Source organism: Oncorhynchus masou, chromosome 3 (genome assembly GCF_036934945.1).
Source record: "Oncorhynchus masou masou isolate Uvic2021 chromosome 3, UVic_Omas_1.1, whole genome shotgun sequence".
Classification (NCBI taxonomy): domain Eukaryota; kingdom Metazoa; phylum Chordata; class Actinopteri; order Salmoniformes; family Salmonidae; genus Oncorhynchus; species Oncorhynchus masou.
In genome coordinates, this window is record NC_088214.1 from 22,497,172 (window position 1) to 22,629,609 (window position 132,438).

The 132,438-nt window shown below is 43.0% G+C and overlaps 4 protein-coding genes across 5 annotated transcripts; 1 reads left to right on the top strand and 3 right to left on the bottom strand.

The window, feature by feature from the left end:
- Positions 1 to 36,574: 36,574 nt before the first annotated feature.
- Positions 36,575 to 46,120, bottom strand: LOC135512913 (interferon regulatory factor 4-like). Of its 2 annotated transcripts, XM_064935420.1 has the most exons (9): positions 45,988 to 46,120; positions 45,317 to 45,516; positions 44,741 to 44,927; positions 43,823 to 43,908; positions 41,934 to 42,105; positions 41,383 to 41,475; positions 38,372 to 38,761; positions 37,763 to 37,875; positions 36,575 to 37,072 (listed from the first exon to the last, which is right to left on the bottom strand). In XM_064935420.1, exons 1-9 carry the CDS (start codon positions 46,022 to 46,024, stop codon positions 36,878 to 36,880), a joined length of 1,473 nt encoding a protein of 490 aa, XP_064791492.1. In that variant the 5' UTR covers positions 46,025 to 46,120; the 3' UTR covers positions 36,575 to 36,877. The 2 variants fall into 2 exon arrangements, with proteins under 2 accessions (XP_064791492.1, XP_064791502.1); XM_064935430.1 differs by lacking the exon at positions 41,383 to 41,475 and having other exon boundaries at positions 45,988 to 46,119.
- Positions 46,121 to 48,305: 2,185 nt separating this feature from the next.
- Positions 48,306 to 65,136, bottom strand: dusp22b (dual specificity phosphatase 22b). Its single transcript, XM_064935444.1, has 7 exons — positions 64,969 to 65,136; positions 63,291 to 63,324; positions 63,026 to 63,108; positions 62,146 to 62,195; positions 60,919 to 60,993; positions 49,086 to 49,257; positions 48,306 to 48,828 (listed from the first exon to the last, which is right to left on the bottom strand). Exons 1-7 carry the CDS (start codon positions 64,987 to 64,989, stop codon positions 48,676 to 48,678), a joined length of 588 nt encoding a protein of 195 aa, XP_064791516.1. The 5' UTR covers positions 64,990 to 65,136; the 3' UTR covers positions 48,306 to 48,675.
- A 12,158-nt stretch (positions 65,137 to 77,294) lies between these two features.
- Positions 77,295 to 94,880, top strand: LOC135512927 (receptor-interacting serine/threonine-protein kinase 1-like). Its single transcript, XM_064935457.1, is given in 12 exon segments — positions 77,295 to 77,546; positions 77,869 to 78,078; positions 78,441 to 78,597; positions 78,788 to 78,925; positions 79,319 to 79,562; positions 80,902 to 81,051; positions 87,374 to 87,450; positions 87,585 to 87,660; positions 92,462 to 92,704; positions 92,707 to 93,114; positions 93,264 to 93,416; positions 93,849 to 94,880. Coding segments are annotated over 11 exon segments (2,100 nt in total). The 5' UTR covers positions 77,295 to 77,546; positions 77,869 to 77,920; the 3' UTR covers positions 94,145 to 94,880.
- An 8,247-nt stretch (positions 94,881 to 103,127) lies between these two features.
- LOC135507905 (opsin-5-like) lies at positions 103,128 to 111,977 on the bottom strand. Its single transcript, XM_064927684.1, has 5 exons — positions 111,884 to 111,977; positions 109,282 to 109,444; positions 108,777 to 108,904; positions 107,502 to 107,836; positions 103,128 to 103,820 (listed from the first exon to the last, which is right to left on the bottom strand). The coding sequence occupies exons 1-5, from the start codon at positions 111,975 to 111,977 to the stop codon at positions 103,128 to 103,130; spliced, it is 1,413 nt and encodes a 470-aa protein (XP_064783756.1).
- Between the last annotated feature and the right edge of the window lie 20,461 nt (positions 111,978 to 132,438).

The following is a 132,438-nucleotide window of genomic DNA, read 5'->3' on the forward strand; positions in this document are numbered from 1 at the left end:
ATAACTTAGCTACATGAAGGCACCATTTGCATCCACACACAGATGTTCTGATATGGTATCACTATTATTACCCACCTGCAATAATAAAAATCGAATTGAATCAAATTATATTTGTCACATGCGCCGATTACAACAGCTGTAGACTACCGTGAAATGCTTACTACATTTACATTTTACATTACATTTAAGTCATTTAGCAGACGCTCTTATCCAGAGCGACTTACAAATTGGTGAATTCACCTTCTGACATCCAGTGGAACAGCCACTTTACAATAGTGCATCTAAATCATTAAGGGGGGGGGGGGGGTGGTGAGAAGGATTACTTATCCTATCCTAGGTATTCCTTGAAGAGCCCTTAACCAACAATGCAGTTCAATAAATGGAGTTAATTAAGAAAATATTTACTAGATAAAGTAAAAAAATAAAATAAAAAGTAACACAATATGATAACAATAACGAGGCTATATACATGGGGTACCGGTACCGAGTCAATGTGCAGGGTACAGGTTAGTCGAGGTCCTTGGTACATGTAGTAGGGGTGAAGTGACTATGCATAGATAATAAACAGCAGTGTGTCAATAGAAATAGTCCGAGTGGCCATTTGACTACTGTGCGGTAGCAGAAAGAACAGTCCATGACTTGGGTGACTGGAGTCTTGACGCCTCCTCTGACACTGCCTAGTACATATGTTCTGGATGGCAGGAAGGTTGGCCCAAGTGATGTACTTGGCTGTACGCACTATCCTCTGTAGCACTTCGTGGTCAGTTGCCGAGCAGTTTCCATACCAGACGGTGATGTAATCGGTCAGGATGCTCTCGATGATGCAGCAGTAGCATTCTTTGAGGATCTGGGGACCCATGCCAAATCGTTTCAGGGTCCTGAGGGGGAAAAGATGTTGTCTTGCCCTCTTCACGATTGTCTTGGTGTGTTTGGACCATGATAGTTTGTTGGTGATGTGGACACCAAGGAACTTGAAGCTCTCAATCCACTGTACTACATCACCGTAGATGTTAATGGGGGCCTGTTCGGCACTCATTTTCCTGTAGTCCATGATCAGCTCCTTTGTCTTGCTCACATTGAGGGAGAGGTTGTTGTCCTGACACCACACTGCCAGGACAACAACATGCATTAAAGCGTATCCACTGCTTCACTATGGATCAACCCACTTTAGTGTGAGCTCCCTCTGCTGTGATAGAAACAGGCAGGTCAGGTTCTGATTGTCTAGACTCTAATGCATCTAAATGTGTGAATATCTCTGTGCTGTTCCCAGGGAGAGAGGGACAGTAGTGCCACTAAAGATGAGAGGGAAGATACTGGCAGCACACACAAATAAATTCTGGCTTTATAGGGTATAAGTGGGTGATTTACAGGGTTGAGTTGGATTATCTAAATGAACAACAGAGACTTTCCTCTGGTAGTGTGTGATAGTGGGTAGTGTGGGTAAGGATGAGCATTCTCTACCAGCCTAAGGCCATTGATCTAGCCATCTAAAAGGTCAGTGGCACTGTCCTATGTATACCTTTTCACTCTATACACTAGTGTATTGTGATGTGTATGAGGTGCTATACCGTGTTCTGATTGTTTGCTGTGATTCGTTCTCACAGTGGTCTTATAACAGTGTTCATACACACCCTCTACTGGGCATCAGATGAATGATGTGTAGATGAATACTGTGCATCAACTGGATTGGCCAATAATTGCATTATATTAAGCCCTTATTTAATGTGTGGGATAATTTCTTTCAATGATATGTTTGCTATACAACAGAATCAAGGTTCGTAGAAGAATATGAGCATGAACCTCTTTATTTATTCAAAAGGTGTTTAATTTAACAGTTTTAATGTAACGGTTTAACACATTTCACATTATTGTCCTTCACCTACTTGCCACTTACAGAAAAAAGGAAATATTCCCTGTGAAAATGATGATTCAGAACAAATGTATATAAAAAATACAAATTCCTTCCTACACAATGACTCCATTCAAATTGAACAATAGCTGGCCTCTTTCTAGCTCATTATCACACATCAAATTAATCTACTCTAAGTAAGAATCAAACACTCAATGTTCACCTAACCATAACCATATGTCAGCAGAGAGTGTAAGGTTAGTTCCCACCGATGTTTCAGCGGGGACATGAAAACCTGTGGAACAGGACCAGGGTCTTTCTAGGACCATACCAGGCCCGAGCCCCAGCGTTATTGTTCTAACCGAGATTCTTAAAACCTCCATGTTTCTGTGAAAAGTAAGTTTCCCAGAGTGCTAGAGGTGGTCCTAATGCTATGCTGGACAGAGGCTGTAAGTCTTGCTTAATGGAAGGTCAATATTAGTGCAAAGAGCCAGCACTGTGTCCTTTTCGTTCTATACCATTGAGAAAGGCAATACACACACACACACACACACACACACACATTCACACTGTTACGCTCATTGATGGAAGGATCGGACCAAGGTACAGCGTGGTTGGCGTACATCTTGCTTTATTAAATGAACACCGAAAAAACAACAAATACAAACGAAACGTAAAGTATAATAGGGCTAAACAGCACAATACCAAAAGATCCCACAAACTACAGGTGGGAAAAGGCTGCCTAAGTATGATCCCCAATCAGAGACAACGATAGACAGCTGCCTCTGATTGGGAACCACCAACAAAGAAATAGAAAACATAGATTGCCCAAAATAGTCACACCCTGACCTAACCAAATAGAGAATAAAAAGGCTCTCTAAAGTCAGGGCGTGACACACACAGCTGTCTGAAGTGGTATAAAGTGTAAGATCAGATGGACTATAGCTATTTCTGATTAGTCTGTCTATCTGTTAACTTATAGTATGTCTACGTGATGGTACAGGCTTAGTGGCGAAGGGCTCTCTCAGTCAGAGCTCAAAGCCACAGGCTTTCTATTTTATTCTTCGAGGACTTCCAAGAACATGATGGCATGGTTGCCCCTCTTGTCTCTCTTGTATCTCTATGGCTAGTCATTGTGTTCAGATTTTGATTCAGGATTTTCACAGACCAAAATCCACATTTTGATACCGAGCTCTGAAAATCATCTGCGATGATCCAATACTGACAAAATTATGTCACCATCAAAATCTATCTTTCTATCAAGAAACGTACAGCCATAGAGTCCTATAATTCACGGCATCTCTATGCATACAGCATCGGTATACAAAGTCCTATTCATGACACAGAAAAGTCAACTTTACCCTCAGTACCCATAGTAACTGCACTTAAAAATAGATAATACCCATGATAACCTATGCAAGCAATGAAAATGACATTCCTTGCTTTGACTGACAAACCGTTCTTCTACAGGGCCAGCTCAAAATGAACCGCAGCAAACATCTCTTGCTCTGTTTACATTCTGTTCCTGTAGCTCTGAGTAAAGGGTTAGACTCCCTACTCCACTGTTTATACTGCCTGTTTCCTGTGTGGCTGCCTGGTCAGGAGCAGGAGCCTATGGGGGGAAGACTCTCAGATACAAACCAATCAAACATAAACACCAAACAATGGGCTGAGGAATAAAGAGGTTAGGCTACAATCCCTTCTTCCCCACGCCTGATACGACCCATCCACTGGGGGGTGTCTGTGACAGTGCCATACAAGGACGTCTGGACAGATGCCTCCATGATGCTTCTATCAGCTAATTCTGGTAGTATCCAGCAACTGGACTGAAGGCCATAATGTAGCTTTCTAAGAGACCACCAGCGTAGTTGACTGAGTCCTGTGTCAGGACTCCAGAGAGTGCCTAGAATCACTCTAGAATCTGCAGTGTCCTTCTAGAATCTAGATACAGGCATGTGGAAATCTAATTTCCCAGTTATCCCTCCCTAGCATTGGTAAAATGGACCAAAATCAACTGATTTTTCCTGACTGCCTCCTGTGTGAGTCAGGGTCATTAATCAATATGGTGGTAATATCCCTGTTGGCATTTAGTGGCCGTGCTTGGTGTGAACGTGCCTTTAATGAGAGAACTCCATGACTCTCTTGGGTCATTATGCTAAGTTGTATGTTTATGTTCACTAACTGGCCCCATGATGCCTTGCCACTAACCACAGCAGACCAGGGTTCAAATACTATTTGTTTTCTTTCAAATACATAAGCTGTGCTTGATTGAGTTTGCCTGCTGTAATGGAGCCAGCAGTACAGTCTGCAAAAGTGCAAATCCCGCCCATTTGGCACTCCAGGCAGGCTAAAGTAAACGCTAAACGTTTTTGAAAGATTTCAAATACTATTTCAACCCAATCATGGTATGGGCTTGGGCCAGGGACACATTACATTAACACAGGGTGAATGCCATGCCAGGCAACTCTGTCAGATTGTGATACTGATCCGTCAGTCTATCAGAAAAACCCAGGCAGCAGCATTAGAGAACTGTCTCTCTCTATACTCCTAGGAGAACGGTTGTCTTTCTTATCAAAGCAGTAAGGACTCTGTCCACTGAGTCGGTCTCTGTAGCACTCAGCAGGAGCTCAGTCTCAGTGCTTGGGTGGTCCCAGGCTTAGCCTCTGTAATGGTGGTGGAGGGGAGTCGTTCCCAGAACAAGTGGAAATGCAGTGAGAATGGTTCATTTAAAACCAAGAGGGATAACCTGATAAAACTGATGGGGCTGATAAGGCAAAGGTTGGACTTGTTTCTTGAAATGAACTGGGGGAGACAGAGAGCAAGAGAGGCATGTTAACAGCCTACACACTGCATATTTCAGAGAGGGTGTGGGGGGATGTAAATAGTAGAGGGGAAAAGAGGACAAAGGGGCTCCCCCTGCACCCTTATGTCGACCATTTCAGACTAAAGATCTCTCACTCTCCTAAAGTACTCTCCTTTCTCATAGTTTAGGATGCACAGGATGTAATGTATTTTTCTCATCCCAGAGAAATCGTTGTATACATTGTATTTGTTTAGTTTATCACGACAGAGTTGACTGTGTTGGAGTGACCGTGTGGACCATTTCACAGGAAACCATTGTTTACTTACCATAGCTCTCTGCTAAGTCTGGAGAGCCCAGCTATCGTCACCCAGGAGCAGCTAGCTACGGGGAGCACTGGGGTCAGGTACGGGGTCAGGTAATAGGGAGCGGGGGATGATTGAGAGGGGGAGGCGAAGGTTTAGGGGGTTTAGGCATTACTTGCTTCTGCTCAGCGTCTTTCCTGTCACATTCCCGTGTCCCTGACCCTAATCCAGGACACTGTTTAGGGGGGTGGGGATCGAGGAGAAAGGGTTGTTCCTTGTTCCCTACCACATTTCCTGCCGTCTACACTATGCTGGCTCTAATTGGAAATATGGGTGGCCCTGTTTATTTGCTCGGTAGAAATGCGAAAAGCGAGGTTGTATTTATATTTTCGTGGCGCGTTCTCAGCAGTGCAGCATTACAGGGCCTTCCCCGGAGATTCCATTGGGGGGGGGGGGGGGGCTAGGTTCGATTAGGTCGATTTGTGTCTGTCGGGGAGTAGAAGGATAGGGGGTGGGAGGGACTAATAAAGGGGGTAAAAAGGGTTGAATGATGTCTTGGAGTCATATTGATCATTGTCATCTGTTTAGTTAGATGAATTTCTGTAATAAGATTTGGCTTTGTGAGAAGTGAGACTGCAACCAGAACAGGGTGCATCGTGGTACACCAGCAATTATCATCCATATGATTCTACATGACTAAGCATTTTCACAGAGCAAAGAATGAGTGGTTTTCTCTAAGAACATTTAGAAGGACATTTAAAAAAGACATGACAGTACATGACATTAACACACCAATCTAAATCTATTAGAGAAGGGAATTATTCTTCAGATTCTACCCCAGAATCTCTCTCTCTAATACCACAGGCACCTTATACACTACTGTACATGCGGCACCAAAGCGTCAGCCCTAAGGCCCCATAGGTCCAGGAAGAAAAACATGTTGAAAAGAGCCATATGAGTAACTTGTTGGTGTGTAGAACTTTGTGTATTTATCCTCTGTACAGCAGAGCCAGGACCAGGGGCTGCTGCTGCTGCTGAGTGGCTTAAAAGCAGGGCTGTCCGCTGGGGCTGAGGCTGCCAAGTGTCTGGGCCAGGCTCTGGATAAAGTAAACACACACACACACTGGGGCTCTTTCCCTCTCCCATCCTCCTCCCCGGCCTGCCCATCAGCTGGAGACCACACAGCCAGACCACACAGAATCTGAGCTCGACCCAGGCCCCTCTCACGCAAAACGACCCGCAACCCGCGAGCTGTCACTCTGACCCCCCTACACACACACACACACACACACACACACACACACACACACACACACACACACACACACACACACACACACAGACTGACAGAGACACACACACACGTATGAGAAGAAGAGAGTGGTAGTGTATGTATTTCTGTGGTTATTACACATTGAAAAAAGTTATGAATCAGTCTATTGAAGTTGTTGGGTTGGGATTTCCTCACAAACATGTCTACATGTCAATTCTGTCAAATATGGCCCAGAGCAGAGCTTTGGTGTTGACAGGAGAACCTCTCTTCTTGATTGATTTCATGGTCCTTCCTTTCTCTCTCTGTTTCATGGTCACATGCGAGTGGTTTCACTTGACTCATGGAACAAGAACAAATATACAACCATTGGGCTAAAAATCACTTCAAGCGTCAGATACCGATATCTGTGATATGTAATTGGGCATCTTATTTTAAAGTGATGTTTAATTGAAGGAATTAGATTCGAAATGTGATATTTGAATAAAAATGTCACAATTTTATTATACTAGAAATGTTAGTTATATTAATACCGTAACTGCAGTACTGTGTGTGAGTATGTGCGTGTAGATGATTATGTGTGCTGGAGGTCAGGGTGTGAGCAGACGCAGGGCTATGGGTCATTAGCAGAGATCAGAGGCTGTGTAAATGCGTTGATTGTGGGGCTCTGGCAGTCTCAGCGTAGACTCTCATGGTGGTCATTCTGCCGCAGGGGTGCTTGTTTCTTCTCTCTCTCCAACTGTCTTTTTTACCACAGCTGACTAATCACATACTGTATCACTCCCTGCTGGTGATACCGTGTAATTGCACCAGTCTTCATCTATAACACTACTGAAGAAAAACAGGATGAAATACTTCCTGAACAATTAAGGGGTAGAATCAATGTAGGGTCACTGTTCTTATAGTGTCCTGTAAGGACAGTGACTGAGTTCTGGAGTTCCTCCCACCTTATCCAAAGAGAAATCTTCTATTTTAATGAATACATTTCTGATATCACCGAGTATCTCTCCCCAAGCTCTCCACTGGCCTCAATGGAGCCACATATTTTTCCCACAGTGTTTACAGTAGCATCCTTCTCCTCCTCCAAAAGCCCCTGCCATCCCTTCCTAACTCTAAACAGGCAGGAGCCGGCCCCAGTCTGCACTTCTCTCTGCCAGGTAGACTAGTCTACAGTATTGTTCTGCTTGACTATCATTCCATCTGTATACACAGAGGCCTGTGGTCATTTGCGTCTTTCCCATTACAGTACTGTTTTCATTATCTTCCGACAACTGTTATTGCTTTCCTGACGTTGCAGTGGAGTGCTTTGCTTTCATTGTTATCTGAAGTGGGTCAAATAAACAATCAGCGTCTGCATAACAATGCAAGGTGGTTAATTGTGGCGATAAAGTTTTGTTTGTTTCTAGTGAATTCATCATAAAGTGCCGGAGACTATTCTCATGCCACTCAGAGCTCGCTCTACAAGGGCAACATTTGTGATTGGATGAAGGAAGGTAAGAAATGTACTTTTAACCACCGGTTTGATAACCACTGCTGTGATGTCAAACAGCTCACATTAATGCATAACTCAACACATGTAATGTATGTGCCGTTACCCATCACCCACTGCTTCATGGGAGCAGGACATATGTGATTGGCTGGTAGGTGTTGACAGGGGGGCATGTAATGTCAGACTCAGGGGTCAAGAGGTGTCAACGACCCCCTCTGACTCTGGGGCCAGTCAGACTGTTCTGGGGTTAGAGGGGATTGGTCATTTTGTCAGCACCCTGGATGTGAAAACATGAGAAGTGTCTCGCCCTTCACCGACCCTAAACACACAGAGGTTAGTGACACAAGGGTTCAGACACACACCCACATTCATCCAAGAGGTACATGTACCTGGGTCATCTTTATTTTGTCATACCTGGATCAAGAAGTCCATCAACCAATCAGACAATAGTCTGCCTTGTGACATCATCAACACTTGCAGTGCTAGCTGCCCCACCCCATTAATTAATTTAACATTCAAATCCGAGCCAATGTGATGATCTGTGATCAACACAGATAAATGGCGATGGATGATCAACACACCTGAATGATGATCAAGGATCAACACTTATATGGTGATCTAGGATCAGCACAACTAAATTAAGATCCAGTTGGTTGACTGGGCCCTGAACATTACAGTAAACGTGTGTGTGTGTGTGTGTGTGTGTGTGTGTGTGTGTGTGTGTGTGTGTGTGTGTGTGTGTGTGTGTGTGTGTGTGTGTGTGTGTGTGTGTGTGTGTGTGTGTGTGTGGTATAGCTTGTACAGTTCAAGTTCAAGACAGTTCAAGGTTCTAGGATCAGCACAACTAAATTAAGATCCAGTTGGTTGACTGGGCCCTGAACATTACAGTAAACGTGTGTGTGTGTGTGTGTGTGTGTGTGTGTGTGTGTGTGTGTGTGTGTGTGTGTGTGTGTGTGGTATAGCTTGTACAGTTCAAGTTCAAGACAGTTCAAGGTTTTAACCTACAGTTCCTGTACCTTTAAACAATCCTCTCACTGAGTGAAAGGGTTGTCTCACTCTCACTCTCTTTCTCTCTGTATGTGTAGTCACCAACCAAGTTAAAGGTCTAGTCCAGATGGTGGATACAGCAGGGTAAAAAGTGTCCCCATGCAGCCCTGTAATTTGCCAAGTGTTTTAGTGCTGCTGTGACCACCCATGGAGGTATGAAAATGATATGCAAGCCACCCAGTAAGATGTCGTTCCTCCTTCACATACACAGACATGCTGTACACACACACACACACACACACACACACACACACACACACACACACACATGCACGCAATTGTCCCCCTCGAATCAATTAAAAAAGAGTTTCTCAGCGTAGATCATTTGACATCTGTCATATCCAGCAGAGGTCAGTAATGGACAAACTATGTACAAACAGTATTTAAAGAGAATCTGAATCATCTGTATCACCTTAATTGTTTCGCAATCCTTTTCTTTATCAGTAAACCATTCAGGTCACTATTATGATGTATATTTTTTTATCACTCAGATATACATTTTTGGTTACGTTATTTATGTCAGTGGTTTATATGATAGTTTAAGAAATTGCATTGGAAATAGGAAATTACATGGTAACAAGCCCTCGTAGTCTACCTAATTTTATTACATTGGGAATTTCTGAATAAAAAAACATGTGGTACCAAACAATTCCCATGCATTTTACCACATAATTTCATAGTTCGAATGAGGATATTTGCCCCCCCCCCCCCATGGGACAGTTAAGCTAACGTAGGCTAATGTGATTAGCATGAGGTTGTAAATAACATGAACATTTCCCAGGATATAGACATATCTGATATGGGCAGAAAGCTTAAATTCTTGTTAATCTAACAGTACTGTCCAATTTACAGTAACTATTACAGTGAAAGAATACTGTTTGAGGAGAGTGCACAATTATGAACTTTAAATTGTATTAATAAACCAATTAGGCACATTTGGGCAGTCTTGATACAATATTTTGAACAGATATGAAATTATTCATTGGATCAGTCTAAGACTTTGCACACACACATTGCTGCCATCTAGTGGCTAAAATCTAAATTGTGCCCAGGCTGCAATAATACATTATGGCCTTTCTCTTGCATTTCAAAGATGATGGTACAAATGTGTTATATTCTCCTACATTAATTTTACATTTCCACAAACTTCAAAGCGTTTCCTTTCAAATGCTATCAAGAATATGCATATCCCTGCTTCAGGTCCTGAGCTACAGACAGTTAGATTTGGGTACGTAATTTTAGGCGAAAATTGAAAAGGGGTGGATCCTTAAGACATTTTAACAGCCATTGGTTAGAGACGAGTTAGAGACCGAGTCGCCCACACAGTACAGACCGTGTAATTTCTCTGTAAAGCCTGATGTGGACTGCAATAGCACCGAATAGTCCCCGCGATATGCAACTGTTCAGGGAAGTCAGGAACCAATACACGCAGACATGCAGTCAGTCAGGAAAGCAAAGGCCAGTTTCTTCAAGCAGAAATTTGCATCCTGTAGCCCTAACTCAAAAATGATCTGGGACTCTGTGAAGCCCATGGAGAACAAGAGCACCTCCTCCCAGCTGCCCACTGCACTGAGGCTCGGTAACACGGTCACCACCGATAAATCCATGATTATCGAAAACTTCAACAAGCATTTCTCAACGGCTGGCCATGCCTTCCTCCTGGCTACTCCAACCTCGGCCAACAGCTCCGCCCCCCCCCCGCAGCTACTCGCCCAAGCCTCTCCAGGTTCTCCTTTACCCAAATCCAGATAGCAGATGTTCTGAGAGAGCTGCAAAACCTGGACCCGTACAAATCAGCTGGCTTGACAATCTGGACCCTCTATTTCTGAAACTACCCCAAGGATTGGAAAGCTGTCGCAGTCATCCCCCTCTTCAAAGGGGGAGACACCCTGGACCCAAACTGTTACAGACCTATATCCATCCTGCCCTGCCTATCTAAGGTCTTCGAAAGCCAAGTCAACAAACAGGTCACTGACCATCTCGAATCCCACCGTACCTTCTCCGCTGTGCAATCTGGTTTCTGAGCCGGTCACGGGTGCACCTCAGTCAAGCTCAAGGTACTAAACAATATCATAACCGCCATCAATAAAAGACAGTACTCTGCAGCCGTCTTCATCGACCTTGCCAAGGCTTTCGACTCTGTCAATCACCATATTCTTATCGGCAGACTCAGTAGCCTCGGTTTTTCTGATGACTGCCTTGCCTGGTTCACCAACTACTTTGCGGACAGAGTTCAGTGTTTCAAATCGGAGGGCATGCTGTCCGGTCCTCTGGCAGTCTCTATGGGGGTGCCACAGGGTTCAAATCTCGGGCCGACTTTTTTCTCTGTATATATCAATTATGTTGCTCTTGCTGCAGGCGATTCCCTGATCCACCTCTACGCAGACAACACCATTCTGTATACTTCCGGGCCGTCCTTGGACACTGTGCTATCTAACCTCCAAACGAGCTTCAATGGCATACAACACTCCTTCCGTGGCCTCCAACTGCTCTTAAACGCTAGTAAAACCAAATGCATGCTTTTCAACCGTTCGCTGCCTGCACCCGCACGCCCGACTAGCATCACCACCCTGGATGGTTCCGACCTAGAATATGTGGACATCTATAAGTACCTAGGTGTCTGGCTAGACTGTAAACTCTCCTTCCAGACTCATATCAAACATCTCCAATCTAAAATCAAATCTAGAGTCTGCTTTCTATTCCGCAACAAAGCCTCCTTCACTCACGCCGCCAAACTTACCCTAGTAAAACTGACTATCCTACCGATCCTCGACTTCGGCGACGTCATCTACAAAATAGCTTCCAACACTCTACTCAGCAAACTGGATGCAGTTTATCACAGTGCCATCCGTTTTGTTACTAAAGCACCTTATCCTTTTACGGCTGCTGTACCTGTACAGGGACCAAATCAGCGGAAATTCCAGAGCACCAACTAATAGTACTCGATACAACTCAAACTTTCAATAACCTCTCTGGCCCACCCGGGACGCAACCGCACCCCCTGCCAACAATAAATGCAAATGCGCTACGCCAAATGCTAATAGCACTCGTTAAAACTCAAACGTTTATTAAAACTCACATGCAGGGTACTCAGTTCAAGCTACACTCATTGTGAATCTAGCCAACGAGTCAGATTTGTAAAATGCTTTTCGGCGAAAGCATGAGAAGCTATTATCTGATAGCAGGCAACACCTCGAAATACCAGAAGGGGACGTAAACAAAGGAATTAGCGTAGCCGGCGCTACACAAAACGCAGAAATAAAATATAAAACATTCATTACCTTTGACGAGATTCTTTGTTGGCACTCCTAAATGTCCCATAAACATCACAATTGGGTCTTTTTTTCGATTAAATCGGTCCATATATACCCAAAATGTCCATTTATGAACACCGTGAAATCCAGGAAAAAACTCACGTTTCCCAACGCAACGTCATTTTTTAAAATTAAAAAAGTTGCCTATAAACTTTGACAAAACGCTTCAAACTACTTCTGTAATCCAACTTTAGGTATTAATAAACGTTAATAAACGATCAAATTGATCACGGAGCGATCTGTATTCAATAGCAACAAGTTTGGAAAACGAAGTCCACTTTCCCCCTTCCATTTTTTCCAGCTGTGTACCCGAAGACAGGATGTGCCTATTACTCATCTGACCAAGGATTAGGTTGCCTAGAAATCACAACACTGGCGACATCGTGTGGAATCTGTAGGAACTGCAAGCCCATCTCCATCTATTATAGCATGAAATAGACAATACAGAGACTGGCGGAAGGATTCTTTCTTCGTCAATTTTGTGATCAGGTTTCCTTGCAATTTTGACCACGGAACTCGTTCTGTTATAGTCACAGACATCATTGAACCAGTTTTAGAAACCTCAGAGTGTTTTCCATGCACACATACTAATCATATGCATATACTATATTCCTGGCATGAGTAGCAGGACGTTGAAATGTTGCACGATTTTAACAAAATGCTGCGAAAATTCGAAGCAGCCTTAACAGGATTTATACCACGCACCACTGCGATCTGTATGCTCTAGTCGGCTGGCCCTCGCTACATATTCGTCGACAGACCCACTGGCTCCAGGTCACCTACAAGTCCATGCTAGGTAAAGCTCCGCCTTATCTCAGTTCACTGGTCACCACCCACCCGTAGCACGATGGCAACACCCACCCGTAGCACGCGCTCCAACAGGTGTATCTCACTGATCATCCCTAAAGCCAACACCTCATTTGGCCGCCTTTCATTCCAGTTCTCTGCTGCCTGTGACTGGAACGAATTGCAAAAATCGCTGAAGTTGGAGACTTTTATCTCCCTCACCAACTTCAAACATCTGCTATCTGAGCAGCTAACCGATCGCTGCAGCTGTACATAGTCTATCGGTAAATAGCCCACCCAATTTTACCTACCTCTTCCCCATACTGTTTTTATTTTTATTACTTTTTTTCTTTTTTCTACTGTGTTATTGACTTGTTAATTGTTTACTCCATGTGTAACTCTGTGTTGTTGTCTGTTCACACTGCTATGCTTTATCTTGGCCAGGTCGCAGTTGCAAATGAGAACTTGTTCTCAACTAGCCTACCTGGTTAAATAAAGGTGAAAAAAAATAATGAATGTGTTATGATGGTAAAACAGGTCTCTGGTCTCTGGTGCTAATGCTCTGTCTCCTGTCTGTCTGACCTTCTTAGTAACCTTAATTGAGGTGAGAGTTGTCAGGGCAGCTCATAGATGGAAAAACTCAAGCCTCAGTCTTTGCTTCCTGCGAAGGGGGGAAGCACCCTCTCCCCTTTGTTAGTCTGCTTGCGTTCAATCATATTCTGTAGACTAGCTGGATATAATCAGATGTGGTTGTAGATAAAATTAGATATGGTGTATTTATCGCAAGTATGTTCGATTTTCAATGTTCGAATTTCAATCAAATCCTCTCATGCTCCATCATCATAGATTGATATGTTTTTTTCTTTAAGATTTTCAGTTATTTTTGGAGAGTCGGTTTCTTTTTCTTTTTGAGTCAGTAATCTGGCAACTTTTGAAATGTATGGCTTGGGATGTTCCAAATGCATTGTTTTACTGTACATTAATTAGTGTGTGTGTGTGTAAGTCACTGATGTGACCAGATTATTACCAAGCATGTAGGTGGGGGAGTCACATGTGTTCTCCTTTCTCCTCAAATGTCAAGCTCTTAGAGCTGTGCTAGTGGTCTACCTCCCACACAACACACACACACACACACACACACGCACACACACACATCAAGCAACAGCGACTGGGGGTCAGACCCAAACACTGACTTTTACACGAGCAATATGAGTCTACATCAGTCAGATGGCTCTGGTTCATTTAAATTCATACAACTTGGTAATTCCCTACGTGTAGTCCAAATATGAACTTAATAACATTTTATTTTAGCCCAGAGAATGAGGGAGAGTGATTGGAAGAGGGGGGGGATTGGGGTTTCTAAATCACAGCAAATCAACAGTGAGTTTGGTTTTGACGGCCCACAGTGAAAGTAAAGTGGTTAAAGTGTGAAGGAACTCACTCTTAGGGACCGAAACTGGACAGTGAGAGCGAGAGAAAAAACAGGACCCTCATCGTTACTCACACTTCAATGTACAGAACTGTCTAATTTCATGTTATTGTATGTTTATGTAATGTTATGTCTACTCCTGTAGTGAGCATTGTCCACCTGGGTAACACTTTAGTCAGATAACCCATGTATAGATGCTCAACAAATTATCAATAGACTATCAGTAGCATGTGAACTGCATGTATGTGGACTTGTAACAAGGAAGCATCTCTCTGTGTGATGCTAGCTCAGAGTGGGAAGGGAACCAACCTGAAAGCTCCTGTCTTGGCTGGCCCTACTGTACATGGAAACCACAGATAGTTTTCCTTCCCGTTAGCCTGCCCACCGGTTTCGAGTCATGGGGAAGAGGTGTGGTTTCTTCCCATCAGTGAAACATGACAATGGTGATGCTTTCCTGACAATCCTGTTCTGACTGTCTGTACATTTGACATTACAATAACCGGTTCATAATACCTGCTTTATACAGTAACAACCTATCGGTCAGTGTCCAACTTTGTTTCCAAATCATTACTTTGTACAAAATATTTTCAGTATTGATAGTAAACCTGTAAACCTTGGCTAATGGGGGGGGTCAAAGACAAGAAGTGTAAATTTGGTGTCCGAAGGCCAACGATTTAACATAAAACGATAAATATTACCCTTCTTTTTACCCAGAAATATTTCTGTTGCAAACTATTAAATAAGTGTAAGGAATGACGCTGAAGATGAGAAGCAGGTACAGGGATTCAAATATTTAATCTGGAACAGACATAGAACAAGACAGGAACTGCGTCAACACACGGGTAACACGGACATATGACAAACAATGCATAGGAGCCTGACGATCTCACTGTGGCGTGGAAGCCCGATGATCCGACGGAGCATGACGTGGGACGGGAACCTGCCGAGCCAACTGAGGCAAGCAAACCTCTCAAGCCAGCTAGGACGTGGAAGCCCAACGAGCTCAGCTGCGGAATCCAAGCCCGACGTCACCAACAAAACAAGAAAACTCCTGGGCCGGCTGGGAGAACAAGACCTGATGATCCGGCTGCGGCCCAACGTGGGATGGGCACCTTCCTAGCCAACTGGGGCAAGGAAACCTCTCGAGCCAGCTAGGGCGTGGAAGCCCAACGAGCTAGCTAGGCACCCATGGTTCCATCAGCAGCGACCCAGGACCAACCGGAACACCAGTACTCCCCGATGCTTTGTGTGACGGCTGAGGCATTCTGTAAGGAATGACGCTGGAGATGAGAAGCAGGTACAGGGAGTCAAACATTTAATCGGGAGCAGACATAGAACAAACAGGAACCGCATCAGCACACGGGTAACACGGACATATGACAAACAATGCAGCAGCGGGGAACAGAGCTGGGGAACTGACAAATATAGGAGATCAAAGTGTATTTGTCACGTACGCTGAATACAACAGTACAATACTTACAGTGAAATGCTTACTTACAGGCTCTAAACAATAGTGCACAAAAGGTATTAGGTGAACAATAGGTAAGCAAAGAAATAAAAACAACAGTAAAAAGACAGTGAAAAACAGTAGCGGTAATAAACAGGTGATTGAGTGAGTCCAGTTGAGTCCAATATTGCTGAAGTGTGTGACGAGGGAAGGCAGGTGTGCGTAAATGATGGTGGCAGGAGTACGTAATTCAGTATAACAAAGATAAAAAACATTTTAAAGCATATCACATGATGGTAATCATGGGACAGTGTGTGACATCAGAAAGAATACCCTCTATGAATGTGATGAGGTGAGTAAATCTCTCTGAAATATTTGATGATTTCACCTTTTCACTCTCTAGTAACATACTTTTAATGTTATTATTTTATGAAAAGCTATATTAAATATGAAAAGTAAGGATAATCTTTATAGGTCAAGGTCATTACTTTATATAGGTGGTCAAGGAACGGCCTGTTATATATGTTTATGTATGAAATCCGTCCTTCAGTATTACGCTTTTGTCCTTCAGCACAACAAACGTTTCGTGTTATACCACAATGTCACCCGTTATACTGAATGACAGTCGCTTTTTTTATACCATGTTTCCGCTAGTTTACAATGTTTAATCATGCAATTCATATTTACTTGTTGTATGAATACTGAATATTATAATTTAAAATAATTTTATGGCATTTTAAAGGTATTTCAAGATTATTATTATCTTGATACTGTAGATGTTGTTGTCTAATAAGGATAGGGTTGCATGGCACAGACAAAAGATTAACGCATATCCAGTTGCTAGGGAGGAAAGACTAGCCAGAAGAAAAGCAAGGTTTTTTTTCAAGGTTTCATGCTACTGTCAGCAACAGAATAGGACATAATAGGATATAAAGCTGGGTGGATAACACTTAACATTAAGTTGCACTGTAGTTAATGTTTTTTTGCACTGCAGTTGAGATATAACCGATGGATTATATTACCTAACATAATATTACACACACACACAATTATGGATTAAAAATGGATTATGAATTATATTAGTTAATAGCTGCTTCACATTTGGGGCACTTTCCAAGTTACACACCAGTTAAGCTACAGAATACTACATAGACCTACACAAGAAAACGACATACACAAGCAATCAAAATGTCACGTTCTGACCTTTATTTCCTTTGTTTTGTATTTATTTAGTATGGTCAGGGCGTGAGTTGGGTGGGCAGTCTATGTTTGATTTTCTATGCTTTGGGATTTCTATGTTTCGGCCTAGTATGGTTCTCAATCAGAGGCAGGTGTCATTAGTTGTCTCTGATTGAGAATCATACTTAGGTAGCCTGGGTTGCACTGTTTGTTTGTGGGTGATTGTCTATGTTGAGAGCTTCTGGTCAGCGGGGTGGTGGCACCGGGATCCTCATCTCTCCCAAGTGGTCATTCTCTCTCTCTCCCCTTACCCATCTGTCTATCGCCTCCTTTGAATTCCATGCTGTCACAGTTACCAGCCCATTCAATCTTAACATCCTTATCATTTATCGCCCTCCAGGTTCCCTCGGAGAGTTCATCAATGAGCTTGATGCCTTGATAAGCTCCTTTCCTGAGGACGGCTCACCTCTCACAGTCCTGGGCGACTTTAACCTCCCCACGTCTACCTTTGACTCATTCCTCTCTGCCTCCTTCTTTCCACTCCTCTCCTCTTTTGACCTCACCCTCTCACCTTCCCCCCCTACTCACAAGGCAGGCAATACGCTCGACCTCATCTTTACTAGATGCTGTTCTTCCACTAACCTCATTGCAACTCCCCTCCAAGTCTCCGACCACTACCTTGTATCCTTTTCCCTCTCGCTCTCATCCAACACTTCCCACACTGCCCCTACTCGGATGGTATCGCACCGTCCCAACCTTCGCTCTCTCTCCCCCGCTACTCTCTCCTCTTCCATCCTATCATCTCTTCCCTCTGCTCATACCTTCTCCAACCTATCTCCTGATTCTGCCTCCTCAACCCTCCTCTCTTCCCTTTCTGCATCCTTTGACTCTCTATGTCCCCTATCCTCCAGGCCGGCTCGGTCCTCCCCTCCCCGCTCCGTGGCTCGATGACTCATTGCGAGCTCACAGAACAGAGCTCCGGGCAGCCGAGCGGAAATGGAGGAAAACTCGCCTCCCTGCGGACCTGGCATCCTTTCACTCCCTCCTCTCTACATTTTCCTCCTCTGTCTCTGCTGCTAAAGCCACTTTTTACCACTCTAAATTCCAAGCATCTGCCTCTAACCCTAGGAAGCTCTTTGCCACCTTCTCCTCCCTCCTGAATCCCCCCCCCCCCCCCTCCTCCCTCTCTGCAGATGACTTCGTCAACCATTTTGAAAAGAAGGTCGACGACATCCGATCCTCGTTTGCTAAGTCAAACGACACCGCTGGTTCTGCTCACACTGCCCTACCCTGTGCTCTGACCTCTTTCTCCCCTCTCTCTCCAGATGAAATCTCGCTTCTTGTGACGGCCGGCCGCCCAACAACCTGCCCGCTTGACCCTATCCCCTCCTCTCTTCTCCAGACCATTTCCGGAGACCTTCTCCCTTACCTCACCTCGCTCATCAACTCATCCCTGACCGCTGGCTACGTCCCTTCCATCTTCAAGAGAGCGAGAGTTGCACCCCTTCTGAAAAAACCTACACTCGATCCCTCCGATGTCAACAACTACAGACCAGTATCCCTTCTTTCTTTTCTCTCCAAAACTCTTGAACGTGCCGTCCTTGGCCAGCTCTCCCGCTATCTCTCTCAGAATGACCTTCTTGATCCAAATCAGTCAGGTTTCAAGACTAGTCATTCAACTGAGACTGCTCTTCTCTGTATCACGGAGGCGCTCCGCACTGCTAAAGCTAACTCTCTCTCCTCTGCTCTCATCCTTCTAGACCTATCGGCTGCCTTTGATACTGTGAACCATCAGATCCTCCTCTCCACCCTCTCCGAGTTGGGCATCTCCGGCGCGGCCCACGCTTGGATTGCGTCCTACCTGACAGGTCGCTCCTACCAGGTGGCGTGGCGAGAATCTGTCTCCTCGCCACGCGCTCTCACCACTGGTGTCCCCCAGGGCTCTGTTCTAGGCCCTCTCCTATTCTCGCTATACACCAAGTCACTTGGCTCTGTCATAACCTCACATGGTCTCTCCTATCATTGCTATGCAGACGACACACAATTAATCTTCTCCTTTCCCCCTTCTGATGACCAGGTGGCGAATCGCATCTCTGCATGTCTGGCAGACATATCAGTGTGGATGACGGATCACCACCTCAAGCTGAACCTCGGCAAGACGGAGCTGCTCTTCCTCCCGGGGAAGGACTGCCCGTTCCATGATCTCGCCATCACGGTTGACAACTCCATTGTGTCCTCCTCCCAGAGCGCTAAGAATCTTGGCGTGATCCTGGACAACACCCTGTCGTTCTCAACCAACATCATGGCGGTGGCCCGTTCCTGTAGGTTCATGCTCTACAACATCCGCAGAGTACGACCCTGCCTCACACAGGAAGCGGCGCAGGTCCTAATCCAGGCACTTGTCATCTCCCGTCTGGATTACTGCAACTCGCTGTTGGCTGGGCTCCCTGCCTGTGCCATTAAACCCCTACAACTCGTCCAGAACGCCGCAGCCCGTCTGGTGTTCAACCTTCCCAAGTTCTCTCACGTCACCCCGCTCCTCCGCTCTCTCCACTGGCTTCCAGTTGAAGCTCGCATCCGCTACAAGACCATGGTGCTTGCCTACGGAGCTGTGAGGGGAACGGCACCGCAGTACCTCCAGGCTCTGATCAGGCCCTACACCCAAGCAAGGGCACTGCGTTCATCCACCTCTGGCCTGCTCGCCTCCCTACCACTGAGGAAGTACAGTTCCCGCTCAGCCCAGTCAAAACTGTTCGCTGCTCTGGCCCCCCAATGGTGGAACAAACTCCCTCACGACGCCAGGACAGCGGAGTCAATCACCACCTTCCGGAGACACCTGAAACCCCACCTCTTCAAGGAATACCTAGGATAGGATAAGTAATCCTTCTCACCCCCCCTTAATGATTTATATGCACTATTGTAAAGTGGCTGTTCCACTGGATGTCAGAAGGTGAATTCACCAATTTGTAAGTCGCTCTGGATAAGAGCGTCTGCTAAATGACTTAAATGTAAATGTATGGCTTGTTTCAGCGCAGCTCGCATTAGCTTCACGGTTGTTATTTTTGTTTACTGTTTTTTGTATAGTGTTTCTGTGTTCAGTTTTTTCTTTAATTAAAACATTCAACATGAACACATCACGCCGCATATTGGTCTTCCGATCCTTCTCGCCTCTCCTCTTCAGATGAAGAGGAGGACGACCGTGACACAAAAAGAAATCCAAGTTTTAAAGATGTTATTGAATGATGTTATTAAGTTCAGTTTGAGAACGTTGATGAGTTCCATCTGATGTTCAGACAATGGATTTGGTTAATATTGTCATGTTCAGAATACAGAAATGTTTTGTTTTGATATTGGTGGAATTATTTTTTATGCATGTTCTTTCAAATGCCTGATGTGATTTTAAGTATATTTTACCTTTATTTAACCAGGTAGGCCAGTTGAGAACAAGTTCTCATTTACGACTGTGACCTGGCCAAGATAAAGCAAAGCAGTGCGACACAAACAACACAGAGTTACACATGGGATAAACAAACGTACAGTCAATAACACAATAGAAAAATCTATATACAATGTGTGCAAAGACAAGGGAGGTAAGGCAATAAATAGGCCATATTGGCGAAATGATTACAATTGAGCAATTAACACTGGAGTGATTGATGTGCAGAAGATGAATGTGCAAGTAGAGATACTGGGGTGCAAAGGAGCAAAAAAAACAAAAACAATATGGGGATGAGGTAGTTGGGTGGGCTATTTACAGATGGGCTGTGTACAGGTGCAATGAACGGTAAGCTGCTCTGACAGCTGATGCTTAAAGTTAGTGAGGTAGATATGAGACTCCAGCTTCAGTGATTTTTGCAATTTGTTCCAGTCATTGGCAGCAGAGAACTGGAAGCAAAGGTGGCCAAAGGAGGAGTTGGCTTTCAGGATGACCAGTGAAATATGCCTGCGGGAGAGCGTACTACGGGTAGGTGTTGCTATGGTGACCAGTGAGCTGAGATAAGGCGGGGCTTTACCAAGCAAAGACTTATAGATGACCTGGAGACGGTGGGTTTGGCGATGAATATGAAGCGAGGGCCAGCCAACGACAGCATACAGGTCGCAGTGGTGGGTAGTATATTGGGCTTTGGTGACAAAACGGATGGCACTGTGACAGACTACATCCAATTTGCTGAGCAGAGTGTTGGAGGCTATTTTGTAAATGACATTGCTGAAGTCAAGGATCGGTAGGATGGTCAGTTTTACGTGGGTATGTGTGGCAGCATGAGTGAAGAAGGCTTACTTGCGAAGCCGATTATAGATTTAATTTTGGATTGGAGATTATTAATGTGAGTCTGGAAGGAGAGTTTTCAGTCTACTAGACACCTAGGTATTTGTACTTGTCCACATATTCTAAGTCAGAACCGTCCAGAGTAGTGATGCTTGACGGGCGGTGGGTATGAGCAGCGATCAGTTGAAGAGCATGCATTTAGTTTTACTTGCATTTAAGAGCAGTTAGAGGCCACGGAAGGAGTGCTTTATGCCATGAAGATCATCTGGAGGTTTGTTAACATATGGGGCTACGTGTTCCAAACTAGGAACACCCCCCCCCCTTCAGCCCAAACGGTGGCGTAGGGAAAGCAAAAATATTCTTAAAAATATTTAACCTCCACACATTAACAAGTCCAATAGCTTAAATGAAAGATAAACACCTTGTTCATCTACCCAGCATGTCAGAATTTTAAAATGTTTTACAGCGAAAACATAGCACATATTTATGTTAAACCACCACTAGGAAAACATACAATATGTAGCCACATGGCTATGCAAAATAGCACAATCACAAACGCAGGATTAAAAGAAAAATAATTCACTAACCTTTTGAAAATCTTCATCAGATGACAGTAATAGCACATGTTACACAGTACATTTATGTTTTTTTCAATAATATGCAATTTATATCCATAAATCTCCATTTACATTGAGCCATGTTCAAAAAATGCAGCAGAAATGACCGGAGGAATTATAAATATCTCCGGCAGCTAACGCCAGATAACAGCAATAAACATAATAAACTTTGACTAAATATACATGTTCTACATATATTTAGAAAGATACACTTCTTCTTAATGCAAACGCTATGTTACATTTATTTTTAACGTTACAGAATTCGTTCACTATTCAATAATCTGAGACGGCGCTCAGCCATTAGCATTATTTCTCTACTATGTTGGATTCGACAAAAATACAATTTTGTAGCATAAATATTCCCTTACCTTTGATGGTCTTCGACAAGAATGTCATGGAAGGAGTTATACTTACCTAATATAACGTTTGGTTGCTGTTGGTGTGTCTTTGTATTAGCAAACGCTAACATCTTCAGGTGAAGTCGCTCTGGATAAGAGCGTCTGCTAAATGACTTAAATGTAAATGTAATGTAATGAATTACCCCAAAAAGGACTTCTGATCACGAAAATTGCGCATCAAAACTTCAAATTTACATATTATATGTCGACTAAACTGGTCAAACTAAGTGCAGAATCAAGCTTTAGGATGTTTTTAACGTACAAAACAATTGGCGATTAAATCAAACATAACGAACTCTCTTCAGGCAGGCTGGGAAAAAAAGACCCTTTTCACAGAGCGCGCACCTGAAAACTCGTGACACCTCAGTATTTTGCCCGCCAAGCAGTCAAAGCTCGTGCTATTTTCTCCGTTCCACGTCTCATTGAAAGATGAGAGCTCGCTGAAGAAATAGAAACTGTTCCCAGATCCATAGCTGGTTGGGAAGGATGGGGGCGATGACGTCAAAGTTGGAGCAACTTTCTTAGGAGAGAGAGAGAGTTTGGGAGAATGGCTGCCCTGTGAGTTCTGCTTTACATACAGACATAATTCGAACGGTTTTAGAAGCTTTAGAGTGTTTTCTATTCAATAATAATTATTATATGCATATATTAGCAATTTTTGACAGTTTTTTTAAAGTTTACTTTGTGCACACAATTCATCCAAAGGGGGCAGTATTTCCCTTAGCCCCATCAGTCCAAAGAAGGGCCATTGTCAAGGCTGTGGGTAACTGGTGAAGGAGTCAGGCGCAGGAGAGCTGAGATGCGAGGATAAGGTATTTAACACAAGATAACACCAGTATAAACACAATACTATGGTGCCGTAAAAATACCGGTACCACGAAATAAACGGCCAAAATAACAAAACCCGGTACAAAATACCAACCGTCAGTAACAGCCTGAAAACAAACACGCACAAACATGGGGGAAACCAGAGGGTAAAATAATGAACATGTAATGGGGGAATTGAAACCAGGTGTGTAGAAAACAAAGACAAAACAAATGGAAAATGAAAAGTAGATCGGTGATGGCTAGAAGGTCGGTGAAGTTGACCGCCGAACGGCGCTCGAACAAGGAGAGGGACCAAATCCGGAGGAAGTCGTGACAGTCATAAGTATACAGAATGGTGTCATCTGCGTAGAGGCAGATCAGAGAATCACCAGCAGCAAGAATTGAACCCTATGGCACCCCACATTAATTTCATGATATTACTTTGAGAAAGATATCCACTGTTTCATGATGATTTTAAGCAAAACTACAGTTTTTTGCACAATGTTTATGGAATGTTTTTAAATTAATGCTTTGTTTGAAATGTTCAATGCTGATTTAATCCTATGTGAATTAAATTGTACCTCATGTGTCAGTTAAACTATGTTGCATAGTAAAACCCATGTTTTTATGTGTGTGGCGTATGGGTCATTTTCTCTCTCTCTCTCTCTCTTGTATGGAAGAGATCAAAATTCAGCTAGCCTGCACATTTTGAACATCTTATCCTGTTTTTGCACCGTTTTATAACTTAAAAAAATAGCTCAAAGAAAAATACTGTTGCTGCTACTAATAATAGTTCAACGGATCATTGTTGTTATTGCTGAAGGAATCACATTAAATCAATATTTGTGGGCCGTAGTGATATGTGTCATTCAGGGTAACAAAATATTGTCATACAGTATGACACCTGTATTTTATAATAAAATACAATAACTTCACTTTGTTTACTCAGAAAGACAAAAACAAATCTCAAAAGATAAGGTGAAATATATTTTCATAGATATGTGCATTTTTTTCAGTGTAAGGCAGGATGATTTTGTAAAAAACCTTCAACAAATTTGGAGTTGTACCTGTGACACATCAAATATGTAGTATTCAAAATAAAATTGTCATTTTTTGGGGGTAGTTATATTTCTACCAGTCTAAGCATGGATATATAACCTTGTGATTATGAAAAAGGGCATAAAATATATATCTTTAAACAGTGTCGTACGGAATTACATTTTACTAGGGTACGAATCTCAATAAAACATATAAATCTCAATAAAAATGAATTATTCTTGAATATAACTAATATAAGGGCATAGGAGACAATTTAACATAAAAAAAATCATTTTAGGGAATTGTAATAGCTATTTAATTTTTTTGCTACTTTGAAAACCTTATACGTCTTTGACCCAAATACAGACAAACCACCAAACGTTGACTAATTTCTTATATGACTGGTGGGCTAGCTAGTTAGGCACCTTGGTTGGCTAGTTGGCTAGTTGGCTACATTACTGAATGTTATCTAGCTAACGTTGCACCGTATCTATCTGGGGTGTAGTCAGACTTTTCCAAATGAGCTATTAGCACTAATTAGCTCAAGTTAAATATCCCTGCACTGGTGAACTAGCTAGCATGTGACCACCCGTGGGGTCTGGGGAAAGGTCTGACAACATGAACGATGAGCTAACATAACTACCTTCCGTTAGCTAAATATCCCTACCCTGGAGGGCTAACATTAGCTAGCATGTCACCATGTGGAAAGGTGTGACTATGCGAATGGTGAGCTAACATTAACTAGCCGAATAGCTAGCTCACAAAGGACAGGTGGCCACAATGTTTTCCCATACAAAACACATGGTTTTGTTCCACGTGTGCTTCTGTTATATATGACTAATCAAATGACCTGCGAAGTCAGTTAAACATGTCAACAGGAATGGAAATTAAGCTAGCCCAAGGCTAGTACTCTTCATACTGGGCTAGTAGACAATTTCTCAAACTAGCCTGACACAGCAGTGAAATGGCTATCAGAAAATGTGGCAAACTAGCCAGACACTGCAATGAATTTTTGCTTTTACAAACATTGCATGGCACAGAATTAGGACCTGAATGTTACCCGGGCTAGTATAAATCGCGGTCTGCTGGCCAGTGCACAAAATCCTTATCGCTGCATGTCAATACCTATCAAACGATCCCACTATCACTGTTAGTCCTCCTTAGTGACCTCGCGGCTGACGGTTTTAACTTTCTTCTTGAAAATTAGAATCATAGGTAGAGTGATATAGCTCATTGCAAAATACCATCTCGTGGGCAAGTAGGATTTTAGATGTGCACATAGACCAAAGCCCAGTCTGTTTTACCTTTACTATAGTCAAGTCTGTGGGTTATTGTTTTTTAATATAGATGTTAACATTTTAGTAATCAACTTAGCTAGCTAGTAAACATTTACATATTTTTGTCTTTCAGATGGGTGGATCAGAAACCCAGTGACAAAACTCAGGTCTGCATCTGCCATTTTCCAGTGGGAAAGAGAAATTGCCCTATATTTATCAGAAACAGTAGCTAGCTCATCCACCATGGCAGAAGAGGAAGATCCAGACTGTTGATTGGGAAACAAGAACAAACAATGAGGCATGAGGATTGGGTGTTGAGGGATCACTTGTCACAATGTCCAAGGTGGGTTTGTGTTATGATAAACAGTGCATTTTCTGTCCAGATAAAGATGTTGATACGGCATTGAAAAAGACCCACCACTGACCAAATGTCTGTTTGTTTTCCAGTCCAACAGGAGTGCATCCCTCAAGCCATCCGGTGCATGGACATCCTGTGCCAGTGTGATCGGAGCACAAGCGTCCAGTTGTAGAGACTACAGCAAATCGAGCCGGTGGCTGGACGGGTCAGTAACTCATCAAATGTGATACAATATTGTGTAAAACATTGAATTTGTCGATGCATCGAAATTTTGACTATATGACCTCTTTTCCAAATGTTTTAGACATGACACGTGAAATACGGAACATCAGGCTCACTCCACAAGAAGCAGTGCATGATCAACACTACCCTCAGCAAGGAGATCTGATGGAAGTGATGTAATCTCTCTCTCACTCTGGGGGTAAGACATCATTTAAACATCACAGATATAAATTCCCACTGTGCATTACTTTAGTTGGCTGCTTTGATGAAGACTTCTATGCAATATAACCTATTCTAGAAGCCTAGTGTGTGTATGATTTCTATCCATTGTTCACTTGTTTTTCAACAATGTCAGATACAGGCAGGGATGACTGGGGCCTTCAGCAAGTAAAACACATGGGGTAAGAAATAATTTGAACTTCACAGATGTAAATTCCCACTGTGCCCATGATAAAGCTAATTACAGTGTGGTATTTTAGTTAGCTGCTTTGAGAAAAACTTTAATGTTATATAACCTATTCTGGGAGCATTGTGTGTGTATGAACTATGTGGAATATTTTTAGACCATTGGAAAAAACAGGTACTGACAGGAGGAGCAATATGAGTCTGTCAGAGGTCATCAACCTGGATGGGGATGGTGATGGTGTCACACCCTGGTCTATATTTATTATGTTATCTTCATTTATTGAGTCAGGCCAGGGTGTGACATGGTTTTATTTGTAGTGTGTTTCGTCTTGGGGTTGTGTGGGGTGTATAGATTAGTCCATGGCTGCCTGAGGCGGTTCTCAATCAGAGTCAGGTGATTATCGTTGTCTCTGATTGGGAACCCTATTTAGGTAGCCTGGGTTTCACTGTGTGTTTGTGGGTGATTGTTCCTGTCTCTGTGTTTGTTGCACCAGTCAGGGCTGTTTCGGTTTTTCGACATTTGTTGTTTTGTATTGTTCGTGTTTCGTCATAATTAAAGATGTATCGAACGAACCACGTTGCATTTTGGTCCGATCCTTATTCCACCTCTTCATCAGAGAAGGAGGTAGAAGAAAGCCGTTACAGAATCACCCACCACAAACGGACCAAGCAACGTGTCAACGGGCAGGAGCCACAGGAGAAGCAACAAAGGCAGCAACAGCGATCACAGGACTTCTGGAATTGGGAGGAGAAATTGTTCGGAGAAGGACCCTGGAATCAGCCTGGAGCCTGAGCTCACTCTCCCTGTTTATCGTGAGGAGCCAAGGAGGTGACCAGAACCGGTGTTGGAGGTGAGCAAAGCAGTTAATGGGGAAATTGGAGAGAGAAATGAGGAAGTTGCTGTGTTGGTGCTTTTTGCATGGAATTCGCCCGACGGAACGTGTCAGGGATTTAATGGCACCTGGGTCAGCGCTCCATACTCGTCCTGAGGTGCGTGTTAGTCGGCTGGTGAAGTTGGTGCCAGCCTCACGCACCAGGCCTCCTGTGCACATCCCTAGCCTTGCACGTCCTGTGCCAACACTGCTCTCAAGATCTCCAGTGCGCCTTCACGGTCTAGCCCATCCTGTGCCACCTCCACACACCAGCCCTCCGGTGGCAGCTCCCCGCAGCTCCTCGGCCCAGTACCACCAGTGCCAGCACCACGCATCAGGCCTTGAGTGCGCCTCGCCTCTCCTGCGCTGCCGGAGCCTCCCGCCTGTTCAGCGCTGTCGAAGCCTTCCTCCTCTACAGCGCTGCTGGAGTCTCCCGCCTGTTTAGCGCTGCCGGAGCCTTCTTCCTCTCCTGCGCTGCCGGAGCCTCCCGCCTGTTTAGCGCTGCCAGAGCCTTCCGCCTCTACAGCGTTGCCGGAGTCTCCTGCCCGTTTAGCGCAGCCAGAGCTACCAGTCTGCAAGGAGCTGCCAGTCTGCAAGGAGCTGCCAGTCTGCAAGGAGCTGCCAGAGCTGTTAGTCTGCATGGAGCAGCCAGAGCTGTCAGTCTGTAAGAAGCCGCCAGAGCTGTCAATCTGCATGGAGCAGCCAGAGCCGCCAGTCAGCATGAAGCAGCCAGATCCGTCAGTCTGCCAGGATCCGCCAGTCAGCCAGACTCTTCCAGATCTGCCAGTCAGCCAGACTCTTCCAGATCTGCCAGTCAGCCAGACTCTTCCGGATCTGCCAGTCAGCCAGACTCTTCCGGATCTGCCAGTCAGCCAGACTCTTCCAGATCTGCCGGTCAGCCAGACTCTTCCAGATCTGCCAGTCAGCCAGACTCTTCCAGATCTGCCAGTCAGCCAGACTCTTCCAGATCTGCCAGTCAACCAAACTCTTCCAGATCTGCCAGTCAACCAGACTCTTCCAGATCTGCCAGTCAACCAGACTCTTCCAGATCTGCCAGTCAGCCAGACTCTTCCAGATCTGCCAGTCAACCAGAATCTTCCAGATCTGCCAGTCAACCAGACTCTTCCAGATCTGCTAGTCAACCAGACTCTTCCAGATCTGCTAGTCAACCAGACTCTTCCAGATCTGCTAGTCAACCAGACTCTTCCAGATCCGCCAGTCAGCCAGGATCTGCCAGAACTGCCAGCCAGCCAGGATCTGCCGGATTCAACTGCCTGGCTGGGCTTCCTCTCAGTGCTGGGCTTCCTCTCAGTGCTGGGCTTCTTCTCAGTGCTGGTCTTCCTCTCAGTGCTGGGCTTCCTCTCAGTGCTGGGCTTCCTCTCAGTGCTGGGCTTCCTCTCAGTGCTGGGCTTCCTCTCAGTGCTGGGCTTCCTCTGTTCCTAGCTGCCCCTCTGTCCCGAGCTGCTCCTCTGTCCCAAGCTGCCTCTCTGTCCCGAGCTGCCCCTCTGTCCCGAGCTGCCCCTCTGTCCCGAGCTGCCCTTCTGTCCCGAGCTGCCCCTCTGTCCCGAGCTGCCCCTCAGTCCAGTGGGGTTCTGGGTGAGGACTACTAGGCCATGGTAGGCGGCGAGGGTGGACAATCCTAGGACGCGATGAGGGGGGACTAAGACATTCATAGATTGGGTTCCACGTCCCGAGCCGGAGCCGCCGCCATGGACAGGCGCCCACCCGGACCCTCCCTATTGTTTTGATGTGCGTCCGGGAGTCCGCACCTTAGGGGGGGTTCTGTCACGCCCTGGTCTATATTTATTATGTTATCTTCATTTATTGAGTCAGGCCAGGGTGTGACATGGGTTTATTTGTAGTGTGTTTCGTCTTGGGGTTGTGTGGGGTGTATAGATTAGTCCATGGCTGCCTGAGGCGGTTCTCAATCAGAGTCAGGTGATTATCGTTGTCTCTGATTGGGAACCCTATTTAGGTAGCCTGGGTTTCACTGTGTGTTTGTGGGTGATTGTTCCTGTCTCCGTGTTTGTTGCACCAGTCAGGGCTGTTTCGGTTTTTCGACGTTTGTTGTTTTGTATTGTTCGTGTTTCGTCATAATTAAAGATGTATCGAACGAACAACGTTGCATTTTGGTCCGATCCTTATTCCACCTCTTCATCAGAGAAGGAGGTAGAAGAAAGCCGTGACAGATGGTGTCACGGCTTTCATCGTAAGAAGAAGAGGAGTCATTGGACCAAAATGCAGCGGGGTACGTGTTCATCTTTATTAGCTTAACTGACTGAACACTGAATACAAAATAACAAAAGAATACAATAAAAAGTTCAACAAGTTGCAACCAACACTAAACAGACAATAACCACCCACAACTAACAGTGGGAAAACAGGCTACCTAAGTATGGTTCTCAATCAGAGACAACGAAAGACAGCTGTCCCTGATTGAGAACCATACCCGGCCAAAACATAGAAATACAAAACATAGACATATAAACATAGAATGCCCACCCACATCACACCCTGACCAAACAAAAACTAGAAACATACAAAGCAATCTACGGAGCAATCTACGGACTGGAGGGAGAACCTGGAGGGAGTAGACAGAGAGACAGCCTGGTGCGTGGGGCTGCCACAGTGCTCACCAGGCTGGAGAGACCTACAGGAGGCCTGGTGCGTGGAGGAGCACTGAAGCTCTGGTGCGGAGCGCAGGCATAGGGCGAACTGCACCCTCCCAACGCCCCGGAGACAGGATACCCTGGAATGAAACGGCGCACCGGAGACCAAACGCGCTGAGCCGGTTACAATCCACCCTAGCTGGATGCCCACTCTCGCATGGCACTTGCGGGGGGCTGGCATATAGCCCTCAGGGCTATGAGCGCGCACTGGCGACACCGTGCGCTTCATCGCATAACACGGTGTCTGACCAGTACCACGCTGCTTCCGGTAAGCACAGGGAATTGGCTCAGGTCTCTCGCCTGACTCCGCCAACCTCCCCGTGTGCCCCCTCCCAAAAAAATGTTTGGGGCTGCCTCTCGTGCCTGTTGCGCTGCCTTACCTCATATCGCCGCCGCTCAGCTTTAGCTGCCACCAGTTCTTATTTGGGGCGGCGATATTCCCCAGCCTGTCTCCAGGATCCCTTGCCGTCCAATATTCCCCCAATGTCCATGAGTCCATCAACCTCTGCTCCCTGTTACCCCACTGCTTGGTCCGTTTGTGGTGGGTGGTTCTGTCACGGCTTTCATCAGAAGAAGAAGAGGAGTCATTGGACCAAAATGCAGCGGGGCACGTGCTCATCTTTATTAGCTTAACTGACTGAACACTGAATACAAAATAACAAAAGAATAGCCGAAACAGTTCTGCAAGGTGCAACCAACACTAAACAAAAAATAACAACCCACAACTAACAGTGGGAGAACAGGCTACCTAAGTATGGTTCTCAATCAGAGACAACGAAAGACAGCTGTCCCTGATTGAGAACCATACCCGGCCAAAACATAAAATAAAAAACCTAGACATACAAACGTAGGATGCCCACCCACATCACACCCTGACGAAACAGAGAATAGAAACATACAAAGCAATCTACGGTCAGGGCGTGACAGATGGAGGCTTTGGTGGTCCTTAAAACAAAGAAGCAGGTGTCCCTTCCATTGATGTGGAGTTGACCCTTGGACCTGGTGCCGGTAAGGATGGTCTTCACAGAGGCGGTAAGACCCTCCCTCCTTGATACAGAAATTTGTTGACTTCACTGCCTCGTCAATGGTAAGGTCCTTTGCACCATAGGGACACTTGACCTCCACCATTGCTGTGGTCCCCACCAGACCAGCAGTGAGGTACCCAGGATCTCAGACCCCCTGACCCAAAGCCCTGACGCCAATAAAGATCCTCCTCTGTGAGCTCTCTGGGCAGAGGGTTTTAGTCTTCGGCTGGGTATACAGTGCATTCGGAAAGTATTCACACCCCTTCCTTTTTCCACATTTTGTTACGTTACCGCCTTATTCTAAAATGGGGATGGTGATGATATAAATACACATCCTCATCAATCTAAACACAATACCTCATATGTATTCTGACCCTTTGCTATGAGACTTGAAATTGAGATCCTTGAGATGTTTCTACAACTTGGAGTCCACCTGTGGTAAATTCAATTGACTGTACATGGTTTGGAAAGGCACATCTTTCTATATAAGGTCCCACAGTTAACAGTGCATGTCAGTGCAAAAGCAACGCCATAAGGTTGAAGGAATTGTCCGTAGAGCTCAGAGACAGGATTGTGTCAAGGCACAGATCTGGGGAAAGGTACAAAAACATTTCTGCAGCATCAAACGTCCCCAGGAACACAGTGGCCTTCATCATTCTTAAAGTGAAGAGGTTTGGAACCACTCCTCCTAGAGCTGGCCATCCGCCCAAACTTAACAATCAGGGGAGAAAGGCCTTGGTCAGGGAGGTGACCAAGAAACTGCTAGTCACTTTGACAGAGCTCCAGAGTTTCTCTGTTGAGATGGGAGAACCTTCTAGAAGGAAAACCATCTCTGCAGCACACCACCAATCAGGCCTTTATGGTAGAGTGGCCAGAAGGAACCCACTCCTCAGGAAAAAGCACATGACAGCCCGCTTGGAGTTTGCCCAAAGGCACCTAAAGGACTCTCAGACCATGACAAACAATATTCTCTGGTCTGATGAAACCAAGATTGAACATGTTGGCATGAATGCCAAGCGTCACGTCTGGAGGAAACCTGGCACCATCCCTGCTGTGAATTATGGTGGTGGCAGCATCATGCTGTAGGGATGTTTTTCAGCGGCAGGTACTGGGAGACTAGTCAGGATCGAGGGAAAGATGAACGGAGCAAAGTACAGAGAAATCCTTGATGAAAACCTGCTCCAGAGTGTTCAGGACCTCATACTGAGGCGAAGGTTAACCTTCCAACAGGACAACAACCCTAAGCACACAGCCAAGACAACGCTTGAGTGGCTTCGAGACAAGTCTCTGAATGTCCTTGAGGGGCCCAGCCAGAGCCCAGACTTGAACCCTATCGAACATCTCAGGAGCGAACTGAAAATAGCTGTCGATCCCCATTCAACCTGACGTAACTTGAGATAATCTGCAGTGAAGAATGGTAGAAACTCCCCAAATACAAGTGTGCCAAGTTTGTGGCATCATACCCAAGAAGACTCGAAGCTGTAATCACTGCCAAAGGTGCTTCAACAAAGTACTGAGTGAAGGGTCTGAATACTTCCATAAATGCTTCTATTTTATTTTTTTGTAAAAATATGCAAGATTTCTAAAAACCTGCTTTTGCTTTGTAATTGTGGGGTATTGTGTGTAGATTGATGAGGGGAAAAAACAATTTAATCAATTTTAGAATAAGGCTGTAACATAACATAAAATGTTTAGAAGGTCAAGGGGTCTGAATACTTTCCAAATGCATTGTAGGTCCTACACTGACTGCACCTGGTTGGGCATGGCTGGCTTCCTCCACTCGCATTCCACATCCGTACGGCCGATATTGTGAACCGCCACATTTGGCTGCATAGCTATACTTTTGAGCTGCACAGAGGCATTCATTCGTATGTGGTAGAGAGAATACCCTGGTCACCTATAGAGACCTGCCAAGAGGAAGGATGTGCTATATAAATCAAATGTATTTGATTGATGACATTACAGCTGTAGAATATTTAATAAACTGTCATTCTCACGAGGACAAGTGCAGTATTTCCATAAATGTTTAATTAATAACTTGGGATTTTATTACTTGACATATCAATCGTATAGCGGGAAGGATCCTATAAATCATGACTGTGTGATTGCATGTAGCACTCGGAATAAATAAATACTGTGTCTTTGATGATTTGTCTCTGATCATGAAACGACAATACAGTCTGGATGTCTAAACAAAGTCAATTCTGAATCAATTCTGAATGTCAATAGATTTTCAGGTTCATTCTCATCAATGACAACATCCCACAACTGAGTTAACACACATATGGCCGGTATCCTTGGTGATCTGGTTTATGATTATATAATTGAATAAGTGGCTCTATCTTTGTAGAATGTTGTCAGCAGCATAGAACACATTGTATTGCTAAGATGCTCAAACTTAAACTTAATAGAGCTACACTCACTGACACAGGATATACTTTATCCCTCATGCCTACACTCAATGACACAGGATAAACTTTATCCCTCATGCCTACACTCACTGACACAGGATAAACTTTATCCCTCATGCCTACACTCACTGACACAGGATAAACTTTATCCCTCATGCCTACACTCACTGACACAGGATAACTTTATCCCTCATGCCTACACTCACTGACACAGGATAACTTTATCCCTCATGCCTACACTCACTGACACAGGATAAACTTTATCCCTCATGCCTACACTCACTGACACAGGATAAACTTTATCCCTCATGCCTACACTCACTGACACAGGATAACTTTAACCCTCATGCTTGCCCTCTCCAAACCGGTAAGTTTCCCCTCACTATAGCTGCTCTTCTCCACATGGCCAGACTTATAGTCTTCTCCCGTTTTTATGCTCTTATGCTCATCCTTCAAAAATCCTTCATAAGGTCTGAAATAGACACCAAAGTTGACATACTGTACAAATAATGGTCGAGGCTAAGTAATACTAATATATATCTACTGCTCTGCTAACTAGCCAGCTAAAGTGTAGTGAGTGGCTAGCTAAGACCTAGAAAAGGGACGGAAGAAGTTTGACACTGTAACGTCTGCGTCCAACTCACATTCCCAAACACTTCGATCCCAGAAATGCAGACCACTTTCCAGCTCACTCTCCAGATCCCAATCACTGGTATTCTAATCACCTGTTCACATACCTGCATGTCATCATCCCACACTATCTAGTTCAGTTCCTTGCACCCCATCACTGTGAGGTGTTGTTTTTTCGGGGGGCTGTTTTTACTCATCCTTCTCTCCTCCCGTTTTTGCCTGCCTCACTCATGACATATTTGAACTACAATTCATATTCTACCAGGCAGATGGAGTTGACAGTTTAAGGTTGTGACCATGGTGATTCCGAAATTGTTGGTTTAAATCTATCAAAAGTAAGGAGCTTTACAGACCATGAGTGGTCTTGTTGCACTACATGTAATGATGAAATTAATAACGAGTCCAAATGTATCAAATCTCCAGACACATCGTTTAGGAATCACAGTTCTGAGAGAAATATTCTTTAAGAGTCAGAAAGGGCTATTGCAAGACACTACATAAGATCATTTTTCAGTTAATATCCATTATTGACAGTTTTTGGAATTTTAAACACTTTTTTGGAGAGTTTAATATTGGGATCCTTTGCTCCGGACAAGGGCATTTCCAGGCATAGAGCTGACGTGGAAATGTATAATGTTCAAAGTGTTTTTGGGGGCAAAGCTTGTGGGCCCCATGTGGTGTGTGCTACGCCAGTGTCCGCCATCACATCCAGCTGCCAAGGGGAAACAATTTGTTATAACAGCTTCCTCCCATCCACCACTAGACAACTGATAACAACAATTTCTCTCGAATTGGAGTTGTATATTACTGGTACATGTACAGTGCATTCGGAAAGTATTCATACCCCTTGACTTTTTCCACTTTTTGTTACGTTATAGCCTTAGTATAAAATTAATATAATTGTTTTTTCCCCTCATCAATCTACACACAATAAATACCCCATAATGACAAGCAAAAAAAGAGATGTTCGATAGGGTTCAATTCCGGGTTCTGGCTGGCCCACTCAAGGACATTCAGAGACTTGTCCCGAAGCCACTCCTGCATTGTCTTGGCTGTGTGCTTAGGGTTGTTGTCCTGTTGGAAGGTGAACCTTCATCCCAGTCTGAGGTCCTGAGCGCTATGGAGCAGGTTTTCATCAAGGATCTCTCTGTGCTTTGCTCCATTCATCTTTCCCTTGATCCTGCCTAGTCTCCCAGTACCTGCCACTGAAAAACATCCCCACAGCATGATGCTGCCACCACCATGCTTCACAGCAGGGATGGTGCCATGTTTCCTCCAGACGTGATGCTTGGCATTCATGCCAAAGAGTTCAATCTTGGTTTCATCAGACGTCATGGTCTGAGTCCTTTAGGTGCCTTTGGACAAATTCCAAGTGGACTGTCATGTGCCTTTTCCTGAGGACTGGCTTCCTTCTGGCCACTCTACCATAAAGGCCTGATTGGTAGAGTGCTGCATAGATATTTGTCCTTCTGGAAGGTTCTCCCATTTCCACAGAGTAACTCTGGAGCTCTGTCAAAGTGACAATCGGGTTCTTGGTCACCTCCCTGACCAAGTGCCTTTCCTCCGATTGCTCAGTTTGGCCGGGAGGCCAGCTCTATGAAGAGTCTTGGTGGTTCCAAACCTCTTCTATTTAAGAATAATGGAGGCCACTGTGTTCTTGGGGACGTTCGATGCTGCAGAAATGTTTTTGGACCCTTCCCCAGATCTGTGCCTCGACACAATCCTCTCTGAGCTCTGAGGACAATTCCTTCGACCTCATGGCTTGGTTTTTACTCTGACATGCACTATCAACTGTGGGACCGTAGTCAATTCGCCAATTTCAAGTGTCATAGCAAAGGGTCTGTTTTGTATTGTGTGTAGATTCATAAGAAATAAATAATAATTGAAAACATTTTAGAATAAGGCTGTAACATTACAAAATGTGGAAAAAGTAAAGGGGTCTGACTACTTTCCGAAAGCACTGTACACCAGGGTTAACCTTTTTGCAATCAGTTGTGAGATGGTGAAGTAGTAGACAATAGAAATATATGATTGGGAGATTATGGAGCCGGATAATCAAGAAAATAGAAGAATACAATAATCGTTATTCAGTTAGGTTGCATCAAAGTTACCTATTGTTGTTCATAAATAATCTAAATATGTCAAGGGATTTGTATTCAGTGCCTGGCCTTAAGTGGAGTGAACGCCTTTCATAGATTGTTTGATAAATGGGTGAAAATATACTACAGAGAAATTGTCTCTGTGTGAGACACTTCAATATATCAATGATCCATTTGTATTCTTCATTCATATACATTTGGCTTCTTCTTCCTTCTCAAGTCTTAATTTGTCATAAGGGCTACTCTTCTTCCTGTGCACCTGTGACTTGTGCTTCCTGCTTCTGACAGTCCCTCTCTGCTTCACATTGGTCCCCCATCACCCACCCTAAACCCTCTACCCCAAACCACATCCTATACACTGTCACCATGTCACATGCACACAAATACACATGCCCCCCCTCTCGTTGAAAGAAAATGAGAGAGAGGAGAACGAGAGAGGCTAAGTAGTGGGGTTCTCCCTTCCACACCACTATCACAGGTCAGGAGCTTTCCCATCAGCACCCACAGATGTCACAGGAATACGAGTAACACACATCACCTTATGTGATAGGCCTACACGCCACCTCTTGTGATAGGTATTCACTTTTTCATATCATTTAATAGAACAAAAAAAATGGTTGATTACAAAAATAATTGTAAGGCTGTACAAACTAGGGTAGATTCTTTACGCGCCCCCATTTTTAACATTCATCATTGGCTCAAACTGCTGACACTGACAATGGAGGCACAATCCAGTCTTACGTTGAAATTACAGTAAGGTATTTTAGTCCAAGACCTCAGTATACTGTACACTATTCAGGAGAAGCGATGTAAAGCTCATTGGTCAATCTACATTCATGTCCATGGCTCCTGAGGCCTGTTTGTGTGTTACTCCTGCATGTGTTGCAGGGTCCTCTGGTAGTCTCCTGGAGCTAGAGGGGAGCTCTGTTGCAGGGTCCTCTGGTAGTCTCCTGGAGCCGGAAGGGAGATCTCTGTGTGTCCCTGTAGCTCATAGTCCCTCAGGCAGTGACTGCTGCTCTGCTGGCTGAAGTATATCATGCCCCTGGCAAACATGGGCTCCACCTGCAACACATGCAGGGGTCACACCATGAATGATGAAAAATGAATAAAGATTGCTCCCATTTACCTAATCTCTCTTGGGCAGATTCAGTGTGTAAACCGAGAGAATCTGTCAGGGCTGTAATCGAATGGCTGAGATAACTAGTAGCAGTAGTTTCTGTTTTGGGGTTTTCGTCTCTATTTGAAAAAAATCACAATTGGGCGAAGGCAGTGCTTCAATATATACATGGGGGGGGGATTTCCTTTACGAGGATGGAGACATTGCTTTCTCCCTGGTACAATGGAACTCTCAATTGTTAACACGTATTGACCCAGAAGTAAATAAGGAAGCTGACCAAATTTCGCAAAAGAATTTATTTCTGGGTAACCAAGAATAGCAAATACCAAATCTCTCCCAACCCTCCCCCTTGGGCCTAACTTTCAGTTTCTGAAAATGTGTAAGGTATAAGCAATACACACTGCACTTCTTATACCTATCCAGATCCTACAGATTTGCAAACATCGATGGGATAGGGCCAAGAGAGTGAGGGAAGAATCGATTTGGACGTGTTGATAGAGTCCTTTGTTTATCATCATGAGTAACAAGGCTATATATATATTTATATATTTATTCCAGCCTTTATCATGTTGGACTGTTATTTTAATGCACTGTTGATTCCAACCATAATAAGATAGCGAGAGTCTGTACTGTACCTGTGCTGTGATCATCTTGGCCTGGCGCTGGGGGTCCGGGTACTCGTCTCCGAAACACAGCACCACCTGGTGCCTGGGCATGGGACGGCCATGGTGGGCATAACCCTGCAGCTCTGGAAGGCAGGATGGAGGGAGTGTACAATGATTTTATCACCTTATTTCACCCACAATTCACCAATTCACCAATTCGCTCCCTAACAGCTGAAAACATCTACTTTGCTCATGAAGGAAGGACGTTCAGCTTGAGAGAGATGGGTATTGTGATTCAGTATCACTGCATGGAAAATGCTAAAAATAAAAGGTTCACAGAATGAGAAAGAGGAGTCAGAGAACGCTTTTTCCAGTCATTTGCAAGGAAGTCGTTGGTGTGAAAAATGAGTGGTTCACATGTAAACTGCAGCTAGACCACAGGAGGTGGGCGGGGGCTGTTTCATGGAGACTCCACTGACAGGCCGCCGCTGAGAACGTGACAGGTCGCATACCCACTGATACCACAGCATGGAGAGGGACTTCACATTCTACAGTAGGTATCCTCACCACCATCATCATCAACGTTCAGCACCATCATCATCATCATAATCAGCTCACAATCAAAATACTGTTTCTCACCAGTGAGGAACTGCTGGGTGTCAAACAGCTTGCAGGTCTGTTCTTTCTCCAATTTATTGGGTTTGTCCGTGTAGGGTGCCAGCGGGCCTTCCCAGTACACTCGGCTCTGGCACAGCCGCTTGGCATAGAGCCCATCTAACGTCATCCACAGGAGCACGCCCCTCTCCAGGACGTTGGGTAGCTTCTCTGCCCCTCTCCTCTGAGACTGGGGGTAAGGGGAGGGGAACTGCACTGTCTCTGCACCACTGTACAGCCTGTCCTCGTGGCAGAGGGAGGACGGAGAGGAAGATGAGGAGGAAGAAGAGGTGATCCGGCAGCCTTCAGGACTAGAGGTGGTTACCTTCTTGACCAGAGACTCACGGTAGAACAGGGATACGTGCAGTCGGAAGTCTGGAGGAAAGAGGGGGGAAGATGTTAGAGAATGAACCAGTAAGTAAAAGTATTCCAAATGAAAGAAGATTGACAGCTGGCTGAAAACAAATGCATTCTTTCCATGTGTGAAGTCGTAATAAACATCTGAATCCGTTTCTGATAGGAAGATGTGCCTGGGGAGTTGAAATCCCTTTCAATGGCCAAAAGTCAGTTTCTTCTTTTAGTAAATATACTCAATCTTGCAAACAGTGTATATAGAAAGAAAGTGAATGACGGACGTTAGCAAACTGCTGAACTTTACAACTTTCTTAATCAGCCGAGTAAACAGTAAATACTGTTCCATTTACAGACAATGCAAAAGGAGCTCTGTAGTTCTGTAGCAGTTCTGTATTTTCAACACTGATAAACAGTCAATTAATTTGATATAATACTGCGTATTTTACTGTAACTGTAGTGGTCCCTGCAGTCACCCATCTAAAATATCAACAACATACAGTTGAAGTCAGAAGTTTACATACACTTAAATTGGAGTCATTAAAACTCGTTTTTCAACCAATCCACACATTTCTTGTTAACAAACTGTAGTTTTGGCAAGTCGGTTAGGACATCTACTTTGTTTATGACACAAGTAATTTTTCCAACAATTGTTTACAGACCGATTATTTCACTTATAATTCACTGTATCACAATTCCAGTGGGTCAGAAGTTTACATACATTAAGTTGACTGTGCCTTTAAACAGCTTGGGAAATTCCAGAAAATGTCATCATGGCTTTAGAAGCTTCTGATAGGCTAATTGACATAATTTCAGTCAATTGGAGGTGTAACTGTGGATGTATTTCAAGGCCTACCTTCAAACTCAGTGTCTCGTTGCTTGACATCATGGGAAAATCAAAAGTAATCACCCAAGACCTCAGAAAGACAATTGTAGACCTCCACAAGTCTGGTTCATCCTTGGGAGGAATTTCCAAACGCCTGAAGGTACCACGTTCATCTGTACAAACAATAGTACGCAAGTATAAACACCATGGGACCACGCAGCCATCATACCGCTCAGGAAGGAGACATGTTCTGCCTCCTAGAGATGGACGTACTTTGGTGCAAAAAGTGCAAATCAATCCCAGAACAACAGCAAAGGACCTTGTGAAGATGCTGGAGTTAACAGGTACAAAAGTATCTATATCCACAGTAAAACGAGTCCTATATCGACATAACCTGAAAGGCCTCACAGCAAGGAAGAAGCCACTGCTCCAAAACCATCATAAAAAAGCCAGACTACTGTTTTCAACTGCACATGGGGACAAAGATCGTACTTTTTTGGAGAAATGTCCTCTGGTCTGATGAAACAAAAGTAGAACTGTTTGGCCATAATGACCATTGTTATGTTTGGAGGAAAAAGGGGGTGGCTTGCAAGCCAAAGAACACCATCCCGACTGTGAAGCATGGGGGGGGCAGCATCATGTTGTGGGAGTGCATTGCTGCAGGAGGGACTGATGCACTTCACAAAATAGATGGCATCATGAGGTGGGGAAAATTATGTGGCGATATGGATGCAACATCTCAAAACATCAGTCAGGAAGTTAAAGCGTGGTCGCAAATGTGTCTTCCAAATGGACAATGACCCCAAGCATACTTCCAAAGTTGTGGCAAAATGGCTTAAGGACAACAAAGTCAAGGTATTGGAGTGGCCACCACAAAGCCCTGACCTCAATTCTATAGAAAATGCGTGAGCAGAACTGAAAAAGCATGTGTGAGCAAGGAGTCCTACAAACCTGACTCAGTTACACCAGCTCTGTCAGGAGGAATAGGCCAAAATTCACCCAATTTATTGTGGGAAGCTTGTGGAAGGCTACCCGAAACGTTTGACCCAAATTAGACAATTTAAAGGCGATGCTACCAAATACTAATCGAGTGCATGTAAACTTCTGACCCACTGGGAATGTGATGAAATAAATAAAAGCTGAAATAAATAATTGTCTCTACTATTATTCTGACATTTCACATTCTTAAAATAAAGTGGTGATCCTAACAGACCTAAAACAGGGCATTTTTACTGGCATTAAATGTCAGGAATTGTGAAAAACTGAGTTTAAATGTATTTGTCTAAGGTGTATGTAAACTTCCGACTTCAATTGTATATGAATAGAATATCATTAATATGAGCCTGTTTCCAGTTCCAACACTGACAAATACCTGACTGTATTAAAAGCCAGATTAGGGAAGTAATTGTCCTATAGAAACAGCTTTTAGTTTCTGGTGGTTGGCAACACGAGATAATAATTCAGTACGCTCCACTACATCGTACTAATCTTGTCTTTCTGTCTATCTGTCATTATCACTGGTCAGTGGTGTGGAATTACAATACAATACACACATGCCGTGTGCACAATAACAGAAAAAGGTGTTTCGGGAATAATTCCATGATATCTTGAAGGAAATGAAAAGACTAGCTAGAAATGGTAGTAGTAGCAGTAGTAGCAGTAGTAGAAGTAGTAGCAGCAGTAGTATTAGTAGTATAGTTAGCAGTAGTAGTAGTACAAGTAGTAGCAGCAGTAGTAGGAGCAGTCGTAGCAGAAGTGGGAGTAGTAGCAGTAGCAGCAGTAGTAAATTAGTAATCTAGAAGTATAGAATAGCATGTACCAGAAAGGGTAGACATGTTGTGGTCCATTTTAAATGCTGTGGGGTGAGACTCTGAGGAAGAGTAGGAACAGAAGGAGCCAGTAAACTGATAACCTGAGGGGAGAAGATAAATAAATAATGTTGTTAACCAATGATGGGTTTTTCAGTGTACATATCATGGAGGATGAATTACTAGACCTTGTCTAAATAATTTCTTATCAGGAGGAACCTGACTAAAGACTATTAAATGAAGCCCTCATTATTTTGGAGAACTGGGGGTCACCAAAGCATTCACTGTCAAACTGTAGCTGTTTTAACAACTTGTGTGAGTGTGCGTCACTCAGATTAACATATGTCAAATTTGTCATACAGACCACTGACCTACACTATAGCCTTTCATTATCTGAAACCAAGTTAACATGAGAACTAGTGAAGTATGGTGTTCACATGGCTTCATCTCTACCTGGCTCCTCTGTACTTGCACTGAAGGACATATACTGTGGAGTCTTATCTCTCCATGATATTTTCATTCCTATAATCAGTGTCTTCCCCATGGCAATGCCATGTCTCACCGTTATCTGTGTGTGGCCCGGTGTGCCAGGGTCGGCTGAGTGGCTGTGGGTAGTGGCACTGGCTGTACTGCAGCTCAGTGTGGGGTGGCTGGTGAAGCTGAGGCTGGTCTAGTGCGTGGCTGTAATCCCTCCACTCCTTCCTCTCCTGAGGAATGATGAATCCGCCAGACACCTGGGGACAGGCCAGGGGGAGAGGAGACAGCTGTTAGTCAGGTAGTGGTGGGTTCCTGATCCACACCCAGCAGGGAGAGAGCTGTGAAGATCTTTGAAGGTACAATTGAAGTCAGAAGTTTACATACACTTAGATTGGAGTCATTAAAACTCATTTTTCAACCACTCCACAAATTTCTTGTTAACAAACTGTAGTTTTGGCAAGTCGGTTAGGACATCTACTTTGTGCATGACACAAGTAATTTTTCCATCAATTGTTTAAAGAAAGATTATTTCACTTAAAATTCACTGTATCACAATTCCAGTGGGTCAGAAGTTTAGATACACTAAGTTGACTGTGCCTTTAAACAGCTTGGAAAGTTCCAGAAAATGATGTTGTGGCTTTAGAAGTTTCCGATAGGCTAATTGACATAATTGGAGTCAATTGGAGGTGCACCTGTGGATGTATTTCAATGTCTACCTTCAAACTCAGTGTCTCTTTGCTTGACATCATGGGAAAATCAAAAGAAATCAGCCAAGACCTCAGAAAAAAATTATAGACCTCCACAAGTCTGGTTCATCCTTGGGAGCAATTTCCAAACGCCTGAAGGTACCACGTTCATCTGTACAAACAATAGTACACAAGTATAAACACCATGGGACCACACAGCCGTCATACCGCTCAGGAAGGAGACATGTTCTGTCTCCTAGAGATGAACGTACGTTGGACCTTGTGAAGATGCTGGAGGTAACAGGTTCAAAAGTATTTATATCCACAGTAAAACAAGTCCTATATCAACATACCCTGAAAGACCTCTCAGCAAGGCAGCAGCCACTGCTCCAAAACCACCATAAAAAAGCCAGACTACGGTTTTCAACTGCACATGGAGACAAAGATCGTACTCTTTGGAGAAATGTCATCTGGTCTGATGGAGAAAAAAAAATAGACCTGTTTGGCCATCATGACCATCGTTACGTTTGGAGGAAAAAGGGGGAGGCTTGGAAGCCGAAGAACACCATCCCAACCGTGAAGCACGGAGTGGCAGCATCATGTTGTGGAGTCGCATTGCTGCAAGGGGGACTGGTGCACTTCACAAAATAGATGGCATCATGAGGTAGGAAAATGATGTGGTGATATTGAAGCAACATCTCAAGACATCAGTCAGGAAGTTAAAGCTTGGTCGCAAATGGGTCTTCCAAATGGACAATGACCCCAAGCATACTTCCAAAGTTGTGGCAAAATGGCTTAAGGACAACAAAGTCAAGGTATTGGAGTGGCCCTGACCTCAATCCCATAGAACATTTGTGGGTAGAACTGAAAAAGCGTGTGCAAGCAAGGAAGCCTACAAACCTAATTCTGTTACACTAGCTCTGTCAGGAGGAATGGGCCAAAATTCACCCAACTTATTTTAGGGAACTTGTGGAAGGCTACCCGAAACATTTGACCCAAGTTAAACAATTTAAAGGCACTGCTACCAAATACTAATTGAGTGTATGTAAACTTCTGACCCACTGGAAATGTGATGAAATAAATAAAAGCTGAAATAAATCATTATCTTTACTATTATTCTGACATTTCACATTCTTAAAATAAAGTGGTGATCCTAACTGACCTAAGACAGGGAATTTTTACTTGGATTAAATGTCAGGAAAAACTGAGTTTAAATGTATTTGGCTAAGGTGTATGTAAACTTCCGACTTCAACTGTACCTGTTGCAGGGATAAACACATGACCTTACCTGGCTCTGTAGAGATGGGTATAGAGAGTGCATAGGGTAGCTGTTGACTGAGCTCATGTGGGACGTTGTCTCTGCCATCTTGATCCCTACATTACAGAAACGTAACATTAGACATCACATCATAGAACTCTCTATGGTCTAATGCAACATTATGTGGTGGTCCCTACAGAAATATGTATGTCCTCAATAAGAAGTCAAATCAAATTAAATTGTATTCATCTGTCAACTGTCATCCTTACAATTAGAGCCTTTTCAACAGAGTTCAAGGCCATTCAGCCTCTTCAAACAGTTGAATACAGAAACTATAGAGCCATGCGATAACAACATGTGTAAAGTGTCTCAACCCCTAGGTTGCAGGTTTGGCCTCGAAGAGTCAATCCTAACTGAGACTGCCATGTGAGAGTGACAAGGGGTTCTTCTGATGGTGGAGCCTTCAGCCTTTGTTATGCAAGCCTGGAGGTGAAGTATGTATGCTGTGCATTCTGCACTGGGTAACTGAAGCCTTCTAAATAAAGTGTCAAGGCCTTTTTGGTACACACATTGGCTTCCTCTCTGCTTCCTGCCTCATCAGACGATGGAGGCTAAATGAAACATTGCCGGCTGTGTGTGTATGTCTGCTCGGTTAGGTTCAGAGTCAGACAGCATGAGTTTGGGCTCACCCTCTATGTAAGCGGGGGGGGGGGGGGTTCTAGGGAGGGGTAGACTACAGCACTTCTCGGAAGCACAAGTTACAGCAACGCTGGTGTAACTTGAACCCTAGTGCATTATTACCTTTGACACATGAAATCTCTGATATCAACTGCCAGTAGCCTATATCACTTCACTATGGTACAGTACTGTACAGTACAGTCAGAACAGTAGGCATTCATGACATGGACTTCACTTTGGTAATACTACAATAAGATGAACAAAACGTGCCTCTCTTAGCTCCCTCCGGTATGATTCTGTAGACTTTGAAAGGATCGGATATGTCCAGTTGGCTTCGCTCCACCAGCTCATCAAAGTCATTGCTTTTGTTCAGAGCACATCGCAGTCTGGTCTTCCATGTGGGGGGGTCTGGTTTGTCCACTCCTTCCCTATGTTTCCCTTTGAACAATGCCCAGGCCTGCAATAATCAACAAACATAATGATTTGACTTCCTCTCTGCCTTCAATTTCAATTTACCTGGCGATTAGTAAGGCATTATGGGCCTGCATCAAAATCACCATGTCATGGTCTCTGCCTTGAATAAATACCCACTGCCTTGAACAAAGATCGTCACTTGCTATACTGTAGTAAAAATCAACAGGTAGTCTATAGCAAATACTGTAAATTACACCAGACCAACTAGACTTGGTTTGGAGATAAATACGTATGCATATGATTGAGTTAGCTATACTTTATGGGGTTCCTGCACACTATATTCAATATTCACGAGTTGTAAATAGTAACTTAAAAGTAGAATAAAAACAATAGGAGAAGTCAGGTTTAGTGAAGGTGTAGGTCCTAACGCACCTTGAAGAGTGCAGCATCCTCGTCACGATTGTAATCCTGTTTGCCCGCATGTTTCCACGGAATCCTGAAAATGCTTTTCTCTTCATTCTCCCAAACCAGTCCGGGATAGATGCTGCTGTCAATCTGATCGATCAGCCACTGTCTAAGTTTCCCATTTCCACAAATCACTGACAGGCCGCTGTCCCCCTCGAAGTTCATCTCTTTCGAAAAACGCATGCAATAGAAGTATGGGCATAGTGATGATGTGGGACCAATGAGTCGGTTATGCAATGCAAAAGAAACATACATTGTCAGTTGGTGTTGAGTGATGGTGGTTAATGTTATTAGGTAAATCATGTTTTATAAAATGTAATGCATTCATATATTATCACTGATAATTTGAGAGTTTCATCATTGAGATTATTACAGATGTTTAATCCCCCCCAAAATCACAAACAATAAATAGGCCTAATTTAAGAATTAAACACTTCTGGATTTTTTGGTCATCAAAGACAATTCAATTAATATTTTGTAGGCTCATAATTGCAATCCGAAAAAAACAACAACGTTATAATCACATGCATAAAATAAATAACGTAATAGCCTAGTGTTAAGTGCATCAACATCACTGCGTCAATTTCAGGACGTTTACCCTCTCGTATGTTCACTATGAATGAGAATAAACTCCTTACCTCTAACCATGGGAGCGTCTCTGAAAAGTAATGACATCGATCTCACCGACACTGTTCTCAAGAGAGAGCATGGGATGACCTATTCTTAAATATTGTCACATCTTTATGGCGGTGTCTTGACTAGGAGGAGCCTATTCACTTTATGCAGCACTATGCGCTACATTTCTTTGAAGATTATCAGAGAACAACCTACATACAGTAAGAAGCCTACAGTAAGTGAATGGGGAATCCCTCTCGACTGGCAAACACAGGATGCAAACACCGCCATGGAATGGAACAATTACCTGCGCTCAATATCAAAACAGAAACTCCCTAAAATCGTCATGATATCAATAGATTGCGTTACCATTCTATGTTTATACTTTGAATAGTCTACTGTAATATGAATCCTAAAATATAATGTTCTTGAGTTTACAGGGCATTTGGAAAGTATTCAGACCCCTTGACTTTTCCCACATTTAGTTAGTTACAGACTTATTCTAAAATGTATTAAATTAGTTGTTTTCCTCATCAATCTACAAACAATACCCCATAAATTCAATTGATTGGACATGATTTGGAAAGACACACCTGTTTGTGAGGCCCCACAGTTGACATTGCATGTCAGAGCAAAAACCAACCATGAGGTCGAAAGGAATTGTGGATTGTGTCAAGGCATAGGGAAGGGTACCGAAACATTTCTGCAGCATTGAAGGTCCCCAATAACACAGTGTCCTCCATCAATCTTAAATGGAAGAAGTTTGGAACCACCAAGACTCCTACTAGAGCTGGCCGCCCGGCCAAACTGAGCAATCGGGGGAGAAGAACATGGTCAGGGATGTGACTAAGAACCTGATGGTCACTCGGACAGAGGTCCAAAGTTCCTCTGTGGAGATGGGAGAACCTTCCAGAAAGACAACCATCTCTGCAGCACTCCACCAATCAGGCCTTTAAGGAATAGTTTCCAGACTGATGCCACTCCTCAGCAAAAGGCACATGACCGTTCGCTTACAGTTTGCCAAAAACCACCTAAAGACACTCAGACCATGAGAAACAACATTCTCTGGTCGGATGAAACCAAGATTGCACTCTTTGGCCTGAATGCCAAGCGTCACGTCTGGAGGAAACCTGGCACAATCCCTACAGTGAGGCATGGTGGTGCCCACATCATGCTGTGGGGATATTTTTCAGCGGCAGGGGCTGGGAGACTAGTCAGGCACGAGGGAAAGATGAACAGAGCAAAGAACAGAGAGATCCTTGATGAAAACCTGCTCCAGAGAGCTCAGGACCTCAGACACCTTCCAACAGGACAACAACCCTAAGCACACAGCCAAGACAACGCAGGAGTGGCTTCAGCACAAGTCTCTGAACGTCCTCGGGTGGCCCAGCCAGAGCCGGGACTTGAACCCGATTGACCTGAAAATAACTGTGCAGCGACGCTCCCCATCCTACATGACAGAGCTTGAGAGGATCTGTAGAGAAGAATGGGAGAAACTCCCCAAATACAGGTGTGCAGGCTTGTAGCGTCATACCCAAGAAGATTTGAGGCTGTAATCGCTGCCAAAGGTACTTTAACAAGGCACTGAGTAAAAGGCCTGAAAACCTAAGTAAATGTTGTATTTCATTTTTTTATATATATACATTTGAAAACAAATCTAAAAACCTGTTTTTGCTTTGTCATTATGGGGTATTGTATGTAAATTGATGAGGTGGGGAAACAATTTAATCCATTTTAGAAGAAGGCTGTAACGTAACAAAATGTGGAAAAAGTCAAGGGGTCTGAATACTATCCGAATGCATTGTATATCATTTTCAGAACTTAGTTATATTGCTTTTAAAATTGAATTTCTATTTAATTTAGTCAACCCTCCTGATATGTGATTACAGTATTACACTGATATAGTATATTGTAGTGGAGAAGAGTGGATTAACAAATAGCCTACAATAAAGCCTAAATTGGTTCTACTATGGCAATACTGCTGCCCTCCAGTGGTTGTGAAATGTGCATAACCTTAAATATTAGCTGGGTCTATTTCATAGACTGTGTGATATATCTATTGGAGGTCTACACTATAGGTAAGCTGATGGGTAAGCTACAGACAAATTAAATGTAGTTACTTTTCAGAACTAGTTGCACTCATGCCCAGCCTCTCTATCCCTCCAATGCTGACAGTGAAAGTTGGCTGAAAAGGTTGTTTTTACTGCTGTCATGCAAGGCTTCCTTTGCATTAGACACAAACAGGAAATAGACCCGAAACAGAGAGCACAGAGAATGTCTTTCTGTCATCACATGGTATCTGACAGCACACACAGCAGTTAATAACCATTTAATCACACAGTGACTTGAATCCTTTTATTATTGCACAAAAAGCTCACAAATGGCTTCAAGAAGAAACAAATGACATGGTAACAATATTATACATTTTCAAGATTTAGAAAAGCAAGTACAAATACAGAACGTGGTATACATAGCTATATACATTAAATAGGGGTAATGAAACCAGTAGTATTAGCCATAATAAAACATCAATAAACCTTCTCAAAATGGTGCATCAATCGGCCCATCCTCCCCCAGTCTTCTCCAGCAAAGGGACAACAATAGAGAGAGAGACTGGTCCAACGGCGTACTGACAGAGAGAGAACCCCCCCCTCTTGGGACCAGAGTGGTATCATCCCACAATGCAAGACTTAAGACCTAGATAAGGGGTCTCAGGTACCCTGCAATCCTGGAGGGGTGGGTGGCTCAATATTCACCTCCACCGCCACCCCATTGGGTTTGAGACTCCTTGTCAACAGGATGCGGATGTCGTCCTCGTCATTGAAGGGACTCTCTTTGTACTCCTGCCGAAGCCACTCCCTGTACTGGAGAGACAGACAGCAACATACAGTATGTCAATACTCTTGTCTGTTGAGACAGCTGTATTCTCTTCCTCAAGTAACTACAAGGCTACTCCACTCTCTGAAGGCATTAATGCTTAACACATACATGTTTTATGATAAGAAACTCCTTTTTATTGAACTTCCATTCCCTCCAAGAGTGCCTGCATCTCTTACACTGTCACCTGTACCTAGACTGACATCTTTTCCCCTGTCCTCCCTCTATCCCTCTCTGTATTAACCTGGTCAGCGTGAGTGGTCTCAAACTCCTGGAGCTGGCGCTGAAACCCCAGGTTGGGGCCAGCGCAGGGCCGAGCCACCCTCACAGCAGCCAGAGCCTCCTGCCAGCCCAGCCCTGTCACTGTCATGATGTAGGCCACCACCAGGGAGACACTCCGAGACACACCCGCCAGACTGCATGGAGAGAGGAATAGATGGTTAACCTCTTAAATGTAATGGCAAAATGTAGATTCCCGCCTAAATAGACTTACCCAAAAGTAACTGCTATTCATGTGTAATTACATGATTCCGACATGCAAAAACGTGGCATATTTGGAGAGAAGACATCTGGGAGATTTTGAGGAAATGATCAGAAGATATATAGGAGTACACAAGATCAAGCGCACACAAAATACGTTTTTTTTTTTATTGACAAACTATAAGTGAATAATTCATGACGAGAGCTGAAACACATCAGATGGCTTCTACAATATGCAAACAATATCAGAAAGCAAATGGGATTGATAGACCTAATAACTAGAAATGGGCAGATGTTTTAGTAAGTGGTGTCAGGTGTGGATGTTTCCAAGTGTCCCTAAACCTCTCCAAAGTGGCATATCTCTGTAAATTAGATCATTCCACTGTTGGTACATATTTTCAATCCTTAAATGCTATTTGTTCATTATAAAAACACAATGTCTACCATATCAACATTCAAGTGTGCATTCAACCTCTCCAAGGTGTCCGAATGTGGTAATTGCCCTGTTTTTGCACACTGGGGGTGCCTAAAAGTTATTGTTCTTTTCTTTTTCTTTTAATGTCTACCACCACAGAAACAGGAATAAGGACATTCTTCCTCACCCATCACTCATTGGCATTTTCACGCTCCTTGAGACATGGTCGTTATTGAATGCCTTATGCTGTGTGGTGAGCATAGTTACTTCCGTAGCAGCTTGTTAGTCCTGATCCAACGTATGGCCCCCCTCCCCGCAGTCTTTTCATGTTGTTTACCTTGGTCTTGGGGAAACCGAGTCTGTTAGGACGAATTGTGACACAAGACCCTATTTTCTTTTTCAAGAGGTCTATGAAAACTATGGGACTAGAATAAAAATGGTCCACTAAGAGCTTGTACCCACCGCCAAGTAACGGGAAGTTAATCAACTGCATAACAGAAATGGAATAATGTGTCCCTGAACAAAGGAGGGGTCAAAATCAAAAGTATCAGTCAGTATCTGGTGTGGCCACCAGCTGCATTAAGTACTGCAGTGCATCTCCTTCTAATGGACTGCACCAGATTTGCCAGTTCTTGCTGTGAGATGTTACCCCACTCTTCCACCAAGGCACCTGCAAGTTCCCAGACATTTCTGGGGGGAATGGCCCTAGCCCTAACCCTCCGATCCAACAGGTCCCAGACATGCTCAATGGGATTGAGATCTGGGCTCTTCACTGGCCATGGCAGAACACTGACATTCCTGTCTTGCAGAAAATCACACACAGAACGAGCAGTATGGCTGGTGGTATTGTCAGGCTGGAGGGTCATGTCAGGATGAGCCTTCAGGAAGGGTACCAGATGAGGGAAGAGGATGTCTTCCCTGTAATGCACAGTGTTGAGATTGCCTTCACTGACAACATGCTCAGTCCGATGATGCTGTGACACACCCCAGACCATTACGGACCCTCCACCTCCAAATCGATCTTGCTCCAAAGTACAGGCCTCGGTGTAACGCTCTTTCCTTCGACGATAAGCGCGCATCCGACCATCAACCCTGGTGAAATGAAACCGCGACTCTTCAGTGAAGAGCACTTTCTGCCAAGACTGTCTGGTCCAGCAACGGTGGGTTTGTGCCCATAGGCGACGTTGCTGCCGGTGATGTCTGGTGAGGACCTGCCTTACAACAGGCCTACAAGCCCTCAGTCCAGCCTCTCTCAGCCTATTGCGGACAGTCTGAGCACTGATGGAGGAATTGTGCATTCCTGGTGTAACTTGGGCAGTTGTTGTTGCCATTCTGTACCTGTCCCGCAGGTGTGATGTTCAGATGTACCAATCTTGTGCAGGTGTTGTTACACATGGTCTGCCACTGCGAGGATGATCAGCTGTCCGTCCTGTCTCCTTATAGCACTGTCTTAGGTATGGACATTGCACAGTACGGACATTACAATTTATTGCCCTGGCCACATCTGCAGTCCTCATGCCTCCTTGCAGCATGCCTAAGGCACGTTCACGCAGATAAGCAGGTACCCTGGGCATCTTTCTATTGGTGTTTTTCAGAGTCAGTAGAAGGGCCTCTTTTAGTGTTCTACGTGTTCATAACTGTGACCTTAATTGCCTACCATCTGTAAGCTGTTAGTGTCATAATGACCGTTCCACAGGTGCATGTTCAATATTTTTTCATGGTTCATTGAACAAGCATGGGAAACAGTGTTTAAACTCTTACAATCAAGATCTGTGAAGGTATTTGGATTTTTACGAATGATCTTTGAAGGACAAGGTCCTGAAAAAGGGATGTTTCTTTTTTCGCTGAGTGTAGATGAAAAAGTTCCACGTGTAGGCAGAGGCTGAATCATCTCGCACAAAGACTTTGTAGCCCCATTTGGTCTGCTTATTTTTCATATATCGCTTCAAGCCAATTCAAGCCTTTGAGGCAACCATGCGCTCATCTAGATAGATTTTGAGCAGGCTGGAAGTAAGTTTTGCATGCCTCCACCATGTCATGATACAGGTGCTTGACTCTTGCAAGACGATCAGACCCTGCAGTCCCCTTCTGGTCATTCTCCTGATCCTTTTGTGGGTCACTCATGTGAATAGTACGGTTGATGACCAAGAATCGGGTTTCACTCATGATGGAGGTGGGGAACTCGAACCGATTGAGTGTGGACTTGCTCCAGTTGTCAACTAGATGATACCTTTACCAGTCCCATGTAAATCACCAAGGAAGTGTAGTTGAGCATGTCACCCAAGGTGACAGGTTTTCAGGACATCTTCCTTCCCCCCTGCTGCTTCTTGTCCCCATACTTGTTGGTATGTTCCCAGTACAGAGGTTGTAAAGTAGAGCTGAAACAGCTGTAAGGGGCTGTATGTTTCATCACTAACCAACTGTGGGCCTTTGGGTTTAAACCAAAATTGGGTTTGGGTTTAAACCAAAATTTTCTGGTACCTCATCATCTTCAAAGACCGTATGCCACCTGTCCTCAGTTTCCTCTCCCTCTTCTCTATTGAGGCCTAGATCTCCTCCCTGCCCCCTGACTTCCAGATGAACTTGCACAGAGGGGACTGGTGCCAGGGCCTGCAGTGGGGGTGGTAAAAGAGGAGTGGGGTCTTTGCGGAGAAGTGGTAGTAGAATCATCAGATGGGGTGATTGACACTGCAGTGGGGGTGGTTGAAGAGGAGTGGGGCCTTTGTCAACCACCAGAAAAGGTGATTGACACAGCAGTGGGGGGTGAAAACCTTGACCATCGGGGTGGAGCTTGCAGGGAAGGGGTGGCTCCAAAAAGTCATCATCCAAATCTTCTGCATCCTCCACTCTGTGGTGAATAAAATAAAGGGATATATTGTTGTAAGACACAGAATTACAGTTGACTAAATTTACAAAACGACATTACTGTAAAGTAAAAACACCAAGCCTAAACTTGATCTGTACAGTGACTCTCATAGAAGGTGTGAAGCACACACACAATACAAACAGTAACACAAAGGCAGAGGTGACAACCACAAATAAACAATGGCCATGAGAGTTTAGTGGCCTCTCCAAAGGTACAAAGATGAAACTTAGAACAGCAAACAGTGAACTCATATGAAACATAGACAATAACTACTTTGGAAATATATAACATTGAAATTACTTGTTACATAGGCCTATGGTAACTAAATCCAAAGCACAAAAAGCAGAACATTTGTAAAAAAATAAACAATACCTATAGTAAATATATAAAGTCATGAAAATAATTTACTTACAGATCTAAAAGTGGATCCAATCCTTCTAGAAAGAAATCTTCGTCGGCCAAGTCGAAATCTTTGTTCCCCTTTCTTATATATTTGTTTATTTCAACTTTATTTAACCAGGTAGGCAAGTTGAGAACAAGTTCTCATTTACAATTCGACCTGGCCAAGATAAAGCAAAGCAGTTTGACACATACAACAACACAGAGTTACACATGGAGTAAAACAAACATACAGTCAATAATACAGTAGAAAAATAAGTCTATATACGACGTGAGCAAATGAGGTGAGATAAGGGAGGTAAAGGCAAAGAAAAGGCCATGGTGGCAAAGTAGATACAATATAGCAAGTAAAACACTGGTATGGTAGATTTGCAGTGGAAAAATGTGCAAAGTAGAAAAATAAATAATGGGGTGCAAAGGAGCAAAATAAATTAATTAATAAATACAGTAGGGGAAGAGGTACTTGTTTGGGCTAAATTATAGATGGGCTACGTACAGGTGCAGTAAACTGTGAGCTGCTCTGACAGCTGGTGCTGAAAACTAGTGAGGGAGATAAGTGTTCCCAGTTTCAGAGATTTTTGTAGTTCGTTCCAGTTATTGGCAGCAGAGAACTGGAATGAGATGCGTCCAAAGGAAGAATTGGTTTTGGGGGTGACCAGAGAGATATACCTGCTGGAGCACGTGCTACAGGTGGGTGCTGCTATGGTGACCAGCGAGCTGAGATAAGGGGGACTTTACCTAGTAGGGTCTTTTAGATGTCCTGGAGCCAGTGGGTTTGCAGACGAGTATGAAGCGAGGGCCAGCCAACGAGAGCATACACATAGCAGTGGTGGGTAGTATATGGGGCTTTGGTGACAAAATGGATGGCACTGTGATAGACTGCATCCAATTTATTGAGTAGGGTATTTGAGGCTATTTTGTAAATGACATCGCTGAAGTCGAAGATCGATAGGATGGTCAGTTTTGTGAGGTATGTTTGCAGCATGAGTGAAGGATGCTTTGTTGCGAAATACGAAGCCAATTCTAGATTTAACTTTGGATTGGAGATGTTTGATGTGAGTCTGGAAGGAGAGTTTACAGTCTAACCAGACACCTAGGTATTTGTAGTTGTCCACATATTCTAAGTCAGAACCGTCCAGAGGAGTGATGCTGGACGGGCGGGCGGGTGCAGGCAGCAATCAGTTGAAGAGCATGCATTTGGTTTTACTTGTATTTAAGAGCAGTTGGAGGCCACGGAAGGAGAGTTGTATGGCATTGAAGCTCGTCTGGAGGGTTGTTAACACAGTGGCCCAAGAATTGAACCCTGTGGCACCAACATAGAGACTGCCAGACGCCCGGACAACAGGCCCTCTGATTTGGATTGCATAGCGGAGAAGGTGCGGTGAGATTCGAAATGGTCGGTAATCTGTTTGTTGACTTGGCTTTCGAAGACCTTAGAAAGGCAGGGTAGGATAGATATAGGTCTGTAGCAGTTTGGGTCAAGAGTGTCCCCCCCTTTGAAGAGGGGGATGACTGCTTGAAAAAGCTAGCCTTGGCTTTTCTAACTACCTGTGTATATTGGTTTCTAACTTCCCTGAAAAGTTGCATATCACGGGGGCTGTTCGATGCTAATGCAGAACGCCATAGGATGTTTTTGTGTTGGTTAAGGGCAGTCAGGTCTGGAGACAACCAAGGGCTATATCTGTTCCTGGTTCTAAATTTCTTGAATGGGGCATGCTTATTTAAGATGGTGAGGAAGGCATTAAAAAAAATAACCAGGCATCCTCTACTGACGGGATGAGGTCAATATCCTTCCAGGATACCCGGGCCAGGTCGATTAGAAAGGCCTGCTCGCTGAAGTGTTTAAGGGAGCGTTTGACAGTGATGAGTGGAGGTCGCTTGACTGCTGACTCATTACAGATGCAGGTAATGAGGCAGTGATCGCTGAGATCTTGGTTGAAAACAGCAGAGGTGTATTTAGAGGGCAAGTTGGTTCGGATGATATATATGAGGGTGCCCGTGTTTACGGCTTTGGGGTGGTACCTGGTAGGTTCATTGATAATTTGTGTGAGATTGAGGGCATCAAGCTTAGATTGTAGGATGGTTGGGGTGTTAAGCATGTTCCAGTTTAGGTCACCTAGCAGCACGAGCTCTGAAGATATATGGGGGGCAATCAGTTCACATATGGTGTCCAGAGCACACCTGGGGGCAGAGGGTGGTCTATAGCAGAAGGCAACGGTGAGAGACTTGTTTTTAGAGAGGTGGATATTTAAAAGTAGAAGCTCAAGTTGTTTGGGTACAGACCTGGATAGTAGGAGAGAACTCTGCAGACTATCTCTGCAGTAGATTGCAACATCGCCCCCTTCGGCTGTTCTATCTTGTCTGGAAATGTTGTAGTTAGGAATGGAGATTTCAGAGTTTTTGGTGGTCTTCCTAAGCCAGGATTGGCAGAGTGTGCTAAAGCAGTGAATAAAACAAACTTTGGGAAGAGGTTTCTAATGTTAACATGCATGAAACCAAGGCTATTACGGTTACAAAAGTCATCAAAAGAGAGCGCCTGGGGAATAGGAGTGGAGCTAGGCACTGCAGGGTCTGGATTCACCTCTACATCACCAGAGGAACGGAGGAGGAGTAGGATAAGGGCACGGCTAAAAGCTATGAGAATTGGTCGTCTAGGACGTCCGGAACAGAGAGTAAAAGGAGGTTTCTGGGGGCGATAAAATAGCTTCAAGATATAATGTACAGACAAAGGTATGGTAGGATGTGAATACGGTGGAGGTAAACGTAGGCATTGAGAGATGGACCTGGACCCGTACAAATCAGCTGGTCTTGACAATCTGGACCCTCTATTTCTGAAATTATCTGCCGCCATTGTCGCAACCCCTATTACCAGCCTGTTCACCTCTCTTTCATATCGTCTGAGATCCCCAAGGATTGGAAAGCTGCCGCAGTCATCCCCCTCTTCAAAGGGGGAGACACCCTGGACCCAAACTGTTACAGACCTATATCCATCCTGCCCTGCCTATCTAAGGTCTTCGAAAGCCAAGTCAACAAACAGGTCACTGACCATCTCGAATCCCACCATACCTTCTCCGCTGTGCAATCTGGTTTCCGAGCTGGTCACGGGTGCACCTCAGCCACGCTCAAGGTACTAAACGATATCATAACCGCCAACGATAAAAGATAGTACTGTGCAGCCGTCTTCATCAAGCTGGCCAAGGCTTTCAACTCTGTCAATCACCATATTCTTATCGGCAGACTCAGTAGCCTCCGTTTTTCTGATGACTGCCTTGCCTGGTTCACCAACTACTTTGCAGACAGAGTTCAGTGTGTCCAATCGGAGGGCATGCTGTCCGGTCCTCTGGCAGTTTCTGGGGGTGCCACAGGGTTCAATTCTCGAGCCGACTCTTTTCTCTGTATATATCAATGATGTTGCTCTTGCTGCGGGCGATTCCCTGATCCACCTCTACGCAGACGACACCATTCTGTATACTTCCGGGCCCGTCCTTGGACACTGTGCTATCTAACCTCCAAACGAGCTTCAATGCCATACAACACTCCTTCCGTGGCCTCCAACTGCTCTTAAACGCTAGTAAAACCAAATGCATGCTTTTCAACCATTCGCTGCCTGCACCCGCACGCCCGACTAGCATCACCACCCTGGATGGTTCCGACCTAGAATATGTGGACATCTATAAGTACCTAGGTGTCTGGCTAGACTGTAAACTCTCCTTCCAGACTCATATCAAACATCTCCAATCTAAAATCAAATCTAGAGTCGGCTTTCTATTCCGCAACAAAGCCTCCTTCACTCACGCCGCCAAACTTACCCTAGTAAAACTGACTTTCCTACCGATCCTCGACTTCGGCGATGTCATCTACAAAATGGCTTCCAACACTACTCAGCAAACTGGATGCAGTTTATCACAGTGCCATCCGTTTTGTTACTGAAGCACCTTATACCACCCACCACTGCGACCTGTATGCTCTAGTCGGCTGGCCCTCGCTACATATTCGTCGCCAGACCCACTGGCTCCAGGTCATCTACAAGTCCATGCTAGGTAAAGCTCAGCCTTATCTCAGTTCACTGGTCACGATGTCAACACCCACCCATAGCACACGCTCCAGCAGGTGTATCTCACTGATCATCCCTAAAGCCAACACCTCATTTGGCCGCCTTTCGTTCCAGTTCTCTGCTGCCTGTGACTGGAACGAATTGCAAAAATCGCTGAAGTTGGAGACTTTTATCTCCTTCACCAACTTCAAACATCTGCTATCTGAGCAGCTAACCAATCGCTGCAGCTGTACATAGTCTATAGGTAAATAACCCACCCAATTTCACCTTCCTCTTCCCCATACTGTTTATATTTATTTACTTTTCTGCTCTTTTGCACACCAATATATATACCTGTACATGACCATCTGATCATTTCTCACTCCAGTGTTAATCTGCAAAATTGTAATTATTCACCTTCCTCCTCATGCCTTTTGCACACAACGTATATAGACTCTTTTTTTCTACTGTGTTATTGACTTGTTAATCGTTTACTCCATGCGTAACTCTGTGTTGTTGTCTGTTCACACTGCTATGCTTTATCTTGGCCAGGTCGCAGTTGCAAATGAGAACTTGTTCTCAACTAGCCTACCTGGTTAAATAAAGGTGAAATAAAAAAAAAAAATGAGAGAGATATTGTCTCTAGAAACATCATTGAAACCAGGTGATTTCATCGCATGTGTGGGTGGTGGAACTGAAAGGTTGGATAAGGTATAGTGAGCAGGACTAGAGGCTCTACAGTGAAATATGCCAATAAACACTAACCAGAACAGCAATGGACAAGGCATATTGACATTAAGGAGAGGCATGCTTAGTCGAGTGATCAAAAGGGTCCAGTGAGTGGTGAGGTTGGTTGGGGTCACGGCGATTCAGACAGCTAGCCGGGCCATCGGTAGAAAACTGGCAGAGGATGGAGGTCTGTTTTTAGCCACCTTGTGTGTTTCCATTGGTAGATTAGTGGGGTACCGTGTGGTAGAAGGGAACAATCCAATTGGCAAAATAGATATAGTTATAGTGACTCAAGAAAATTCTCCGATAGACCTATTCAGATAGCAGCCGATAAGACAGCTAACGATTAGCAGGTCGCAGATGGGCGTTCAGGTAACGTCGCGACGGAGGGGCCAGTTGGATAACTCCCTCGGGCAGATAACATCGGTAGTCCAGTCGTGAAGGCCCGGTGGGGCTCCGTGTCGGCAGTAAAACGGGTCCGGATAGGTGATTGTAGCCCAGGAGTGGCAGATGGAACTCTTCAGCTGGCTAGCTCCGGAATAATTGATGTTTGCTCCGGGACCGACGTAAGCCAATAGTCACTTGGATAGCAGCTAGCTAGCTGCAAGATCCAGGTGTAAATGTCCAGAGCTTGCGGTAGAAATCCGGGGATATGGAGAGAAAATTGGTCCGGTATGCTCTGGTCTGAGTCGCGTTGTACAAATCTGGCGATAGCTTTTCGAGCTAAAGGATAGCTGATGACCACCAAACGTGGTTAGCTGAATACTAACGTTAGCCAGTAAACTGGCTAGCTTCTGGCTAGCTTCTATTATAGATTTCAGATTTGAGGTGATTTGAGGTGAATAATACTTTTTTTAAATTGGTGAGTCGGGTTGCAGGAGTGTTTTGAAGTTGAGATTTTTAGAAAAAATATATATACAAAGCGAAGAAAATAAATAAATATATATTTACACGGGACACGACAAGACGAGGACAAAGGACGTCTGACTGCTATGCCATCTTGGGAATGAAGGATCCGAGTCCAACTCCAGTATTTTATTCAAAGCTTCTATGTCGGTATACTTATTCATAGTTGCTTTCTTTTTAGGTTTCTGTTCTATATTCTTAGTTTTTACCCTTTTTTTACCCCTTGAGAAGCATTTTATGTTAAAGTGATGAAATCTGTTTACAATGTAATGTGGTGTGCATCTCGTCTCTGATCCAGGTAGCAATAGTTCGCATTACGCATAAAAGGTTCTAGGCATTGCTTTGTCCCACCCAGGTCAACTGCATATCCCTGGAAAGCTTACCTCATTGGCTACAAGACTGTCAAGGTGCCATAGTAGCCAATTCCCTGTGTAATGGATGCCTACAGCGTGTCAGCCGGCAACATCATAGTTGCTGGCTATAGTCACTCGGTGGACATTGGCCATTCGATCTTGCCATTAAGTCATACATCATCAGATAACATTGGCAATAAGCTAGATTTGCTCCTACCAACCTAGGGATTAATTACATGTAGCGAAAACACAGACCAAATCGAAGCTTACCTTGTAAGACCCATGAGGATTTGGCATGGGTCCCCAGATCCTCAAAAAGTTCTACAGCTGCACCATCGAGAGTATCCTGACCGGTTGCATATGGCAACTGCTCGGCATCTGACCGTAAACCGCTACAGAGGGTAGTGCGTACGGTGCAGTACATCACTGGGGGGCAAGCTTCCTGCCATCCAGGACCTATATGACCTGGGGTGGCAGGTATCCTAGTGGTTAGAGCGTTGGACTAGTAACTGGAAGGTTGCAAGATCGAATCCCCGAGCTGACAAGGTAAAAATCTGTAGTTCTGCCCCTGAACAAGGCAGTTAACCCACTGTTCCTAGGCCGTCATTGAAAATAAGAATTTGTCCTTAACTGCCAGGTAAAATAAATATAATAGTTGGTGTCAGAGGAAAGCCCATAAAATTGTCCCAGACTCCAGTCACCCAAGTCATAGACAAGCGGTACTAGGACCAAAAGGCTCCTTAACATCTTCTACCCCCAAGCCATAAGACTGCTGAACAATTAATCAAATGGCCACCGGACTATTTACATTGACCCCCCCTCCATTTGTTTAGTACACTGCTGCTACTCTGTTTATTATCTAAGCATAGTCACTTCACCTCTACCTACATGTACAAATTAGCTCAACTAACCTGTACCCCCTCACACTGACTCGGTACTGGTACCCCCTGTATATAGCCTCGTTATTACTTTGTTATTGTGTTACTTTTTATTATTTTTTACTTTACTTTATTTTGTAAATATTTTCTTAACTAATTTCAAGCATTTCACAGTAAGGTCTACACTTGTATTCGACCCATGTGACAAATAAAGTTTGATTCGATTATAATTTGTTTGATGAAAACGTTGGGTAAAATAAACATTTTGACTCTCGGCACTGGTGATCAATAACGGTAGGTCACAGGCAGATGAATAACATATCCTTATGATCTGCGGAGTCCCGGCTTTTGGTGTTCATCAATGTATTCTGTGTTTATTCCGTTCATGCTTCACAACGCTAAACGGAATGAAGGTAGCAGCCATCTTGAAATGAGGTTATCGGCTCGGACTGCCCTTATCAATTCGTATGCCCATATATGGTAGTAAGTCACACCAAAGATTTGAAGGCGCCGATCAATAGCCAAGATACTCAGCTTTCCACAGACATCCTGGTTTTGCAGATAGGGTCTACCATTCTCATACCAGCCCTCAATTCAATAAAACAAATCAAATAGGGTCCCCAAATATGGGGACTTTACATTTAAGAGGGAGGGATGGATAGGAGCTGGCATGGCCATGATAGAGATACAGGGCATGGACATCAGCAGGTCATATTAATAGACAATACATTTACTTGACTTGGAAGTCAAAGATAGAGACTGTGGAGGCAACATTAGAACATTTATTTAATGGAAGGGTCTTCTGTATTTCTCAGAAGACCCTCACCAGAGATACCTCAGATAGTTGAACAACACAACACAACACATTCAAATCAAGATTGTTGTTTGGGGAAGTTCAAGAATAGCCTTCTGTGTTATCTGTCTATGTGCTGCTTACCATCGTCACACATGGGTTCACTTGTGAGCACTCAGATTAACCCGGAGATACAGTAACAGATGGACAAAGTTTATGACTCACCAGTGGACCAGACAGCCCTCTCCTTTCAGCCGGGACTCGTGCATGAACATGATGCTCTGTTTGAAGTGCTGTGTCCTGAGAATGACACACATACAGGTTATGTACAGTCATAATCAGGTCATAACACAATAACAAACCAGTTACCATTCCCACAGTAGTAACAACATTGTATTTGTTGTGGAAGCATATAGGACAAGTAACATTAAATTTGCCAAAAAAGCTGTAAACCGGGCCCTCCACCCCAGTCATAGAAAGTGGGGGGATGAGTGGGTAACGACTCATAATGCTGAGAGGAGAACGACTCATAATAATGGCTGGAATGGAGTGAATGGAAAGGTGGAAAAACACACATGGAAACCATGTGTTTCATGTGTTCGATACTATTCCATTTATTCCCTTTCAGCCATTACTATGAGCCCATCCTCCCTAATTACGGTGCCATCAGCCACCTGTGGTGTGCGAGCAGTGAAGGGTATGGGTGAGGGGAGGGCCGTAGGGGTGAGCATGGGTGTGTTCTTCTAGGCCCTAGGGCCATCTATCTATCCTCCTGACAGGACCAGGATGAGTAAGTGGTGTCTGTCCATCTCTGGCTAGCCAGGGCCAGTTTAACATTTCACCTGCAGGTTACACACACCTTGCTGGAGAGGCAGGGGAGTTGACAGTGACATCGGGGTGCCTGGGTGTTACTGTGTGCGCGAGTCTTTTTCTGGGGTGTTATAAAAATAGAGGCGCAGTGCAGACGGACGTGGCAACTCATAGAGAACCGGAGACTTCCTGTTCCTTCCTGCATAGAGGACCAGGCCACCTGCACTCGATGCACTCAACCAGAGGAAATGTGTGTGTGCATTTGTGCATGTTTTTACAGCATCTATCTATCCACCTATTTATGTATGTATATGTTGATATGTCGGTGCTCACTACATCTCTGCATGTCTATTGTCTTAATCCTAATGAGTAAAAAGCATTCCATGACTTCTCATTAGGGAAATAAGAAGCCGAATCGCCTAGTCAGCTGGTGATTTATTCAGTGCTTTGATTCACAGTCAACTGGTGAGCATGTGAAGCATATCATTTTCATATCAGGAGAACATGAACTAGAGACGCCCACACAGAGTGTGTGTGCTAGATAGAATGGATCTGACTGGTCTAGTCTGCTTCAGTCCGGTGCTGTTCTGTTCTGTATGGTAGCCTTGTGTACTGTGTGGTGCTGTGTGTTGGGCTACTTACAGGTTTTGTGTGGGCAGGTCCGCTGCTGAGATGCATAGATAGGTAATCTCCTGCAGGAAAACATACAACTGTTATACGCTCTAACACAATTACAATCTAACAGGCAAAGCATGCCGACAGGATCTTTGTAAACACCACTCTGTACACACTATTACATAATGCTCTCAGTCTTACAAGTGTGTCTGCAAACAGTAACAACCATTATGTAAGCTTACACACCAGGTCCTATCCTATAGACTGTGTTTCTGATGTGGTGATTGCAGCTGTAGTGGGGAAGTAAAGGAACGGGACAGACTGTGCTAGTTTCTATAGGGAGTAGTAGAATATGAGAACACCAAATCCCACACAAGCTAGAGCCAGAGCACTGGGTCAGAAACTAAAAAGAATACTCCTCTCTACCGCCTACACCCTCCCACAGAGCTCATACAGGCTCCAACAAATGATTTCTATTGATGTAATGTGAACCTGTTTTGTTTGGGATGGGGCCTAGTCTAATATTACACACTAAGCCACATTCCCATACTGCTGTCCTGAATTTTCTGACAGGCTGGTCCAGGGGCAAACATATACCATGCTCTTATAGGAAGAGCAGTCATGAGGACTGACATGGGGACTGTCAATTTATTTGCTTAACCAAACTGTGTCCGCATTCTTGGATGCAAATCTTGATTTGTCACATTAACATCCATCCAAATTGGATTTTGAACCTGGATTTTGTGTGTACATATGCTACAGACAGGCATTAAGGAACGTGTGTTTATGCATGTGTCAGGTGTCATTAGATCACGTACATTCATATAATATCATGCTGAAAGGATGTCTGGCGCGGTATTTAGCCATTTTGATCTAGCGAATGGTCCACTGGGAATTGTTTTCTTACCGGCAGGATAGGGGCTGCACTGTCATGGATGGAGAGGATGTGTGTGATGTTGTTCCTCGCTAACTGCTCTCTGTCCCTCGCATCTAAAGGAAAACAAGTATTGAATGACAAAACACATGAATCATCTATTAAATATTCATAGAATGTTCTCAAATGTGAATGTGCCACTGAAATGTACTGGAAGGGAAAATGGTGAAGGGGTGTCTTCATTGGTCTTATCCTTAGCTCAAGCCCTTGACCAGTACAGCTGGGAAGAAACACTTACCTTTGAAGTTTCCCAAGTACAAGTCAGGCAGGACCTATGGGAAGGTAAGAATTGAATATTATTGTGTGACCTGTTGTTTACATTCACCAGTGTTCTTAAACCTGACATAATTACAACAAGCATTTCATTCATTACACAAATAACTAGGCTAAGCAACAATATTACTACACAAGCCCCTGGGCCTATACTCCTGTGCCACTATTGACAGCAAAGACGAAACTCAAATATATAGCCTGTGTTCTCAAGGAAAGACAACATGGAGATGCAGAGACTGTATATTTAGTTTGACACCAAATACCAGAGGCGAATGAGCTCACATAACCGACACAGTTCACTCTGATGATAGTGATAATAAGACATGTTAATGTAGGATCTGTGTGTGTGTGTATACTACCATTCAAAAGTTTGAGGTCACTTAGAAATGTCCTTGTTTTTGAAAGAAAAGCATTTTTTTTGTCTATTAAAATAACATAAAATTGATCAGAAATACAGTTGTAGACATTGTTAATGTTGTAGATGACTATTGTAGCTAGAAACGTCGTAATAATACTTGGAAGTACTACTTAAGTTGTTTTTTTGGGTTATCTATACTTTTTACTCCATACATTTTCCATGTCACCCGAAAGTGCTCGTTACATTTTGAATGCTTAGTAGAACAGGAAAATGGTTCAATTAACACACTTTATCACCCCTACTGCCTCTGATCTGGAAGGCTCACTAAACACAAATGCTTTGTTTGTAAATTATGTCTGAGTGTTGGAGTGTGACCCTGGCTATCCATAACATTCCCTTTTACTTGAGTCATTGGGTACTTTTTCATCCACTGTGTGTGTGTGTGTGTGTGTGTGTGTGTGTGTGTGTGTGTGTGTGTGTGTGTGTGTGTGTTTATGTGTGCGTGTGTGTGTGTTTATGTGTGTGTGTGTGTGCACGTGTGTGTGTGCGTGTGCGTGTGCGTGTGTGTGTGTGTGTGTGTGTGTGTGTGTGTGTGTGTGTGTGTGTGTGTGTGTGTGTGTGTGTGCGTGCGTGTGTGTGCGCGCCTGCGTCCCTCATACCTCTCCTCCCCCATCTCAAACCCAGCTGGAATAACAGTGATGAGAGGTGCAGAAAGCTTTTCCAATTTAAATGAGTTGATGACACCTGTTGTGTACACCAAGTACCAAGCCAACATTTGAGAAGGTCAATTGCTAAAGTATCCATGATGACACGGAGCCTACAGTATGTGATAAGACACAGCAATGCATTACACCCATAAGTAATATCATCAAATGTAGCATGCTTTGATCATTTTCAACAGAAATCTGTCCAATGTGTAGCCAAGGAGTTGGAATGTAAAAGCACAACGCCTACACACCGGGTGTGTCTACTTTGATAGACAGCTAGTCATTAAAGTGTACAGTGTACAGTAGCATACATACAGCGACAAACAGACACTCTTATGGCAGATGGCCTGAAGTGCTATTATGCAATTGTGCACCGATTCAATATAAATTAGACGCAATACGTGTTCATAACACCAATAGAACACACGCATTAAACACATTTGACTACACGCGTTTGATTGACATTCTATATTCATTGAAACCCCCTGTCTACAGAACTACTGTAGCCTACTCAGCGACCATGCGTAAACTTTGCTTTAGGAGCGCATGCATAGGCTGTATATCAACGAATAACATACCTTATTGAGCCCATTACCCATTCTAAACGAAGAATTCTGTAAAACCAACAAATGGAAATTACGGCATTTATTGTTGTACTCTTGTTTCGAGAAGTAGGTCTCCAACGGCTTTCCCGAGAGCTCCCCAAATTGCGAGCGATCGAGTACTCACACAGTCTGCAGCAGCGCTGTTCCCTAAAGCTCCCGATGTTTTCAATGCTTCCTGGGATATGTAGTTTTTTCTCATCTAGAGAGGCATGGTCTCTGTAAATGAAGGATGGCAGGCCTACGCTTATTTTTATATTCACAATTTGTATACAGTCTATGCCACAGACTCTATGGGTAGACTTCACGAACAGTGGGCTCCAAAATGACTGGTACCCCTGACTGGCAACGCACAAACAATACAAAAAAATATATTTAAAATATAATTAGAGATAAACTCAAAATACCAACATGTGAGAAATACTGTACATTATTAATGTTTCAATGGAACTAACCAAAATCCTACAATTATTTAATACAAAATACATTTCACCAAAATCAAGGTTTCATAATTATTGGCACTCCTCACTCAGTACTTAGAGTAACCACCTCTGGCAAGGATAACAGCAAGGTTAAGTAACACATTTGGAGGGATTTTGGACCATTCCTCTGCACAGATCCTTTCAAGATCCTTCACATTTTTGGGTTTCGCTTATCAACTGACCTCTTCAACTCAGCCCACAGGTTTTTGATTGGATTGAGTTCCGGCGACTGAGATGGCCATGGCAGAACATTGATTTTGTTGTCACAGAACCATTTCTGTGTGGATCTTGAGGTATATTTTGGGTCATTGTCTTGTTGGAAAGTCCACTTACGGACAAGTCCCAGCCTTCTGGCAGAGGCAACCAGATTGTCAGCCAAAATTGCCTGATACTTGGTGGAATTCATAATGCCATCAATATTAAACATGTGCCACTGTACCTCTGGAATTAAAACAGCCCCAAAACATCACTGACCCACCACCATATTTCACCATGGGTATGAGGTGCCTCTCCTTGTATGCATCTCTGTTTTGACGCCAAACATGCCGATGCTGTATCTGACCAAAACGTTCAATTTTGGTCTCATGTGACCAGAGCACCTACTTCCAGTCATAATTGAAATGACGTTTGGCAAACTCCAAGCGCTTGCGTCTGTGTCTTGCGGTCAGAAAGGTCTTTCTTCTGGCAACGCTTCCAAAGAGCCTGTGGTTGTGGAGGTGGCGTCTGATGGTGCTTTTTGAAACCTGGTGACCCCAAGACGCCGCCAAGGCCTACAATTATTTCACAGTGATTCTTGTGGATTTTATTGCTTCTCTCACCATCATCCTCCCTATCCTGTGGGGTGGGTGGGGGGGATGCATTTCCATATACCCATGAGGCCTTCAACTGTTCCATATTTTTTTTTCTTAAAAAAAAGTAATTGCCCTGACAATGCTCAGTGGTATAATAAATCATTTGTGAATCTTCTTGTAGCCATTACCAGATGTATGAAGGTCTATGACCATCTGTCTCTTTTGAACTGCCAGTTATTTTGTTTTTCTTCGTGGTGTTGGATGACAAAAGGATATTGCATGCGTGTTACCTCATTTTTATACCCTAGTGAAACTGGAAGTGATGTAATGGCTCAATATAGTTCCTTAAGGCTTAGATAAACATAAATAAGTCGAATTTAATTCCTGGTTTAATTTTGGTAGATGTCATTTACAATAATCTTTAAGGGTGCCATTAATTGTGAAACCTTGATTTGGAGGACATTGATTTTTAATTAAATCAATACATTATTTTGGTGGGTTCCATTTAAACATTAATAAAGTACAGTATTTCTCACATGTTGGTATTTTGAGTTTATCTCCATAATTATATTCTTTATATTTTTTATAGTATTGTTTGTGCATTGCCAGTCAGGGGTGCCAGTCATTTTGGAGCCCACTGTATAGGCAATAGGCATACAGTCAAAGATCTCTCAACTCATGAATGAAGGAATGGACAGAGAGTTGTTTTCTCTTGTGTCAAAACAAGTATTCTAATTTCACAACATACATACTCATGGGTAAAAGCCACTCACTGAACATTTTTGTTTATCATTATTTTTTTATTTTGTTTATTTTACCTTTATTTAACCAGGTAGGCCAGATGAGAACCAGTATTAATTTACAACTAATTACAATTTAGAAATTTACTCTGGAGTGATATGTGTGCAGATGAGGATGTGCAAGTAGAAATACTGGTGTACAAAAGAGCAGAAAAACAAAAACAAATATGGGGATGAGGTAGGTACAGTTGAAGTCAGAATTAACATACTGTAGCAAAATACCCTAGCAAAATACATTTAAACTCAGTTTTTCACAATTCCTGACATTTAATCCAAGTAATAATTCCCTGTCAGTTAGGAACACCACTTTATTTTAAGAATGTGAAATGTCAGAATAATAGTAGAGAGAATGATTTATTTCAGCTTTTATTTATTTCATCACATTCCCAGTGGGTCAGAAGTTTACATACACTCAATTAGTATTTGGTAGCATTGCCTTTAAATTGTTTAACTTGGGTCAAACGTTTCAGGCAGCCCTTCACAAGCTTCCCACAATAAGTTGGGTGAATTTTGGCCCATTCTTCCTGGCAGAGCTGGTGTAACTGAGTCAGGTTGTAAGGCCTCCTTCTGCCCACACATTTTCTATAGGATTGAGATCAGGACTTTGGTGATGGCCATTCCAATACCGTGACTTTGTTGTCCTTAAGCCATTTTGTCACAACTTTGGAAGTATGCTTGGAGTCATTGTCTATTTGGAAGACCCATTTGCGACCAAGCTTTAACTTCATGACCGATGTCTTGAGATGTTGCTTCAATATATCCACATAATTGTTGTTCCTCATGATGCCATCTATTTTGTGAAGTGCACCAGGCCCTCCTGCAGCAATGCAATGCTACTCCTTGATTCACGGTTGAAATGGTAATCTTCGGCTTGCAAGCCTCCCCCTTTTTCCTTAGAACATAACGATGGTCATTATGGCCAAACAGTTCTATTTTTGTTTCATCAGACCAGAGGACATTTCTCCAAAAAAGTACGATTTTTGTCCCCATGTGCAGTTGCAAACCATAGTCAGGCTTTTTATGGTGGTTTTGGAGCAGTGGCTTCTTCCTTGTTGAGGGGCCTTTCAGTTTATGTCGATATACAACTTGTTTTACCATGGATATAGATACTTTTGTACCTGTTTCCTCCAGCATCTTCACAAGGTCTTTTGCTGTTGTTCCTGGATTGATTTGCACTTTTCGCACCAAAGTACGTCCATCTCTAGGAGACAGAATGCGTCTCCTTTCTGAGCGGTATGACGGCTGCATGGTCCCATGGTGTTTATACTTGCATACTATTGTTTGTACAGATTAATGTGGTACCTTCGGGCGTTTGGAAATTGCTCCCAAGGATGAACCAGACTTGTGGAGATCTACAATTTCTTTTCTGAGGTCTTGGCTGATTTATTTTGATTTTCCCATTTTCCCACTGAGTTTAGTGGTAGGCCTTGAAATACATCCACAGGTACACCTCCAATTGTCTCAAATTATGTAAATTAGCCTATCATAAGCTTCTAAAGCCATGATATAATTTTCTGTAATTTTCCAAGCTGTTTAAAGGCACAGTCAACTTAGTGTATGTAAACTCCTGAGCCACTGGAATTGTGACACAGTGAATTATAAGTTAAATAATCTGTCTGTAAACAACTGTTGGAAAAATATATTGTGTCATGCACAAAGTAGATGTCCTAACCAACTTGCCAAAACTATAGTTTGTTAACAAGAAATGTGTGAAGTGGTTGAAAAACGAGTTTGAATGACTCCAACCTAAGTGTATGTAAACTTCCAACTTCAACTGTAGTTGGTTGGATGGACTGTGTACAGCTGCAACGATTGGTAAGCTGCTCTGACAGCTGATGCTTAAAGATAATGAGGGAGATATAAGTCTCCAACTTCAGTGATTTTTTGCAATTGGCAGCAGAGAACTGGAAGGAAAGGCGGTCAAAGGAGGTGTTGGCTTTGGGGATGACCAGTGAAATATACCTGCTGGAGTGCGTGCTACAGGTGGGTGTTGCTATGGTGACCAGTGAGCTGAGATAAGGCGGGGCTTTACCTAGCAAAGACTTCTAGATGGCCTGTAGCCAGTGGGTTTGGCGACGAATATGTAGCGAGGACTAGCCAACGAGAGCATACAGGTCGCAGTGGTGGGTAGTATGTGGGGCTTTGGAGACAAAATGGATGGCACTGTGATAGACTGCATCCAATTTGCTGAGTAGTGTTGGAGCCTTTTTTGTAAAAGGAAGTCAAGTCAAGGATCGGTAGGATAGTCAGTTTTACAAGGGTATGTTTGGCAGCATGAGGGAAGGAGGCTTTGTTGTGAAATAAGAAGCCGATTCTATATTTAATTTTGGATTGGAGATGCTTAATATGAGTCTGGAAGAAGAGTTTACAGTCTAGCCAGACACCTAGGTATTTGTAGTACACATATTACACGTATTTGTAGTCACATATTCTAAGTCTGAACCGTCCAGAGTGGTGATGCTAGTCGGGGTTGTGGGAGCAGGCAGCGATTGGTTGATGAGCATGCATTTAATTTAACTAGCATTTAAGAGCAGTTGGATACCACAGAAGGAGTGTTGAATGGCATTGAAGCTAGTTTGGTGGTTTGTTAACACAGTGTCCAAAGAAGGGCCAGATGTATACAGAATGGTGCCGTCTGCTTAGAGGTGGATCAAAGAATGACCCGCAGCAAGAACGACATCATTGATATATACAGAGAAAAGAGTCGGCCTGAGAATTGAACCCTGTGGCAACCCAATAGAGACTGCCAGAGTTCCGGATAACAGGCCCTCCGATTTGACACACTGAACTCTATCTGAGAAGTAGTTAGTGAACCAGGCAAGGCAGTCATTAGAGAAACCAAGGCTGTTGAGTCTGCTGCTTCTGACAGAGTCTGGCCTTGGCCAGGTCGATGAAGACGGCTGCACAGTACTGTCTTTTATCGATGGCGGTTATGATATTGTTTAGGACCTTGAGCGTGGCTGAGGTGCACCCGTGACCAGCTCAGAAACCGGGTTGCATAACGGAGATGTCACGACTTCCACCAAAGTTGGTCCCTCTCCTTGTTCGGGCGGCGTACGGCGGACAAAGTCACCGACCTTCTAGCCATCGCTGCTCCTCTTTTCATATTCCTTTGGTTTTGTCTTTTGTCTTCCATCACACCTGGTTCCAATCCCATCAAATACATTTGTTGTGTATTTAACCCTCTGTTCCACCTCATGTCCTTGTCGGTGATTGTTAATTGCAAGAGCATGTGCACGTCTGTCCTGGTGTGCGTCGGGTTATGTACCCATTATTTGATTGTTCTGCATTCCGGTGGGTGTTTAATTATTAAACTGCGCTGTTTGGAAACACAGTTTTGCTCGCCTGCATCTGACTTCTCTGCCGCCAGTATGCAGCCTATACAGAATCACCGACTCAACTATGGAGTCAGCAGGAGCAGGTACCCCGGGTATAGGGGTGGGGGACTGCCTCCGGGAGCATGTAGGAATGCTCCACCACCTTGGCACCGCCATGGACTGCGTTGTCCAGACTATGGACCACTGGGAGACACAGGGAGTTCTTCCAGCACCTCCACCAGCACAACCCGGGTCTCCTCTGAGCGCCCCTCTTCCTCCTGGTGCCAGTGGGATTCGTCTCTCCCTGCCCCAGGAATACGACGGAAAGGCTGCGAACTGCCAGGGTTTCCTTCTTCAACTGGACCTATACCTGGCCACCGTCCACCCGGCTCCATCAGGCCATGAGAGGGTGTCCGCCCTCGTCACGTGCATCACCGGGAAAGCCCTGGAGTGGGCCAACGCCGTGTGGAGAGAGCGAGATGCGGCGTTGGACCAGTTTGGGGAGTTCACCCGCCGTTTCCAGGGAAGCTTTGACCAGCCGCCCGAGGGTAGAGCGGTGGGTGAGCGCCTCTTCCATCTGAGGCAGGAGACGAGGAGCGCCCAAGAGTTCGCCCTGGAGTTTAGGACCATGGCTGCCGGCGTGGGATGGAGCGACAGGGCCCTGATCGACCATTACCACTGCAGTCTGCGCGAGGATGTCCGTTGGGAGTTGGCCTGCAGAGACACAACCCTCATGTTCGACCAGCTGGTGGACTTGTCCGTCCGGCTCGTGACTTGTCCGTCCGGCTGGACAACCTGCTGGCTACCCGTGGACGTTCTGATTGGGGTCTGGTGGTTCCATACTCCCGCACCCCCTCTCCGATACCCATGGAGCTGGGAGGGGCGGTGCACAGGGCCGCAGATGTCACACTGCCGGTCAGTGCCAGGTTGGTTCCTCTGGGGATCGAGGCAGCAGGTAGAGGTAGCAGGTAGGGCGCTCTGGCGTCACCCAGAGCCCTCTGTTGCACATATGTTTGTGTATGTCACTTTCCCTGAGTTTTCCCCGCATTCCCAGCATAATGCGCTCGTCGATTCCGGCGCGGCTGTGAATTTTATTGATAGAGCGTTAGCCTATAGTTCAGGGATCCCCATTGTTCCCGTGGCTGTGCCTTTCCCCATTTACGCCTTAGATAGTCGACCATTAGGGTCAGGGTGGATTAGGGAGGTCACCGCTCCTTTGGGCATGATGATGCAGGGGGGTCACAAGGAGAGAATTAGTCTCTTCCATATTGACTTTCCTGCATTTCCCGTGGTGCTGGGCCTACCCTGGTTAGCTTGTCATAACCCCACTGTTTCTTGGCCACAGAGGGCTCTCACGGTGTGGTCGCGAGAGTGCTCAGGTAGGTGTTTAGGGGTTTCTGTTCGTGCTACTACGGTGGAGAGTCCAGACCAGGTCTCCACCGTGCGCATTCCCCCTGAATATGCTGATTTGGCTCTCGCCTTCTCTAAAAAGAAGGCGACTCAATTACCACCTCATCGACGGGGCGATTGTGCGATAAATCTCCTGGTAGACGCTGCACTTGCCAGGCGTAACGTGTATCCCCTCTCACAGGCGGAGACGGAGGCTATGGAAACATATGTCTCCGAATCCCTGCGTCAGGGGTACATTCGGCCCTCCACTTCACCCTCCTCTGAGTTTCTTTTTTTGTGAGGGAGATCTGCGTCCGTGTATTGACTATCGGGGTCTGAACCAGATCACGGTGAGGTATAGTTACCCGCTACCGCTCATAGCCACAGTGATTGAGTCAATGAACGTGGCACGCTTCTTCACCAAACTAGATCTCAGGAGCGCTTACAACCTGGTGCGTATCCGGGAGGGAGACGAGTTGAAGACGGCTTTCAGTACCACCTCAGGGCACTATGAGTACCTCGTCATGCCGTACGGGTTGATGAATGCGCCATCAGTCTTCCAAGCCTTTGTAGACGAGATATTCAGGGACCTGCACGGGAAGGGTGTGGTGGTGTATATTGATGACATTTTGATATACTCCGCTACACATGCCGAGCATGTGTCCCTGGTGCGCAGGGTGCTTTGTTGCGTGTTGGTGTATGACCTGTACGTCTAGGCTGATAAGTGCCTGTTCTTCCAACAGTCCGTCTCCTTCCTAGGGTATCGCATTTCCACCTCATGGGTGGAGATGGAGAGTGACTGCATTTCAGCCGTGTGTAATTGGCCGACTCCCACCACGGTAAAGGAGGTGCAGCGGGGTTTTGTCAGGTAGCGGCTCCCATTACATCACTGCTGAAGGGGAGCCCGGTACGCTTGCAGTGGTCAGCTAAGGCAGACAGGGCCTTTAGTCACCTGAGGGCTCTGTTTACCTCTGCTCCCGTGCCGGCCCATCCAGATCCCTCTTTGGCATTCATAGTGGAGGTGGATGTGTCCGAGGCTGGAATAGGAGCTGTGCTCTTTCAGCGCTCAGGTACGCCACCAAAGGTCCGCCCCTGTGCCTTCTTCTCGAAGAAGCTTAGCACGGCGGAGCCAAACTATGATGTGGGGGACCGGGAGCTGTTGGCTGTCGCCAAGGCCTTGAAGGCGTGGAGACATTGGCTTGAGGGGGCTTGACACCCTTTTCTCATCTCGACTGTCCACCGCAATCTGGAGTACATCCGGGCAGCGAGGAGAATGAACTCTCGCTAGGCATGTTGGGACATGTTTTTCATCCGTTTTGTGTTTACCGTTTCCTACAGACCAGGCTCCCAGAACGTTAAAGACGCATTGTCCCGGCTGTGTGACACAGAACAGCAGCCTGTGGATCCCACTTCCATACTCCCCACCTCCTGCCTGGTGGCGCCGGTAGTGTGGGAGCTGGACACGGACATTGAGCAGGCGTTACGTGCGGAGCCCGCTCCCGTCCAGTGTCCCGCTGGGCATCTGTACGTCCCGTCTGCTGTTCGTGACCAGTTGATATATTGGGCCCACACGTCACCCTCCTCTGGTCATCCTGGGATCGGTCGGACAGTGCGCTGTTTGAGCGGGAGGTACTGATGGCCTACCTTGGCTAAGGACTTGAGTGTTTATGTTTCCTCCTGCTCAGTGTGCGCCCAGTGTAAGACTCCGAGGCACCTACCCAGAGGTAAGCTACACCCCTTACCCGTTCCACAGCGGCCTTGGTTGCACCTGTTGGTGGATTTTCTGACTGATCTTCCACTCTCACAGGGTATCACCGTGATCCTGGTCGTTGTGGATCGTTTCTCTAAGTCCTGTCGTCTCCTCCCTCTGCCAGGTCTCCCTACGGCCCTACAGACTGCGGAGGCCTTGTTTACACACATCTTCCGGCACTACGGGGTGACTGAGGATATAGTGTCTGATCGGGGTCCCCAGCTCACGTCTAGGGTCTGGAAGGCGTTCATGGAATGTCTGCGGGTCTTGATCAGTCTTACTTCAGGGTTTCACCCTGAGAGTAATGGGCAGGTGAGAGAGTGAACCAGGATGTCGGTAGGTTTATGCGGTGGGATTCGAAATGGTCGGTTATCTGGCCTGTTATTAATTACAGGACTTATTTCTTATTATTTTGGAGATGAGGCAAGCAGTGAGATACTGCAAACTTATTTTATCTGTCTTCACATAAACCATAATATATATATTGTTGAATAATTGCAATCACATATCATAACCAGTAATAACATATAGAGGGATATTTGCTTTGAATTAAAAGCTTACCAAACTTATTGAGCTTTGCTGTGGGCAGAAATTGTTACAATGCTGGCCTATACAAAATAGGCATCAGGCCAGACAATAGTACATTTAGGCCTATTGCACCCATACAGTTATTGATTAAACCACTCATTCACCCAGACTCTATTACAGGCAGACAATAAGATCCAGTTAAAACAGTGGATGCCAGGGTTACTGTAATGACCATGAAAGAGAACCCAGAGAAATGGCAAATGATGATGTGAAATACTTTGTTGTGGCTTTAATGTGTGATGACAGGCAAAGAATATAGCGAAGGTCGGGGGCGTTTACAGAATATAGGCCTACTCCAGATGCACTGTAGGCTTTGGCCTAACTCTGCACATTCAGTGTAGTCTAGTCACTTCACCCAAAACCATCATAAGCCCAAAACCTTCAGAAGTGCTACAATTCAGGTGGTTTCCCATTCTGGTTTCAGAGAAAATCTGACTTTATCAATGGATCATAATCTCTTTGTTTTTGTGAGTATGTTGCTTTAATTCAGTGTGGTTTGGCTGTGTTGAGTCATTGTGCCGGTAAGGGAAAGTGTCTTGTTATTTCCTTTTTAGTGTCTGTAAAGTACTCTGAGGTAGATTATGAAAAATGTTCAGGTTATTTCGAGGGTAGCTATTTTTACCTTTTTTAACATATTATTCTATTTTACCTGCTGCCTGTGGGTTCCACTGACATAGGTTTTATTGATGTACTGTATGTCATTACTTGAGAAGTCAAAAAGGTCAAAGAAGTCTTAAAAAGTAAAATTGAGACTGTCCAAAAACGAAACCATCTGGTGACAATCCTTATAAAAAATAATCTAGTGCAGTCTTTCACAATGCCATGGCTCGACCCATTGTCCATCAATGGCAAATGACTTCCAGGAACAGCCAGGTTATAAGGGTAAAGTGGCCTACATGTTTCACATGGCTCTCTCTGTCTCTCTCTCTCTGTTTCTCTCAATTCAATTCAATTCAAGGGCTTTATTGGCATGGGAAACATGTGTTAACATTGCCAAAGCAAGTAAGGTAGATAATATATAAAGTGAATATATAAAGTGAAATAAACAATAGAAATGAAGAGTAAACATCACACATACAGAAGTTTCAAAACAATAAAGACATTACAAATGTCATATTATATATATATATATATATATATATATATATATATATATATATATATATATATATATATATATATATATATATATATATATATATATATATATATATACAGTGTTTTAACAATGTACAAATGGTAAAGGACACAAGATAAAATAAATAAGCATAGATATGGGTTGTATTTACAATGGTGCGTGTTCTTCACTGGTTGCCCTTTTCTCGTGGCAACAGGTCACAAATCTTGCTGCTCTGATGGCACACTGTGGAATTTCACCCAGTAGATATGGGAGTTTTTCAAAATTGGATTTGTTTTCAAATTCTTTGTGGATCTGTGTAATCTGAGGGAAATATGTCTCTCTAATATGGTCATACATTGGGCAGGAGGTTAGGAAGTGCAGCTCAGTTTCCACCTCATTTTGTGGGCAGTGAGCACATAGCCTGTCTTCTCTTGAGAGCCATGTCTGCCTAAGGCGGCCTTTCTCAATAGCAAGGCTATGCTCGCTGAGTCTGTACATAGTCAAAGCTTTCCTTAATTTTGCGTCAGTCACAGTGGTCAGGTATTCTGCCGCTGTGTACTCTCTGTGGAGGGCCAAATAGCATTCTAGTTTGCTCTGTTTTTTTGTTAATTCTTTCCAATGTGTCAAGTAATTATCTTTTTGTTTTCTCATGATTTGGTTGGGTCTAATTGTGCTGCTGTCCTGGGCTCTCTCTCTGTTTTCTCTCTCTGTCTCTCTCTGTTTCTCTCTCTCTGTTTCTCTCTCTCTCTCTCTCTCAACATACACACAAACAAAGGGTAAAGCCCCCCAAAATACTTGGTTGTGAATAATGTAATGATGATCCATGTTCTCTTCTTTGGAAGATGAAATGTGATAGAGGCATACCTCCAGTAGGCGGTGATAGTGCTTTGTTACTGGACTATTTTTACTTTTATGGGCTTTTGCCTCCCGATCTGACATTGGCTACTATGCAATTTTATGAACATGTGAGTTGTTTTGTGACAAAAAAAGTTGTCCGACTGTGTTATCATTGAGTTTAGCCTAGCCTATTGCCCAGGCTAGGAATCCGTCTTTGACCAAAATGTTCAGCTCCATTCACACTTTATAATATAACAGCAGAACAAAAACGTTGAAAATGGTAAAATAATGTTTTTCTCCTTGGACTTGTGGTTAGAGTGCCTTCCCTAAAGTCAATCCCTGGCCGTGTCACACCAAATACTGTACAAATGGGACCTGATGTGTCGCCTCCAAATTCGTCATCAAGCTCGAGACCCTGGGTCTCTACCCCGCCCTGTGCAACTGGGTACTGGACTTCCTGACGGGCCGCCCCCAGGTGGTGAGGGTAGGTAACAACATCTCCATCGCGCTGATCCTCAACACTGTGGCACCACAAGGGTGCGTTCTGAGCCCTCTCCTATACTTCCTGTTCACCCACGACTGCGTGGCCATGCACGCCTCCAACTCAATCATCAAGTTTACGGACGACACTACAGTGGAAGGCTCGATTACCAACAACGACGAGACATTGAGTGGCTGCTGCCAACACACTGACTCAACTCCAGCCACTTTAATAATGGGAATTGATGGAAATTGATGTAAAATATATCTCTACTTAATATAATGTTTATATCCCCTACATTACTCATCTCATATGTATATGTATATACTGTACTCTATATCATCTACTGCCTCTTTATGTAATACATGTATCAATAGCCACTTTAAACTATGCCATTTTGTTTACATACCCTACATTACTCATCTCATATGTATATACTGTACTCGATACCATCTACTGCATCTTGCATATGCCGTTCTGTACCATCACTCATTCATGTATCTTTATGTACATATTCTTTATCCCTTTACACTTGTGTGTATAAGGTAGTAGTTTTGGAATTGTTAGGTTAGATTACTCATTGGTTATTACTGCATTGTCGGAACTAGAAGCACAAGCATTTCGCTACACTCGCATTAACATCTGCTAACCCTGTGTATGTGACAAATAAATGTAATTTTTGATTTGATTCTTGGCACTCTGCATTAAGGATATAGATTGGGGGTTAAGGCCCTGCGATAGACTAGCACCCTGTCCATTCACCAAGCTGCCTCACGATACAGAAACGGGATTTGTAGGCTCCTGCCCTATGAGCCGTTCCGGCTCGCACACGGCTACTTACTTGCTGTAGTCAGTGACTATTTGCATATAAATCATATGCTCCTTTCTCGATTAGCTACACTGGTCTGCAACTAACTTCCACAACATATTTTTAGTTGTTTCACCATTGCGGAAGCAAGGCAAATCCCAGAACTATACGCCTACCCGTGGAATGAAAAGGTAGGTTATTTATCTATAATTAACGATTTAACCTACATATTTTATGCTATTGAATACATAGACCTATTTACCTTGAATATTAAACTGGATACATTATTGATGTTATCCACCCTATGTGTTGACAACTCTTTAACAGAGCAAGTTACAGTATTGGATTTCCGACTACGTCTTTCACTTCCATATTCAGTTTTGTATTTCGAGTCAATGTCACGCCGCTGAAGCTCCTCAGCCTACTCCTCCATTCGTTCGGAAATATATTATTGTTACTATTTACATGGTGGGAGATTGTGATTGACCAGTAATAGAGCAATGTATCCATTAGTCTCGTATCAACGCTAGAAGGAAATACCCGACCGTGGACCGGGTAGCAAGCCATGGCTACTGCGCAGGACTCCATCTACATGAAATCCGCTGACCTTATCAAAAAGGAGCCTCTGGACTACGGTGGATTCGGTACAGTGTATCTGTGCTATCACAAAACCCTCGGCCAGGTGGTTCTGAAGACCATCTACACCGGGCCACCGCGTAATGAGTGAGTATAATGGGCTATGGTAGAGAGGATGCCCCCTGTGTCTGTAAGTGTTGTGACTGTCATGCTCTACTGAGATTCATATTGTAGTCTAAACCAGGGATTCCTAAACCTTTTCACTCAGGGACTCCTTTCCAGCATTGGGAGTACCAGCGGGTAGTTCTAGGCTACACCTATCCTTTCCTGTGACAGAAAGGACGATAAAACCAGAGAAATTGGGTGTCTATAGACATGTTCCTGTGATGTCTATAGTGATAAAGTAGGCTACAGTAGGCGGCCCAGTTAATATGTAGGGATACATCTCCAAGTGAACATATTTCCCTAGCTCCTAGTCTTGACCAAGCCTTCCTCCCTCTCTCCCTCAGGGGCAGTAAGCAGTCCCTGCTAGAGGAGGGCAGCCTGATGAGCAGACTGAACCATGAACGGGTGGTCAAGCTGCTGGGGGTGATCCTGGAGGATGGGGACTACTCTCTGGTCATGGAGCTCCTCCCTAAAGGCAACCTGCTGGCCATGCTGGACCAGGTGAGAGGAGATCACAAAAACAATTAACTTAGTCTACAATGTCACTATATGAATGTGGTTAGGTCCTGGACTCACTGCCGAGATGGAAGGTTTTCAAACAGAACTCCATATCAGATTTTCTCTATGTAATATCAACAAGCTATTTTCTCTCTGGGCAAACAACTTGTATATATGCCTGTCTTTTCTCCAGGTACCTGTGCTGATATCCATCAAGGGCAGGATTATACTGGAGATTCTGGAGGGGATGGTGTACTTGATGAAGAACCGTGTCATACACAAAGATCTCAAACCAGAAAACATACTGGTGGACAAGGATTTTCACATCAAGGTACAGCACACACTGTATAATATGCTTTATTACTGTTTATATCATTGACTTTACGGTGTGTGTGTGAAGTCCCACAAGAATAGTAAACAAAGACAAATTTGACCAACTGGTCAAATGCTATTTCTAGGTGGTTACGGTTAGAATTACGTTTAGTGTTAGGTGAGCTAGGGTTAGGAGCTAGGGTTAGGGGTTAGGGAAAATAGGATTTTGGGACTGAATTGTGGGTCCCCCACAAGGTTAGTTATACAAGACTGTGTGTGTGTGTGTATCCATGTGCATCTGTGTATTGATGTCTCTGTGTTCGATGTATGTGTACGAAAATGGATGTGTGTGTAATCTGTGTATGCAATGCATGTACATGTATGAATATGCACGTCTGTATCTGTGCTCCAGATTGCAGACCTGGGCCTGGCCACCTGTCAGACGTGGAGCAGGCTGACTAAGGAGGAGTCTCGCAGGCAGAGCCGGCTGGCGCGTCCTGGGGCTGAGGGAGTGGGGGGCAGGGCAGCCGGTACTCTGTGCTACATGGCTCCTGAGCACCTGGACAGCATCCACACACGCTCCTCTGAGAAGTCTGACGTCTATAGCTTCGCTATTGTCGTATGGGTCATCCTCACTGGCAGTGAGCCATATGAAAGTGAGTGTTGCTCACTCACTCTACAGAGGACTGTTGCATTCAAATGAATCTGATGCGATTTCAGCCATATATATATACACTGAACAAAACTGTAAATGCAACACGCAACAATTTCGAAGATTTTACTGAATTACGGTTTGTGAAAGGAAATCAATCAATTTAAATTCATTTACTGGGCCGTAATCTATAGATTTCACATGACTGGGAATACAGATATGCATCTATTTATCAGAGATACCTTCAAAAAACTGGTAGGGCGTGTATAAGAACACCAGTCAGTATCTGGTGTGACTACCATTTGCCTCATGCAGCACGACACATCTCCTTCGCATAGAGTTGAAGAGAGTTGTCCCACTCCTCTTCAATGGCTGTGCGAAGTTGCTGAAGACTGGCGGGAACTGGAACACGCTGTCGTACACGTGATCCAGACCATCGCAAACATGCTCAATGGGTGACATGTCTGGTGGTGAGTATCCAGGCCATGGAAGAACTGTGACATTTTCAGCTTCCAGGAATTGTGTAGAGATCCTTGTGACATGGGGACGTGAATTATCATGCTGAAACATGAGGTGATGGCAGCAGATGAATGGCACGGCAATGGGCCTCAGGATCTTTTCACAGTATCTCTGTGCATTCAAATTGCCATCGATAAAATGCAATTATGTTCATTTTCCGTAGCTTATGCCTGCCCATGCCATAACCCCATTGCCACCATGGGGCACTCTGTTCACAATGTTGACATCAGAAAACCACTCACCCACACATCACCATACATGTGGTCAGCAGTTGTGAGGCCGGTTCTAAAACAACATTGGAGGTGGCTTATTGTGGAGAAATTAACATTTAATTATCTGGCAACAGCTCTGGTGGTCATTCATGCAGTCAGCATTGCAATTGCACACTTCCTCAACACTTGAGACATCTCTGGCGTTGTGTTGTGTGACAAAACTGCAAATTTTAGTTTGGCCGTTTATTCTCCCCAGCACAAGGTGCACCTGTGTAATGATCATGCTGTCTAATAAGCTTCTTGATATGCCACACCTGTCAGGTGGATGGATTATCTTGTCAAAGGAGCAATGCTCACTAACAGGGATAAAAAGACCATTTGTGCACACTTGAGAGAAATGAGCTTTTTGTGCGTATGGAACATTTCTGGAATCTTTTATTTCAGCTCATGAAACCAACACTTGACATGTTGAGTACATGTTTTTGTTCAGTGTAGTTTGTGAACTCAGATATATTTTATAGTAAGAGGTCCTTTGTTCTTTTTTTTATGAATGGATAAGATTTGAGATCAAATTTGAATGCACTGAATTAATATTGGATAAGTGGATTTCAGATGCTCGGAGTGAGGACCATATCTGCCGGTGTGTCCGTAAAGGTGATCGTCCTGATGAAGACCTCATCTCTGCTGATACTCCTGTAGAGATCACAGAGCTAATGAAGAGATGCTGGCATCAGGATCCACAACTACGACCAACATTCCAAGGTGCGTGTGCATGTGTGTAGTGAGATTGATGTACGGGAATTCCTAAACACAGTACAATGCATTACAGTATACACAATGCCAATCAATACAATGTTATTTGTATAGCACTTTGTCCCAGCACAAATCATGAAACCCAAACCTAACCCCATTGAATAGCAAGTTCAGGTCAACAGAAGCTTGGTATCTGAAAGGTCTGGCAATAGGTAACGATGCTTCGTGGGAGGCAGTTGTTGTGTTCAGAGGGTCAATGTTTCGAGCCGAGGTTGGGGCAAGGAGAGGGACGTAAGCAATACTGTTACACGTGTACAGACATGGCATTAAAAGGGGTGTATGTTTCTCTCACATACATACACACACAAACACACACGTGTATATACACACACATACAGTGCCTTGCGAAAGTATTCGGGCCCCCTTGAACTTTGCGACCTTTTGCCACATTTCAGGTTTCAAACATAAAGATATAAAACTGTATTTTTTTGTGAAGAATCAACAACAAGTGGGACACAATCATGAAGTGGAACGACATTTATTGGATATTTCAATTTTTTTAACAAATCAAAAACTGAAAAATTGGGCGTGCAAAATTATTCAGCCCCTTTACTTTCAGTGCAGCAAACTCTCTCCAGAAGTACAGTGAGGATCTCTGAATGATCCAATGTTGACCTAAATGACTAATGATGATAAATACAATCCACCTGTGTGTAATCAAGTCTCCGTATAAATGCACCTGCACTGTGATAGTCTCAGAGGTCCGTTAAAAGCGCAGAGAGCATCATGAAGAACAAGGAACACACCAGGCAGGTCCGAGATACTGTTGTGAAGAAGTTTAAAGCTGGATTTGGATACAAAAAGATTTCCCAAGCTTTAAACATCCCAAGGAGCACTGTGCAAGCGATAATATTGAAATGGAAGGAGTATCAGACCACTGCAAATCTACCAAGACCTGGCCGTCCCTCTAAACTTTCAGCTCATACAAGGAGAAGACTGATTAGAGATGCAGCCAAGAGGCCCATGATCACTCTGGATGAACTGCAGAGATCTACAGCTGAGGTGGGAGACTCTGTCCATAGGACAACAATCTGTCGTATATTGCACAAATCTGGCCTTTATGGAAGAGTGGCAAGAAGAAAGCCATTTCTTAAAGATATCCATAAAAAATGTTGTTTAAAGTTTGCCACAAGCCACCTGGGAGACACACTAAACATGTGGAAGAAGGTGCTCTGGTCAGATGAAACCAAAATTGAACTTTTTGGCAACAATGCAAAACGTTATGTTTGGCGTAAAAGCAACACAGCTCATCACCATGACCACACCATCCCCACTGTCAAACATGGTGGTGGCAGCATCATGGTTTGGGCCTGCATTTCTTCAGCAGGGACAGGGAAGATGGTTAAAATTGATGGGAAGATGGATGGAGCCAAATACAGGACCATTCTGGAAGAAAACCTGATGGAGTCTGCAAAAGACCTGAGACTGGGACGGAGATTTGTCTTCCAACAAGATAATGATCCAAAACATAAAGCAAAATCTACAATGGAATGGTTCAAAAATAAACATATCCAGGTGTTGGAATGGCCAAGTCAAAGTCCAGACCTGAATCCAATTGAGAATCTGTGGAAAGAACTGAAAACTGCTGTTCACAAATGCTCTCCATCCAACCTCACTGAGCTCGAGCTGTTTTGCAAGGAGGAATGGGAAAAAATTTCAGTCTCTCGATGTGCAAAACTGATAGAGACATACCCCAAGCGACTTACAGCTGTAATCGCAGCAAAAGGTGGCGCTACAAAGTATTAACTTAAGGGGGCTGAATACTTTCGCAAGGCACTGTACACACACACACACACACACACACACACACACACACACACACACACACACACACACACACACACACACACACACACACACACACATACACACACACATACATACATACATACATACATACATACATACATACATACATACATACAGTGGGGCAAAAAAGTATTTATTCAGCCACCAATTGTGCAAGTTCTCCCACTTAAAAAGATGAGAGAGGCCTGTAATTTTCATCATATGTACACTTCAACTATGACAGACAAAATGAGGGGGAAAAAAATCCAGAAAATCACATTGTAGGATTTTTTTATGAATTTATTTGCAAATTATGGTGGAAAATAAGTATTTGGTTAATAACAAAAGTTTATCTCAAAACTTTGTTATATAACCTTTGTTGGCAATGACAGAGGTCAAACGTTTTCTGTAAGTCTTCACAAGGTTTTCACACACTGTTGCTGGTATTTTGGCCCATTCCTCCATGCAGATCTCCTCTAGAGCAGTGATGTTTTGGGGCTGTTGCTGGGCAACAGGGACTTTCAACTCCCTCCAAAGATTTTCTATGGGGTTGAGATCTGCAGACTGGCTAGGCCACTCCAGGGCCTTGAAATGCTTCTTACGAAGCCACACCTTCGTTGCCCGGGCGGTGTGTTTGGGATCATTGTCATGCAGAAAGACCCAGCCACCTTTCATCTTCAATGCCCTTGCTAATGGTAGGCTTTGTTACTTTGGTCCCAGCTCTCTGCAGGTCATTCACTAGGTCCCCCCGTGTGGTTCTGGGATTTTTGCTCACCGTTCTTGTGATTGTTTTGACCCCACGGGGTGAGATCTTGCGTGGAGCCCCTGATCAAGGAAGATTATCAGTGGTCTTGTATGTCTTCCATTTCCTAATAATTGCTCCCACAGTTGATTTCTTCAAACCAAGCTGCTTACCTATTGCAGATTCAGTCTTCCCAGCCTGGTGCAGGTCTACAATTTTGTTTCTGGTGTCCGTTGACAGCTCTTTGGTCTTGGCCATAGTGGAGTTTGGAGTGTGACTGTTTGAGGTTGTGGACAGGTGTCTTTTATACTGATAACAAGTTCAAACAGCTGCCATTTATACAGGTAATGAGAGGAGGACAGAGGAGCCTGTTAAAGAAGAAGTTACAGGTCTGTGAAAGCCAGAAATCTTGCTTGTTTGTAGGTGACCAAATACGTATATTCCACCATAATTTGCAAATAAATTCATTAAAAAGTCCTACAATGTGATTTTCTGGATTTCTTTTCTCATTTTGTCTGTCATAGTTGAAGTCTACCTAAAATTACAGGACTCTCATCTTTTTAAGTGGGAGAACTTGCACAATTGGTGGCTGACTAAATACTTTTTTGCCCCCCCCCCCCCCCACACCACACACACACACACACACACACATACATACATACATACATACATACATACATACATACATACATACATACATACATACATACATACATACATACATACAGTTGAAGTTGGGAAGTTTACATACAGTTAGGTTTGAGTCATTAAAACACATTTTTCAACCACTCAACCACAAACAATTTTTCCAACAATTGTTTACAGACAGATTATTTAACTTATAATTCACTGTTTCACAATTCCAGTGGGTCAGAAGTTTACATACACTAAGTTGACTGTGCCTTTAAACAGCATGAACAATTCCAGAAAATGACGTCATGGCTTTAGAAGCTTCTGATAAGCTAATTGACATCATTTGAGTCAATTGGAGGTGTACCTGTGGATGTATTTCAAGGCCTACCTTCAAACTCAGTGCTTCTTTGCTTGACATTATGGGAAAATCAAAAGAAATCAGCCAAGACCTCAGGATAAAATTGTAGATCTCCACAAGTCTTGTTCATCCTTGGCAGCAATTTCCAAATGCCTGAAGGTGCAACGTTCATCTGTACAAACAATAGTACGCAAGTATGCAACACCATGGGACCACGTAGCCGTCATACCACTCAGGAAGGAGACGCGTTCTGCAAATCAATCCCAGAACAACAGCAAAGGACCTTGTGAAGGTGCTGGAGGAAACAGTTACAAAAGTATCTATATCCACAGTAAAACGAGTCCTATATCGACATAACCTGAAAGGCCGCTCAGCAAGGAAAAAGCCACTGCTCCAAAACCTCCATAAAAAAGCCAGACTATGGTTTGCAACTGCACATGGGGACAAAGATCATACTTTTTTTCAGAAATACCCTCGTCTGATGAAACAAGAATATTACTGTTTGGCCAAAATGACCATCGTTATGTTTGGAGGAAAAAGGGGGAGGCTTGCAATCCGAAGAACACCATCCCAACCATGAAGCACGGGGGTGTTAGCATCATGTTGTGGGAGTGCTTTTGCTGCAGGAGGGACTGGTGCGCTTCACAAAATAGATGGTATCATGAGGAGGGAAAATTACGTGGATATATGGAAGCAACATCTCAAGATATCAGTCATGAAGTTAATGCTTGGTCCAAATGGACAATGACCCCAAGCATACTTCCAAAGTTGTGGCAAAATGGCTTAAGTACAACAAAGTTAAGGTATTGGAGTGGCCATCAAAGCCCTAACCTCAATCCTATAGAAAATGTGTGGACAGAACTGAAAAAGCGTGTGTGAGCAAGGCGGCCTACAAACCTGACTCAGTTACACCAGCTCTGTCAGGAGGAATGGGACAAAATTCACCCAATTTATTGTGGGGAGCGTGTGGAAGGCTATCCAAAATGTTTGACCCTTTTCACGGGTGTCGTTGGAAGTAGACCAAAGTGCAGCGTCGTGAGCATACATTTCTCCTTTTATTTAAAATGTCGCCAACAAAACGAGAAACAAAAAAACAACCGTGAAGCTCACAGGGCTATAGTGCCACTAACAAAGATAACTACCCACACTGAAAGGAGAGAAAAAGGGCTACCTAATATGATTCCCAATCAGAAACAATGATAGACAGCTGCACCTGATTGAGAACCATACCCGGCCATCACATAGAAACACAAATCATAGAAATAAAGGACATATTATGCCCACACAAACCACACCCTGACCCGCTCCACCTCTGGCTCACCACGCTTTGGTGGCACCTCTGGTGTGAGGACCCTCGCCGCCGACCCCGGACTGGGGACCCTCGCTGTGGGCCCCGGACTGGAGGCCGTCGCCGTGGGCTCCGGACTGGAGGCCGTTGGTGGAGGCTTCGTGCCATGATTCCTTACTGGAGGTTTCTTGCCATGGATCATCACTGGAGGCTTCTTGCCATGGATCATCAGTGGAGGCTTCGTGCCATGGATCATCACTGGAGGCTTCGTGCCATGGATCATCACTGGAGGCTTCGTGCCATGGATCATCACTGGAGGCTTCGTGCCAGGGATCATCACTGGAGGCTGTCCCTGATATATAGAGAGAGAGACTCTCTACCCGGCACAGCATGAAGAGGACTGGCCACCCCTCACCTCAGCCTTGTTCCTCTAGGTTTCTTCCTAGGTTCCTGCCTTTCTAGGGAGTTTTCCCTAGCCACTGTGCTTCTGTAATGCTTGCTGTTTGGGGTTTTAGGCGGGGTTTCTGTATAAGCACTTTGTGACATCTACTGATGTAAAAAGGGCTTTATAAATAAATGTGATTGAATTTGCAGAGCACTTATAACTTGTACATTTCAACACATATTCAAAACTACTGCAATATGCAGCATATTGGTACATGCAGATATCTTCACAAGTCAACCTTGGACCTACGAATCAATTAGTACTGCAACAAGCATCAATTCAAGCGAGCCCATGGCATTCACAAGTCTAATGTTGCATCATGGTCTAATACTGTCATGAGAATTTTCAATCCCAATGAAAATAACTATCAATCAATAGCTTTGACCAATCCCAGAGGTTTGTAAGACCATGGGTATAATAATAATAATAATAATTAGGCAAAGACTCAACTTTATGCAAAAGATTAGTACAGTTTATTCAGAGAACGTTCTGAAGTCCATTATACAAAGACATCCATTTTATAGCTACTTCTACAAAGACAGTAGGTGTCCTACGCACATACATACACACAAACAGTTGGTGAGTTTTATCCTTCTCCATAGTTCTCACCACTGTGTATCACTACCCAGCCGACAGTTCCATTCCCCCGAGATTAGGGGAACCTTGAGAAGTACTCCCTATGCTACCATAAATTTCCCAGAGGCCTAGCCAGGTCGGTCCAAACACAGTTTAATTGTTCTCGTTTTTTTTTCTTCGGCACACACATACAAGTTCAAATCCTAAACTACGCCTTGCTCAGGCAGTCTGTGCCTTTCCACTATACAGATACATTGTTTAAACTAATTCTGACTAAAACTACACACATCATCAGATTATAATTTTATGATTCTAATACATTTCATACAATTATAAGGTTTCAGAGTGGAATTATTTTATAATTATCTTTTATCAGACTATTCTGTGGCTGTTGCTATGTTAGTCATATGACTGCTCTGATTTCACATGTTCTCTATACAGAGGGCTACAACACCTTCCTGCCCGTCTACAGGGAGAAGTTAGAGCCAGATGTAGAGAGGGACTCACTTCGTCTCAGAGTAAGTTGCTTGTGTGAACAAAGTGACAGCATTGTCATGAGTATTAATGGGTGTTTAATATTACCATAATATTACCAAATATATCATAGGGTCCATAACACTTTTTTAAACTGATCTGTTTCATTGGCATGCAGGACTTGTACGAGGGGCCAGAGGAGCTGGTGGAGAAGATGAAATCTTTATCCATGTCCCCTGAGAGCCTTAAAGCAGGTGAGCAGTCTGAGCACAACGTGAGGCAGGCTTCATGACCCTGGCCCTCTATAGCTCTCAGTCTTACAAGTCTACACCGCTCTCTGCATCTTTATACATGACGTACACCTCCAGACCACTATGTCTTACAACTCCACTCACTGCCTTGTTAACTTCTTGCGTCGAGCAATCCCGTATCCGGGAGCGTAATCATAGCCTCAAGCTCATTACCATAACGCAACGTTAACTATTCATGAAAATCGCAAATTAAATGAAAGAAATATATTCACTCACAAGCTTAGGCTTTTGTTAACAACACTGTCATCTCAGATTTTAAAATATGCTTTTCAACCATAGCTACACAAGCATTTGTGTAAGAGTATTGATAGCTAGCATAGCATTAAGCCGAGCATTCAGCAGGCAACATTTTCACAAAAACAAGAAAAGCATTCAAATAAAATCATTTACCTTTGAAGAACTTCGGATGTTTTCAATGAGGAGACTTTCAGTTAGATAGCAAATGTTCAGTTTTTCCAAAAATATTATTTGTGTAGGAGAAATCGCTCCGTTTTGTTCATCACGTTTGGCTAAGAAAAAACCCAGAAAATTCAGTCATTACAACGCCAAACTTTTTTCAAAATTAACTCCATAATATCGACAGAAACATGGCAAACAGTGTTTAGAATCAACCCTCAAGGTGTTTTTCACATATCTATTCGATGATAAATCATTCGTGGCAGTTGGGTTTCTCCTCGGAAGTAAATGGAAAAATACACGCAGCTGGAGATTCCGCAATAATTGCGACGGAGGACACCAACAGAGCACCTGGTAGATGTAGTGTAAAATTGGTCAATCTTCCAATGATATGCCTACAAATACGTCACAATGCTGCAGACACCTTGGGGAAACGACAGAAAGTGTAGGCTCATTCCTGGCGCATTCACAGCCATATAAGGAGACATTGGAACACAGCGCCTTCAAAATCTGGGGCATTTCCTGTTTGAAATTTCATCTTGGTTTTGCCTGTAGCATCAGTTCTGTGGCACTCACAGATAATATCTTTGCAGTTTTGGAAACGTCAGAGTGTTTTCTTTCCAAAGCTGTCAATTATATGCATAGTCGAGCATCTTTTCGTGACAAAATATCTTGTTTAAAACGGGAATATTTTTTTATCCAAAAATTAAAAGAGCGCCCCCTATATCGAAGAAATTAAACAGTGTCAGCGTGGTGTAGGCTTTGTCAAGTTTAATATATAATATACCTTGCCTGAGCCCACAGATCCAAAAGTTTGGACAAAGTGCACTGAATTATTAGACATGAAAGAAAAGGGATACAACAATTCAATGGGATTGGATGCACAAAGACTTACTTGAATTTACTTGAATTATTCCAGTATTTTATAGGTTCAGCAAATCACCTTATAGTTTGGGATATCTTTAAATGTACCTTCAGGGGTCATTCAATATTCATCAATAATAAAATGCAGTTTCTGGCTAAAGAAACAAGACTAATAAGGGAAATCCATGAACTAATAGTACAGGTAGATAGCAATAAAAACAATAGTACAGAGATACAAAATAAGTTAGAGGAAAATCAAAAAGAACTTGAGGAACTTATTCAAGAATGATCAAATGTAATATATTACAAAAATAAAGCAAACTGGATGGAATATGGAGAAAAATGCACAAAATTCTTCCCGAATCTCCAATACAGAAACGCTAACAAAAAGAATTGCAGAAACTCATTACTGATGACGGAGTCATCTATGATTCTCCGAATGGTATTTTAAAAGAGGAAGCTAATTATTTTAGGCAGATGTTCTCTTTTCCATCTCATCCTCTCCCACTGAATGAAGATTACGGTAAGGAATTCTTTCATAATAATATAAAAAATGGCAAATTAACAAAATGTACAGAAAGATCAGTGCGAAGGCCAAATTACAGAGGAATAACTTTTTGAGGCTATTAAATCGTTTCAGTCTGGAAAAACCCCAGGGCTTGATGGCATACCGGTAGAGGTATTTCAAGTATTTTTTGATATACTAAAAGCTCCAATTGTTAGATTGTTTTAACTACTCCTATAGAAATGGTAGTCTGTCAGGTACTCAGCAGGAAGGTCCGATTTCTCTATTATTAAGACAAGACCCAAATATAAAGACCCGGTCTATCTAAAAAACTGGAGGCCCCTTACACTTGCAAAAATACTAGCAAAATGCATAGCACTCAGACACATTTGTTACATGAATGATACATTGGAGATAATAAACTAGAACTACTAGATATAACAGAACATCATGAAACCTATAAGCAGCCAGGAATTATATTTATAGCAGATTTTGATAAAGTAAGACTGGATTTTATTTATAAATGCCTGGATGTTTTCAATTTCATTAATTCTCTTGTAAAATGGGTAAAAAATAATGTATAGCAACCCAGGTGTAAAATAGTAAATAACAGCTACTTCTCAGAGAGTTTTGAATTGTCAAGAGGAGTTAAACAAGGGTGTCCGCTGTCACCATATATATTCGTTATGGCCATCGAAATGTTACATTCAGATCCAATAACAACATTAGAGGATTAGAAATCCAAGGCTTAAAAACAAAGGTGTCCATGTATGCCGATGACTCAAGATAGATCCCTGCAATGTCTCATTAAAGATCTAGATAACTTTTCTGCACTCTCTGGACTACAACCTAATTATGATAAGTGTACAATATTACGTATTGGATCCTTAAAAATACAACTTTTACATTCCCTTGCAGCTTACTTATAAAATTTGCTGATGGTGAAGTAGACATACTCTTTATTCATATCACAAAAAATAGAAATAAATAAGCTCTCCACAATGAATTATAATAGAAAACTTGTAAAAATAGACAAGATCCTGCAACCATGGAGAGGTAAATACCTGTCTATTTATGGAAAAATTGCCCTGATTAACTCCTTAGTCATCTCAGTCTACTCACTTACTTATGGTGCTGCCTACTCCTGATGATTTGTTGAGCTTTTTTTTCGTGCTTTATCTGGGACGCTAAACCAGACAAAATAAAACGTACCTAACTATATAATGCATAGGAATTGGGTGGGTTGAGATTGTTAATTATAAAAGCACTAAACCTCTCTCTAAAAGCTTCATTAATTCAAAAGTTTTATTTAAACCCTAAATGGTTCTCAAGTAGATTAATAAGAAAAGCTCATCCATTGTTTAAAAATGGTCTTTTTGCCTTTGTGCAGATTGCCATGTCTCATTTTTATTTAATTGAAAATGATACTTTTTTCAAAGTATCTGTCTTTTTCAAACAAGCATTGCAGAGCTGGCTACAAGTTCAATTTCATCCCCCTGAAAAGATAGAACAAATATTATGGCTGAACTCAAATGTGCTGGGTGATAAAATATCTGTATTTATGGGAAAGATGATTGAAAAGGGTATTTTGTTCTTAAATTATATTGTAATGGTAGAGTTATGTCCTTCATGGAGTTATCAGAATTGTATTGGAAGGTCTGCTCATTCCAAGAGTACAACCAATTGAATACAGCATTGCCCCAAAAATGGAGGAGGTGGGTGGCAGCAGGAGGAGGTAGGGAACTGGTTTGTTTGCCCAATATAAAGGATCAAAACTGGCGGAGGAATAAAAATAGCATAAATAGGAAAGTATACCAGTTTCATTTGAGGACCAGGATGTTGACAACTGTGCCATACAGATTACAAAATATTTGGGAAGAGATTTTTGATGTTCCGATTCCATGGTACAGGGTGTATGAGTTGATATATAAAACAATGCAAGATTCAAGACTTCGTGCTTTTCAGCTAAAATTATTTACAGAATTCTTTCCACCAATTTTTTAAATTTATATTTGGTGTGTAAAATCATCGAAGCGCTGCAGATTTTGTTGTGAAGATACAGAATCAATAGACCATTTATTTTGGTATTGCCCTCAGGTAGCCTGTTTCTGGTCTCAGGTTCAGGAATGGCTGAAAATGCATAGCATTGATCTAAAATAGACCCTAGAAATAGTACTGTTAGGAGATCTGGAGAGACCGGGTCAGTCAATTACTAATATACTAATACTCTTAGTAAAGGTATTTATCTTCAACTCGCAATCTGTAGATTCTATTCGATTAGATAGATTGAAATTGTACGTTAAACATATGTGAAAGATATTTGTTGTGTAGAAACACAAAGTGGGTGGCCAGCAGAGATAGATGGGATGGGCTGAGGGAAGCTGAGGGTTGGTATGTGATATTGGAGACAAGTGGGAGTGGAGTTGCTGTGTGTGAGAGAGAATGTTGGTCAAAAGATAAAGGGGGAAAAAAGTCTAAATAAACATAATAAAACTAGATTTGAATGACATTAAGTGGTAGTGTTTTATACAACTAATCTCAAATGGTTGAGGGACAGCTGTTGGGGAAGGAACTGTGGGGGGATCTTGGAGGGTTCGGGTTTCACAAGATTGCGATCATGAAAAAAGAAATGAAGACATTTTATATCACTATCATGCACACGCACCCTCACACATGAGGATGGCTCTGTTGCATGTTTGATACATGTTTGATAGTGTCTTGATGCTGTAGTGTTTGTCCTTCATGTTATAATACTTTAATGTTACCACATCCTTGTGTTTTTTGTAATAAATAATAAAACAAAATTTAAAAGACCTTAACTTGAGATCTTTGCCGTTTCTAGATTTTCCATTCAAATCTCTCACTCTCATCAATAATCAAACCATTAATACGACAAGTTGGATCTTTATACAACAACACATGGATCTTAATTTAGAATTCAGCTATTCAAAATTAACCCTCCACCACTTCTCCCTATAGACCGGCTGGCTCCCTTACTGAGCTCAGACAGTGCTAGGGCTGTTCGTATAGAGGCTGGTCCAGTGGAGGCCTGCATCGAGGACCTGAACCTCTTCCTCCCCTGTGAGCACTCCCTTATCCAGCCAGATGTCCGTGCCCTCAGCCCCACCTCGGGCATGGAGCTCAAAATGGTCAATGAACTCTCAGCCCTGGAAGTCAAACTAGCCCAGCAGTTGGAATATCACAAATACACCAGATGGACCAGATGGACCAGCTTGACTACAGCCCCTACCATAATCCTCACCCTTCCACCCCACAGCGCCTCAGCTCACAGGACCCCACCGCCAACAGAGGGCTCCCCGAAACCCAGGACGTCCAGCCCAGCAGCGTGGAGAACCCCCACCGCCGTCTTTCTAGCCTAGGAGTGTACAAGGCCGCGGACCCCTCAGGGGCCACCACACCCAGGTGCCAGCTTTCCAGCCACATGCCTGAGTCCTCCAGCAGCCCCTCTCTAAGCCAGGGCAAGTACTCCCCCCAGCAGCAGTATCCCTACGCCCAGTACCTCCGCCTCCAGTCCTGGCCAGCCTACCCAGTGCCAGAGTCAGCTGCCCCAGACCTCACTGCAGTGCTGCGCCTGAACTCGTGTGCCATGGTTAGACCTCCACAGGACCCAGGTAGGGGTGAAGCACAGAGATTACAGTGCTTGATACCACTATTACCATTACTAAAGCTGATGCAGATTCCACAATCAGCGTGATAGCGATCTACTACTTCAATTAGAAAAGCATTTATGAGAAACAGTGTGTGTGTGTGTTGGTTTCAGGAGGCCTGTTCATCCAGAATGCCAGAGGGATCCAGATAGGGAGCAACAACATACTCAGCATCAGGGACCACAAGTCTTACAGAAGGTCAGCCAGCTCTCTCTCCAATGGGGCAAACTCACACTCTCTACTCAAAGAGACCCTGCAGATGAACGGTAAGAATAGAAACCGGCAAAGAGGAGCCTACTTCCTGAAAATAGACATCTTCCTATCTTTCTATGTCATGTTTTCTACTTTTAGTCCCATATTTTGTATTTAGCCACAATATAAGGGTTCTTACATTGTTTGTTTACTGGAATGAATGGAACGGTGTCAAACACGTTGTTTCCATGTGTTTGATACCATACCAGCCATTTCAATGAGCCTGCCCTCCTATATCTCTTCCTAACAGCCTCCTCTGTTGGAGTTATAGTTGGGGTGGATAGTTCAACTAAGGCCATGGGGCATTTATAACTGGTATTATTTAACAGTAAATTGCTATGTATCATTAATTGACATTACATTTTCAAAAACCCTTATATCACAGACAAGGGTCTTTAACTTCCATTTTACACAATATGTTCTGTTGTGTCCTGTCCCGTGTTCAGATGACCAGGCAGTGACTGAAGAGCACCTTGATCTCCTGAGAGAAAACATCGGGAAGGAATGGAAGCGCTGTGCCCGTCGTCTGGGCCTGAGCGAGGTGGAGGTGGACACCATCGACCAGGACTACCATCGTGACGGGCTGCCTGAGAAGGTGCACCAGATGCTGGAGCGCTGGAGGATGAAGGAGGGCTATGTGGGCTGCACAGTGGGCCAGCTCTGCAGAGCACTGGAGAACTGTGTCAAAGTAGACCTGGTAAAGAAGCTTCTTCATGCCTGCAGGACCAATACTTTTCCATAGGTACAGTAGACGATCTATTCCAGTACCCCCTACCCCTAACCCAGAGGGAGACTTTCTACTCCAGCACCCACCCATGAGTGTACAGGTTATACGGAACCCAAACCGGCTGCACACGTGTGCCATCATGCATACATTTATTTTGTCCCCACACATCAAATGTGATTGCGACACGCAGGTTAAAATATCAAAAACTCTGAACCAATTACATTAATTTGGGGACAAGTCGAAAAGCTTTAAACATTTATGGCAATTTAGCTAGCTAGCTTACACTTGCTGTTGCTAGCTAATTTGTCCTGGGATATAAACATTGAGTTGTTATTTTACCTGAAATCCACAAGGTCCTCTACTTCGACAATTAATCTACAAATAAAAACGGTGAACCGAATCATTTCTAGTCATCTCTCCTGTCACGCCCTGACCTTAGAGATCCTTTTTATGTCTCTATTTTGGTTGGTCAGGGCATGAGTTGGGGTGGGCATTCTGTTTTGTGTTTCTATGATTTTCTATTTATATATTTTGGCCGGGTATGGTTCTCAATCAGGGACAGCTGTCTATCGTTGTCTCTGATTGGGAACCATACTTTAGGTACCCTTTTTCCCACCTGTGTTTGTGGGAAGTTGTCTTTGTTTGTTGGCACTATTGCCTTTAGCTTCACATTTTGGTTATGGTTTATTGTTGGTTATGGTTTATTGTTTTTTGTCGGCGTCATTCTTAAATAAAGTAAAATGTACATTCACCATGCTGCACCTTGGTCCTCATCCTTCAACAGCCGTGACATCTCCTCCTTCTAGGCTTTTTCTTCTCTTGATATTGCGATTAGCAAGTTTCATAAATTAGGTTCATTACAGCCACTGACCTCGTTTGTCTTTCAGTAACCCACGTAGGTATAACTAAATGAGGAGATGGCACGTGGGTACCTGCTTCTATAAACCATTGAGGAGATGGGAGAGGCAGGATTTGCAGCCAATCTGCGTCACAAATAGAACTGACTTCTATTTTAGCCCTTGGCAACGCAGACGCTCATTGGCGCACACAAGCAGTGTGGGTGCAATAATTGAATAATATAGATTTCTAAAATGTATTTTTTTAACGCATTCGCAACGAGAGCTGGGTTTTAGGCTGGGTTTCTGTACAGCACTTTGAGATATCCGCTGATGTAAGAAGTAGAGGTCGACCGATTATTATTTTTCAACGCCGATACCAAAAAAAGCCGATACCCATTAATGGGCCGATTTAATTTTTTATTTTTATTTATTTGTAATAATGACAATTACAACAATACTGAATGAACACTTAACTTAATATAATACATCAATAAAATCAAGTTAGCCTCAAATAATTAAACATGTTCAACTTGGTTTAAATAATGCAAAAACAAAGTGTTGGAGAAGAAAGTAAAAGTGCAATATGTGCCATGTAAGAAAGCTAACGTTTAAGCTCCTTGCTCAGAACATGAGAATATATGAAAGCTGGTGGTTCCTTTTAACACGAGTCTTCAATATTCCCAGGTAAGAAGTTTTAGGTTGTAGTTATTATAGGACTATTTATCTCTATACCATTTGTATTTCATTAACCTTAGACTATTGGGTGTTCTTATAGGCACTTTAGTATTGCCAGTGAAACAGTATAGCTTCCGTCCCTCCCCTCGCTCCTACCTGGGCTCGAACCAGGAACACTACGACAACAGCCACCCTCGAAGCAGCGTTACCCATGCAGAGCAAGGGGAATAACTACTCCAAGTCTCAGAGCGAGTGACGTTTGAAACGCTATTAGCAAGCACCCCGCTAACTAGCTAGCCATTTCACATCGGTTACACCAGCCTAATCTTGGGAGTTGGTAGGCTTGAAGTCATAAACAGCTGCTGGCAAACGCACAAAAGTGCTGTTTGAATGAATGCTTACGAGCCTGCTGCTGCCTACCATCACTCAGTCAGACTGCTCTATCAAATGATAGACTTCGTTATAACATGATAACACACAGAAATACGAGCCTTAGATCATTATTATGGTCGAATCCGGAAACCATCGTCTCGAAAACAAGACATTTATTCTTTCAGTGAAATACGGAACCGTTCCTTATTTTATCTTACGGGTGGCATCCATAAGTCAAAATATTCCTGTTACATTGCACAACCTTGTTATGTCATAATTACGTAAAATTCTGGCAAATTAGGTGGCCCAAACTGTTGCATATACACCGACTCTGCATGCAATGAACGCAAGAGAAGTGACACAATTTCACCTGGTTAATATAGCCTGCTAACCTATATACTTCTGTGTATTGATTTTAAGAAAAGCATTTATGGTTTGGTACACATTGGAGCAACGATATGCACCGCATTGATTATATGCAGATTATATGCAGATAAACTAGTAATATCATCAACCATGTGTAGTTAACTAGTGATTATGATTGATTGATTGTTTTTTATAAGATAAGTTTAATGCTAGGTAGCAACTTACCTTGGCTTACTGCATTCGCGTAACAGGCAGGCTCCTCGTGAGGCAGGGGGTTAGAGCGTTGGACTAGTTATCTGTAAGATTGCAAGATTGAATCCCTTGAGCTGACAAGGTGAAAATCTGTCGTTCTGCCCCTGAACGAGGCAGTTAACCCACCGTTCCTAGGCCGTCATTGAAAATAAGAATGTGTTCTTAACTGACATGCCTAGTTAAATAAAGATGAAAAAAATAATAATTGCCAAATCAGTGTCCAAAAAAACAGATTTCCGATTGTTATGAAAACTTGAAATCGACCCTAATTAATCGGCCATTGCGATTAATCGGTCAACCTCTAGTAAGAAGGGCTATATAAATACATTTGATTTCAGTTGTCATTCTTAGCCCGAACCCGACAGGACCAGACCTCAAATTCTGTGAATTGATTTGGGCCGGGTGGGTTCCCGTGCTGTATTAACAAAAACTGTACTTTGCGTGTCTGTGCACCTTTTAGCTCTTTCTCAGCACCAGCAGAGCCTGGATTCCAATATTGGCTGCGCCAGATATATTTGTGGCCATGATGAAACTTTTTTTCTGATGATTGAAATGTTTCTAAATTGCAATAAAAATAAGCTGGAGTGTACTCAGGAGAATGATAATCCACAATACCACGACAGGCAGCACATCTCAGTATCAGGAGAAGCCCATATTCCAATGGCAACTTTTAATGCCTATACATTCTAACAAAATACACCCTTTGACTGCCCTGCTAATGTGCCTTGCAGGACCTTGTAAACTATCAAAAGTAGGCCAAATGTTTTCCTAATCAAACATGCATTCAAAACACGGTGCTTTTGAATGATTATTCAAATGGATGTTTGATAGAAAATCTAGTTATTTATTTATTGTTTAATTATTCAAGGCTCCCTTTGTTATTTCATTTTTTTTAATGCTTGATTGTATGTAAAGGCATGAATGACTTGTATGCTGTAGAATGACTTGAATGAATGATTGAAGTAGTCTGTTACGTTAAGACATAAAACAGGACACACTCTCACGGCTCGATGGTGGATAGATCATCCTATAAGGCTTAGGCTACTACGTGAGGCAAGAGCAAAATAATAGTCTACATTGATTCATCCCTGTAAAACTCTGAGTGGTGATTTTGGGCCCTTACCGGGCCTGGTGAAAATGAATAATCAGAAAATAGAAAGTGACAGGCATTTTTCTTTTTGGAAATCGAACTCAAATCTTACTGCTGGCAATGTCATAAGAATCTTCTCCCCACCGCCCCCCATAAAAGGCCATAAATCATGGTCAAGTCACCAAAAATACAAACATTTAGTTTGCATCGAAAGGGTACACCCTGATGGTCATTGTAAAGCAATGCCTTTCCTTCTCCATCCACATGACCTTCTATACATCCTCCACGCGCACCGTTTAGCTAGCTCATTGTTTACAATAGGAAAAGTGAATGGGACAAGCAGTTTGAAGGTTCTTCACCTGTCTGGGTCTTATAGATATATAAAAAACTAACTTCAAAGCATGATTGCTCAGGTAATTTTAAGATGTCAGGCTTGAAAATCCATTCAGCCATTTTGGCACAGCGACTCACTACCCAAACCAGACACAACTGGTTTTAAGTGGCAAAGAGACATATGATCTACTGCACAAACTGAGAATCAGACAGAGGATACAGTGGGGCAAAAAAGTATTTAGTCAGCCAACAATTGTGCAAGTTCTCCCACTTAAAAAGATGAGAGGCCTGTAATTTTCATCATAGGTACACTTCAACTATGACAGACAAAATTAGGAAAAAATACTTTTTTGCCCCACTGTATATGGTATGGCAAATTGCCTAAACACTGCGTTCCAATGGGAATTAGTTCATGTTTAGAGCACCACCATTAGGTAAAAGTTTGAACAACATTTTTCTTAATGTTTTTAGAATTCCTTTTGGAACAGTAATTGGTTGAATAAAAAACATCAGCTGGCCCAGAGAAAATTATTTTATGTAGACGGCGAATAAACTATAAGCTATAACAATAGAGTTGCACACTATATATAAACTCCCAGTAATTTATTGGGTGATTTCTTTTTATAGCTTATCGAACAGTAATTGGTGACATATTTATCTCAAAACTAGACGTTCAAATCTCTTATTCCTCAAAATGTGGGACCCTCCGAAAAGAAAAAGTACATTAAAGTTTTTGGGGGTCTGCTGTATCTTAGGTTCTGTAGTAGTCACATTGTTTATGATACCTGTATGTGAATCCCACAGTTCTTACCTTTCTAACAGCACTATATGTGTTTGTAGGACTTATAATTTTGAAACCGAAATGTACTTTGAGAGTAGTATACAATAGTGTGTGTCATTTAGAAAATGCTACTAGAGGGGGTCAGAGTTTAACAGTTGATAGGCTACACTTGATTTAGACTACATTATTGCATGCTAAATGTTTCTGATCAGTGATAGATGACCAAACAAATAAATGAGCTACCACCTTCTCTTGCCCAGCCAGAGATCAATTAACCAAACATACAGACAGAGATTCAGTGATATAAAATCACATTGATTAATTATCAGTCACAGGCTTTTGGTAGGGAGTAGGACACTGTTCATACTGTAATTTTTGGTATGTTACTTTTACCATAATTATTTTTGAATACCCAGTTCTTTTTGAGTTAGCATTAAATATTGTACTCTCCCCTTTATTTTAGATTTGGACAAATAAACATTTTTTGTAAAAATATGAATGTCTAATATCTGTTTCATGCTACATAGCCCTGTACAGCTTAAATAAATATCTTCTGTGAATCCATAAAGGCAGAAAAATTTTGAGGCTTGATCGAAAAGATCCATATTTAATATTTGGTCCTTTATCCAGTGTATGGACACTGGCAATGGTGGGCTGTGGAAGCAGAGTGCTTGTGGCGAATGATCTTGTTCCGTCTGCAGTGTACGAAGATTTGCTGATACTGCACGTCTCCTGGAAAGACATGGTTGTGGTTTTAACATTTGACACTTTTGTGGAAGGGACGTAGGGAAACACGCCTTTGTTGGTATCAGTGTTAACCAATTGGGACCTACAGTAAGTGTTTAGAGACAGACTAGTGTATTGTTTAGGGACAATGAGGGACTTTAGGTGCTGCTTTTGAATGGAAAGATCAGTCAACATCTGGGGGGGCTGCAGACGTTGCCTTAGAAGGGCAGTTTTTACACATTATGTATTGTTGTGTATGGGAGATTGGGGAGAAATTGCACCATTCAATCCTTCTCATATACAACTTTACATTTACTGTCTCTAAGCGCAACCCCCTTCCTCATCTCAAAAACCTATTTGTAATCCTCCCCCAGCCCAATGACTTTGACAGATCATTCTTGTCAATTTTTGTAGACGTGTCTTTGCATTGTGTTTTGAGAATCTGCAGAGAGAAGAATGAAATGGTTGTGTCATTACTATTGTCTTGATTTAATACCTTTCATCGTCCCTTGCTTGGTTTTGTCCCACAATCTTGTTGCACTCCATAAGTGCAAGGTGTGTCCCCTCCCTCATGCCGACGCTTTGGGCTATTTTTCAGCAGGGCCTGTGGAAGGAATCCAAGTAACCGGAGTTTTACAAAGAGAAAAAGGTAAGGAGAGAACAGGGGTAGTACACTAAATTGATCACTTGGACTGGAAGGTACTCTGTGGTCCTCAGGCTAACCACCTGTAACCCCATAACACAAACAATACCCAATTCATGTTTATGCCATGTTTACTATAAATGGAGCTATTTTAGCTGTCAGCTTGTAAATATTTTTGCCACCTTCCTTCACCTTGTGCAGAGCTTGGGGTTGGAATCACATTATGTACCACCTACAACAACAATAATACACAATTTAACCACCCCACCAGTTGTATTGATCTCTATTAGACTGGCGTGCTTACCATACCTAACATAGACATTGCAATATTGTCAACATGCTGTTAGCATCACTAAATTGGCAGGATTGCTAGCCAGCTGAGAACCAACCATAAACAATTTATACACATTACATTATCATTACTACCAACACACCGACAGTGAGTTAGTTATATCGACAATTCTATTTGGCTACCAGATTGAGTTAGTCTTATTTGCTAACGTTTGCTATCTTACGTTAGCCAACATTAGTCAGAGATAGAACGAACAGACAAATATGTTTACTCTGCTGAAGGTAGCTACAAGTCTAGCAGTGACTAATTGCCTATTTGACAGATTAAAGGTCCTACCAATGAGCCACTGTTATTAAATCCTCTGTCTCTAGGCTAGTTTAAATGAATCGTTGTAGTGTGTTTGTAATACAGATCAGGAGACATGCATTGCAGTGGCCTCATGGGTGGAATGTTATTCATATATTTCATAACTAATAAAACATTAACACTGAAATGCCAGTGTTATGTCAAACAGTTTTGTTTTATTTGAGTCTGTGATAAAGTATATACAAGTGTAATATCGGGATGCAAATTCAAAATGGAATACATTTCAACTATATTTGACATGGTAAAAGACGTTATTTTCTGTAAGCCCATAACCATGTGTGTGAGGTGTATACTTTTGTTTCAAATGTTTCAAAGTAGATTTAAGATGACCAAGAAACACTGTGACCCTTATTTAGCCCACTGCACTAAAAGGTTCATGTCTGCTATTGGACATGCGTGTCAGTGAAGTGTTCATTATGGTGCCTATGTGTTTTTACTCCTATTTGTGTGAGAGGTATCTCAAAAAGAGCTGCTGGTGGCACTTTTCACTGTCTTGTTAAATAAAGTCTGTTCCAGGAAGGTGTGTTTTGTCATAATTATGCTCACATCTAGTGGTTTGCAGTCCATGACTCACTAAACACCCCTCAGTCCTTGTAGTGAAGAAAACATTTACTTTACTGGAAATTACTGGATCTCCCATTCTACATTACATGGGAACACAATTGTTTTTCCTGTCCCGGACAAACTCCTGGCCCCGCCCCTAATGATGAACTAGTGTGCCCAGACAGCAATAACAGAACAGGACTTGGGTAGAGCCTAGATTAACTAGTTTGCCTAGGCAGCAAAAACAGAAAATTGGGTAGAGCCCAGATGCATGAGATTAGAAGACCATAGAGCAGCTGTGTTCAAGAAGCTTTTCCTTGGGGGTCGGACTCAACCAATCCCAGATCTATCCAACCCCAGTGGAACTCTAACCACCACATGGTTGCTGCTGTGAAACACTTTTAATTTAATGTTTTAAGAAAGATTAGGGATAAGTAAGCAATAAGATCAACACATTGTTTAAAGACATTGATTTATGTTTCGTGGCAACCTTCCCATATTGTAATACTAATATTCTAATCAAGTCTGGAGCCTGTTGCTTTCATGAATTCCCTATGCAAACAGGAGAAAATTAATCTCTGCATGAATGACTGATGACTAGATCAGCTAATGCTAACGTGGATTAGCGTCGGTTCTCCACCCAATAATTACATCCATCAATTTTAAGGTTGTTTAAATCAACATTGTTTCAGTTGCACCCAAATGATTCACTCTAAGTACAACTGTTTACTTTAACCAAGACTACAAAACAATATTTTTTATCTTTGCATCATTATATTCTCAAATAGGAAGTTAGTAATTAAATGAATGATTAAAACACCAGAGTTCAATAGTTACCCAGAGAGAGAAGGTGCATGGCAAGTTGGTTAAGTTGTGGAAAACGGGAGGAAGGTTCAATTGTTTTGTAACAGGATTGGAGGGAATCGACATCTTATAGATATTTTGGGGGGGGGGCTGTGTGATGGAAGACATCCCATGCAGATGACTGTCATGCATATTTAACAACCAGTTCACACACACACAGAGTCAATACCAGAAAACACATCCGTTTCTGCTTGTTTTTTTACCTCCCCACTCTCTTGTTGACTTTGAATTGGACTATTTGTTTAATTGACTTGCTCACGCTCTCCCCTCTGTGTTGCACTTTTATACAGTTGTTGAATGAGTTGTTTTATTGTTGAGTGAGTAGCGAATTCACTCATCTATTGTCATCTCTTAACGTATCAGTATGTACATCTGTTTGATTCTCTCATCTCCTTTATACATCCAGACAACAATGTCGTTTCATGTTGAGTAAAGCCACACTGTACTAAACCAACCTGTTATCTACATTAGTAATCCAGCATCCATGTACCTGCATTAGCAACGTGTAAACAAAGGTTTAAATTGGGGTGTAGAGGAAGTTGGTCTGATGTGAAAGTTGGTTGGGCTTTCCATCGTCATGTGTCCAACCAATTATTACCGCACACAGAAAACAGTATTGTACCGGTTCTTGCCAATCCATCAGGGCCTTCACTTCTGTTCCACTGTAATCTCCTCCAGCCCCCATGAATCCCTGAGGGACAACCCAGGTTTTTAATAAGTAGTATGTTTTAACAAAGAGTCAATGTCTATCTTGACAGATAAATAAATTCCATAATTTAAAATGTTTATATATCAACTGCAAAATATAGACCAGAGATGTAAAAAAACTATAAAACCAGAATGAATATTTAACATTTTAGGGCCAGGCCACTTTAGCGTGTTCCGGCACCATCTCAAAGTTGATCCGAAGGTTGTCGATTTCTGAGGTCCTTTTGCTGTGCTTGGTGGCTCGCAGGGACTTCTTATGACACGCTTCCTGCTTTTTCTGCTTCCGCATCTGTTTTTGCGTCATCGACTGCAGCTGGGGCTCTGTTGAGAGCTGATCCTGAGGTGCGTAAACTTTGGCTGAGGAGCTGGGGATGTTGGTACCGCCATGGCAACCTCTTGGGTAGTGTCTGAAGCACTCGAAGGCATCGCTGCACTCGCAGGCGCTAGTGCAACCTCTGGACCCGCCCAGGGCTTGGCGGGCAGACGAGGTGGGGGAACAGGACTGGCCGTGGCCCGGACGTCTACAGAACGATTGGAGGCTGACCCGGACCACCAAGTGGGAGTGGCACTTCCCCACAGTGCCCTGGGAGCAGGAGCACAGGCAGCCCTTCAGAAAGGCCGTGCAAAGGCTCACCAGGTCTCGGTACATCACCCTGCGGAAGTTAGGCCTGAGCAGCAGGTAGATAATGGGGTTGTAGATGGTGGAGGACTTAGCAAACATGGCAGGCACGGCGAACGCCAAAGGTGGGATGTTATCCATGTGTCCGAACGCTGCCCACATCGACACCACGGCATAAGGGCTCCACGCTGCGAAGAAACCGATACAGACAGCGACACTCAGCTGGAGAAGAAAACATTTTAAAGAAAAGGGGGGGGGGGGAAGGAAAGAGAGCACAAATGTAAACAGTTCAACAAGGTCTATTGGCAGATTGCACTCCATACCCAACTGGCTGACTCCCAAGGATTAAATGATTGAAACAGGCCATTGAGATTCTTTTAACGTCAAGGTTTAAAGCAAGGGACATCAGAGCCTACCTGACTGCCATTGATTGGATGGAGAGAGTAAAAAAATATATAGGTGAAGCATTGTTGTATGGATCACGGCATGGCCGGGGGTTGCTGAGGAGTATTTTTCACCCCTAATAAAAGCAGAGTTCACAGATTTAAAAAAAAAGAAAATGTAAAAGCTTTGAGGGTGAGCAGTCAATAAGTTTTGCGTTCAGTCAGTGTGTTACTCTGGCTCAATTTATTTTGACTCTACATTTCCATATACGTAGGAGATTCATTTTTTGTTTCGGCTCATTCCAAGGGGAGGAGAGTTATAGAAGCATATGTGAGTTTTTCAAAACTTGTGAATTTTAGACAACTATAAAAATAAATAAATGTAAAAAAAACATTTTTAAAATAAGATTTAACCCATACACACACAGTGCATTCAGCAAGTATTCAGACCTTGACCTTTTTCACATTTTGTAATAGCCTTATTCTAAAATTGATCAAATATCCCCCCCATCATCATCTACACACATTACCCAATAATGACAAAGCAAAAGCAGGTTTCTCAAATGTATAAAAAGCGGAAATACCTTATTTACATAAGTATTCAGACCCTTTGCTATGGGACTCCAAATTGAGCTCAGGTGCATCCTGTTTCAATTTATCATCCTTGAGATGTTTCTACAACTTGATTGGAGTCCACCTGTGGTAAATTCAATTGATTGGACATGATTTGGAAAAGGCACACACAGTTGACAGTTCATATCAGAGCAAAAACCAAGCCATGAGGTCGAAGGAATTGTCCATAGAGCTCTGAGACAGGATTGTGTCGAGGCAGAGATCTGGGGAAGGGTACCAAAAAATGTCTGCATAATTTAAGGTCCCCAAGAACACAGTGGCCTCCATCACTCTTAAATGGAAGTTTGCAACCACCAAAACTCACCCTAGAGCTGTCTGCCTGGCCAATCATGGGAGAGGTACCTTGGTCAGGGAGGTGACCAAGAACCCGATGGTCAATCTGACAGAGCTTCAGCGGTCCTCTTTGGAGATGGGAGAACCTTCCAGAAGGACAACCAACTCTGCAACACTCAACCAATCAGGCCTTTATGGTAGAGTGGCCAGACGGTAGCCACTCCTCAGAAAAAGGCACATGACACCCACTTGGAGTTTGCCAAAAGGCACCTAATGGACTCTCAGACCATGAGAAACAAGATTCTCTGGTCTGATGAAACCAAGAATGAACTCTTTGGCCTGAATGTGAAGCGTCACGTCTGGAGGAAACCAGGCACCATCCCTACGGTGAAGCATGGTGGTAGCAGCATAATCTTCAACAGCTGCAGGGACTAATCACAGCTCGTCAGGATCGAGGTAAAGATGAATGGAGCAAAGTACAAAAAGATCCTTGATGAAAACCTGCTCCAGGGCGCTCAGGACCTCAGACTGGTGTGAAGTTTCAACTTCCAACAGGACAAGGACCCTAAGGACACATCCAAGATAACGCCGGAGTTGCTTTGGGAAAAGTCTCTGAATGTCCTTGAGTAGCCCAGCCAGAGCCCCTTGAACAATGTCGAACATCTCTGTAGAGACCTGAAAATAGCTGTGCAGCAACGCTCCCCATCCAACCTGACAGAGCTTGATAGGATCTGAAGAGAAGAGTGGGAGAAACTCCCAAATACAGGTGTGCCAAACTTGTAGCATCATACCCAATAAGACTCGAGGCTGTAATCACTGCCAAAGGTGCTTCAACAAAGTACTGAGTAAAGCGTCTGAATATTTATGTAAGTGATATTTCAGTTCTTTATTTTTAATACATTTGCAAAAATGTCAACCTGTTTTTGCTTAATCATTATGGGGTATTGTGTGTAGATTTTTTTTTTTACTCAATTTAATCAATTTTAGAATAAGGCTGTAACATAACAAAATGTGGAGGAAGTCAAGGGGACTGATCACTTTCTCGTAAAAGCATGTCTGACATTCATTGGGATGCACAATTGTGGATTGATTTAAACCAGTAGGAGAATCTTAAAAGTAATTATAAAACTCACAAGCAGCCAGTGCAGAGACCTTAAATCAGTATAATGTGTGCTCTCCATCTAGTCTTGGTCAGTACCCATGCTGCAGAATTCTGCATGCTTTGCAGTGTACCAATAGCTTTCTTGGATAGACCAGACACGGCCTGACTCTCCCTGTGCTTTGGCTCCAACAATAAGTACCTCAGTCTTGTCTTGATTTAGCTGGAGAAGCTTCCAGTATTTAAATCACATATACAGTCTAATTTTTCCATGGAGCTAAAATCCTCTGAAACAGAAATGCAACATTGTGTATTGTCTGCGTAGCAGTGAAAATGAATGCTGTGCTTTCTGTATAGTACCAGACCCAAAAATCAAACCTTGTGGAACGCCACATGCGATATGCATTTGAGTTATGTTCACTAAGTAAGACAACACACAACAAATAGGTCCTGAAACCAATTTAGAACAGGACCGGAGAGGCCAACCCACCTCTCCAGTCTGTCCAGAAGGACATCATGGTCAACAGTGTTGAATGCAGCACTTAAAGTACAATGAGAGAGAGCTGTTTGGAAACTGTGTTGGCTCTAAGATCATTTACCACTTTACGGCTGTCTCTGTGATGTGGTGGGCCCAAAAACCTGATAGGAATTTTTCTACAGTTGGCACTTAAATAATGTAGCTGTTTGAAAACCAATTGATCCAGAACTTTGCTTAAGAATGGAAGGTTGGCGATTCAGCCATTTTTGACCAGAGCTGAAGAATATAGATTACTTTTAGAGAGAGAAACAGAGGGAGATGGGGCTGAGCACTACAACGAGCCCTGTCTCTGAGATGCTTTGATTTGGATGGCTAGTAGATTATCCCCCAGCAGATCTGTCCTATCGCTTTGTTCCTCCAAATTAGTTTTATTCTGACCCCTGGGCCCTCTTTTTAAATATGCCGATGGCATTGGAATCAAGCATCAGAGAAGAGAGTCCCCAGCCAGTGTGTTTCCCGATAATATTTGCACCAATAATCACAGGTATGAATGGATGAGCAGGGGGCCATCACCCCTGAAGCAGGGCTGGTAGCAAGGTGAAGGTGTGTGTGTGTTCTATTGGCACATACTGTACAGGACGGAGAGGATGAGTGCTCTTATAAAGCTCTTATGGGGTGATTATACAGGAACACAGTAATGCAGGAGAGGGAGAGAGAGCAAAAGGACAAAATGAAGCATCATTATTGTTAGCCATTTTCTGCAGTATTAATTAGGGAATGTCTTGAGAGTACTGACTGAGCGTCCTATTCATGACATTAACACAGACAGGACACATCTGTATAGTGCCATTCTCCTATTCCCTGTCCAACTACAAACCTACTACAATACGTGAAGTGGCCCTAGTTGTGAGTATACAATAGGCAATTTTATTACTTTCCCAAAATGGATCAACCAATCAAATGTATTTATCCCTATTTAAATCAACAGTTGTCACAGCATGCTTTACAGTACCCCTGTGAGACCACACCATGCTCACCTTCACAATAACATCCTGGATATTGTTCATCTTGGTCTGCCGGGCCTCGTGATGCTCCATGGCCTTATGGGAGGCTCGGACCGTCATCAGGATGCCCGTGTAGGACGCCACGATGACACAGCAGGGCACGATGTAGCACAAGACAAAGAGCGCCGCCGTGTAGGAGCGGGCCACGGGATGCAGGTTGGACAGGCGCCAGTCGATGCAGCAGGCTGTGCCGTAGGGCTCCGGACCATACTCACCCCAGTGGGCCAGAGGGGAGCAGGCGAACACCAGGGCCCAAGCCCATGCACAGGCTATCAGTAGACGGCCGTGGACGGCGTTGAACCGGTTACCTGGATGGATGGATGGGGATAAGGAGAGTCAGTTTAAAGCTGCAATATGTAACTTATTTGGCGACCCGACCCTATTCACATAAAAATGAGTTATAGATCTGTCATTCGCATAGAAAACAAGTCAAAGAGTCCATCCATCGGTTCTATGCTTTCTGTTTCATTTGAACGGCTTTTATTTTCAGTTTTGTACACCAGCTTCAAACAGCTGAAAATATAATATTTGGGGTTATTGAAAATATATATATTTCACAGCGCTTTAGATGGTGCAATGATTATCATAAACTGAAATTAGGCAAACCGTTGTCATTTTAGCAACCAGGAAGTGGCAGTGTGATTTCTGCATATTGCATCTTTAATAGGGTAGCATGGTCATCATTAGAGAATCTGGGGTGGATTTGCGGAGGAACATGATGTTTCTCAAAGTGAACATGTCATAGGGTAATATTTTGAGAAGTACACATTTTTCTGAACTGTTTAATGCTACGAGGGGTTATTTCCCAATTCCCAGGCCTGGATAGGTATAGTGCACGTGGAATTTACTAAATATATGGATAACTAACCCATGATATTACATACTAGGCCCATTTCAGAACAGCAATGAATAACTAAATTGTTCAAATTGGTTAAGTGTGTCTCGTGGGTAAAACATCCAAGCAGATGCAATTTCAGTACCATTGCAAAAAAGGACATTCTCAGAATTTAAAACTGAATAGCACCGTTTTTTGGCAACATCATAAGCCACACTAATTGAGTGTTGGCTAGTCGCTAGTGGACACTCATTAGCCATCAAAGCAGTGGCTGATGAGTGTTTGGTCACTGTGGAATTATGTAGTTCTTAAATTTTCACAGTCAATAAATCAAAAGTCACCCACTTAGGATCAGTACACAAACGATGTCAATTCCATGGGCAAGACTAAGACCAGGCTCTTTGATAACTTACCATAGAGAGGATAACATACTTTCACAAAACACACCATGCTCAACAGGGTGAGAGTTGTCAGACTGCAGACTCCAAACAACATGCCGCAGAACGCGTAGATCAAACACACTGTTCTCCCAAAGAGCCACCTGAGAGAGGGGAGGGAGAGGAGAGAAAGAGGAAAGGAAGAAGAAAGTGTGAGAATGACCGAGACAGAAAGAAAGAGTCGGAGATGGAACACCAGTAATTTGTTTAGCACTCCACTGTGGCTTGGCAGTACTGTAAGTGGTCTTTCATGCTGAACTGAACTGCACTGTGCTGGCTTGGACATTTCCTTTTCACTTGATCCTTTCCAGGAGGTTCTAGTGGATAAGTAACCAGGTCAGCACAGTTCGGCTTGGCTGGAGTGTAAAATTGCATACAGTACCAGACCTGGGTACTTCTTAATCTCACTGTTATTTGTATAGTACCTGTGGTAGATATTTGCTAGGTTTGGCTATGTAGTGTAAACAGGTGTGTGCAGTACCTATGGTAGATGCTGGAGGTGATGGCCATGGGGTAGAGGGACAGGGTTAGACTCATGTCGCTGATGGCCAGGTTGATTATGAAGAACTCAGCAGGTTTGAGCAGGTGCTTCTTCTTGTAGGAGATGTATAGCAGTGTGCTGTTGCTAAACAGAGAGCACATGCCTGCAGACCAGAGAGAGATATCACTCAGTATCCTGCTGTGAGAATTACCACAGACAGACAGCTGAAGACAACAACTAGAGGTGTATACTGTTGAGGTCGGAAGTTTACATACACCTTAGCCAAATGCATTTAAACTCAGTTTCACAATTCTTGACATTAAATTATATTAAAAAGACCCTGTCTTAGGTCAGTTAGGATCACCACTTTATTTTAGGAATGTGAAATGTCAGAATAAGTGATTTATTTCAGCTTTTATTTCTTTCATCACATTCCCAATGGGTCAGAAGTTTAAATATACTCAATTATTATTTGGTAGCATTGCCTTTAAATTGTTAAACTTGGGTCAAATGTTTTGGGTAGCCTTCCACAAGCTTCCCACAATGAATTTTGGCCCATTCCTCCTGACAGAGCTGGTGTAACCGAGTCAGGTTTGTAGGCCTCCTTGCTCGCACACGCTTTTTCAGTTCTGCCCACAAAATTTCTATAGGATTGAGGTCAGGGCTTTGTGATGGGCACTCCAATACCTTGACTTTGTTGTCCTTAAGCCATTTTGCCACAACTTTGGAAGTATGCTTGGGGTCATTGTCCATTTGGCAGACCCATTTGCGACCAAGCTTTTAACTTCCTGACTGATGTCTTAAGATGTTGCTTCAATATATCCACATAATTTTCCTGCCTCATGATCCCATTTATTTTGTGAAGTGGACTAGTCCCTCCTGCAGCAAAGCACCCCCACAAAATTATGCTGCCACCCCCGTGGTTCACGGTTGGGATGGTGTTCCTCAGCTTGCAAGACTCCCCCTTTTTCCTCCAAACATAACGATGGTCATTATGGACAAACAGTTCTATTTTTGTTTCATCAGACCAGAGGACATTTCTCCAAAAAGTACAATCTTTGTCACCACGTGCAGTTGCAAACCGTAGTCTGACTTTTTATGGCAGTTTTGGAGCAGTGACTTCTTCCTTGCTGGGTGGCCTTTCAGGTTATGTCGATATAGGACTCGTTTACTGTGGATATAGATACTTTTGTACCCCTTTCTTCCAGCATCTTTACAAGGTCCTTTGCTGTTGTTCTGGGATTGATTTGCACTTTTCGCACCAAAGTATGTTCATCTCTAGGAGACAGAATGTGTCTACTTACTGAGCGGTAAAAAGACTGTGTGGTCCCATGGTGTTTATACTAGCATACTATTGTTTGTACAGATGAACGTGGTACCGTCAGGCATTTGGAAATTGCTTCCAAGGATGAACAAGACTTGTGGAGGCCTACAAATTTTTTTCTGAGATATTGGCTGATTACTTTTGATTGTCCCATGATGTCAAGCAAAGAGGCACAGAGTTTGAAGGTAGGCCTTGAAAGACATCCACAGGTACACCTCCAATTGACTTAAATTGTCATTTAGCCTAACAGAAGCTTCTAAAGCCATGACATAATTTTGGGGAATTTTCCAAGCTGTTTAAAGGCACAGTCAACTTAGTGTATGTAAATTCTGACCCACTGGAATTGTAATACAGTGAATTATTAGTGAAATAATCTGTAAACAATAAACAAAAATTAAAAAAAAATATTTATAAAATTTAAAACTAGCAAAAATTACTTGCGTCACGCACAAAGTAGATGTCTTAACCGACTTGCCAAAACTATAGTTTGTTAACAAGAAATGTGTGGAGTGGTTGACAAACGAGTTTTAATGACTCCAACCTAAGTGTATGTAAATTTCCAACTTCAATTGTACATATGTAGCACTACAAATACTAGAACAGGAATGGATGTACTGTCAAGTGGTCATCATCTGGGGGTATGTCCATTCTAGTAATTCTATTTGTATGCCTAAAAACAGTACAGTTAAGGAACATGTTTGAAAAAAATACAAATAAATCCAAGTGTTCAGAAGGAATATTAAGTGAAGTGTTCAGAGACACTGAAATGTTTTAACAGATCTCTTCAGAGCTTAATGCTATAGTCTGTATTAGATATGAAAAGTTTCCAGTAATGCTTTCAAGATCAAAGCCTTCGGTGGAAAGCTAGCTAGTCAATCTGGGTGAGATTTCTACAGTGTTGTGGCCTTGGCGCACAACTCAACCATCGACAGAACTAACACCCCACGGCCTCATCTCTTTTCAGAACCCAAGATGAGACACGTATTTCTGTGTGTCTTGGGGAATACAGATTCCCTCCACACTCTTACACACAAACTTAGTCCCACTGTATAGTCTGGCATCATGTTGAGTTGGTGGACATGTCTCAGCTGAAGCAGAATTATCCTCACAGCAGGAAGCTGACAGAGTAGGCCATGTTACAGTACAATAAGATTCTTCATCCTCTTGTTTCTGCCAACAGTACATTTATTTGAATTAAAGCAGCGTGGCTTTCTTTTCCATCCCAGGTGGCTAACTGGGGGTGTAAGTTAATCCTTTTTGAAGAGAGAGCTTTCTTACCAAACATTGCATACACTATGGCTACTGTTACATCTGCTGCCACAGGTATGTTTGAATGGAATGCAATGTCGTCAATGCTCGCTAACACACCCATCTGAAATGGAAGAGAAGAGAAAGAGTTACATAGGTGTACTGAACATGATCAATACCCTCTCTCTCACCAATATGTGGAGTTGACTACATCAAAACAAGTTGGTTTCAATAAAATAAAATAAATCTATCTACATCCATTCATCCTCCAAGTCATGTGGTCCAGTGATGTAAGGAAAGGCCTAGTTAAGCTGCAGCTGGCCCAGAACAGTGGCATGTCTGGCTCTTTATTGTAAGAGGGCTAATATAAATACTATGCATGCCAGTCTCTCTTGGCTAAGAGTTGAGGAGAGTGACTGTTTCTTATAAAAGTAGTGATGTAATGTGTTTCATGTTGTGTGCACCCCAGGAAGAGTAGCTGCTGCTTTCACAACAGCTAATGAGGATCCTGATAAAATACTAAATACCAAGAAAGGTTGAATACCTCACATGTCCTGTCTGTATTCACCTTGGTGTACTGTGAGGTTTACTGACAAGTTTACCTTTTTCCCCTCAGTGTTGCATGCAAGCAAATCAGAGAACATCCTTGACCATACATCACCAAAATGTTGTATTGTTAACAGAAAGATGAGTAAGAACTATGAGTATATCTATTTCTCGGTGTATGTGAAACCATATATATATATATATATATATATCACATTTTTTTTACATGTATTCAATTTAGAGTTCACATGTTAACAACCACTTGTCATCTATGCATAGTCACTTGAATTAACTCTACGTGTACATACTACCTCTACTAACCGGTGCCCCCGCACAGGCACCCACCTGTATATATTGTTAGTTTTTACTGCTGCTCTTTCACAGGCAACAGCTGACACCCCCATAGCTGATGTTTTGCCGGTGTGGGATGTGGAACTGCATTGGAGGCGCTTTCCAATCGGGGAACAGCTGCTCTTGTGATTGTAATGAAGTCACACCCTCACACTCCTGTTAGAAATTCAGGTCATAGGCCTATAGAAATAATGACTCTCAAATAGAAATGAATTATTTCGTTTAATGATTTTCAATCAGCCTAATTGAGGTGTAGATTACACATCCGTGTTCAACTTGTAAACAAGGATGCATTGGATTTATTATTTACTTGCAACCTCTTGGATACTAGTCAAACGTTCTAACCACTAGGCTACCTGCCGCCCCAAATGAGTGTTCGATGGACTTATTTGACAGAAGTCAATGCAGCTACTCTATCAAATTGGATATTTAATGTAAAGTGTAGACCATAAGACGCAATTTAGAACACTGCTTTAAATCAGTCACCCTGGGGTTATGTTTAATTGAAATGTCTTTACTTACAATCAAATTTAGCTCCGTTCAAGCCTTGAGCTTCGTTCAAAAGCAGAACACGTCAACTCTGAAAGGTAATTAATTGCAGCCATGTGCTAACTCGGATTTGATGGATCTTAATGTTTTGCAGCGGAGTTTGTCACACCTGCTGTGAATAACTAATCCCACCGCCTATATATTTTTTTCAATTCAGTGGAACTGAGATGATATGGAGTGATATTTAATATTGTGTGGGGTCTTTTTTTATTAATGGCTATCCTGACAAAAAACTCTGTTTCAGATTTTTGCAAGTGTTTCGTGGAATCCTGGATTGGTTTATTATTTGAGGCATAAACCCGGTCTAGTAGTGCAAGACTTCAGGATCAGCGATCAATTGGGTCATTATTCTCGAAGCATCAGCCCCAGTGGTGCTTGAATGAACAGCAAAAGTTATTTTATTGACATGAAAAAAGTATTCGATACCAACTCGTGCATATTCAGCTTTTTAAACTCGATGCTACAGAACTATTGAATCCCAATTTCAATAATTTCGCATGCAACAACAAAAGACGAGTAAAGGCTATTTCAAGTTCGTACCTTGTCAGAGTGTGCTGCTGGATTTAAGGTATGTTGCTTGAAAGCCCCGGAAAGTTACCTGAAGATGCTGTTATTTAGCCTCCATAATACCACATTGGTCATGTCCAGCCGTGCGGTTACCCAGGTGGTAATTCAATTGGTTGTCAAATATGCGCAGACACAACAATAAGCTACACGGGTCTCCGAAAGGCTGAGCGCTCATAAGTGAACGGTCCTTGCGAATGTGGCATAGCACCTGTGTGTGAATTGGGCTATACTCATCGAAATCAGTCCTGTCCACCTTTTTAAGCTTACTAGACTTGATTTGTCAAAACATCATACTGAATTAATTTAACAGCATGATGCGGCTGTTCATTGCTGACGTCCAGTGCAAATTCGTAGAATTCTGGAGCAAATGGGAGCCCGGGCTTTTACGCTCATTGATACTGATTCTCCAATTACCTCCCTGTGAAATCGTTTCCTGCATGCTGTGCGAGTGTCTGTCATATACTATGGATGTTAATAACACTAGTCTAATTATTCCTACAGGCCGTGTGTACTGGTCCATCACTATTTAATTGCATTCTTGATTGATTTTAATGTTCTGTAATTACATTGGACAACATTCCTAGAGGGTTCAATAGGTCAACAACTAGGGTGTTCAATACATGTTCAACTTTATAAATAACTTTAAGTATTCTGATTAGGGACTATACATGATTGCGGCAGGTAGCCTAGTGGTTAGAGCGTTGGACTAGTAACAAAGGTTAAAAGGTAGAAATATTGTTTTTGTTCTAAACTTTTATTTAACCTTTTTAACTAGGCAAGTCAGTTCTTCCAGTTCTCTGCTGCCAAATGATGGGAACGAACTACAAAAATCTCTGAAACTGGAAACATCTCCCTCACTAGCTTTAAGCACCAGCTGTCAGAGCAGCTCACAGATGACTGCATCTGTATATAGCCCATCTATAATTTAGGCCAAACAACTACCTCTCCCCCTACTGTATTTATTTTGCTCCCATTATCTTTACCTTGCACATTCTTCCACTGAAAATCTACCATTCCAGTGTTTTACTTGCTATATTGTATTTACTTCGCCACCATGGCCTTTTTTTTGCCTTTACCTCCCCCATCTCGCCTCATTTGCTCACATTGTATATAGACTTACTTTTCTACTGTATTATTGACTGTTTGTTTTACTCCATGAGTAACTCTGTGTGTCAAACTGCTTTGCTTTATCTTGGCCAGGTCGCAATTGTAAATTAGAACTTGTTCTCAACTTGCCTACCTGGTTAAATAAAGGTTTAAAAAAATCAAATTGGCTGACAGAAAACACCCTGTCAATGGTATATAAGGCTTAATTTATAATTTCAAACAATGCATGCAGTCATCCTCCACCCACGTCCCCACTCGGTTCAAAAAACATTGACTGTATTCAATGGTTTGATCATTTTCTTTGAAATGTGCATTTTTGGGTTGCTCCTCTTTTCAGTTTGCTGCAGCGACTGGAACGAGCTGCAACAAACACTCAAACGGGACAGTTCTCAATTTCTTCATTCAAGGACTCACTCATGGACACTCTTAAGGGCAAGCTAGCTAAATTGCCATAAATGTTTAATGCTTTTCGACCTGTCCCCAAATTACTATAATTGGTTCAGTTTGTTTTGAGATTTTTTTTATTTTACCCCTTTTTCTCCCCAATTTCGTGGTATCCAATTGTTTTTTTAGTAGCTACTATCTTATCTCATCGCTACAACTCCCGTAGGGGCTCGGGAGAGACGAAGGTTGAAAGTCATGCGTCCTCCGATACACAACCCAACCAAGCCGCACTGCTTCTTAACACAGCGCGCATCCAACCCGGAAGCCAGCTGCACCAATGTGTCGGAGGAAACACCGTGCACCTGGCAACCCTGGTTAGCGTGCACTGCGCCCGGCCCGCCACAGGAGTCGCTGGTGCGTGATGAGACAAGGATATCCCTCCCGGCCAAGCCCTCCCTAACCCGGAATACGCTTGGCCAATTGTGCATCGTCCCACGGACCTCCCATTCGCAGCCGGTTGCGACAGAGCAACTCCTATGGCGAGCCAGGCGCAGTGCATGCTGACAGTCACCCGGTGTACAGTGCTCCCTCCGACTCTTTTGTGCGACTTGCTTCCGGGTTAAGCGGGCATTGTTGGTTGTGTTTCGGAGGATGCACAGCTCTCAACCTTCGCCTCTCCCGAGTCCAGACGGGAGTTGCAGAGATGGGACAAGACTGCACCAATTGGAAGACACGTAATTGTGGAGAAAATACGGAAGACCCGGGGTTAAATTCCTTGCTCCAATCCTTCAATTAGTTTCTCCCACCTATTTGTATCCCCTCAGTTATGAAATGACAGTCTCAATAAAATGTCAAAATACCTCATGTATTTAAAATAATTTATGCAGTCATATCAATGATTTGTTAAATACATTTTACTAAAAGAATGTAAGCATAAATCCAACTTAATGTTGCTCAAAATGTCAGTTTTTATTTATTTTACCTTTATTTAATTAGGCAAGTCAGTTAAGAACAAATTCTTATTTTCAATGACTGCCTAGGAACAGTGGGTTAACTGCCTGTTCAGGGGCAGAACGACAGCTCGGGGTTTGAACTTGCAACCTTCCGGTTACTAGTCAAATGCTTTAACCACTAGCCACCCCAGTATCTTTCATGACAATAACAAAAGACAGCAAATTAGTGATTTAACTCATTACAACTTTAGACTTTATGGTTCTTTCACACAATGTTGTATGCATGTTCTGAGGACAGATGGCTCTGGAGCTCACAGCATAGGAATGAAACCCTTTAGCATCCAATCCCAGCGAATCGTGGTATCTAAGGCTTGAATTCGCCTGCTTAGACACAGCTACTCATCCATAGCTTGGGTAGAAAAGGATTTCTTTGTCTTCGAACTTGTTGCGTTCTGGGTTCGTTGACTTTTTAGACCTTGGCTGCAGCTTGGGTCACGTAGTATTGTCTATAAATTCTATACTCACAGGTTTTATACCCCTGGGTCAGAAGTGGGCGTAACCACCTTTAGGGCAATTCTCCTGGCGTACCAAGTTAATGAGGCAAGGTCTAGATTTTACTCAAATCCAATTTTAGACAACTAACTTAACATTTCATCTTTACCAAAACATTCCCTTTGATTTGGACATTTTCAACGCAACGTACAATGTATAAACATCAAACATATACTTGGAAAACACTTCACGTTACAATGTTTTCGTAATAACGTCATCTATTAACCTTCAATAACAAAACAAAAATGACATTTTCATATTCCATCTATCGTAATGACCACCATTGTGGTTGACGGAAACCATTGTTCCAAAGTCACTTTAGTTCATGTTTAATGTTCTGAGGCTGGTTCTCCATAGTAACAGGACAATGGAATTTGTCTGTGGCCTAAGATTTACCAGGGGTATGAGGGATCATAAAACCCCCACATCTTCAGAACCCTAGATTTCTCCTCCTCTGTTGGGGTTGAAAGAATCTGTAGGGTTGTGGTTTCCTGTAACCTGACCTGATTAGGACAGTCATGACAGCTGGTTTGAACACTGTGTATGACAATGCCTGCCAAAACAGTATAAAATGGCAAATTATCAAATACATGTAACAATGTTACACACTGAGACACATCAGAAAAATTGATCTAATTAACTAATAACGCCCAAGAAGCTGGTGTTTGGCGGATATATTGGCACAGGTGTTGTCCATCTCAGGCCTGCAAAACGTGCCAATATATCCTAAAAACACTGGCTTCGAGGGCATTATCACTTTTATACAACGGGTTATTAACATATTTTCATTAACGTTATTTTGATGAATTTATTCATACTATTTCTACCTTCCACAAGACATAGTTGGCTGGTCGTTCGTTCTATTGACGGAGACGCGACCCAGTCGTTCGTTCTAAATGTTTCATTGCCATATTGGCTTGCAACGTTCTTATACCTTGCTTGCTCGCTAGCCAACTATGGCTAATTTACAGTTACGTCAAACATTGCAGACAGAATAATAACAGTAGTTGCATTTGTTTAAGCTGTTTTCTAACGTTAGTGACATTTATTTGGATTCATCCATAACAGTGACCGAAAGCAGCGCGATTTCACCTGGCATAGAAAATGTGCTCTCTCGTAAGGACTGTGTTGTTCAGAGGAGCTAGCCAACACAGCTAACACTAACTTCAAACTGAAGCTGGAAAGACTGCAAACTAGCTGCACTTCGTTTCGTTTGCCCATTTTCAATTGACATTTCTTTGTATATCCATAAAAACGATGCCAGCTGATTCATGATTCTGACTGGCTGATAAACTCTGATAAACTTTACCCATTCAGGATTAGACCCGCCCATTGTATAATTCGGCACTAGACAGGATTCAAAACATCAGATGGGTGTTTAGAAGCTGTAGAGTGAGGAAACACCAAAAGAGAAGGTATCTAATTCTGCACTTAACAGGACTCGAAACACCTAAAGTTTTTCAACCTTTCCTGTGAATGCTCCCAGTCCCTGGAAAGGTGTTGCACAACACTTGATGAAGTGGTGTTACAACACACCATGTAATGTTTCAAAACATCTCAGGATAATGTGTACAATACTCCAGCAAAATTAAAGTTTCGTCTCTTTCAAGCTGGTGGCAGCTCAGTTTCAACTAGTTGTTACAAAGCACTTAATTTTAACAGTGTACTTGGCAGTGCAGCTAAACACTGTTTGCTGAACTACACACCCTTATATTTATTTTGACATTGAAGCTTAAACTTTTAATTTGGATGTATACTCCCACCTTTTGGATTTGAGATCAAATGTTTTATATGAGGCGACAATACAGAATGCCACTTTTGATTTTAGGGTATTTTCATATCAGCGCCCCTCTATCTCTCTACGTGTAGGCCATCTTTCTGAGGCTGTCTGGTCCAAACGAGTATGACATTGTTGTCGCCTGTAGCATTAAAGGCAAGGGAAGCCAGCGAGCATCTGGCCTCCCTTGACCAAAATAATTTATTAAAAATGTGCCTATCAGTGTCGAGTTAAACTGAGCGAGCTCGACTGTGAATGGTCCTGGTGCACCAAAAAGTGTCAAGGGAAGCCAGCTTGGTTTTGGCATCACTCCTATCAAATCGCATTGAGAGCATACGTCATTCACAGAAAAACTTGAATTGTTGTATCTCGTTGTGTGGTCCTTTGGTAGCTAGCTAAAATTGTCCCTTTCCTAAATTAGCCCTGGATGGAAATATGGATTCAGACTCGTGGTTTTACTTCATTCTCCATACTCGCCAATTATTATAATGACGATTCTGATCCAACCATTAATTGCTACATTGTTGTCCCCCTGGCCTGAGAGGATGGACGTTCAATATGTAGCTAGATTTAGAAGGCTAATGTTAACTAGCTAAAGTTGCCCATGAATGGAAGTTTGGCTAGCGAGCAAGCATTTTAGCCAGGTAGCCTAGGACAACAAAAAATAAAAGCATTCTACTGTATGACAGAGTGATAGACTGTTTCATCAACATGAAAAAGAGGTTGGCATTAGTGTTTTTCTACAAGTAGGATGAGAACCATGGACAGCCACATCATATTTAGCTTACATTGATTGGCCAAAATTGTTTTTGGTATATTTTAGTTGTCACTGGATTAGACTAAGCAGAGGTGATTTGATGTTGAAATGGTGCTTGAATAGTGGAGGCAGCTCCTGTTTTCTTAGCCACTTGCAGTAACTCTGTGGTTCTTAATCAATAGTTGGTTAGTGGTCCGACAATGTCGGCAACATTAATTAACTTGCTTGGCCATGCTGTAGGTCATGTTACTGTACATGCAAATGCTTTGTGGACTTCATTGGACAAAGGTTGCTATCCGGTTTTGTGATAAAACAAAAAAGGTGTGGTTGAATTTATTCTGTCACCGTGGTTTCTTATTGTCTCTGCCTTTTAGGCCCATATATCACAGTGATTTTACCCATGCACCGCTACTGGCTAGATGGAGACAAAATTGGAACTGCAGTACATTGTTGCAAGTGATTCTCTGCCATTGGGTGTGTCAAAACACCAAGATCCTGGGTCAGGCCAGCGTCCAGGATAGTCATGTATGTGCCCCTGGTTTCCTGCTAAACAGACTCAAGAAGAGTTTTTACTTATCAGTAGGATTGCAAAATGTAAAAATTAAGTAAGATTCCTGATACATCTTTTTCAGTGTGGACCCATCACACCTTTTTTATTTGCAAAATTCCAGTAACTTTTCTAAACTTCCCAGGTTTTACAGAAATCCTAGTTGGAGGATTCCGGATTTCATCTTTATCCCATTTATTCCCTCCTGATTCAGGGAGTCTTTCAACCAGGATTTCTGAAAAACATGGGAACTTAGAAAACATTTTCAACTCTACTTGTCAGTGATTCTCCCAATTACATAACGTTAGATGATGTGTAAAGTAACTAACCAGAGGGAGAGCTATCAAAAAAATTCTGGTAATTTATTCAGCAAGCAGTGGCATGCATTGAGCTCTATAATGAGATGTATTCACTGACACGAGTTCTGAATTTTCTCTTAAGACATATCTGTGTGAGAACCAGTTCTAACAGGATGTGGACCCTACAGTATGATTTGTATGAAGTCCTCATCACTGTGAATTAAACATATGGCTGATCAAAATGTCTCAAGAATCCCAACTCAAATTAATATATGTTTAATTTAGTATGTATCAACTGAACAAAGTTTGCATTTTTAATGTGTCCAGTGGCGAAATTAGCATGTAAATCTTCGTGGGAAAAACTTCCCAACATTGTGTTACATGCACGCCAGCAAAGCCACTACACAACACTAAACAATACATTAATTGGACTATAATGATGGCCACAAACTGGTAAGGCCTACATAAGTCCAAACAGCCATCCCAACACCTTGTTACACCTGGCTGATAGCGGAGCCTTGTCTGGCAGCGAAACATTTCATTCAGCCTCATTTACTGCTTTTTACAAAAACATAGCTGATATGGCTGACTTGCTTTCACAAATGTGGTTTCTACTGACAATTGAGATGTACAACTATGTCATAAGGGGACGACGAGCAGATCATTTTAAAAATGTAACTAGGCAAGTCGGTTAAGAACACATTCTTATTTACAGTGACTACCTACCTCGGCCAAACCCTTACCTAGACGACGACTGGGCCAATTGTGCGTCGCCCTATAGGACTCCCAATCACAGCCGGTTGTGATACAGCCTGGAATTGAACCAGGGTCTGTAGTGATGCCTCCAGCAATGAGATGCAATGCTTTAAACCGCTGCACCACTTGGGAGACAATCTGTAATTTTGATTAAGACATTAATGAGTGATCTAGGGAGGACGTAGTCAATAACTACTTGTTCAGCACTTTTGAAATGTACAGCAACAGAATTCTGAACATGGGCCGTTCTTACAGTATTCTCCCTGTACACCAAGTCAAAACCGTAGGATAAATAAAGGGGGCATATAACCAGACAATGAAAAATCTTACAATATAGCATGATGACATTACTCTAAAATAGGCTACATGTGCACCACCAAGTCAGAACAGTAGGCTAAATTATGAGGGGGAAAAGGGTCCAAATTCTTAGGGTGAGGAACATGAGCTACTAACAGCTTACTACACAACATACACTTATGCATACTGTAGCAAAGAAAGTAATACTATCTCCCTGGCATATTACATAATTTATCCAGCAGCATACAATACATTTTTGGACTCCCCTTGTTGTGCTCACTTGAACAGGATTGTGGCGTGGTGGTCCTTCGTGGGAAAATTTTGTCATCAAAGTCTGGCATTCTCTGGATTTGTGGTGCATTCAAGACAACTGGGAGCACAGAAAAACCAGGTTGAATCATAACGTTAGTGATCTTCAGGTCGGTGCTTTAGAAAGAGGCCAGAGTTCCCGACTTGGAATTCTGAGTTGCATGACCATTCAAAATGTATTTTCCCCAGACGGAGCTTCCCCCCCATGCTGGATTGACAGCATGGCCAATGTTGAATGTTTATCCTTTTAAAAAAAATAGCCTTATACCCAGACCTGGACCACACATCCACTCCACTGAATAGCAGGCTAATGATTGCTTTGCAATGCTTGCAGTTAGCCACTGATTTCTTCCAAACCACACATTGTTGAATTTGCGATTTCCTACTTCTTGTCTAACGTTTATTTCCAATGGCCGATGAGCACCCATACATTTTATCTTTAAGTTCTCTTCATAATTTCTCTTCATACGTAAAGGATTGAAAAGAATTTGCCAGTAGATTTAACTTGATTCATGATGATAACTGCTAGCTATGATTTTGAAAGTATGATGTTGACATGTTATATCTACAGTAGCTTTTGATTGGACGTGATTTGATGTCATTTTGTCTGTGGCCAATGACCTTCAGCCGCCTTGGATGGGCATTTCTGTAACTATGGCAGTACCCAAGGTGCTTGAATTTGAGCTCTCCCTGTAGATTTTGCGGTGACTTAGGGTTCCCATGAGTGACAGAACACTGAGCCAATCACAGCGGAACCTGAGAACATTACCAACCACTACGCTCCATATTTTCCGCTGGCTGTCCCACCACCACCACAGAAATCACTGAGCTAGGCTGAAACGCATGCATTTTGGAGCTACTTTACTCAAGAAAAAAAGAGACCATGTTTGTCTGCGGTTTTAATAACTCAATGATTATTTTTTTAATGCCAAAATAACATGCAAAACAGGCAACATTTTTTATATATTTATTTTTTAGCTAAACCGGTGGGGCCCTCCAATGACGGGTCACCATTAGTTGTGTCTCTGTTCATCAGTTGATCTGCCCCTTTTATTACTTTAAAATTCACAAGTTTTCATTTGAATTTGGCAAGTCAGAATTTAAATCTGACAAGACAAACATTCTGACCATCTAAAATACATTGGAGTAGCCTTTCACCCTGTTTGTGTGTGCACTGCAGCCTGAGTCAAGACATCTGAGCCATTTGGCACAGGTGGAAGTGCACTCACTATGATTCCACTCACTCTTGTTCAGAGCCCACATTGACTTTTCCTCCTCAATCACTACATTACTGTAGAAAGATTTTTTCCCATGTACCGCATCACAGGTATATCCCCCAGTTGTTCTACATATGGGCTGCATTTTCCACGTCATACTAAATGCATGCCTTCAGCTAACGGCTCATGCTCCTACATGGGACCTCCATCTGCAGAACCCAAACAGCCAAGGGCTAACCATGTGAAATAACCAGGGCTTTTTGAGATGAGAGATACTGCTAATTTAAACAGCCTCCCGCCTGCCTGATCCATAGGGCTGCTGGTGAGTATATTGGGAACGGTCAGTTAATGATGGTGTGTTTTGAATACAAAGTGTCTTCTTTTAAAGGAGGCCCTCTCTGTCTCCCCTGACTATCTCGTGCTGCTCTCCTGATTTGAAACGATCAATATTGTGGCAAACTAGGTCAAGGAAGACTAGAAGCTGTGTTTAGGAGTATAAGAGTCTGGTTTCAGTATGGGGGGTGAGGGATTTAAGGTCTTTACTATCACCTCACCCCTCACATAAAAATCATAGGTGTGACAAGAAGACGGAGCATATGAAGATTTTTCACTCTAAAGATGTGCTTAGTATGTTACACTCTAATGTATAGTACCAGTAGTCTGTTATTTTTGTATCTGTATTATGACAAGAAACCCCTGCTGACATGCATGTCCAGAACCTTATAGCATGTTTTATGAATGCTGTTCTAAGAATAAGATTTGCTTTCTTTACTTTCGTCTGTATGCCTATGTCTTGGCTCTGTAGCCTATAGCAATTACAGGTTACAGTAGGTCAAGTGGAGAGACACAATGCCAGATGATGGTTTTCAGTAAAGGGGTTACCCTTTCTCCTCTACCCTCACAGACAATTATAGATGTGTGAAGAAGACAGGGAAATAATGATTGGGGGTGTGACGGAAGGAGGTCTTTCCGTGTTGATTGTAGGGTCATTACTACATTAATTTGCCAGACCTACCACTCGGTTGAATTGAGCAGTTTTATTAGTGTATGAAAAAAGTGAAACAATTAGTCACAGTGGAAAAACATGTTGACTGCCATTCAAGGTGGAGTACGAATGAGGAATGACATCCAGAACACACAAACCTTTGCTTAGTTTGTATCCTTGGAATGACATACTGTATAAGACATACATTTCTGAGAATGACTTACTATACAGTCTAATTGGTCTTTTGAATAATAGATCATCAAGGTAAAAGGAGATACTATAATGTAGTATTGTCTCACTCCAGCCTCATTTGTTCACTGTCTCTTCAACAGCAAGGCTGTTTAGGAAAACCTCCCTCCCACTCTGCAAGGCAAAGAAGGTAATGGAATGTGTGCATTTCCTATCAACAGAATTTAAATTACAGCATTTCAGCAGTGACCTCTTCTCACAGCGTATTTGTTATGCTACAGTCAACCTCCAAGGCTTTCTTTGGAGCTCAATATACACGTCGCATTTGGATGAGAGAAAAAGACTAGCTTAAAGTCCAATTTAAGGTTCTGTCAATGCAAATACTACAGATACTAAGTTAACAAAAGTTAAGTCTCTTTCAATTACACGTGTTTCAATTACACAGTTTGAGGAAAAACAAAGTAATTGTTTCAAAATGTATTTAAATGAAGTAAATAATGGACGACATTTACAAACACCGTTGCTTTTTTATCTGTGGTTTGTTACATAATGATGCAACCACATAACATAACTTTAAATCAAATATTCACTTCGAAAGAGAACATTACATTTTTCCTATTTATGTTTGCTGAATATGAGTACCATTTATCCATCTGCTATTGTGTCTATAAATTCCATATGGTAACTGATTGCTTTGTTCTTGTTATAACAGCTTGTGAAGCTAATCATAGGATGTAGCCAGCTTGCTTTTAATAATGTTTTTACTGATTGATTAGTTTGATTCCCCAAGCCGACAAGGTGAAAATTCGTACAATGTGCTCTTGAGCAAGGAACTTAACCTTAATTGTGGGGGGGTGCGTGCAACTCAATATTAGGAAAGTGTTCATAATGTTTGGTATACTCTGGATAAGCACCTACAGAATTATTAACATTACACACACGTGCAAGGATGCAGGCATGCAAATACACAAACACCCCACCTTTTTGTGACTCACTCTGTCCAAGTTTGAGGGGTAATAATGGCACTACATTTAGTGTTTCAAATATCATTTAAGATGACGAATTGACCACACAGCACAACAGAGCAAAGACTGTGCCTGTTCATTTACACTGAAAAGCAATTAACCATAAACGGAGTGGAATTTGTCACAAAGCAAACTCGGGTCCAATATCTTCAACCACAAAGAACTCGGAGAATCAGAGAATTCTTTTAACAGAGTGTTTTCCATTAGTACAACAGCTTCTTCTTTTTCTTCAATCACTGTTTCCATTGTTGTGTCAGGAGTTCTATGCAAAGGAGTGCCAGCACAACAAAATCATCAGTCACAAAGCAAAGCCCTGGCAGAATTAAATAGACTTAAGTCTTTCCTCACTAAACACTCTGATTATACACCTGAATGAGGAAAGGAGCCAGAGGAGCACTAGGGTCTCCACTTTAATTTATCGCCACAGGACTGACATGTAAAGGAAAAGGCAACCGGCTGTTTGTTTCCACTACTTTTGTTCATGCTGATGTTTCAGATGAAGCAAAGACATGCATTCTCTGCATGCCTACTTTGCATTCCATGGCTCATTTCACTGAAGATTCATACATAGTCTACTATTAATGGTAAAATGGCTACTGTGCTACTAGCTCTTAGGGAATTTTGCAGTATTTAGTTATTTTATGTGTTATTTCTTACATTACTAGGCCTGGACATTGTTTGTTATTACATACAGCCGGGAAGCAATTTTGGATATCAGAGTGGCGGTAACTCACCAGCATTATGACCAGGATTACGACTTTCCAGAATCGGATCCTTTATTCGTAAACCCCCGGGGGAAATTAATTGATTCCAGATACTGATTTAAAACACAGCCAGCGGAAAATAAGTACTCGGAGTGGACTTCTAGTCCAACTCAGGAGGCGCACACCACCCACCGCTTCTGAGTATATTACTCTCTAATGTTCAGTCTCTGGATAATAAAGTTGATGAGGTCAGGGTGAGGATTTCCTTCCAGAGAGATATCCGCGATTGTAACACTCTGTTTCACGGAAACATGGCTCTCTCGGGATATACTGTCTGAGCCTGCACATCAAGTTGGGTTCTCAGTTCATTGCGCAGACAAGAATAAATATCTCTCTGGTAAGGAGGGTGGGGGTGTATGTTTCATGATTAAATCCTCATGGTGTGATTGAGATAACAACATACAGGATCTCAAGTCGTTTTGTTCACCCGACCTAGAATACCTCACAATTGAATGCAGACCGTATTACCTCAAGTGAATTCTCTCCGGTTATAGTCACAACCGTGTATATTCCCCCTCAAGCCGATACCACGACGGCCCTCAAAGAACTTCACTGGACTTTATGCAAACTGGAAACCACATATCCCGAGGCCGCATTTTACTGTAGCTGGGGAGTTTAACAAAATTTAGAAAAACGTTACAGAAGTTCTATCGACACATTGACTGTACTCGCGCTGCTAAAACACTCAACCACTGCTACTCCAACTTCCCGGGATGCCTACAAGAATCTCCCCCATCCTCCCTTCAGCAAATCTGATCACGACTCAATTTTGCTCCTCCCTTCCTATAGGCAGAAACTCAAAAAGGAAGTACCCATGCTAAGGACTATTCAACGCTGGTCTGACCAAAAAGGAATGCATGCTTCAAGATCGTTTTGAGCATGCTGAGTGGATAGCTTCTGGGAACAACATAGACGAACACACTAATACGGTGACTGAGTTTATCAGGAAGTGTATAGGAGATTGTACCCACAGACTATTTAAACCTACCCTAACCAGAAACCATGAACAGATGGCAACATTCGCGCAAAACTGAAAGCGTGAACCATAGAATTTAACCATGGCAAGGTGACTGGGAATATGCCCGAATACAAACAGTGTAGTTATTCCCTCTAAGGAAATCAAACAGGCAAAACGTCAGTATATAGACAGGGAGGAGTTGCAATTCAACAGCTCAGACACGAGATGTATGTGGCAGGGTTTACAGACAATCACAGACTACAAAGGGAAAACAAGTCACGTCGCGGACACTGACGTCTTCCTTCCAGACAAGCTAAACACCTTCTTTGCCCACTTTGAGTATAACACAGTGCCACCGACATGGCCCGCTACCAAGGACTGTGGGCTCTCCTCCTCCATGGCCGACGTGAGTAAGATATTTAAGTGTTAACCCTCGCGAGGCTGCTGGCCCAGACGGCATCCATAGCCGCATCCTCAGAGCATGCGGAGACCAGCTGGCTGGAGTGGTTACGGACATATTCAATCTCTCCCTATTCCAGTCTGCTGTCCCCACATGCTTCAAGATGTCCACCATTATTCCTGTACCCAACAAAGCACCGTAGCACTCACTTCTGTCATCATGAAGTGCTTTGAGAGACTAGTCAAGGATCATATCACCTCTACCGTACCTGTCACCCTAGACCCACTTCAATTTGCTTCCCGCCCCAATAGATCCACAGATGATGCAATCGCTTGCACACTGCCTTATCCCATCTGACAAGAGGAATACCTATGTAAGAATGCTGTTCTTTGACTTTAGCGCAGCATTCAACATCATAGTACCCTCCAAGCTCATCATTATGCTTGAGGCCCTGAGTCTGAACCCCACCCTTTGCAACTGGGTCCTGGACTTCCTGACGGGTCACCACCAGGAGGTGAAGGCAGGAAACAACCCCTCCACTTCGCTGACCCTCAACACTGGGGCCCTGCAAGGATTGGTGCTCAGCCCCTTCCTGTACTCCCTGTTCACCCATGATTGCATGGCCACGCACGCCTCCAACTCAATCATCAGATGACGTTTGCAGACGACACAACAGTAGCAAGCCTGATTAGGTGAGAGCCCTGGGAATGTGGTGCAGGAAAATAACCTCTCACCCAACATCAAACTACAAAGGAGCTGATCATGAACTTCAGGAAACAAAAAAATGAGCACCCCCCCCCCCCACCCACTTTGACTGGATCGCAGCGAAGGTGGAAAGCTTCAAGTTCCCTCAGCGTACACATCACTGACAAACTGAAATGGCCCACCCACACAGTCACTTTCATGTTTACATAGTTTGCATTACTCATCTCATGTGTATATACTGTATTCTATCCTATACTACTGTATCTTAGTCTATGCCACTGACATTGCTCGTCCAAATATTTAAATATTCTTAATTCCATTCCTTTACTTCGATATGTGTGTGTATTGTTGTGAAATTGTTAGATATTACTTCTTCGATATTACTGCACTGTTGGAGCTAAAAAAATAAGCATTTCGCTACACCCGCAAAAACATCTGCTAAACACATGTATGTGACAAATAAAATTTGATATCTTTAGATCTCTCCAGATATCTTCAAAGGACATCTCAGATTCAGTGCTCTGACTGGACAAAGATAACAATTCCTGATTTTTGTTTAGATGTTGCCCTCAAGTAAATTCCCTTTTACTGAAATAGTGAGTTGCATGTTCTCAAGAGTCTTTTTACTTTGATTCTTTCCACTCAATGATCTTTACAAGGGACTTTGACAATGCTTGTTATATCCCTTAACAACATCAGTGAGTAAGGATTTTACACGTGACCATGGTGGGATTTTAAACCAACAATAGGATTCGATGAGTTCTAGCGTCTGTTGCTACAACTTGCAAAATTCTGACTGGATCACGTAATGAACCAAAGCGTCCGTTGCTATGCTGGTTGCTTGGCTCTATTTTACCTCGTAGTGGTAGCGAAGGAAGGAGGACAGGGGCAGTTCTAGTTCGATTTCACCTCTTAAACGCTCGCTCAGTCCGCGCAAAGTTATTACCTCAGAATAGCCCTTATGCACATTCAATGAACAAACGTTCTAAACACACTTCCTACCAGTGTGGCAATTTCCGGTGGCGCAAACTATAGAACAGAAGTCAGTCTCGTTGTTATCGACGATATAACGTTACGTAGAAAACGAACTGAGATAGTGGTAGTGTCTTCAGGACTTGCCTCATTAATATTAATGATGTACTTCGAATTGTTAAATCCGCCTCAGACTCCAGCCAGCAAGAATGAAAACGGGTTCAAGATGTATATAGGACAGAATCTACCTGAGAATGTGTGTATTTTCGTTAGCAAGGTTAAGTTATGCTTGCTTGCTAGCTATATTTGCAAGATAAAAATAATTGTTATTCATGTCTTCTACATAGTAATGTTATCTAACAAAGACACATTGACAGGGGAGATCACCGTGAGGGCTGACTGTCACAGGTCCATGAAGAAGAGTGAAAGGCCGCACAGCATGAGAGTAGGGAAAGGTTATAGATAGCAACTAGGGACCTTGTTAAACATCTACTGTGGGACACTGTCATCATGGTCAAAATGTGTTGGAGACAGTGTCAATGTTTAATCTTAACAATAGATAGATATTAATGATGGGTCTCAATCCCAATTTAGAATTGCCCACTTAACAGGTTATTTGGTAACGATCTGTTGATGCAGGGTGTGGTAATGTTTTTTACTGAGACAATGTACTCCTGTATAGTTAAATGAGCCCCAAGTTAAGAAGGCTAGACACTACTATGTTAATTGTTATTTATGGGCTGCATTCAGGCCAAAGAGTTCAACCTTGATTTCATCAGACCAGAGAATCTTGTCTTTTGGTGACTTTTGGCAAACATCAAGCAGGCTGTCATGTGCCTTTTACTGAGGAGTGGCTTCCGTCTGGCCACTCAACCATAAAGGCCTAATTGGTGGAGTGCTGCAGAGATGAATGTCCTTCTGGAAGGTTCTCCCATCTCCACAGACAAACTCTAGAGCTCTGTCAGAGTGACCATCGGGTTCTTGGTCAGCTCCCTGACCAAGGCCCTTCTCCCCAGATTGCTCAGTTTGGCCGGGCGGCCAGCTCTAGGAAGAGTATTGGTGGTGCCAAGCTTTTTCCTTTTAAGAATGATGGAGGACTTCAATGCTGCATAAATGTTTTGGTACCCTTCCCCAGACCTCATGGCTTGGTTTTTGCACTGTGGGACCTTATATAGACAGGTGTGCTTTTCCAAATCACAGGTGGACTCCAATCAAGTTGTAGAAACATCAAGGATGAAGAATGAAAACAGGATGCACCTGAGCTTAATTTCAATTCTCATAGCAAAGGGTCTGAATACTTTTGTAAATATGGTATTTTTTAATACATTTGCAAAAATGTACTTTTTTTTGCCACGCAATTGTTGTTTACAAGCTCTTTCATGATTTATTACTTTTATATCAAAAACTTTTGTAGGTATTTTTCTTAACTGCATTGATGGTTTTAAGGGCTTGTAAGTAAGCTTTTCACTAAGGTCTACTACACGTTGTATTCGGCGCATGTGAGAAATAAAATTTGATTTGACAAACATTGGCAGTAGAACGGCCTTACTGAATAGCTCAGTGACTTTCAATGTGGCATCATCATAGGATGCCACCTTCCCAACAATTCACTTTGTCAAATATCTGCCCTGATAGAGCTGCCTGATCAATTGTAACTGCTGTTATTGTGAAGTGGAAATGTCTAGGCGCACAACAGCTCAGCATCAGTGTTAGGCCACACAAGCTCACAGAGCAGGGCCGCTGATTGCTGAAACGCGTAGCACATGTAAATCGTCTGTCCACGGTTGCAACATTCACTACCGATCTCCAAACTGCCTCTGGAAGCAACTTCAGCACTGTTAGTTGAGATCTTCACGAAATGGGTTTCCATGGCCGAGCAGCTGCACACAAGCCTAAGATCACCATGTGCAATGCCAAGAGCCAACTGGAGTGGTGTAAAGCTGTTGGACTCCAGAGCAGTGGAAATGCATTCTCTGGAGTGATGAATCACGCTTCACTATCTGACAGTTCGTTGGACAAATCTGGGTTTGGGGGATGCCAGGAGAATGCTACCTTCCCAAATGCATAGTGCCAACTGTAAAGTTCGGTGGAGAAGGAATAATGGTCTGGGGCTATTTTTCATGGTTTGGGCTATGCGTCTTAGTTCCAGTGAAGGGGAATCTTAACATTACAGCATACAATGATATTCTAGACGGTTCTGAACTTCCAACTTGTGGCAACAGTTTGGGGAAGGCCCTTTCCTGTTTCAGCATGACAATGCCCCCTTGCACAAAGCGAGGTCTATACAGAAGTGGTTTGTTGAGATTGGTGTGGAAGAACCCTGACCTGAAACCCATCTATCACCTTTGGGATGAATTGGAACACTGACTGCGAGCCAGGCCTAATCGCCCAACATCAGTGCCCAACTTCACAAATGCTCTTGTGGCTGAATGGAAACAAGTTCCCACATCTAGTGGAAAGCCTTCCCAGAAGGCCTATGTTGTCCATATTTCAACTACCTGACTTTGTTTGAAGTAGTACTAGACCCTGCGGTTCTCAAGTGTATTTTTAAGTCAGCAAATTTCTCTGATTGTCAAATTCAAAAGTTGGTGTTTTTCTCCTAGATGTGTTTATATAGTACATTATATCAAATTCTGCATGTGGTTTATTCTACACTGAGTACACAATATTAAGAACACCTGCTTTGGCCTTACTGTTATGGTTTTTGTGTGGAAAATGTCCAAATCAAAGAGAATGTTTTGGTAAAGATGAAATGTGAGTCAAATCTAGACCTTGCCTCTTAACTAGGTACGCCGGGAGAATTGCCCTAAAGGTGGTTATGCCCACTTTTGACACGAGGGTATAAAACATGTGAGTAAAGAATTTACAGATTAGACTATGTGACCCAAGCTGCAGCCGAGGTCTAAAAAGTCAACGAACCCAAAACGCAACACAAGATTGAAGACAAAAAAGCTAGGGTTAGAATAAGCATAGCTGACAAATTCACCCAAATGTATATTTCTCTCGTATACTTTATCTTTTTCTCTCTTTTAAATCCCCATTTTTGGGTAACACGTGCCATAGTGTTGGCCCGTTATACTAAGTTCTAATCAATAGCCTAGAATGTGTTTTTGTGTATCTTTTATCGTCATTTTAGCTTTCTAATAAATAACTACTCAACTAAGATTGGTGTGGTACGAACTCATTGGTGAGACCCGGGTCTGTGCAGATTCTCGGATTATGCGACATTCAGAAGGATATTGTAGAGGTAACTGATTAATTAGCGGCTGTTGTAAAATCGATATTCTGATATTCTTTGAGTTAATTTGGGAAATAGAAACTCAAAAACATTTTCCCATGGTGCCCCAGGTTAAGGAGTTAATAATTGCTTGATTCAGTTAATCACGCAATTAGAAACTTTTTAATCATTCAATGAGCAACAGTCGTCACATTAACCAATACAACGTCATGACACATGATTTCCCCTTTTTTCCAGACTAGCATTTATTTTGGTACAGTGGGTATTAATAAAGCCTTGCTGTCTGCCTGTTGGACCTCGCAAACAATGTTTCCTTTTGAATTTCGATCTCTGTGGACAAGACTATTTTTTTTAACCCAAACTAAATCACAAATTACCGTC

Excerpts from the sequence above, each read along its gene's own strand:
- LOC135512913 (XM_064935420.1), bottom strand. The coding sequence starts at position 46,024 with ATGTCATTACTTTTCAGAGACGCTCCCATGGTTAGAG. Across the intron at positions 45,517-45,987 it reads AGACGCTCCCATGGTTAGAG|AGATGAACTTCGAGGGGGAC; the intron begins GTAAGGAGTTTA and ends GTTTTTCGAAAG. Across the intron at positions 37,073-37,762 it reads CCAAGATGATCACAGCACAG|GTGGAGCCCATGTTTGCCAG; the intron begins GTACAGTACAGA and ends CATGTGTTGCAG.
- dusp22b (XM_064935444.1), bottom strand. The coding sequence starts at position 64,989 with ATGGGTAATGGGCTCAATAAG. Across the intron at positions 63,109-63,290 it reads GTACTTGGGAAACTTCAAAG|ATGCGAGGGACAGAGAGCAG; the intron begins GTAAGTGTTTCT and ends GTTTTCCTTTAG. Across the intron at positions 62,196-63,025 it reads GTGCAGCCCCTATCCTGCCG|GAGATTACCTATCTATGCAT; the intron begins GTAAGAAAACAA and ends GTTTTCCTGCAG.
- LOC135507905 (XM_064927684.1), bottom strand. The coding sequence starts at position 111,977 with ATGGGTGTGTTAGCGAGCATTGACGACATTGCATTCCATTCAAACATA. Across the intron at positions 107,837-108,776 it reads AGTATGTTATCCTCTCTATG|GTAACCGGTTCAACGCCGTC; the intron begins GTAAGTTATCAA and ends CCATCCATCCAG. Across the intron at positions 103,821-107,501 it reads TCCAGGATGTTATTGTGAAG|CTGAGTGTCGCTGTCTGTAT; the intron begins GTGAGCATGGTG and ends TTTCTTCTCCAG.